The sequence below is a fragment of the Ricinus communis genome, chromosome 6 (assembly GCF_019578655.1).
Source record: "Ricinus communis isolate WT05 ecotype wild-type chromosome 6, ASM1957865v1, whole genome shotgun sequence".
In the NCBI taxonomy this organism is placed as follows: Eukaryota; Viridiplantae; Streptophyta; class Magnoliopsida; order Malpighiales; family Euphorbiaceae; genus Ricinus; species Ricinus communis.
The window spans coordinates 26,755,144-26,886,952 of record NC_063261.1 but is presented as its reverse complement, the minus strand read 5'-3'; the positions used below and the strand labels follow the sequence as shown (position 1 = coordinate 26,886,952).

The following is a 131,809-nucleotide window of genomic DNA, read 5'->3' as shown; positions in this document are numbered from 1 at the left end:
GGATAAGCAATAGCTTAAGTGTGGGGTAATTTGATGTGCATAGTTTTACACATATTTGCTTGCATATTATTCCTTATTTTCTTAGCAATTATTGTGCTTTTATTCCCAGATCACCCGTGTTTTGTGTTCTTTTGCATCTCAGGAGCATTTATAGGACCGTCATTGGTGTTTAAGCAATTATAGATCAATATGTGCAGAAACGGACGAGAATTCATAAAGATCGGACAAGAGCTCGTATTGCACACATTAAGCATGGCCTGAGTCAAGGCCGTGCTGACCATCACGGCCTAGACTCTGGCCGTGACCAACCATCAAAACTTGGTCTTCAAAATAATGGTTTGGCACGGTTTTTGAGGCCACCACGGCCCGTGGTGGCCAGCACCGGCGGGAGCACGGCCATGGTGAAAACCTACTTGGTGAGATCCACAGCCAGACGGCTTAGACTCATTTGTCTGACCGAAAGCCTGACCTTGACCACTACCGTCTTTGTCAAACAAATATATAAGGAAAATGAATTTTTTAGGGTTAGAAAAAGGAGGGAGGAGTGAGAGAGAGCCCTGACGGCTGGTTTGGTTTCTGCATAGTGCTGAGTTCGGGAGAGAGTTGCAGAGAGGAAGAACCCTGAATCGCAAGGTTTCGAGTGTAAAACAATAGTGGAGCAATTCAAGAGGCAATTTGGGAGATTAATCATAGTGCAAATCTAGATTTGGAGCTGTTCATCCAATTCGAGAGAAAATGGTGTACATGTTTCATTTTCATTATTCTTCCATTGTAATTGATTTCCTAGATTGTTTTCAACATGAACATGTTTAGCTAGATTGATTAAATCCATTGGGATTTCTTTACTATGTTGGCTTAATATTATATTGTTGGATTATTTGAGTTAATTTTGTATTCTTCTTGCTTTCAGTATTAATAAGATAATGCATTATTCATAGACGTTGTGAATTATGTGTTTAGATTGCTTTGTGTAATTGAGAAGTCCATTTGGCAATTAGAATTTTGAATAGCAAGAACTGGTTAATAATCGCTTAGAGATAAGGATAATTAACTAGCCGGATTAAGAATTAACAAAGCTTAATAGAGGCGGATTAAAGCTTAATGCTAATTTAAGAATCAATCGTTAAGAAGAGATTCCAACTTTAGGTTATTAGGTTTAGGAATTCAGTTATCTCGAGAGAGAAACCGAATTCGGTTAAGAATTCATCCACGGGTAGTATAATTAGACTCACCAATCCTTTATCTTTTATTTGATTGTCAACTAGTTTAGGTTCCCTTTGGGTTTGCTTTCTTATTTTGATTATTTTAGTTATCAATTACTCCTGCATCTCCCTTAGAACTTAGCTTGTAGCTATTAGTTAGTTTAGAAATTATTCATCACTCATTTTAGGTTAATATAATAAAGAACAAAGGAGTAACTCTGGGCTTTCATTTTTTCGAGGAATACGACCTTGATACTCGCCATTAGTGCTAGACTGCATCGATAGGTACACTACCTTAGATTGTAGCTAACACAAGTAGCACACATCAACTAAAACTAAAGTATTTAATGAAGAAAAACAAAGAGAATTATAGAGACAAAAATGATGGATAGATACAGATAAAAGATGTAGCAGATAGCATATGGTGAAACATATTCTCCTCCTTCTTTAGAACTGGGTTTATATATATATATATATATAAGCTAATATATTTTCTAGATGTTTGGTGGGAATTAACGAAGAGCTAATACCAATATTAGTTTTTATTAATGTTGAATAGAAATTCAAATGGGGCGTGGCCAAGTGGTAAGGCAACGGGTTTTGGTCCCGCTATTCGGAGGTTCGAATCCTTCCGTCCCAGCTATTCCTATATTTCAAAAAAAGGATCATTCCTTGTTTGATTAATTGGTCTGAAGTTATCGACAAAAAAGATTTGTCTAAGTCACTTCGTTTCTTTTTGCTCAAGTTACTTCTTTTTTTATCCAAGTTTCTTCTCTTTTTATCTAACTCACTTCCTTTTTTCTTTGTGAGTTTCGGGATATTCCCATTCATGGGTCCGAAATCCATATCTATGAATTGAAAGGTCTAAATGATCCACTCTGCAATCAGCTGTTAGAATTAATAGGTCTTCAAATCGTTCATTTAAAAAAATGGAAACCCTTCTTATTGGATGATCATGATACTTCCCAAAAATTAAAATTTTTGATTAATAGAGAAACAATATCACCATTTTTGTTCAATAAGATACCAAAGTGGATGATTGACTCATTCCATACTAGAAATAATCACAGGAAATCTTTTGATAACACGAATTCCTTTTTCTCAATGATATCCCAGGATTAAGACAATTGGCTGAATCTCGTGAAACCATTTTATAGAAGTTCATTGATATCTTCTTTTTATAAAGCAAATTGACTTTGATTCTTGAATAATCTACATCACTTCTGGTTTTATTGTAACAAAAGATTCCCTTTTTATGTGGAAAAGGCCCGTATGAAGAATTATGATTTTATGTATGGATAATTCCTTAATATCTTTTTCATTCGCAACAAAATATTTTCTTTGTGCGGCGGTAAAAAAAAAAACATGCTTTTTTGGAGAGAGATACTATTTCACCAATCGAATCACAGGTATCTAACATATTCATATCTAATGATTTTCCACAAAGTGGTAACGAAAGGTATAACTTGTACAAATCTTTCCATTTTCTAATTCAATCCGATCCATTTGTTCATAGAGCGATTTATTCGATCGCAGACATTTTTGGAACACCTCTAACAGAGGGAAAAATAGTCAATTTTGAAAGAACTTATTGTCAACCTCTTTCGGATATGAATCTATTTGATTCAGAAGGGAAGAACTTGCATCAGTATCTCAATTTCAATTCAAACATGGGTTTGATTCACACTCCATGTTCTGAGAAATATTTACCATCCAAAAAGAGGAAAAAGCGGAGTCTTTGTCTAAAGAAATGTGTTGAAAAAGGGTAGATGTATAGAACCTTTCAACGAGATAGTGCTTTTTCGACTCTCTCAAAATGGAATCTATTTCAAACATTTATGCCATGGTTCCTTACATCGACAAGGTACAATTTCCAAATTTGTTATTTTTAGATACCTTTTCGGACCTATTACCGATACTAAGTAGCAGTCAAAAACTTGTATCCATTTTTCATGATATTATGCATGGATCAGATATATCATGGTGAATTATTCAGAAAAAATTATGTCTTCCACAATGGAATCTGATAAGTGAGATTTCGAGTAAGTGTTTACATAATCTTCTTCTGTCCGAAGAAATGATTCATCGAAATAATGAGCCACCATTGATATCGACACATCTGAGATCGCCAAATGTTCGGGAGTTCCTCTATTCAATCCTTTTCCTTCTTCTTGTTGCTGGATATCTCGTTCGTACACATCTTTTCTTTGTTTCTCGAGCCTATAGTGAGTTACAGACAGAGTTCGAAAAGGTCAAATCTTTGATGATTCCATCATACATGATTGAGTTGCGAAAACTTCTGGATAGGTATTCTACATCTGAACTGAATTCTTTCTAGTTAAAGAATCTCTTTCTAGTTTCTCTGGAACAATTAGGAGATTTTCTATAAGAAATGCGGGGTTCTGCTTCTGGCGGCAACATGCTATAGGGTGGTGGTCCCGTTATGGGGTTAAATCAATACGTTCTAAGAAGAAATTTTTGAATATCAATCTCATCGATCTCATAAGTATCATACCAAATCCCATCAATCGAATCACTTTTTCGAGAAATATGAGACATCTAAGTCATACAAGTAAAGAGATTTATTCATTGATAAGAAAAAGAAAAAACGTGAACGGTGATTGGATTGATGATAAAATAGAATCCTTGGTGGCGAACAGTGATTTGATTGATGATAAAGAAAGAGAATTCTTGGTTCAGTTCTCCACCTTAACGACAGAAGAAAGGATTGATCAAATTCTATTGAGTCTGACTCATAGTGATCATTTATCAAAGAATGACTCTGGTTATCAAGTGATTGAAGAGCCGAGAGCAATTTATTTACGATACTTAGTTGACATTCATAAAAAGTATCTAATGAATTATGAGTTCAATACACCCTGTTTAGCAGAAGGACGGATATTCCTTGCTTATTATCAGACAACCACTTTCACAAACCTCGTGTGGGGTGAATAGTTTTCATTTCCCATCTCATGGAAAACCTTTTTTGCTCTGCTTAGCCCTATCCCCCTCTAGGGGTATTTTATTGATAGGTTATATAGGGACTGGACGATCCTATTTGGTCAAATACCTAGCAACAAACTCCTATCTTCCTTTCATTATAGTATTTATGAACAAGTTCTTGGATAATAAGCCTAAGGGTTTTCTTATTGATGATAGTGACGATATTGATGTAAGTGATGATATCGACCGTGACTTTGATACGAAGCTGGCGTTTCTAACTAGGATGAATGCGCTAACTATGGATATGATGCCAGAAATAGACCGATTTTATATCACCCTTCAATTCGAATTAGCAAAAGCAATGTCTCCTTGCATAATATGGATTCCAAACATTCATGATCTGGATGTGAATGAGTCGAATTACTTATCCCTCGGTCTATTAGTGAACTATCTCTCCAGGGATTGTGAAAGATGTTCCACTAGAAATATTCTTGTTATTGCTTCGACTCATATTCCCAAAAAAGTGGATCCCGCTCTAATAGCTCTGAATAAATTAAATACATGCATTAAGATACGAAGGCTTCTTATTCCACAACAACGAAAGCACTTTTTTACTCTTTTATATACTAGGGGATTTCACTTGAAAAAAAAATGTTCCATACTAATGGATTCAGGTCCATAACCATGGGTTCCAATGTACGAGATCTTGTAGCACTTACCAATGAGGCCCTATCAATTAGTATTACACAGAAGAAATCAATTATAGACACTAATATAATTAGATATGCTCTTCGTAGACAAACTTAGGATTTGCGATCCCAGGTAAGATCGGTTCAGGATCATGGGATCCTTTTCTATCAAATAGGACGAGCTGTTGCATAAAATGTATTTCTATGTAATTGCCCCATAGATCCTATATCTATCTATATGAAGAATAAATATTGTAACGAAGGGGATTCTTATTTGTAAAAATGGTACTTCGAACTTGGAACGAGCATGAAGAAATTAACGATACTTCTTTATCTTTTGAGTTGTTCTGTAGGATCGGTTGCTCAAGACCTTTGGTCTCTACGTGGACCCGATGAAAAAAATGGGATCACTTATTATGGACTTGTTGAGAATGATTCTGATATAGTTCATGACCTATTAGAAGTAGAAAGCGCTCTGGTGGGATCCTCACGAACAAAAAAAAATTGCAGTCAGTTTGATAATGATCGAGTGACATTGCTTCTTCGACCCGAACCAAGAAGTCCCTTAGATATGATGCAAGATGGATCTTGTTCTATCCTTGATCAGAGATTTCTCTATGAAAAATATGCATCGGAGTTTGAAGAAGGGGAAGGAGAATAAGTCCTTGACCCGCAATAGATAGAGAAGGATTTATTCAATCACATAGTTTGGGCTCCTAAAATATGGTGCCCTTGGGGCTTTCTATTTGATTGTATCGAAAGGTCCAATGAATTGGGATTTCCCTATTGGGCTAGGTCATTTCAGGGCAAGCAGATCATTTATAATGAAAAGGATGAGCTTCAAGAGAATGATTCAAAGTTCTTGCAGAGTGGAGCCATGCAGTACTAGATACAAGATAGATCCTCCAAAGAACAAGGCTTTTCTCGAATAAGCCAATTCATTTGGGACCCTGCCGATCCACTCTTTTTCCTATTCAAAGATCAGCCCTTTGTCTCTATGTTTTCACATCGAGAATTCTTTGCAGATGAAGAAATGTCAAAGGGGCTTCTTATATCCTAAACATATCCTCCTACATCTATATATAAATGTTGGTTTATCAAGAATATGCAAGAAAAGCACTTCAAATTGTTGATTCATCGCTAGAGATGGCTTAGAACCAATAGTTCATTATCTAATGGATTTTTTCATTCGAATACTCTATCAGAGAGTTATCGGTATTTATCAAATTTGTTCCTATCTAACGGAACGCTATTGGATCAAATGACAAAGGCATTGTTGAGAAAAAGATGGCTTTTCCCGGATGAAATGAAAATTGGATTCATGTAATAGGAGAAAGGTTTCCCATTCCTTAGCCTGAAAGATATGTGGCCATGAAATAGGGATTAAGTGGAACAAAATTGACTGGGTGCTAGACTCATGGAAACATCTGTTTCTTCCATATTTTGGACATGGAACAATATGTTACTGCCGAAACATGGAAGAATTGAAATCTTAGATCAAAACACTATGTATGGATGGTATGAACTGCCTAAATAAGAATTCTTGAACAACAAGCAACTAGAACTATTACTCACTACATCACAAATTTCCATTAATGAAAGATGTAAATCCATTGAAAAATCAAAAATACGTATGTCGGATGAAATGGTGGTTGTTGGTATCTGCTCCAATAATGAATCATTGGTTTAACTGAATAACTAAATGAATAACTAAATAAAATAGATAGACCCCTCTCTTCGTCTCAGGTCGATGGATCTTCTCAATTGGAGGATACCCTATATGGATAGCACTCATTCCAGTTGACGGAGCCTAATTCTATTTGTTTTGTTCCGAAGCAAAGATATCCACGGGGCGGTTCGTCCTATTCAGATATTCACGACCAAGAAGTACTGGATTCTCTTTCTTCAATAATTTCTGATCTCTAGTGAACCTCTCAGTAGGATTCGAACCCAGATGAAGTTCTAATGATCTGTCAGAGAAAAAAGAATGAATGGATCTTGTAGGATTCCCAAGAAATTTTTCGATTTCTTCTGGAAGCAGATGATTATTCATCTCCTTCTCACCTTCTGTGAATAGCCAGGACATTGAGGAATATCCAGAAAGGCATTTAGGGAATCGGTCTGATTCTATCTCTGTTCGTTCCATTTGAAGAAAGGAAGGATCCCAAAGAATCGATCTTTCTTTTAGTTGTTGAATCTTTCTTTGATTGATCAATGTGTGATATTCCGAATCCTCATTACTAATGGAATCGAAATGATCTCTAGATTGATCATAAGATCCTTTCAATTGGCTAGAATTCCTTCCTTGAATGAAACTAGATCTTGTGGAATCATATTGAATATTTGATGACATATTTTGTGCCTTACTAAAAAACCGATCCTTGTTTACCAACCACACATTGTCTAACCAAATCCAATTCTCTCTCGATATGTTCCTAAAAAAATCTTATTCGTGCGAATTATTCCCCCAACTAACGAAGAGATCTTGGCGGAATTGCCACATATGAAATTGAGCACAATTTTGCAAAGAAATAGCCCACTTCTTTTTCGAGAAGAGATGGGAAACATGCTCAATATCATTTGATTGAATAGTTGACCGAGCTCCTTGTTGTTTGAAGAAACCCTCCACTTCAATTGATATTTTTTCACGAAAAGCAAACATGAGATAACAAATCCAGTCTTTCACTAAGATTTCAAATAGCTGTCCCGAATTCAAGTTGATTATGTTTCGCCCCTTCCTTGGATAAAGACAATCAAACAATTCCCAATCATGGTCCTTGTGGATTGAATCATCCATATAATATACAAAAGAAACTCCAAATATTTGATATCTTTTTCTTTGAATGAGATCTCAATTCTAGCGACGGTTTCATTGGATATCTTACAACTAGAATCCCTCTTTTTTTCGATCCAGTTCCTCCACCACCACGAACCCTAGTTAGATTCAAACATGATACACTTTTTAGTTATTGGGAGAACCCAAGTACTCTCTTTCAGATCCAGGAAAGAGCTCTCAAAGATCTTTTTTCCTTTTGGAAGATACAGGAGTGAAACAATCAACCTATTGATATTGGAAGACCAAAAAGATTCTTCCAATGTATCATTTCTAGGGCCAATGGAATTCATAGGTATAGGAAGAAGCTCTGTCAAATAGAGATTTTTTCTTTTGACCATCTTTCGATTGTTAATACGATATATAAGGACCACTACTACAAATAGTACTACACCTTTGATCGTGAAATATCGATTGCTTATTGAACCCTGTGAATTGCGTGAAAGTAAGATACTCCAAATTTGAGAGTCCAAGAGTTTTATAAAACGTTCTTGATGGAAAAAATGTGAATGAAAGATCCCACGGAATTGAATTGGGTCCATGAATCTAAGAAATAGTGAGAATTCTTGATCTCTCTCAATTTGAAAATCCAGGATTTGAATTGATGTCCTTTCATTGATTCCTCCTAAATTGCATTGATTTATCATAAAGATTTAATTTCAATTGGAATTTGGTTATTCACCATGAACGAGGATCCCCGCTAAGCATCCATGGCTGAATGGTTAAAGCGCCCAACTCATAATTGGCGAATTCATAGGTTCAATTCCTACTGGATGTACGCTAATGGGACCCTCCAACAAGTCTACTGGAATTGGCTCTGTATCAGTGGAATCTCATCATCTATATATAACGAATTGGTGTGGTATATTCATATCTTAACATATAAACAGTAAGAACTATCATTCTTATTGAGACTATAACTCATAGGGAGGAATATAGATTCATGGATGGAATCAAATATGCAGTATTTACAGTCAAAAGTATTCGGTTATTGGGGAAAAATCAATATACTTTTAATGTCGAATCAGGATTAACTAGGACATAAATAAAGCATTGGGTCGAACTCTTCTTTGGTGTCAAGGTAATAGCTATGAATAGCCATCGACTCTCGAGAAAGGGTAGAAGAATGAGACCTATTATGGGACATACAATGCATTACAGACATATGATCATTACTCTTCAACCGGGTTATTCTATTCCACCTTAATGAGCATAGTTTTACACATATTTGCTTGCATATTATTGCGTATGTTCTTAGCAATTATTGTGCTTTTATTCCCAGATCACCCGTGTTTTATGTTCTTTTGCATTTCAGGAACATTTATAGGACCATCATCGGTGTTTAAGCAATTATAGATCAATACGTGCGGAAACGGACGAGAATTCATCAAGATCGGACAAGAGCCCGTTGCACACATTGAGCGGCTGAGTCAAGGCCGTGCTGACCATCACGGCCTAGACTCTGGCCGTGACCAACCATCAAAACTTGGTCTTCAAAACAATAGTTTGGGCACGGTTTCCGTAGCCAACACAGCCTCTAGCACGGCCCGTGGTGGCCAGCACGGGGAGCAACACGGTCATGGTGAAACCCTAGTTGGTGAGATCCACAGTTTCAGCACGGCATGGACTCCGGCCGTGCTGAGTTAAATATATAAGAAAAATTCATTTTTCTTAGAGGGAGGGAAAAAGAGTGACATTGAGCCCTAGTACGGTTCGGTTTCTGCGATGATTAAGTGCGAGAGAGAGTTGCGGGGAGTAAGAATCCCGGAATCGCAAGGTTCCGAGTGCAAAACAGTAGTGGAAGCAATTCAAGAGGTAGTTTGGGAGATTAATCAAAGTGTAGATCCAGATTTGGAGTTGTTCATCCAATTCGAGAGAAAAGGGTGTACATGTTTTATTTTCATTATTCTTTCATTGTGATTGATTTCCTAGATTGTTTTAAACATGAACATGATTAGCTAGATTGATTTAATCCATTGGGATTTCTTTACTATGTTGGCTTGATATTATATTGTTGGATTGTTCGAGTTGGTTTTGTATTCTTCTTGTTTTCAGTATGAATAAGATTATGCATTAATCATGAGACGTTGTGAATTGTGATGTTTAGATTGCTTTATGAGATTGAGAAATCTGTTTGGCAATTGGAATTTTGAATAACAAGAACTGGTTAATAATCGCTTAGAGATAAGGATAATTAATTAGTCGGATTAAGAATTAACAAAGCTTAATAGAGGTAGATTAAAGCTTAATGCTAATTTAAGAATCAATCGTTAGGAAGAGATTCCAACTTTAGGTTATTAGGTTTGGGAATTTGGTTATCTCGAGAGAGAAACCAAATTCGGTTAAGAATTCATCCACGGGTAGCATAATTAGACTCACCGATCCTTTATCTTTTGTTTAATTGCCAACTAATTTAGATTCCCTTTGGGTTTGTCTTCTTGTCTTGATTATTTCACTTATCAATTACTCCTGCATCTCCCTTAGAACTTAGCTTGTAGTTAATAGTTAGTTTAGAATTTATTCATCATCCATTTTAGGTTAATATAACAAAGAACAAAGGAGTAACTCTGGGCTTTCGCTTTCTCGAGGAATACGACCTTGATACTCGCCATTAGTGCTAGACTGCATCGATAGGTACACTTCCTTAGATTGTAGCTAACACGAGTAGCACACATCAAGTTTTGGCGCTGTCGGGAATTGTTTAAAAACTATAGTGAAATTTGCTATTTGTTAATTTAGCCATTTTTTTTTCTTTCTTATTATTTTATGATTTTTATTTTTATTTGTTTATTTATTTTATTTTATTTGTACATATTTATTTAGCTTAAGTTTATGATTCAGATAGTGAATGATAAGGAGGTTCAATGCTAAACTCAAACTCTTTGTGTGACGCATTGGAAAATGGGATTAGGAACCAAGAGAGTGCTAAAAATTGGGATACCCGTGCATCTTTAGAAGCTCGAGTGGAATCGTTTTGCAGGGCTACCGATCAACTCTCTTCTCCTATCCTTTCATCTCCAGTCTTTTGTGAATTTTATTGTGGTTTACATTTGAGTAATGATTGTCCATTGTGCAGTGATTTTACTCCTTATTCTTATAACTGTGAACAGGTGAATTATACAGGCAATTGGCCAAGTGACTCGTATGGAAGCACCTATAATCAAGAGTGGAGTACTCATTCACCCTATGGATGGAGCTTAGATGGCCCGAACCACCGAATCTCAAAGCAACTACATCGACCTACTCTTGCACCTTCAACTCAAGATGAAAAGTTAGTGTCGGAGAGCCGATGATGAGGTTCATTACAAGTCTTGAAGATAGATTCCAACAAATGAGAGGATACTTGAAGATCAACAAGCCTCGATTAATAACATAGAGCATCAAGTAGTCTTAATCTTCAAGTTACTAGGCCGAAGAGCAATCGAGAACTCTATCAAATGAATCCGGGAACATTTGGCGCCATCACTTTATGCTTCGGTGAGAATTTTCTGGTTTATCTATTATATTTGACGATGATGCTTATGCGGACGACTCTTTGAACATGGAGATAGAACCGGAAAGGAAGAGGCAAACATGATCCCTCCCGAAAGACTACCAACAAGAATACCAGTTGATGATGCTTTGAGTTGCAGTTAGAGGAATTTTTGGTGGATTTTCCACAAGTCCCTTCTGATGATGGAAGATGAGCATGAGTTATCCAATGAAGAAGTCTTGGAGGAGCTCAAGTTTCTTCTAGCAAGTGAACCAAGACAAGGACTAGAGGAAACCATTGACGCTTCCCAAGAAATTGCCCAATCAATCCTTCCAATTGGTGAAACTTCAGCTTTCAAATTGGAAGAGCCCCTAGAGCATCATGACTACGTGCAATTATACGAGGAGCGAGTCTTGCCCATCATCTTGGCGACTTGCTTGATAGTCGGAAGAGGACATTGACGATTATCCCTCTAAGCGGATACTTGGAAGCCATTTGCTTGGAAGAAGAATGGATGGTCGTCGATCACGCCTATTTGCTTTTCACCATGAGTCCGGTAAGAAGACTCATCACATAAAAAGAAGCGCTTTGGGAGGCACCCCAAACTTTATCTTTAATCTTTAATATTTTAACCTTTTGTTTTGAAACATTTTATTAGTTTTAGTTTTCATATTTTCAGTTTCGATTTTATTTCTTTATTTTATTATTTTGATTCTACCGAGGAGGCACCGAATTTCCACAACATCGGCCTCGATGGATGATCGAGGCGATCCCCTAGATCTTTTTATTTTTCCTGTATTTATTTACTTTATTTTTCCATACATGTCATGCACTTGGATTGTATTGCCTTTGTTCTCTTAGTTGAGCATTCCATGCGGGGTATCCATAACATTTTACACCGAGGGTGTGCTCTTCAAGTGTGGGGTGCTTATGGGTAAACCTTAATCTCTTATATGGATTTTTAATATATCCGAAATTGCCATGGCTAGGTGTTGTGTATTTTTAGGGATGTTAGGACACTGTGTTTTTATGCACTTGAGTATGCTATTTTTGAGCCGATTGATTACTTGATTTATAGAATTGTAGTTACTTTTCTTTCGCTCATTGTCCTTAGAAAACAATTTATGGTGTTTTACACATCAACCTACTTAGGGTTAAACCGGTGTTATTTAATTATTTTTTTCGAATTGTCGAATTTTAACTTAGAACGTTGATAATATCATATGTATGTGTTTCTTAAGTAATGATTCAATTAATGATGTTGCGAACCAACTGCATCTAATACCACACCTGAAAGTGAGATTTTGAGCCAGTTGAGCATTCATTATACTTATGCTCTTTATATTTCTTGTTTGAGTGTGCATTGTACTTAACTTTGCTTCTAGAACTTGCTTTGTAATGCGTGTTGAAGTTACATGAATATTGTGAATACCATGAGATGATTTGGGCGATTTAGGATTCCCCACATTTGACCAAAAGCCTATCACCTTATGTTTCCATTAGTTAGCCAGTTTTTGAGCCTTAACCTTTTCTTCATAATCTACACCTATACACTTCAAATATACCATTGTTTACATTTATCTTTCCTTTACCCTTATGCTGGAATTTCTTTATGTGATATGTTCAACTTTATGTGGGATTAAAATGCTAGTTGCTATGTTGGTAAATTCACAAAATCTTTTTGATATTTTAAATGCTCCCTTTGATCCAATTTGTATTTGATATTCTTTATGTTTATTCGAGTTGTATGCAGCGGTCGCTAATAAGCTGCTAGTTCATTTCTTTTGAAAAAAAAAAGGAAGAAGAAGAAGAAAAAAATATATATAATAAACAAATCTCTTTAATTATTTATCTTTTTATTGGATTTAGAGCATTTGCAGCTGCTTATTCTATGAAGTAGGATTTTAGTGAATGATTCTTTTTGTGATCTTAGGCATTTAATCCTTTGAGCATATACTATTGTTTATCGCACGAATTCCAGCATTTTCATACTTCTATCCAAATCTCTGTACCTTTGCCCTAGCCCCATTACAACCTTGGTAAAGACCCTTTGATTCTGGTATTTACTTATTCACAGTAGCGAAGATATGATTTATGAGCAAGCTTATGGTGAGCGGGTCTTGTGCATTTGCTTTAAGGGATTTGTTATTCACCTAATATACACTTTGAGCGACTTGAGTGATCCCTGTGAGGCATTGGTTCATGATGTTTATATTGAGTTATCATTTAAGTTACTCTTGCATTAATATTATTTCCATTCTTTGTTAATGATTTGTAATTTGATTTATGATTGAGTAACCTTTGAGATGTGTTGAATACTCTCTGTTGTGGACTAGGGGCATAAACTGAAAGGAATTGCTAACTGTAGTTTTATGGGTTGAGTTGTTAATTGCTTGAGGACAAGCAATAGCTTAAGTGTGGGGTAATTTGATGAGCATAGTTTTACACATATTTACTTGCATATTATTGCATATGTTCTTAGCAATTATTGTGCTTTTATTCCTAGATCACCTGTGTTTTATGTTCTTTTGCATTTCAGGAACATTTATAGGACCATCATCGGTGTTTAAGCAATTATAGATCAATACGTGCGGAAACGGACGAGAATTCATCAAGATCGGACAAGAGCCTGCGTTGCACACATTGAGCACGGCCTGAGTCAAGACCGTGCTGACCATCACGGCCTAGACTCTGGCCGTGACCAACCATCAAAACTTGGTCTTCAAAACAATAGTTTGGGCACGGTTTCCGTAGCCAACACGGCCAGCCCATGGTGGCCGGCCGACGGGAGCAACACGGTCATGGTGAAACCCTAGTTGGTGAGATCCACCAAGACGGCCTTGACCACTACCGGTCTTTGAGTTAAATATATAAGAAAAATTCATTTTTCTTAGAGGGAGGGAAAAAGAGTGACATTGAGCCCTAGTGGCTGGTTCGGTTTCTGCACAGTATTAAGTGCGAGAGAGAGTTGCGGGGAGTAAGAATCCCAGAATCACAAGGTTTCGAGTGCAAAACAGTAGTGGAAGCAATTCAAGAGGCAGTTTAGGAGATTAATCAAAGTTTAGATCCAGATTTGGAGTTGTTCATCCAATTCGAGAGAAAAGGGTGTACATGTTTTATTTTCATTATTCTTTCATTGTGATTGATTTCCTAGATTGTTTTAAACATGAACATGATTAGCTAGATTGATTTAATCCATTGGGATTTCTTTACTATGTTGGCTTGATATTATATTGTTGGATTGTTCGAGTTGGTTTTATATTCTTCTTGTTTTTAGTATAAATAAGATTATGCATTATTCATGAGACGTTGTGAATTGTGATGTTTAGATTGCTTTATGAGATTGAGAAATCCGTTTGGCAATTAGAATTTTGAATAACAAGAACTGGTTAATAATCGCTTAGAGATAAGGATAATTAATTAGCCGGATTAAGAATTAACAAAGCTTAATAGAGGCGGATTAAAGCTTAATGCTAATTTAAAAATCAATCGTTAGGAAGAGATTCCAACTTTAAGTTATTAGGTTTAGGAATTCGGTTATCGAGAGAGAGAAACCGAATTCGGTTAAGAATTCGTCCACGGGTAGCATAATTAGACTCACCGATCCTTTATCTTTTATTTAATTGCCAACTAATTTAGATTCCCTTTGGGTTTGTCTTCTTGTCTTGATTATTTCACTTATCAATTACTCCTGCATCTCCCTTAGAACTTAGCTTGTAGTTAATAGTTAGTTTAGAATTTATTCATCATCCATTTTAGGTTAATATAACAAAGAACAAAGGAGTAACTCTGGGCTTTCGCTTTCCCGAGGAATACGACCTTGATACTCGCCATTAGTGCTAGACTGCATCGATAGGTACACTGCCTTAGATTGTAGCTAACACGAGTAGCACACATCACACCTCTTAGAAAGAAATAACTTAAATCAAAATACTTAATAGCATGGCGATACATTTATACAAAACTTCTACCCCGAGCACACGCAATGGAGCCGTAGACAGTCAAGTGAAATCCAATATACGAAATACATGAAATAATTTGATCTATGGATAGCATTGTTGTGGTAAAGGCCATAACGCCAAAGGAATCATTAACACAAGGCATAGAGGGGGAGGTCATAAGCGTCTATACCGTAAAATCGATTTTCGACGGAATGAAAAAGACATATATTGGAGAATCGTAACCATAGAATACGACCCTAATTGAAATGCATACATTTGTCTCATACACTATGGGGACGGTGAGAAGAGATATATTTTACATCCTATAGGGGCTATAATTGGAGATACCATTATTTATGGTACAAAAGTTCCCATAAAAATGGGAAATGCCCTACCTTTGAGTGCGGTTGAACTATTGATTTACGTAATTGGAAGTAACCAATTAGGTTTACGACGAAACCTAGAAATCAATCACTGATCCAAATTGAGTACCTCTATAGGATAGACCTCAACGTAAACCCAAGAGTAAGTGATTGAGTTCAGTAGTTCCTCATAGAAAATTATTGACTTTAGAGATATAGTAATATGGAGAAAATAAATTGTTTCAAGCACCGACAGAACCGGAAGCACCCTTTTTTTCAAAGAGAGGAGGACGGGCTATTCACATTTCATTTGATGGTCAGAGGCGAATTGAAAGCTAAGCAGTGGTAATTCTAAAGATTCCCCGAGGAAAAAATAGAAATGTCTCCTACGTTACCCCTAATATATGGAAGTATCGACGTAATTTCATAGAGTCATTCGGTCTGAATGCTACATGAAGAGCATAAGCCAGATGAAGGAACGAGAAGACCTAGGATGTAGAAGAGCATAACATGAGCGATTTAACAGATTTTGATTCCTATATATCCACTCATTTAGTACTTTTTTTTTCATTTTACGATATATAAGATCCATCTGTATAGATATCATCTACACCTAGAAAGTCGTATACTTTGGAAGAAGCTTGCATAGTTTAGGAAGAGGTTTTGATTGATAAAAAAGAAGATCTACTTCAACCGATATGCCCTTAGGCACGACCACACATAACATAGAAATCACATTTGGAAAGGATGGACAATTAGCTAGAGCTGCAGGTGCTGTAGCGAAACTCATTGCAAAAGAAGGGAAATCGGCCACATTAAAATTACCTTCTGGGGAGGTTCATTTAATATTCAAAAACTGCTCAGCAACAGTCGAACAAGTAGGGAATATTGGGGTGAACTAGAAAAGTTTGGGTAGAGCCGGATCTAAATGTCAGCTAGGTAAGCGTCCTATAGTAAGAGGAGTAGTTATGAACCATAGACCATCCAGTGGGGAGTGGTAAGGAACGATTGGTGAAAAGAACCCATGAACCCCTTGGGGTTATCCTGCACTTGGAAGAAGAAGTAGAAAAAGGAATAAATATAGTGATAATTTGATTCTTCGTCGTCGTAGTAAATAAGAGAAAAAATAGAATTTGTTTCTTCATCTTTTCAAAATAAATAATAAAAAAATAGGAGAAATTAACTGTGACACGTTCACTAAAAAAAATCCTTTTGTAGCAAATCATTTATTAAAAAAAATAAATAAGCTTAAAACAAAAGCAGAAAAAGAAATAATAGTAACGTGGTCCCGGGCATCTACCATTATACCCACAATGATCGGCCATACTATTGCTATCCATAATGGAAAGGAGCATTTACCTATTTATATAACAGATCGTATGGTGGGCCATAAATTGGGAGAATTTGTGCCTACTCTAAATTTCTCGGACATGTAAAAAATGATAATAAATCTTGTCGTTAATTTGTTAATCTTAATTCTTAAATAATTAATATTTAAAATTAATAAAATGAATATTTCATTTTAAATTTAAATAAATATTTAAATATTAAATAAAAATGAATATTAATATTATTAAATAAAAATATTAATATTATTAAATAAAAATATTAATATTATTAAATAAAAAAAGATTGAAATTAATATTAAATAAAATTAATAAAATTAATATTAAATATAAATAAAAAAGAAAATTTCAATTTAATTGAAAATTTTCTTTCATTTTAAAAGTTTCATTTAAATTGAAAAGGAAAATATAGATATTTGAATAGTGAATAGTATTTTGTAATTTAGATTTAGAGTAATAGTAATTTAGAATTAAAGATATGTATATTTATTAGTTTCATTTTACAATTTAAATTTTTTTCTAACTTTTCTCGTTCATTAAAATTATTACTTTATTTATGACATTAAAGAAAAAGAGGTTAATAAATCTTATGATAAATAAAAGAAAGAAAAAGAGAGATCCATATACGGAAAGATATGCTTTAGGCCAATATATATTATGTCCACTCACAAAGCATGAAGAATAATTGATCAGATTCGTGGATGTTCTTATGAAGAAATACTTATGATACTTGAGCTTATGCCTTATCGAGCATGTTATTCCGTTTAAAATTAATTTATTCCGCAACAGCAAACGCTCGCCAAAATATGGGTTTCAACGAAGCCAATTTAATCATTAGTAAAGCCGAAATCAACGAAAGTGCAAAATTAAAACCTCAGGCTCGAGGGCGGGGTTATCTGATAAAAAGATTGACTTGTCATATAACTATTGTATTAAAAAATATATCTTTATATAAAGAATATGAAGAATATAACATATGCTTAAAAAACCGGGGTTGGATAAAAAAAATAAAATCCACAGATGCGACATTTCATGATATGTATAGTAAGTAGTGGGAGATTATGGGACAAAAAATAAATCCACTTGGTTTCCGACTTGGTACAACCCAAAGTCATTATTCTCTTTGGTTTGCTCAACCAAAAAATTACTCTGAGGGTCTACAAGAAAATCAAAAAATAAGAAACTGTATCAAGAATTATGTAAAAAACAATACAAAAATATCTTCTAGTGTTGAGGGAATTGCATGTATAGAGATTCAAAAAAGAATTGATGTGATTCAAGTAATAATATATATGGGATTCAATAAATTATTAATAGAAAGTAAACCTAAACGAATCGAGGAATTACAGATAAATGTACAAAAAGAACTAAATTGTGTGAATCTAAAACTCAATATTGCTATTACAAGAATTTCAAACCCTTATGGGCACCCTAATATTCTTGCAGAATTTATAGCCAGACAATTAAAGAATAGAGTTTCATTTCGCAAAGCAATGAAAAAAGCTATTGAATTAACTGAACAGGCGGATATAAAAGGAATTCAAGTACAAATTGCGGGGCGTCTTGACGGAGAAGAAATTGCACGCGTCGAGTGGATTAGAGAGGGTAGGGTTCCTCTACAAACCATTCGGGCTAAAATTGATTATTGTTCATATACAGTTAGAACCATTTATGGGGTATTAGGCATAAAAATTTGGACATTTCTAGACAAAAAATAATAAACCCTTACTTGACTTGTCTTTACATTCTATCTATTGATAAAACAAAAATGACAAACTCTTTGATTCTTTTTTTTATTATTAAAAAAAGAGAGAATCAATTCAAATTATATTTCTATAGGGTTGAATAAAATAAAAAAATTCAATTGATAATTTGATATAATTGCTATGCTTAGTGTGTGACTCGTTGGGTTTTTAGGTTCAGGATTAAAAAAAAGGATTGACTCATTCTATGAACTAATAAGTATAAATATACAACTAATAACCAAATACAACTAATAACCAACTCATCGCTTTGCATTATCTAGATCCAAGGAAACATTCAAGATATGATATATTGCTTGTATTTTTATTTATTATTGGAGCAATTAAAATCCTTTTTGCACAAACAAAACAAAAAATAAAAGAAAAACCAATATGATTTGTTTAGGAGTTGTAAATCAAAATAAAAATTATGCGGATAAATGGAAGGGTGAAAGAAAGAGAGAAAAAAATATCAATGATCTATGATTCCGATATGTAAGGTCTATGAATCATTAGATAAAGGCTAATATACTAAAGAATCAATACCAATTGATCTATAATGAAACTAATTCATTCATAAAACAAAAGATCAAGAGCCTCGAGCCAATAAAGACTAAGAAGATTGACTCAAGAACAAATCAAATTAGAGGCTTCATTGTAAAATTAAGACCTAACCATTAAAGGAGAAGCGATTCAAATATGTAAATACATAAAATTTTATTGAAAACAAATCTTAATGATTTATTAGTAGGATAGCGAAAGGAACCAAAAGACAATCCATTTATTCTAAAGGATCGTGGATTAGCTCTACAAAACAAATAAAATAAATATTGAAAGAGTAAATATTCGCCTGCGAAATTTTTTAGATTATTGGATTTCTAAATTTTAGCGATCTGATATCATAATTATAATAAATAAATAAATAAATATATATATATATATATATATATATATATATATATACCAATTTCTATTTCTATTCTAATAATCTAATAAAATAGAAAATAATCTAATAAATATATTAGAAATAGATTAGATTAATTAAATAAATTAAGTGAAATCTCAAAGAATCTCATAATTTAGTATATTATTCATCAAACACTTGTATATACATTTCATTCGCGAGGAGCTGTGTCACGACCCCATCCGTGGGCCCGTGACCGGCATTAGGGAATGGATAGGCGTAAGGCCACCAAATCCCGTAGTAAGCCTGACACTCACAACTCAAACAAATCTCATCTCAACTTTCACTATTATTAATGCCATAATTTACAGTAACATTAAATTTTACACAATTAAATCGGTCTGCCAGAAGAACTAGGCGAGACCCGAATCTCAGAAAAAAATTTACAACTGATACATCTACTATTACTACTGCGGAGAATCTAAGATTTTTACAATTTGACATACCAAACCAAACACCACCCGATGATGAAGAAGTCGGGTTATTGAGTAAGAGTAGCAGGAATACAAGCGTCACCGAATCAAAAATAAATAAATGGATCGACCGTCTAGAGTGAGCTAAAATCAAATAATCTGGGGATTATTACATTCTTCACAGAAAATATAGATTATTCGAATCACTATATCAACCATACACATAAATACCAATCATAATATAATCATACCATAATTATTAAATAAATAAGTAAATAAAAATATATTTTTACTTTTACAGGACAAGTAGCTCAGTAGAACCCTAACCCCAAATTCTAGTAGCCTTTTGGCTCTCTTAATCCAATAAGACTGGCGCCCAGAGAGCAATGCTCGACCAGAGACCTTACCTCCACTTTGGTCACTTAAGTATCCAAATAAGCCGGCGCCCAGAGAGCAATGCTCGACCAAGGACCTTTACTCCGGCATCTCATTCCAATAGGATTGGCGCCTAGAGAGCGAAGCTCGACCAGAGTGCTTAACTCCAGTCCGGTTACTTAATATTCACTATCTGCCTAAGCCTTTCAGCCCTCTTATTCCAATAAGACTGGCGCCCAGAGAGCAATGCTCAACCAGGGACCTTACCTCAAGTCTGGTCACTTAAGTATCCAAATAAGCTGGCGCCCAGAGAGCAATGCTCGACCAGGGACCTTACCTCCGGCGATTTCCTCAAATCAGCCCAGAGAGCCATGCTAAACTCATAATAATCTTATTACCTGTCCATGATCATTACCGGTGCGCACGCGGTCCTGATGTAACCCATCAGGCGGCATATTCTACAAGGCCATATTTCCCAAATCGCAATCATCACATTTAATAAATATCATTGTCTAATGAAATCATCCAACATATATCGAAGTAAAGATTAAAGATTTAGGGTAAAGCAACATGCAATTCGTGAGGAAAAAAATAATAACGTTTGTATTATCATAATATTACTAATAATAATATTTATATTATTTTCAATAATTAATAATCAAGTGAAATCATTTATATTGCGATACTAATAATCATATTAAGCATAAATTCTAAAATAGCATATTAAAATTAGACTTAGCAATAGTGCAATGATTAAATGACTTTAGCTCACAGAATTGAGCGACCTCCTAGCTTTGCTCCGGTGCCTCGGTTGGAGCGAGCCGAACAGACAGATCATCTAATTATGGAAAATAATTTATCAATTATGTTGAATAATTACAATTGACCTTAGGTCTAGATTCCTAGGACTGACTGTCTAAGAATCTCGACTCGGGAGAATTCTACCGAAAATCTAGCAGAACCTCCCCTACAACATGGACATTTACCCCACATAAAACGGGTCCAGGACCTGCCAGAAAAACACTAGAAATATCCAACAATTTTACACAACGGGAGTCGGGTCCTCAAGACTTCACTAATTTCCCGACTCCACCACAGAGCACAAAAATCACGAGGCAGGCAAATCGACAGACAATTATTTTTGACTCATAAATATCATCTAATACTCAACACAATCAATAGACACACAATTACACTAAGAATTCCAAAATTAAACATCGCTACCCCACAGTGGACACTAGGAATGGGTAAGCTTAAGGCCACCGAAACCCGTAGTAAGCCTGACACTCACTGATTTAAACAAATCTCATCTCAAATTAATATTATTAAAGCCATAATTTATCTTAACAGCTACATTCTACATAAATACTTGATGCCTTGGGAAAAACTAGGCGAGACTCAAACTCGAAAATTTACAAACTGATACATCTACTATTACTCACCGCGGAGAATCTAAGATTTACCAATTTACATACCAAATCAAATACATCACCCGATGATGAAGGAGTCGGATTCTTGAATAAGAGTCGAGAGGACTATGATTAATCCGAAAAATAAAAATGAGACCGCCGGTCGAGAGTGAGTTAAAATCAAATAATCCGGGGACTATTGCTTCTTCTCGGAAAACATAGATTTTTCAAATCGGTATATCAAACCATACTATAATCATACCCTACTATTTCCTTCACATAAAATATTAATCATTCGAATCAAAATATCAACCATGCACGTAAATACAATCCATATTATAATCATACCACAATAAATTAATAAATGAATAAATAAAAAATATTTTTACTTTTCACGGGACGAGTGGCTCGGTAGAACCCTAAACCCCAAAATCTAGTAGCCATTCGGCTCTCTTAATCCAATAAGGCCCGAGAGCAATGCTCGACCAGGGACCTTACCTCCACCGGTCACTTAAGTATCCAAATAAGCCGCCCCGAGAGCCATGCTCGACCAGGGCAAACCCATAAATATCTTATTACATGTCCATGATCATTACCGGTCGCCTTGATCCGATGTAACCCATCAGTGGCATGTTCTACAAGCCACGTTTCCCAAATCGCAATCACCACATTTAATAAATATTATTGTCTAAAGAAGTCATTCAACTATATCAAAATAACGATTAACAATTTTAAAGTAAGACATCATGCAACTCATGTGGAAAACTGAAAATATTTGATATTATTATAACATTACTAATAATAATATTTATATTATCTTCAATAATTAATAATCCAGTAAAATTAATTACGTTGAGATATTAGTAACCATGTTAAACATAAACTTCCAAAATAGCATATTAAAATCAGACTTAGCAATAGTGCAATGATTAAATGACTTTAACTCACAGGTTTGGCGACCTCCTAGCTCTGCTCCGGTGCCTCAGTTGGAGCGAGCCGAACAGACAGATCATCTAATCACGGAAAACAATTTATCAATACGCTGAGACAATCGATCATTAATCCTAGGTCTAGACTCCTAGGACTGACTGTCTAAGAATCTCGACTCGGGAGAATTCTACCGAAAATCCGGCAGAACCTCCCCTACAACACGAACATTACCCCCCGTAAAAATGGGTCCAGGACCTGCCAAAAAAACACTCCAAATATCCAACAATTTAAACAACGGGAGTCGGGTCCCAAACTTCACTATTTCCCGACTCCGCCACACAGCACAAAACACAAGGCAAGCAAACTGACAGACAATTATTTATGACTCACAAATATCATCAAATACTCAATATAATCCAATAGACACAAATTAAAATCAAAGGATTTCTAAAATTAACGGGCCAAAGAAATATTACCGAGACGCTCGATCGCTCGGTCGACTACCAATGGAGTCCGATCGACGATCCGAACACACCATCGGACTCACAACGACGCGCTGAAGACGATTCTTGCTTCCGATTTTCCGATCCGACACCCGATCGTCCGGAAAAATTTGCGGACGATCACGGCCGTCGATTCGCAAACGAAGCCCGATCGCCACGAAACCAGTGCCATCGCGAAGCTTGAGCTGAGGAGAGTCGGGATACGTCCTCCGATCGTCCATCCTCCGGTCGAGACATCATGGGAAAAATGCGGCTGCCCCTACTTTCTCTCTCCACCGGATCTTCCGGCCGCCAAAACAAAGCCGAGGGCCGAGAGGAGTCGATCGGCGCAAGATCGGCGACCAAGCCGGAAGCGCCAAGACGGAAGCTTCATCTTCCTCCTCGCTGGTCAACCGGCCAGCCCCTGGCACGAGGCGGCCCGACTCCTTCCTCCGCGCGCTCCTCTCTCTCCCCCGACATCTCTCTTCCTCCCTTCTTCTTCCCCGACTTCCATTCCTTTCAATATCGACATTAGGCCCCCGAACTTTTCCTTATTGCAATTTGGTCCCTCAACTTTCTTAATTACTTACAATTTCATCCCGCAGAATTCCAATTTGACCCCCAAACTTCTTTTTAGCCTTTCAATTAAGCCCTTAACTATTTAATTTGGGCCAAATTAGAATTACTGAAAATACACAATTACACAAATACCCCTGACCGACATATTTATTTACAAAAATACCAAACTCACAAATTTCCATTAAACCCTCATAAAAAATAAAATTATACTTTCAATCCTTATTCCAAAATAAATTTCCAATTTAGTCCTAACACACAATTAAATTAAATAATCAATTTCCAACTTAAAATTTAATACTACTAATCAATTATAATACCAATTTTTCCAAAATTCTTTTATAAACATCCTTTACAATTCTACCAAAATTTTTTAATTATATAATTTTACTTATATAAATATGCATTTGGAAAAAAAATTTGAATAACCAAAATATAATCATTTCAAATTAAACCCAATAATAATGAAGCTAAAATTAACTTAAATAAAAACTCATTATTAAATATATAAAAATTTCGGGTGTTACATTAATAGGCCAGAGAAAATTACCAAGACGCTTGATCGCTCGGTCGACTCGCCTCTAGCCGCTGGAGTCCGATCGACGATCCGAACACACCATCGGACTAGAAACGACGCATTGACAATGATCCCCGCTTTCGATTTTTGGATCTGACTCCCGATCATCCGGAGAGAATTTTCGGATGATCTCGGCCGTCGATTCGCAAACGAAGTCCGATCGCCACGAAACCGATGCCATTGTGAAGCTTGAGCTGAGGAGAGTCGAAATATGTCCTCCGATCGTCCATCCTCATGAGCTCACCGCCACCTACCGAACTCCTCCTCACCAAAGCCACCGCGAAAGGAAGCCTTTAACTTACCAGTCAATTTGAGACTGAGATCGCAGCCAACGGATGCCGGAAATGGCCAGAACGGTAGCGAGAAAACCGCTGCCACCTCACGCACACTCTCGCCGATCGCGCTAGCCCCTCGCGCGGTTGCCACGCCATGCCTTTTCTCTCTCCCGATAATTCTCTCCTCTTCCTTTCTTCTTTTTCTTCTTTCTTTTTCCTTCCATATCCACATCAGGCCCCTGAACGTTTCATTATTACAATTTGGTCCCTCAACTTTCTTAATTACTTGCAATTTTGACCTGCAAAATTTTCAATTAACCCTTAAACGTTTCTTTAGCCTTTCAATTAAGCCCCTAACTACTTAATTTGGGCCAAAAAGAATTAGTGAAAATACATAATTACCTAAACACCCTTGGCCGACATATTTTTATTTACAAAAATACCAAACATCTAAATTTCCATTAAAATCCATATTTAATAAAATTATACCTTTTAGTCCTCATCCAAAATTTTTTTTTTCAATTTAGTACAAAAGCATAATTAATTTAAATAATCAATTTGCTAAATATTTTCCAACTTAAAATTTAATACCACTAGTTAATTAAAATACCAATCTCCCCAAAATTATTTTATAAAAGCATCCTTTACAATTTCTACCATAATTTTCCAATATATGATTTTATTTATATATATTACATATACATTGGGAAAAAATTAGAATAACTAAAAATATAATTTACCCTTCAAGTAATTTACTTGATTAATATCTTAAAATTTCAAACTAATTGGGTATAGAAAAATAACTCATTCAATTGACTAATATTAAAATTTCCATTAAATCATTTCAAATTAAACCAAATAAAAATAAAGCTAAAATTAACTTAAATAAAAACTCATTATTAAATATATAAAAATTCTGGATATTACAAGCTGGATGAGAAGAAACTCTCATGTCCGGTTCTGTAGTAGAGATGGAATTGAGAAACAACCATCAACTATAACCCAAAAAGAACCCGATTCTGTAAATAATATAGAGGAAGAATGAAAGGAATAGCTTTTCAAGGTAATCGTATTTGTTTCGGCAAATATGCTCTTCAGGCACTTGAACCCGCTTGGATTACATCTAGACAAATAGAAGCGGGACGATGGGCAATGACATGAAATGCAAGCTGCGGTGGACAAATATGGGTACACATATTTCCTGACAAACCAGTTACTTTAAGACCTACTGAAACACGTATGGGTTCGGGGAAAGGATCTCTTGAATATTGGGTGGCTGTCATTAAACCAGGTAGAATACTTTATGAAATGAGTGGAGTAGCAGAAAACATAGCAAGAAGGGCTATTTTAATAGCAGCATAAAAAATGCCTATACGAACTCAATTCATTATTTCGGGATAGGAATATAGAACATTTCGGGATATGAATATAGAACTAAAGGAAAAAGACTTTTGTTTTGGGGTGCTAAAATAAATCGAAAGTTTTTTTTTGTTTTGGACAAACAATATATCTTTTTTTCCTTTGCATTAAAATAACAGATAAAAGAAATGATATGATCCAATATCAGACCCATTTGAATGTAGCAGATAATAGCGGAGCCCGAGAATTAATGTCTATTCGAATCATAGGGACTAGTAATACCAATATGCTCATATTGGTGACGTTATTGTTGCTGTGATCAAGGAAGCGGCATCAAATTCACCTCTAGAAAGATCAGAAGTAATCAAAACTGTAATTGTACGTACTTGTAAAGAACTCAAATGTGATAACGGTATGATAATACGATATGATGACAATGCTACAGTTGTCATTGATCAAGAAGGAAATCCAAAGGGAACTCAAATTTTTGGTGCAATCGCTCGAGAATGAGACAGTTAAATTTTACTAAAATAGTTTCATTAGCGCCTGAAGTATTATAAAATAAAAAATTCTAAATAAAATAGAAGATAATACCATTTAAAATTAAGATGAGACTATGATCTGAGTTCTAGTATATAGTTATAGTATTTTTATATAGTTTTTATTGTATAGTTATAGTATTTGAATAAAAATGAAATAGAATTTCATTAGTAAATTGTGTTTCACGCATATACCTTTAATAAAATAAGTAATTCAAAAAAAAGAAAAAAAAGAAAAAAAAGTATGTTGATTATATCAAAACTAGAGAGAAATAAAAAATTTAGTTTATCATGGGCAGGGATCCTATTACTGAGATAATACCCTCTATACGAAATGCTGACATGAATAGAAAAGGAACCATTCGAATAGCATTCACTAACATCACTGAAAAAATTATTAAAATACTTTTACGAGAAGGTTTTATTGAAAATGTCAGGAAACACTAGGAAGGCAACAATTTTTTTTTGGTTTTAACCCTACGACATAGAAGGAAGAGGAAGGGACCCTATAGAACTAGTCTAAATTTAAAACGGATTAGCCGACCTGGTCTACGAATCTATTCTAACTATTAAAAAATTCTTAGAATTTTGGGCGGGATGGGTATTGTAATTCTTTCTACTTCTCGGGGTATAATGACCGACCGAGAAGCTCGACTAGAAAGAATCGGTGGAGAAATCTTGTGTTATATATGGTAATCTTTCGGATATCCGAATTGTATCCCAACTTCTTATTTGTGAAAAAAAAAGAGAAAGAAGAGGTTTCTAATATCATTCCTCTTACATTAACTGATACTTGAAGGGGATTTTAGATGGAATGAAAGAACAAAAAATGGATTCAATTTGGGAAGGTTAAATTTCTAAATAACTTTTTCTATAGTATGTTCCAAGTTCCTTTAGATAATGAAGATCTGGTTTTAGGTTATGCTTCAGGAAGGATCCAACATAGGTTTTTTTATACCTATACTGCTCAGAAATAGTGTTAAGTATTTAGAATTTGACCAGAGCACTTCTAATTTATAGACTCCGTAACAAATAAAGATTTGAATGATTAGTCAGTTTTTTTTTTCAACTTAAAAAGTCCTTTCACTTTCATCACTTTTAAAGGATACAATTCGTGATTTCAAAGTTTAAAGAAACTTATTTTCTTCAAAAAAGTATGTATATTCAAAATTTAAGGGACGGCAAATATGAAAATAAGAGCTTCTGTTTATAAAATTTGTGAAAAATGTCGACTGATACGTAGACGGGAGCGAATTATAGTAATTTGCTTTAACCCGAGACATAAACAAAGACAAGGATAATCTTGCTAAGCAAAAATGCTCTAAAGGATTTGATGTACAAATAAAAAAATGTATAAATAAAAAAAGGATCTATTTTGACATGAAATGGATATATCCATAGACCTCTGACTTATATTTATGAGATAATAAAATATGGCAAAACCTTTACCAAGAAATGGTTCACGTAGGAATGGACGTATTGGTTCACGTAAGAGTGCGCATAAAATACCAAAAGGAGTTATTTATGTTCAAGCAAGTTTCAACAATACTAATATGACCATTACAGATGTACGGGGTTGAGTGATTTCTTGGTCCTCCGTCGGCACTTGTGGATTCAGGGGCACAAGAAGAGGAATGCCATTTGCAGCTCAAACTGCAGCAAGAAATGCTATTCGAACAATAGTGGATCAAGGTATGCAACGGGCAGAAGTCATGATAAAAGGTCCTGGTCTCGGGCGAGATGCAGCATTAAGAGCTATTCGTAGAAGTGGTATATTATTAAGCTTCGTCCGGGATGTAACCCCTATGGCACATAATGGTTGTAGGCCCCCTAAAAGAAGGCGTGTGTAAATATAAATATTGAAGAGATTTCAAGAGACAAGAGAAATAAATAATTCAATGATTTCAATATTATTATGATTCGAGAGAAAGTAACAATATCTACTCGAACACTGTAGTGTAAATGTGTTGAATCAAGAACTGATAATAAGCGTCTTTTTTATGGACGCTTTATTCTGTCACCACTTATGAAAGGCCAAGCCGACACAATAGGCATTGCGACACGAAGAGCTTTGCTTGGAGAAATCGAAGGAACATGTATCACACGTGCAAAATCTGAGAAAATACCACACGAATTCTCGACTATAGCAGGTATTCAAGAATCAATACATGAAATTTTAATGAATTTGAAAGAAATTTTATTGAGAAGTAATTTGTATGGAACTTGTGACGCGTCTATTTGTGTCAAGGGTCCTGGATATATAACTGCTCAAGACATCATTTTACCGCCTTTTGTAGAAATCATTGATAATACACAGCATATCGCTAGCCTAATGGAACCAATTGATTTGTGTATTGGATTACAAATCGAGAGAAATTGCGGCTATCGTATAAAACCGACAAATAACTTTCACGATGGAAGTTATCCTATAGATGCTGTATTTATACCTGTTCGAAATGCGAATCACAGTATTCATTCTTATGGAAATGCGAATAAAAAGCAAGAGATACTTTTTCTCGAAATATGGACAAATGGGAGTTTAACTCCTAAAGAAGCACTTCATGAAGCCTCCCAGAATTTGATTGATTTATTTATTCCTTTTCTACATGCAGAAGAAGAAAACTTCCATTTAGAAAAAAATCAAGACAAGGTTACTTTACCTCTTTTTACCTTTTATGATAGGTTGACTAAATTAAGAAAAAATCAAAACGAAATAACATTAAAATATGTTTTTATTGACCAATCAGAATTGACTCCTAAGATCTATAATTGCCTCAAAAGATCTAATATACATACATTATCGGACCTTTTGAATAAGAGTCAAGAGGATCTTATGAAAATTGAACATTTTCGTATAGATTATGTAAAACATATATTGGGTATTCTAGAAATAGAAAAAATTTTGTAATTTAATTTTTTTAACCAAAGAATAAAATATAAATCCGATAGATGTTATCTAGGGAGAATTCACTTTGAAGCGACTATTCCCTAGATAGACATACACGTCATGATATTTTATTTTACAATTGAATCAATTTAAAAAAGACCTAAAGTTAGGGATTTATCAATAGGCAATGTTGCTCCAATACCTAACCAAAGACTCTGCATTACCAACCAAAAGACGGTTGTCGCCAGGCTGAATGACGAAAATGGATTTTGGAATTTATTAACATTCTCCAAAAGTGTTTGTTAATAATCTTGCAGGTACTGAAACCATTAAAAGAACACCCAATAACTTATTGGGTATTGTACGAAGTATTTGAAATACAGGAAAGAAATACCATTCAAGCATTATTTCCAAAGGAGTTGCAAATGGATCCGCAGGTTCACCAATCATTAATGGATCTAGAACCGCTAATCCTACATTGCATGCAATAGTACCTAGAATTACTATCGGAAAAATATATAAAAGATCATTGGGCCATGCGGGTTCTCCGTAATAATTATGACCCATTCCTTTAGCCTTAGTCCTTAATACAGGATCATTCAAGTTAGGTTTTTTTGTTATTGGGATAGGTGAATTCTTATAAATCCATCCTCTGAAGGAACCGAACATGATAATTTTTCATCATCCAGCTCGAGCAAGAATCAAACGAATCAAATAGATCCATATAAAAAAAAATCTTGTATTTATAGATCTTATAAAATGTAAAATGTTAGCCATGTCTACTCATATATGAATGATTTTATGTAATATTATGTAATAAAAAATTGACTGGATTCCTTTTCCCATAGTTGCAATTAATTATCCATTGCAAGGAATTCATTCTTATAGGTAAATGCTCAATACCCAAGTAGGCCTAAAAGGTGATCATGATTAAGTGCTTTTTGGCTCGTCTCAGACCTTTCGATTGGCCTTTATCTCAGAAAAATATCGAGACTTTTTACATACAAAGGATTTACTTGTTATCAATATAGTTTTGCCTATGTCATTCTTTAGATCCCTTATTTCATTTCACTCCGATAGTATCATAAATCGGATCAATGCAGAGGAAATGACTGCATTTTGATACTATAAAGTATTAAGTAATCTATAAAGTATTAAGTAATAAAGTAAAGGAAATAAATAAAATAAAACATATAAATAAAATAGGTAAAATAGAATATAGATTCTACCATATCGCTTATTCTACTTGGTTTTACGGAGCCTGTTCATGCACAACATGATTGGATCTTATCATAGAAAAGATTCTCTTCAAGTGAACCAGCCTATCCTCATCGTATGGGGCACCATGATGCGAGTTGGAACAAAGACACATTTGGTTATTAATTCCAATGTGGCGGATAAGAGCATATATCCGCGCGGCCAAATCAATAGTCCAAGTCACACACTCCCATAATCCATTTTTCTCTTAGGAGAATTCGCTTCAACTATTCATGTAAAATAAAAAAAAATTGGTGTTGAAGGGAAATATCCAAATACATGTCTTATTCTTTTCAGTAATCCATATTTATAGCAATGAAATACTATTCTTCCTCCCCAAAGCGATCAATGGTTGGTTACAAATATTTATAATCTATATTCTCTATACTATAAAGGGCCTGAAATACCTTGCTTACGTATCATTGGAAAGTGCATTAACATAAATACGACAGTAAGAAAAGGTAATACAAAAGTGTGTAAACTATAAAAACAAGTCAAAGTGGATCGTCCTACACTAGCACTTCCACGTAATAACTCTACCAAAGACGATCTTATTGTAGGAATAGCTTTTGGCACGCCTGTTACAATTTTTACTGCCCAATAACCAATCTAGTCCCAAGGCAAGGAATAACCAGTTACACCAAAAGATGCGGTCAATACAGCAAGAACCACACCTGTAACCCAAGTCAATTCACGAGGTTTTTTAAAGCCACCAGTGAGATACACACGAAATACGTGCAGGACCATCATTAAAACCATCATACTTGCCGACCATCGATGAAATGATCGGATTAACCAACCAAAGTTAGCTTCAGTCATTATGTATTGAACAAAAGCAAAAGCCTCAATAACGGTCGGACGGTAGTAAAAAGTCATAGCAAACCCCGTAGCTACTTGTACTAAAAAATAAGTAAGCGTAATTCCTCCTAAACAATAAAATATGTTGACGTGGGGAGGAACATATTTACTAGTTATATCATCTGCAATCGCTCGAATCTCGAGACGTTCTTTGAACCAATCATAAACTTTATTGAGATAGGTAAACCAGAGGGCCTCCCCCTCCGAGAACCGTATATGAAAATTTCATCTCGTACGGCTCAAACGGAACCACCAAAATACTAGTTGAAATGGATATGGGTAATAGAATAGAAACTTCTTAATCCTATGATTCAACAGTTTTCTTTGAAGATGATGTTACGAAAAAAGAAAAATCCAAAAACTCTTCTTTAAAAACTCTTCTTTATGGTTATAATGCCAAAATATCAAGTTGGCTCATTCATCTCTTGGTGTTGATTATTACATGCCTCTTGAATCTTCTATTTACCCATTTTTTTCGTATTTTTTTTGTATGTAATGCAGCCTTACTGTTGTTTTCATTATTATTGATAGGAATTTTCTTGTTAAGATCCTATAAATCGATTGAAACCTCAGATTCATATTAGAACCATGATGACTTAATAAAAACTTCATACTAAGTCCAAAGATTCCCTGAGTAAGAACCATTTACCATCACTTATTCACTGAATAAATATAATGAGTAAAAATTCAAAGAAAGGTTTGTCCTTTGATCAAACATAGAAAAAGAGGAGGAAAAATCTTTCAATTTATACCTTCTAATTCTTTGAAATTTTTTGGAATCTGGTCACGGGATCTGAATATTAAGTATGAATCACAGTTCTAATACTTCATAATCTATTTCATATATTCCGTGCTCCGGATACTAAAATAAATACCTGACGAGGTAAAAAATCATCTCTATCAAGACGACAGGCCCACTCTCTGTACTATCAATAGGATCAATTATAACAAGTCGCACACTCATATTCCAAAAATACAGAAAGAAAGAAATTTCACGATCGAACTACCAAAATAGAATCAAAAATCTGAGACCAAGCCAAAATGCTTCTTTTGTATTGAAAAACTAGGACTTAGCGGTTATTGTAAATCTAATTCATTGAGATTCCGTCTAGTAAAACAAAAGAATTATAAATCTCCAAAATAATAGATAGGAATACCACAAATAGAGCCATTGCGACACCATCAAAGGAGTAGTTACCCATCCAGGGAGCTACTTTACCATATTCCGAATTCAATGGTTTTAATAAATCCCCTACAACAGTTCGTCTTGGACCAGATCTAGAACTACTCTCTACACTTTGTGTAGCCATAAATCCTATTTGTATTAATTGAGATCTGTTGACTTTGTATACCATTCCGTTATAAATAAATGATCTTATCATAGATCCATTGTGGTCTTGAAATTAAATTATATAATAATGGAAACAGCAACCCTAGTCGCCATCTTTATATCTGGTTTACTTGTAACTTTTACTGGGTATGCCTTATATACTGCTTTTGGGCAACCCTCTCAACAACTAAGATATCCATTCGAGGAACACGGGGACTAGTTGAAGTAAAGAGCCTCCCAATATTGGGAGGCTTTTTACTTTAATTAAGATAACGGAAAATTATTTTATCTTTTTAGTTGGAACTTTAGGTGGTTCGCGAAAAAAGATAGCGAAAAAAATGATTTCTAAAGTTGAGACTAAAAGGAATTTATAAACCAATACTTCCATAAATTCAATCGTGGTTTACAATTATAGCTTCCATACTTATTTATTTGAAATCGTCTCCCGGATAAAAAAAGAACAAGATTCAAAGAAAGGACGGCAATTCAAATTCAGATATCTCTAGTACCTTGTGTCAAATTACAAAAATAAAATAGAATAGAGGCAGAAAGTAAGAGATATCAAATATTGTATCAGACTACCTGTCTTCTTATAGTTGGATCTCCAATTTTTTGGAATGCTCCAAATTCCACTTGAACATCTAAATCTGGATCAATGCCAGCAAAAACATCTCTGAACAAAGTTCGAGCACCATGCCAAATGTGTCCGAAAAGAGAAGCGAAATAACTAAGCATGTCCAAAAGTAAACCAACCCTTGGACTCTACGAAAATACCATCGGATTTCAAAGTGGCGCGATCTAATTCAAAACTTTCACCCGATTGTAGTAGTCCTAGCATATTTTCAGATGGCGAGGATCTCGCGGCTTGCTAACTTGATTTTAGTTCGCCACTATAGAACTCAATGATTACACCTACTTGTTCGACACTATACTTTGACTCTACCCTTCGAAAAGGAACATCGGCTCTAACAATTCCATCTCCGTCTACCAAAACAACTGGAAATGTTTCAAAAAAAGTAGGCATACGACGTACAAAAAGCTCACGCTCTTCTTTATCTCTAAAGATAGGATGTCCTAACCACCCAACAGCTATTCCATCTTCGTTGTCCATTGAGCCTACTTTGAACAATCCACCTTTTGCCGGCCAACCCAGCACTAACTCTTCGATATATTTCTTGCTGGAAGTATCCTTGATCCCATTGATAACGAGTGGGACCAAATAATTCAATCGGAGTAGTTCTTTGAACCATACCATAGTTCCAAGAACAACGCAACAACAAAAGCTGACAACAACGGCGATACTACTGGAAAGGCAGTTTCAATATTTCTCATACGTAATCCATTGTATAAACATTGGGGTGGGCACTAAGATGGAATAGGCCCTGTCTACCCGACTGTACCTACCCTGAATATGATGAGAGGTTATTCCTCTTAGAACAAAAGGATCAAACCCTTCCACACCCTATGCTAGACTTACAGGTTGTACCTTTCCAGTTAGTCCATGAGGATCGGATACCCATATTCCAGGACCATACAACCCAGTTACATGAAAAGCACCAAACCCAAAGCAAGCCACCCCTGAGAGATATAAATGGATTCCAAAGATCTTTGGCAAATCCAAAGAAGGTTTTCCTGTACATTCATCATAAAATATTCTAGATCCCAATACACCCAATGCTAAATAGTTGCCAAGAAACACAAGCCAGAAAACACAATATGCGCCCCAGCCATGCCTTCATAACTCTAAATACCCGAATTTGTTATAATTCCTCCTGTGATACTTCAACCACCCAATGAATTGGTTATTCCTAAACGAGTCATGAATGGTATAACGAACATACCTTGTCTTTATATATTATATATATATATAAATATAAACTTATTGATTCCATGTATAAAATATTATAAAGGTTATTATTATTAAGACAATAAATTCATTGTTACGTTTTCACATCAAAGTGAAATAGAGTACTTAAAATTTTTCTGTCATTTAATGCCTATTGGTGTTCCAAAAGTCCCTTTTCGAAATCCTGGGGAAGACGATTCCATTTGGATTGACGTATAATGCGACTTGTCAGATATATTGGGTCATACGGGATTCCCTCGTTCTCTCTCTCGATTGAGATATCCTTGGTTTCGCCCAAGAAAGATTGATTAAATCATCCAAAATTTGGAGCATGAAATGCAATGAAGTCCAATTAAATCTATGCTTTTGAGGTACTCAGATTAATATTATATATATCAATTAGAATAATTTATGGTTGGCTTGTTTGGACCAAAAAAATGAAGTATCCAGGCTCCGTTTAAAAGAACCCAATTGGTAATATATCTATTACGATTACTGCTTGTATCATATTCTATTTATGAAGTTGAAATAATTATGAAGTTGAAATAATTTCAAACTGCTAATCATACTCAATCGAATAATATAATAATGAATATGTCAAATATTTGGCAGAAGACGTGAAATGAATTAAATAAATAAAAGGAAGTTGTAACAAAAAGACGCGGTATTGGGGCATTTGCTCTATATGTGCAAATAAAAATCGAGGAAATCTTTACTCAGAGTAGAGCACAAACCTAAAAGAATTGAAGAAACCCATTCAGGAACAAGATAATGCCATCGTGATTTGAATTGAATCTCGATGAAAAAATACATCAATGAGAAGTTTGTTTGATAAGTTTAATAATCCTTTTATCTTTATAGGGAAATTTTTTTTTATTTTATAGGTAAACAGGTTAAAACTCATCTTTCTTGAAAATTGGAAGAAAAGCCCTTTCATTAGCATTATAAATTAGAAAAAAAGAGTTAAGTTAAAAAGTACTCACTATCAAAAAAGGAAGGTTGGAATCTACACATTGATTCTTTATTTTATTTTCATCGATTTTTGTTGAACCGTATGCATCAAAAGGTGCACGTACGGCTCCTAGAAGATAGAATTTCATCTTAATCAACTGACTTTATCGAGAAAGATTACTTTTTTTAGGTCAAGATGTTGATAGCGAGATCTCGAATCAACTTATTGGTCTTATGGTATATCTCAGTATAGAGAGCGAGACTAAAGATTTGTATTTGTTTATAAACTCTCATGGCGAATGGGTAATACCCGGAATAGCTATTTATGATACTATGCAATTTGTGTGACCAGATGTACAAACAGTATGCATGGGATTAGCTGCTTCAATGGCATCTTTTATCCTAGTTGGAGGAAAAATTACCTAACGTTTAGCATTCCCTCATGCTTGGCGCCAATGGGTTTTTATTTGAAAGAAACAAGAAAACTATGCCTTCGCCATATGAAATATTGAAATATAAATATTAAGTAATAATAGCATGGCGAATTCTGATATAGATATAAGAATTGTTATTTTAAACATTAGATTATGTATCGAAGAGTAGTATGAGATATTAAGTAAGGGTATTTCTGATTTTATTCTATCGATCTATTTCAGCGTATTTGCGTCACAAACTTTTTGTTTTCACACCGGAAACGTAACATTATTTATGTTAAAAAATAAAAAGAGTACGAAAGAAGAGATTTATTTTCAAATAAAAAAAAACTTTGGGATTGCTAAATCACTGATGAAATAAAGCAACGAGACCACCATAGTATTTTGTTTTATTTTTTAACTCCTCCAAAGATAAGGAAAGGGTGGTTATTGGATCATTTACTGATTTAAACCTAATAAACTCTATGTTTTTATTCGATAAAAAAGGTAAGTAAAAGTGAATTCCATTGTGGGCCGGAGCGTATGCATGTAATGCGTAAACAATGCTTTAGTTGGTTCAATTCTATCTTTTTTTCTTATTATTCTTTATCTCTTCTCGTCATCTTTTTATTTATTATGCGAGATAGATTAGCCATTTTTTCTTATATCATCGGGTAATGATTCATCAACCTATTGCTGGTTTTTATGAGGCCCAAATAGGAGAATTTGTCACAGGCGGAAGAACTACTAAAACTACATGAAATCCTCACAAGGATTTATGCACAAAGAATGGGAAAACCTTTATGGGTTGTATCCGAAGACATGGAAAGAGATGTTTTTATGTCGCAGCAGGCTTCCAAGCTCATGGAATTGTTGATCTTGTAGCAGTTGCATAAGACATAGCAGACATAGCGACGCGTAAATCACGAAATTGAATATTTTTTCTTACCGGACTTTCAATTTCAATTAAGTATTCTTTAATATTCTATTAATTATTTAATAATTATTTAATAATAAAATATTAATATAGAAAAATTCATAATCATCCGGTTAGGATCGATCTAAACCAGCCCATTATGCATATGATTCAACATGCCAACTATTAAACAACTTATTAGAAACACAAGACAGCCAAATCAAAATATCACCAAATCCCGCTCGCTTCTGGAGGATGTCCTCGGCCGAGGAACATGTACTAGGGTGTATGTGTGACTTGTTTAGATCGTGAACTTGGACAAAAGAAAACTTTTTTCAATATCTATGATCAGTATGGATGAATAAGATAGAATAGAAGACTCCCCTTCATTATCTAAAAAAAAAATGATCTATCATATTCGTCTATTGTGTGTCAAATTTACGGTTTCATTGCTGCAACCTCAATTTTCAATTTAAAACGAGAAAGAGTTTCCCATTGGTAACAAATGATTATCCTTTAAGCGGGGTAAATCTTATTAATCTTATTTAAATTAAAAGGCCAAAAATTATATCCCTACTCTTGCAAGAACGGACTAACATGGTCAACTAATTAGAAAATCCTCATAATTAAATACCGTTACTGTATAGACGGATCTCCTTATGAAAGACCTATTACTAGATAATTCATGGGTAAAGCCAAAAAGTGTGAAATGTACATGTTAACAATAGCATTGATTAAATGATTAAATATTTATTATATTAAATGATTAAATAAGGAGGGGCTCCGGTGTATAGAGAAGACCTCACCGTTTAAGAAGTAACCATAGAAACGATGGAACCCACTATTATTTCTATTATTTATTTATCTATTTCTATATTTTTATTTACTAATTTTTTATTATAATTTTGTTTGATACCTAATATCAATAAAGTTTCTTATTTCGAGGTGAAATGCCTCGAAAGAAAAAATCGTGGTTGGGAAGGTTATAGTAGCAAAAGCGGTTGGAATTATTATTTTATACACTGGAAGAATCCGTTTTGTTATTATAGAAAAGGGGAAAAGAATAACTGAAAGAAAGGAAATCAACTAGTTATTTATCCAAGTTTTGTTTATTCAACGACCAGAACTAGACGAGGATATATAGCTCGGAGGCGTAGAACAAAAATTCGTTTATTCGCATCAAGCTTTCACGGGGCTCATTCAAGACTTACTCGAACTATTATTCAACAAAAAATAAGAGCTTTGGCTTTGGCCCATCGGGATAGAGATAGGCAAAAAAGAAATTTTTGTCGTTTGTGGGTCACTCAGATAAATGCAGTAATTCATGAGAATAGGGTATCCTCTAGTTATAGTAGATTAATAAATAATCTGTACAAGAGACAGTTACTTCTTAATCGTAAAATACTTGCACAAATAGCTATATTAAATAGGAATTGCCTTTATATGATTTCCAATGACATTATAAAATAAGGAAATTGGAAAGAATCTATGAAATATTTTACATGGAATTCCTTGAAGAATGAATTCCGGGAAGGTAGAATAGAAATTAGTATGATAAAATATGATGATAATATAATCAAGTATAAAGTAGTCAAACTGAACAAAAACATTCAATAAAAAAAATATTTCTTCTTACCCAACTTATTTTTTTTCTTATGACACGACACTCAAATTTTGATTTTCGGATTTTTTGAACAAAACATTAATCTAGGTTTAAATTATATTCGGATTTGAATTTTGATTCAATTGAGGAGTAAGCCTATTTTTCTGGTTCTAAGATCAGTAGTTATAGTGACCAGCTCGCTTTTTTTCAAATTGTTTTTCATTATTAAGAAAAGGTAACGAAGATAAAATATGAGCTTGTTTTATAGCAATAGTAATTAATCGTTGTTGTTTTAAACTCAATATATTCACCCATCTAGATAATATTTTTCCCTGTCCACTAATAAATCGACTAATTAAACTCATGTTTCTATAATCAATTCGATCCCCCGATTGGATCGGGGGCAAACGCCTACGAAAAGATCACTTGGACTTAAGAAAAGGCCGTTTGGATTTATCCATGGTTTGTTTATTCCTTATTTCGAAAATCCTATTTCGTTCAATTGGATCAAAAATGATTTAGAATTAAGAAATAGGATTTTGCTTGTTTATTTTATATTTAAATATATATATATATATATATATATAATTTTAATATATGTTAATGTTAATATATATTAACAATATATTAACATAACATATTATATATTAATATGTCATTTATGTCATTTTTTCATCTTTCTTGTAAAGGTAACACACAGGCGACCAGTTCCGTCTATTTCTTTATCTCTCCGTGAATTGTATGTTTGTAACAATAGGGACATAATTTTCTTAATTCCAATCGACTAGGCATATTATGTCGATTCTTTTGAGTAATATATCTGGAAATACCTGTTGATTTTTTATTAAAACTGTTTTGAACACAACTAGTACATTCTAAAATGATCCTTACTTGGACATCTTTACCCTTGGCCATGAACCTCCTTAGGGTTTTTATTCACTCAACTCTTCGATTTTTCGATCCGAAGTGAAGAAGAAAGGAACGAAAAAAATATAAGTTGCTAACTCGAAATCCAATTTTGAAAGATTTCATTGCAACTAATATAGGAATAATAAGTAATACAAAGATTCTAAACTATATTTAGATTATAAGTTTAGATTAGAATCACAGTACAATATTTCATTTAAGCATCTTGTATAATATTGTTGCAATAATCAAATTTCTACTTCCCTTCTCTTATCCTAATTTAATAATTTAATTGAAGTTAGTTTACTTTACTTGAAGCTGGAGCCCCAAGTTCCGAATTTTATTTTGCTGCGGTTGAATCCACTTTTATTCTTTTTTCTTTTCTAACTTATTCTAATTAAATAAAAAAAGAGGAAGGGGGCAGTAGTCACAAATATTTAATTGTATCTCTAATCTTCTTCACCCCCCGCACGCGCACGTTAATAACTAGAATGAAAAAAAGGGGAATGTCAACGTATCCGGGAAAAAACGATTGATCTCAATAAATAGACCTGCTAAAGACGCAAACCATATAGTACTTATTACCGGTGCCACAGATAGATATGTTTTTAGATCTCGCATTTAAAACCCTCCTTCTTTATTCTTTATTGTTATTGTAATAAATAATGTTTATTTTATTGTAATAATATATAATCATTATACATATATAATCAGACGTATATGTAGTTAAAGGACACTTGCATTTGTTTTGTAAGTAGGATCTCTAATTCAAACTAAAATGTACAACAATTTGCTAGATAAGATTTTCCTTTTCTTAAACAAAGAAAAAATGTCCTCTCGAGCATTCACGAAATTTATGTAAGTTTATTAGTACGTAAGTTTATCATTATATTTTATTATTACGTAAGTATATCATTATATAATAAGATATAATAAGCGATATTATTATATAATATATGAATATAATATAAGATATGAGATCAAAAAGAAAAAGTATATCAATGGAGAAAATGAAATAAATATGTGAAAAACAAAATGGGTATTCTTTACAATAACATTGTAAACCAATTGAAAGGAGCGCGTTTGTTTTGGGTACAAAATGTCACGGGTTCAAATCCTGTCATCCCTACCTATTACTTCGTCTCTGAGTAATAACGAGGGATCAATTGAGATCAATTAAACTTGGCCATACTTAATCTTTTATTTTTATCATATTATATATGATAGTATAGGCACTCAAGATATATTGGAGTAGTTAAAAAAAGAATCTTTTACTTGTTTTTTTGTGATTGGGATAAGAAAGCGCTCTTAGTTCAGTTCGGTAGAACGTGGGTCTCCAAAACCCTATGTCGTAGGTTCAAATCCTACAGAGCGTGATTCTATTCTTGTTTTGTTAAGTCAAATTTTATACAGAAAAAATAGAAGAGCAATCTGAATTTGACCTCCTGTGGATTAAGGAAAAGAAGAGGTAAAAAAAAAAAAAGGTGTTAATTAATTAATTAAAGGTCCAACTGATCACCACGCTTGTATTGTTAATATGCAGTTATGAATAATCCGGCCAAAGTAATAGGAATTAGACCTAAGACAATTCCAAATAGAAAAACTTCAATCATTTCAATTTATTTGAAAAAAAAAGGGGTGTGGGGGGTGTGAAAGAAAGGTAATATCTATATTCATTTAAATCTCGAATAACAAAATATCAATATAAAATTCAATACACAGAGAGAAAAAATTAACACGGTAACACGGTAAACATGATGGAATACTTCTTGAATAATTTTCCTTTTTATAAATTGTTCATTCAATTTATTTCAAATAAGTCGTATCTTGCTCAGACCAATAAATAGAACTGAGGTTATAGTTAAAGCCACTAGTAGAAAACTGAAATAACTAGTTATAGTAAGCATATAGAAACTAAAAAACCTTTTTATACATATACTTGTAAAGCAAAAGTACTTTCTTAAGTTCGATTTTTTGAAAGATAAAAGATACGAAGATGAACAAAAATACCAATTGAAAGAAAAAGTTCAATTGAGCACTTTTTATTTATTTTTATTTATCAATCATTATCATTATATATTATAGACAGCACTCAAAAAATAGAGTGATATGATATAGGTAGAGAAAGAAATCAATTTATCATCTATGACATCCGCTTATATTCTCTTGATTCCGAATCGAGAGATTCCTTAGACAATTATAGAATAAAATAGAAAACTAATATTACAATAATTAAATATTAATTTATTAAATAATTAAATAAATATTAATAAATAAATAAAAAATAAAAAATATTAATAATATTAATAAAAATTAATTAAAAAAAACTATGTTGTATAACTTCATTCAAAAACTTTCTTGGAATCACTACGGAAATTACTAGAAAATAAAAAGAAAAAAATTGGAACATTATTTCTATTTTGATAGTTTCTTTTAGTTTATTTATTTAGTATTTGTATATTTGTATCGTTTTTTACATTTTAAAATGAAAACGGCCCTCTATTTTTCTTTAGAATACCTTTTCCTTTTTACTTTTTTTTTACTTTTTTCTATTTTCATTTTAAATTTGAATTTAACTTATTAGATTTATTAGTTGATTCATTCACGTAATATCTCCAATCCAATACAATAAAATAAGAAGAAAAAAAGTATCGCGCGATCAGATCACTCAAAAAGGAAAATCTTTTTTTTTTTGTTTTTTGTATAACTAGATTCTAAGACTAGTAATTTCAATTATCCTTTTCTTTTCTAGATTTTACATTTTTCGTTCGATATTATATTAATATTAAAACAAAAAAATGTAGTTAAGTATCAAGAAAGACTTTTTAAATCTAACACACAAATACGTGCATCACGAATATTGATTATTACAATTATTTTTTTCTTGTTCTCCTTCTTTCTCTTTCATCGAATATTCTCTACTATTGGTACTTGTTAATTTAATAGATGATTAACCAATTCCTTAAAATGAAAAAAGGGGGGGGGGGGGGGGAGTTGGGTTTCCAACAAAAACTCTTCTATAACCATAAAAGTTTTTGATTTCACATCCATTCACATCTAATTGAATTGCGAAAATATGATAATCTCCTCCATGAATTATTATTGTAACCCGTTGAATTCGCATTTTACCCGACCTTATCTTATGGTACACAGTTCTACAACAACAAGAAAAAGAAAAGAAGAAAGGGATTATCTAAGATTTCATTTCGATACTGATTGAAGTTGCGTTGCTGCGTCAGAAGAAGGATAGCTATACTGATTCGGTATACTTTAAAGAAACCTTTGGTACAATATTGACGATCTCACAAAGATTTAATTTAAGTGAAATTGCATTTATTGTCTCACCTTTTACAGAATCGATTCCTTTTGATTGTACAAGAATATGTGGAGCTCAGTATGTCTGGAAGCACAGGAGAACGTTCTTTTACTTATATTATTACCAGTATTCAATATTGGGTCATTCATAGCATTACTATACCTTCCCTATTCATTGCAGGTTGGTTATTTGTCAGCACGGGTTTAGCTTATGATGTATTTGGGAGCCCTCGTCCAAATAAATATTTTATAGAGAGCTGATAGGGAATTTCATTAATAACTGGCCGTTTTGATCCTTTGGAACAACTCGATGAATTTAGTAAATCTTTTTAGGAGGCCCAATGACCATAGATCGAACCTATCCAATTTTCACAGTATGATGGTTGACTGTTCACGGACTAGCTGTACCTACTTTTTTTTTGGGTCAATATCAGCAATGCAGTTCATCCAACGCTAAATCTAATCCCAATTAATTATAAAACTAATGTTGAATTGAATCGTACCAGTCTCTACTGGGGGTTATTACTCATTTTTGTACTTGCTGTTTTATTTTCTAATTATTTCTTCAATTAATAAAAGAAAATAAAATAGTAGAATAATAAATAAGAATAGGAATTCTCTTATCCCATCGGAAGGATATCATCTAATAATTATCTATGACTGTTTATGTCTCTAGCACGACCACTTGATTAAATGTGGAAGGAAGTGGGATAAATGGCCGATACTACTGGAAGAATTCCCCTTTGGATAATAGGTACTGTAACTGGTATTCTTGTGATCGGTTTAATATGCATTTTCTTTTATGGTTCATATTCCGGATTGGGTTCATCCCCGTAAGTAGTAAGTAATCGGGTGAACTGAGTTGTAGACATGAAAGCGTAAGAACTCAATGGACCCCCGCCTTTCTCTGTCTGATTCGAGGCCGAGGGGGTCCATAATAATCATAATACTTTATTCATATTTTTTACGTAAAAAATCAATTTTATACGTATAAAATTGAAAAGGAAGTTATGATAAACCTAGAAAAAACAGAAGCTAAGAATAGTAATCTTTGAGAAATGTGATCAAGAATCGTTATTATTTTGACACAAGAAAGGGATGTGGAAAACTCCTTTTCTTGTGTCGAAGACCAGGAGGACGAATAAAAAAAATAATACTTCCTAGAATCCTTTGTTCTCCCTCATTTAGCCTTTGCTTTTCCTCTTACTTATCTTATGCTTAGTATCTAGTCAAATGGGATTCTATTAGAATAGAAAAAAGCTATCGATGCACTCTATGACAGTTAAATCGGACAATAATAAGATAACCACACTGCTCCTGTTTTATTTAGATTCAAAAAAATTAGATTAAAAAAACACAAAAAGGGGGATAAAGTCAAATAGTCTTCTTACCAATATACATATTATGACTAGAAATGCGGTACAAATAATTCAAAAAATCTGGTATAAAAAAATTTAAAATTTTTAAAAAGCAAAGAGCTTTTAAGTTTTTTTTGATCATATATAATTACCAACTGTTATTCATTTTAAGAACTTGATGTTGATAAATTTACAAATCTAGAAATTCACTTCGGACAATTGAACCTTCTCAAACTGTTTCTTTTTAAGAACTAAAAAGATTTGTGCCAAAATAATCGATGCCAAGAAGAACAAAAGGCCTTGGGCACATAATGGGTCTTGAAGTACTATTTCTGAATCCCCCTGACCAAATCCACCCACATTAGGATTACTCGTTAATGGTTGATCAAGTTTGATGGATTCGCCTTCTGAAACAAGAAGTTATGGTCCTGGAGGTATAATATCAATCACTTGACGTCCCTCTCATGCATCCGTTATGGTTATTTCGTACCCCCCTTTTCTTTTCATATGATTTTGCTTACTATACCTGCTGTTGTAGCATTATAAACCGTATTGTTACTCTTGCTCCCATCGAGATAAATCTGACCCCTTCCTCTGTTTCCGCTTACATATATGGGATATTTTAAAAAGTGAACATCTTTCTTAATGGCGGGGTTCTGAGAAAGGATAGGAAATGTAATTTCACTATATTTCTGACCAAGAACAGGATCTATCACAAGAATATTTTTTTTTGTGGGGCGATAACTCTGAAAAGACAGATTTCCCATCTTTTCTTTCATCTCTGGCGAAATACGATTAGGAGGGGCTACATTCAAAGCCCCCTTTTTACCATTAGCAAGAACTTGTTTCATTTGCATATCATAAGGAATTGAACGAATCGCTTCAAACGATGTCGAAGTACCGTTTGTGGAACTTCAATATCCACGGGTTTATTAGCTAAATGAAAATTGGCACATACAATACAACCAGTTGCTTCGCGCAGATTTTCATAACCCTGTTGTGCAAAAATGGGATATGCATTTGAAATGGATGCCCAAGTTATTATATATATCATGAGCGATATGGAAATAGAACGAGTAATCTCTTGCTTTATCCAAGAAAAGTTCTTTCTAGTTTGCATGGTCCAATCATTGATTATGAAAATTTCTACAATAAAATTAGGTAGTTCGCTAGTATAGTTCCCTATCCACGATACTGCTATTTACTAAATTTTTTTTACTAAAATAGAAAATATAGGAAGAGAATCCCTTGGATGTATAGAAAAAGAAATATATATATATATATATATATATATATATATATATATATATATATATATATATAAATAGAGTAAGATTTTGTTTGATAGTAAGATTTTGAATGTTTTGCTTTTGTATTTTGTACAAAATAACAAACATTCTAATTGGATTCATGGATCATTTTTTAGTCATTCATTGAATGATAAATCACTACAAGTGACGGAGATACGCAATTTAAATAACAGAAAATTAAATATTTAAAAATTGTATCGAGGATGATTGGAAGAGTGGAAACAAGACCAGATATAATTTGATCATTATGAGCAAAACTAAAATCTTTGTAGACCGAGCCAATCATTAGTTTCCAACCATGGGGTGAATGGAATCCTATACATAAATCGGTTAATAAAAGAATGAAAAAAGCTTTTATTGTGTCGCTTAAATTATATAGGAATTCTTGAACCCAAGAATTAAGAATAATAAGTTTTTTATTACTTAAAATAGAATAACCACTTAGAATAACGAAACATATTATATTTGTCGAGAAGTGCAAAATCGTATAGATATAATCCTCATTCTGCATCTTGATCAATTAGATTGTTTCTTTGTGAATTCCGATACGAAACTTTTGTAGATGTGTTTCCGGATATTCCTTTATCATTTCGTCCAAGCGAACGAGTTCCTTTAATTCTATAAACTTTTCTAGAATACTTTTTCTTGAATATCATTTACAAAAGTTTCGGATTTACTAGTACTACACCAATTAATAACCCAAGATTCCAAACTTTTAATAAATAAAAAAGAGATCCACCAGGGCAAAAAAAAACTATAGCTGTAAGATATAGAAAGGGAATAAATGTTTTTCTTTTCATTTTTTTGTCTGTGAATTTTTAATGAACCCATCTCCATATGATCTAATATTTTTATCAAGCATAAGTTCTATTATGAGGCTTTGAACTTATAAATCTATTCCCTATTTTTTATTTGTGAGTCAGCGGTTAGTCCTTGAATTTTGAAAGAATACAAAAAAGAATTGTTTCTAGGTATCTTAATTGCTCAAATTCAGATTTCTAGATGAAAGAACTCCGTTCTATCAACAAAACAAATATTTCGAAAAAAAAATAGCCAACTTACCCATATTCCACAGGAATAATTTAGAAAGATTTTTGAAGAATTTTGTGATGTGATAATAAAAAATGAGTGGCAAAAGCAAAATAAGACAAAAAAGTTATCATTCTAGGTGGTCCAGCCCTTTGTTCATTAGGGAGGACAAAAAGAAAGATAACAAGAAACGTCGAGAAAGGAAAGATAATTTACAAGATACGATCTATCCATATATAATGTATCAATTTCAAATATTGAAAATTCAAAATTAAAAGAGAATTTCTTTATTCTATAGTTTATTCCAAAATTCCTTATTTTGATCTATGAGATGGGTCTATTATTTCGATTTATTACTTGTTTTGTTACTAAATTTATTGAATATTAAAATTGAATTTAGATACGCATAAAAAATGTTTGATTTTATTTTAGAATTGTTCCGTATATATATATGTATATATATATATATATATATATATATATATATATATATATATATATATAATATATCTTCTTTGGTTCATCAATATTATATTGTGAAATTTCAGTTAAGTTATGCTATAACTATAAAAAAATGAAGACTCTTGGATTTTTTCGTTCCTGTTAAGAAAATGTTCATTCTTCAGCTCATTTCAAAATACTTCAATTGGTACACGTAAAAAATTGGCCAATTCTGCTACCTTTTGCTCAATCTCTCATGGAGTCAAATTCTCATCAGTACGAGTCAAAGGAATGACCCTCGGCCTCTGGTTTCCATATAAAGGACACGCCGAGCAAAAATACCCTCTTTCACTTCTATTCTAATAGACTGAATATCCTTCATAAGGAATCAAAGGAAGATGCGACGATTTTTTTCAGGGAATCCCCAGCGAAAAATACACACTATTCCTTCTTTTTTATCGAATCGATCATAACCACTACCTACATTCCACAAAATTGGGCACCATAAATAAGAACTAATAAATAGACCGGCGATCCCATAGAAAGACATCACGATCCCTTGTGGAAAAAAAATTATTTGCTGAGACGGAAATAAAGATATTAAATTTCTGCCAAGATAACTGGAAATTCCAACCAATAAAAAACCCAATTAATCTAAAAAAAGTATAAAGGCCCAGCAGAAATTACTTGTTTTGTGAGACCCCGCTATAAATTCTATCCATATACGTTCTAATCGCCAACTCATACTAGATCCAATTATTTTTTATTTGAAGCGGGAGACTAGCCCAAATGAATTTGACTTTTTTTTTCCGAAGTAACTTTCATCAACTCGGATTATTCTGGTGTGAATCTTTAGGAGGAATTCATCGAATTCGTTAGATTAAAAAAAAGAGAGCTCAGCCCATAGGATCCCCTATCTGCACATATATAAAAATATCAGCTTTGCTTTGCATTTCTTTCAGGCATCCGCCATAGTTTCGATTTATTTTCAAGTAGTCCATTTACTTATATATCATATATCATATTTACGCTTGCATAAGAACCCTTTCATTTTCATTTACGTTCGAAGGGAGCTGCTCGTATGTTATATCATATTATACTAAACTAAAGAGATATATGTATTATATTTGTATTATATTATGAGTCTAAGTCTTGAAAAAAAGAAAGAAATGAAATCTACCCCCATTAGACCTAATTGGATCTAAAAAACCTTGTTTTTTTGAACATGAAGAGATAAGGAAGCCATCGCAATTGCCGAAAATACTAAGCCTACTAAAAGGCACAAAAATGGAGGGTAAGCTGTTGAGAATTGTCATAGAATGGGCACCTCGATTTAATATTTGTACCTATTATTTAATTTTTTTATTATATATTATATTATTTTTAATATTTTATTATATTTTTAATATTTTAATATATATTTAATATGTATTTAATATATTAATTTTTTTATTTTTTATTTTAATATATTTATCTATTTTCATTATTTTTTTATTATTATAATTATTTTTTATTATTAATTATTATTTTATTCTATTAATTTAATAATTTAAATTAATAATAATTATATTTATATTAATTATTCTATTATTAGTTATTTATTAATTATTTAGTTATTAGAAAGATTTCTTATAATCATTAAAAATCGTATATAATGATACTAAGTATATCTAAGTGAGTATATATAATTTAATAAAGAGCAAAGAATATAGAACTAACTAAATGACTTATTCATATTTCTACATGAAATATGATAATCCATTTATTTGTCATTCTTCTTTTATTATCTTTTTTTTTTCTTGTCTTATAACTTTCATTTTTCTTTTTTTATTTTTTTAACTTTACTTTAATAGAAAATATTTTAATATATTTAATATAAAATAAAAAATAAAGAGTTTTTCCGATTATAAATTCCCTCAAAATTCGTTATAATTTAGAATCCGTCGATTTTTTTTAGTAAAAAAAAAAAGGATTCCCAGGAGATATATAAATATGCAAGACTCTATATTTTCTATGCATAGGTAAGAAAAGAACATGAAATTCGTTTTATTTATTATACCTTGCCCATTTTTTCACGAAAAAAAGAATTCACTCTTTTTCTTGTTGACAGAGGTTTCTTAATTAGTAATCAGAAATATCGGAAAAAAAAATTATCTACATGATTCTTTCTACAATTTACTCTTATGTTATGTCACAAAAAAAATCAAAAAAATTAATTTTTCCTTTGATTCTGCTTAAAAAAAATACTTGCTCGCCAAAAATAAAAATGAATTAACTAATTTAAATTTAATTAACTCATTTTTATTTTTAATTCAGTAATTTAATTTAATATTTAATTAATATAGCTTCAGACTCTATTTGATTTATGATTCAAATGAAAGAAATCGTGGAGCTGAAGTAACTCATTCAGAACGCCTTTTAACGGATTACGTGGTACGATTGAATTGAATAAGCCCTTATGGAATAAAAATTCGGCTGATTGTGAACTTTCAGGTACTGTCTTATTCAATGTTTGTTCAATTACTCTTTTTACCTGCAAATGCAATATAGGCATTAGGTTCAGCAATAATGATATCCCCCAACATACCAAAACTAGTAGTCACCCCGCCTGTTGTAGGAGATGTAAGGATTGATACATAAAATAACTTTTTATTCGATTGATAATCATATAAAGCAGAAGATATTTTAGCCATTTGCATCAAGCTCAAACTTCCTTCTTGCATGCGTGCTCCTCCGGAAGCACACACTAAAATAAGAGGTAAAAATTTATTGGTAGCATACTCGATCAAACGAGTGATTTTCTGGCCTACTACAGATCCTATACTACCCCCCATAAACTGAAAATCCATAACCCTAATTGCTATGGGAATGTCGTTTAGTTGACCTGTGCCTGTTTAAACGGCCTCGGTTAATCCTGTCTTTCTTTGATAAGAATTAATACAATCTTTATAAGGTTCCTCTTCTGAATGAAATTCAATGGGATCCAGAGATACCATATCTTCATCCATAGGATCCCATGTGCCTAGGTCAATCGAAAGTTCAATTCTATCTTAACTACTCATTTTCAAATGATATCCACATTGTTCACAAATATTCATTCTTGACTTAAAAAATTTCTTATAATTTAATCCATAACAATGTTGGCATTGAACCCACAAATGCTTGTATTTTTGAGTTATAGTTATATCGAGATCATTAAAACTTTCTCTTCTAGTTAAATCGCTACCATTCGTACTAGTTCTTAGACTGGAACTCTCGCTTTCATTACTATTTCCACTTTCACCACAAAAGTAACTATGAATGGAACTTTTGCCGTAATTGTAACTGCCAGTTAAAATATAACTATCAATACAGACTTGAGAACGAAGATAACTGTCAATGAAACTATTGATGTAATTCTTCCAACTATATTTAATATCATACATATAATGATCATAGTTGGAATCGCCACTCCTAGACCCATTATTCAGAGAACTAGAATTTCAATAACTATAAAAATAACTTTCTAATTCACTCAAAAAAGAATGATCAGTGTCAATCTCAAAAACTTGATTTTCAATATCAAAATATATGGAATAACTATCCCTATTATTATCCCTAACTAAAAAAGTTTCATCAGCGTCGAAATTCCAAATGTCTCTAGCGCCGACTAAACGATCAACATTACTGTAACTAGAGCTGTCACTATTACTCCAATTACGGGTGTTTTTATTTGTATCATTTAGAATCGGGTCTTCGCTTACACTGGTATTTTCAAGAGGACTGAAACTATCTATCGATTGACTTAGCCTACACCTGTATCCTAATTCCACATTGGATATGATCGAATTGAACCACCGTTTTTCCATGGAACTTTCTTTCTTGCTGCTATTTATATTTAAATAAATAGATGAATAGTCATTCGATGAAAAATCATTGAAATATTTCATTTCCTCTCTATATAAGTATATAGATTCGATTACTAGGATTATTAACTAATAGGGGGGGGTATTAAAAAAATGCTTATCTTTTGCTTTTTTGGTAAGAACTTGGAGTATCGCTTCACTCTATATGATATGTTTATGTCGGAATCCCGTTTTCCATTATTTTTCAATCAAAATAAGTCTGTCTAAATAGAAATAGAAAAGGAATTTGTTATATTGTGTCAAATTCGTATCGAGAAAAGTAATATTTCTCTTCTTCTAAAAAAAACCATTTTTTATAAAATCATGTCTATTAATCTATTATTAAGTTTCTATTCCAACACGGAATGAAAAGGACAATATACAGGATGGGTAGAAGAAGTTGTGATACTGGGCTCGACCTATGATCCAAAACTAGGGAATATAAAAGAATACACCAATCCTATAGATCCTTAGGATTAATTGTGGATCCAAAATAACAATAGAAAGGTTTGAGTTGCTTAGTCTTATTTTTTTTTAAATCTTGTATATTTAGTTAAATATGTATCTATAAAAAATATATACATATACGAAATATATACATATACAATAGGATCCTTGTATGTATTAGGATCTTTGTATTCGGCTCAATCCTTTTAGTAAAAGATTGGGCCGAGTTTAATTGCAATTCAATTAAGAGAACGAACATCAATTAGTAGATCACAAAGTATCCATTGTTGGGAAATCAAATGTAATCTCCTTCCATATTTCACAAGCAGCAGCTAATTCAGGACTCCATTTGCCAACTTCGCAGATAATTTCATTACCCTCGCGAGCAAGATCATGTCCCTCATTACGAGCTTGTACACATGCTTCTAGAGCTACTCGATTAGCTACGACACCGGGTGCATTTCCCCAAGGGTGCCCTAAAGTTCCTCCACCGAGTTATAGTACAAAATCATCTCCAAAGATCTCGGTCAGAGCAGGCATATGCTAAACGTGAATACCCCCTGAAGCTACAGGCAGAACACCAGGTAGAGAGACCCAATCTTGGGTGAAATAAATACCGCGAATTCGATCTTTTTCAATAAAATCATCACGCAATAAATCAACAAAGCCCAGAGTGATGTCTTTTTCCCCTTCAAGTTTACCTACTACGGTACCAGCGTGAATATGATCTCCACTAGACATATGTAACACCTTGGCTAGTACATGAAAATGCATACCATGATTTTTCTGTCTATCAATAACTGCATGCATTGCGCGGTGAATGTGAAGAAGTAAACCATTATCTCGGCAATAATGAGCCAAGGTAGTATTTGCAGTGAATCCCCCTGTTAAGTAGTCATGCATTACGATAGGAACTCCTAATTCTCTGGCAAATACAGCCCTTTTGAGCATTTTTTCGCATGTACCTGCAGTAGCATTCAAATAATGTCCTTTGATTTCACCTGTTTCAGCCTGTGCTTTATAAATTGCTTAGGCACAAAATAAGAAACGGTCTCTTCAACGCATAAATGGTTGGGAGTTCACGTTCTCATCATCTTTGGTAAAATCAAGTCCACCGCGTAGACATTCATAAACTGCTCTACCGTAATTCTTAGCGGATAGCCCCAATTTAGGTTTAATAGTACAATCCAATAGAGGGCAACCATACTTGTTCAATTTATCTCTCTCAACTTGGATGCCATGAGGCGGCCCTTGGAAAGTTTTAGTATAAGCAGGAGGGATTCACAAATCCTCCAGACGTAGGGCGCGTAGGGCTTTGAACCCAAATACATTACCCACAATGGAAGTAAACATGTTAGTAACAGAACCTTCTTCAAAAAGGTCTAAGGGGTAAGCTACATAAGCAATAAATTGATTTTCTTCTCCGGCAACAGGCTCAATGTGGTAGCATCGTCCTTTATAACGATCAAGACTGGTAAGCCCATCGGTCCACATAGTTGTCCATGTACCAGTAGAAGATTCAACAGCTACTGTAGCTCTTGCTTCCTCAAGCGGAACTCCAGGTTGAGGAGTTACTCGGAATGCTACCAAGATATTAGTATCTTTGGTTTCATATTCAGGAGTATAATAAGTCAATTTATAATCTTTAACACCAGCCTTGAACCCAACACTTGCTTTAGTCTCTGTTTGTGGTGACATAAGTCCCTCCCTACAACTCATGAATTAAGAATTCTCACAACAATAAGGTCTACTCGACATGAATTAGGAGTTAATAGAACCTTTCACAAGAATCTTTCACAAAGTTATCAACCAAATATTATCAACTAATCAGAATTTTTTATTAGACCATGGTATTTGATTCACCAAATACATCATTATTGTATACTCTTTCATATCTATGGCGCAACCCAATCCTTTTTTTTTCAAGTTTCTAATCCTTAACTTTTTTGAATCGAAATATCTAAATAATAAGAAATTTCCTCTTGACAGTGATATATGTTGTATATGTAAATCCGAGATGTGAAAATTGGCAGAATTCATCTATGAAAAAAAGAAAAGAATAATAATAGCTAGGTGTAAGTCGATATGCTGAAATAAAAGAAGAAGGGCCCATGAAATAATTAATGAATCATAAGTTCAGGTTCGAATTCCATAGAAAATACGAATAGTATTATATATAATGATAGACAAATGAAAGGCTTCCTAAAGCCTTTTTTTTATGTTTCTTATGCATCCACTTACTTAATATTCTTAATATTTACTTAATATTTATTTATATTTTAAAAATGAGTTAGTTAAACTTGAAAACTCACCCATTGAAAGTAAGTAAACAATTGAATTGGACTTGTTAGCTAGTATCAACGAAATCCAGTACTAACATCCATTTTTTCTTTTTTACTGAATTAATCGATCAACTTGCCATCAAACATTTATTTTGGACTAGAAAATTTTGAAAAAAAAAAATTTCGACATCTTTTTTTATTATTTTTATTATTTTATTATGAGAATCAATCCTACTATTTTTGGTCCACACTTGAAAAAAAGAACCTAGGGTGCATCACTCAAATCATTGGGCCAATGCTAGATGTAGCTTTTCCCCCGGGAAAGATGCCTAATATTTACAACGCTCTGGTAGTTAAAGGTCGGGATACTGTTGGTCAAGAAATTAATGTGACTTGTGAAGTACAACAATTATTAGGAAATAATCGAGTTCGGGCTGTAGCTATGAGTGCTACAGACGGTCTAATGAGAGAAATGGAAGTGATTGACTCAGGAGATCCTCTCAATATTCCAGTCGGCGGAGTGACTCTACGAATGAATTTTCAATATGCTTGGAGAACCTGTTGATGATTTAGATCCTATAGATACTCGCGTAACATCCTCTATTCATAGATCTGCACCTGCCTTTGAGACAGGAATTAAAGTAGTAGATCTGTTAGCCCCTTATCGTCGTGGAGGAAAAATCAGACTATTCGGGGGAGCTGGAGTGGGTAAAACAGTACTTATTATGGAATTAATCAACAACATTGTGAAAGCTCATGGGGGCGTATCCGTATTTGGCGGAGTTGGCGAACGTACTCATGAAGGAAATGATCTTTACATGGAAATGAAAGAATCTGGAGTAATTAATGAAGAAAATATTATAGAATCAAAAGTAGCTCTAGTCTATAGTTAGATGAACGAACCCCCGAGAGCTCTTATGAGAGTTGGCTTAATTGCCCTAACTATGGCAGAATATTTCTGAGATGTTAATGAACATGACATATTTCTATTTATCGACAATATCTTCCGTTTCGTCCAAGCAGGATCCGAAGTATCCGCCTTATTAGGTAGAATGCCTTTTGCTGTGGGTTATCAACCTACCCTTAGTATCGAAATGGGTTCTTTACAAGAACGAATTACTTCTATAAAAGAAGGGTCCATAACTTCTATTCAAGCAGTTTATGTACCTGCGGACGATTTGACTGACCCTGCTCCTGCCACGACATTTGCACATTTAGATGCTACTATTGTACTATCAAGAGGATTAGCTGCTAAAGGTATCTATCCAGCAGTAGATCCTTTAGATTCAACGTCAACTATGCTCCAACCTCAGATCGTTGGTGAGGAACATTATGAAACTACGCAAAGAGTTAAGCAAACTTTACAACGTTACAAAGAACTTCAAGACATTATAGCTATCCTTGGGTTAGACGAGTTATCAAAAGAGGATCGCTTAACTGTAGCAAGAGCACGAAAAATTGAGCGTTTCTTATCATAAACCTTTTTTGTAGCAGAAGTATTTACGGGTTCCCCGAGAAAATATATCGGTTTAGCAGAAACTATTAGAGGATTTAAATTGATCCTTTCTGGAGAATTAGATAGTCTACCTGAGCAGGCCTTTTATTTGGTAGGTAATATTGATGAAGCTACTACGAAGGCTACGAATTTAGAAATGGAGAACAACTTGAAGAAATGACCTTAAATCTTTGTTTACTGACCCCAAATCGAATTGTTTAGGATTCAGAAGTGAAAGAAATCATTTTATCTACTAATAGTGGACAAATTGGCATATTATCAAATCATGCGCCTATTGCCACAGCAGTCGATATCGGTATTTTGAGAATACACCTTAATGACCAATGGTTAACGATGGCTCTGATGGGTGGTTTTGCTAGAATAGGCAATAATGAGATTATTATTTTAGTAAACGATGCAGAGAAGGGTAGTAACATTGATCCACAAGAAGCTCAAAAAAATCTTGAAATAGCAGAAGCTAACTTGAGAAAGGCGAAAGGCAAGAGACAAATAATTGAGGCAAATCTAGCTCTCAGACGAGCTAGGGTACGTGTAGAGGCTATCAATGTGATTTTGTAACTATAAATAATTAGTAGAGTAGGTGCGTCCGAATAATAAGCAGAAGTTCTGTTTATACACCTTTTTTTTTATTTTGCCAATTGAATAGAATCATAAGTATAATCAGATTCTAATACAATAAATGTGTTTTCAATTCAAAAATGAAATAGAATGGAACGAAAAAGATAAAAAATCACTAAACTAAGGTGGGTAAAAACATTTATTAGATAGCATTGATTCTGATATCTAATAATTTGTACCTACTATTGGATTTGAACCAATGACTCCCGCTGTATGAAAGCAATACTCTAATCGCTGAGTTAAGTAGGTCATTTATCATCCCAAAGATAAAGAAGTATAATTCGTTGCATCGACGATTAATTTTAATTATAAATGGAATATTATTTATAAGCAATACGCATTAAAATAAGCAATACCGGTCAAAGAGATCAAAGAAATAGAATAGGATACTGGATCACATAATATTCATCTTGACAAGAAATTATTGACATGATAAAATATGTATCATAAACACAAGGGCTATAACTAAGTTAGGTAGAGCACCTCGTTTACACGCGCGCCAATGCTTTTTTTCCAAGGGAGTCCATCATGTAATCAAAAGACTTATTGAGAAGTCAATGTCTTACTCTATTACTTTTAGGGAAAAGGAGAACAATAGCCTGACACAAAAGGTTCGGTCCAATTTAAGTGCCTTTGCAGACACCCAATAGAACCCTTAAGACCTTGATAAGGTGAATACCCAGTCTATTCAATGCTAGACATAATGAGTATAAGGACCTCAAAAAATTCTCTTTTCGTCCTATCCTATGAACTTTAAGGTGTATGAAGTTTCATATTTGATTCTTTAAGTAGAAGTGGGGCGATGGAGATTCCATTTAACTTAGGTTAATCTAAGCAGAAAGCAGACCTACGTCAGGATAACCCTTCTTTGAAACACTTTGGTAGTGCTCTCGGATCGGAATCCATAAATCAGAGCATGTGGAGCCATCCTCTTATCTTTCTGCCAAGAGAATTATGGTAGACTAACCGATTATTTATATCAGTTAATGAACGAGCCCAATGCAAAAAAATGCATGTTGGGTCTTTGAAAAAGTTCGAATCATTTTGATAATAATCAGTTTGATTTCTTTTACCGAGAAGATCTACGGTTCGAGTCCGTATAGCCCTAAACAAAAATAAAGAAAATTCAAATAAAAATAAAAATAAATAAAAATGAAAAAAATTTAAATAAAAATATAAATAAAAAATAAAAATTCCTAATAGAATTTAGAAATTCTAAACAAAAAAATAAAAAATTGAGAATTCCCTTTTGAATTTCCCTTTTTTAGAGCGAATCAAAAGTGAAGTGAAAAGAAAAGGCGAGAGGAAAGAAGTAAACATAATGTAAAAATTATAGTCAATGAATCTTGAAACGAAACATGTACCAAAGAAAACAAAGAAAAATGGGTGATTGAATCAAAATAAATTATTGTTTTGATTAACCGATTATGGATAAGTTTGGAAGTCATTCCAATTCGACTTGACTAATCTAATATATTTTTCGCAGTCATAGGAGTGCGCCTATGTTTCTGATTTACGAATATGATATATTCTGGGCATTTCTAATAATATCAAGTGTTATTCCTATTTTAGCATTTCTAAATTCCGGAGTTTTATCCCCAATTAGCAAAGGGCCAGAGAAACTTTCTAGTTATGAATCGGGGATAGAACCAATAGGCGATGCTTGGTTACGATTTCGAATCCGTTATTATATGTTTGCTCTAGTTTTTGTTGTTTTTGATGTTGAAACGGTTTTTCTTTATCCATGGGCAATGAGTTTCGATGTATTGGGGTTATCCGTATTTATAGAAGCTTTAATTTTCATGCTTATCCTAATAATTGGTTCAGTTTATGCATGGAGAAAAGGAGCATTAGGTGGTCTTAGCTCTTGAATATTCTGCAAAAAAAATGAAAAAAAAATAACATTGAGATAGTTATGAATTCCATTGGGTTTCCCTCACTTGATCGAACAACTCAAATTTCAGTTATTTCAACTACATCAAATGATCTTTCAAATTGGTCAAGACTCTCTACTTTATGACCACTTCTCTATGGTAACAGTTGTTGCTTCATTGAATTTGCTTCATTAATAGGCTCACGATTCGACTTTGATCATTATGGATTAGTACCAAGATCTAGTCCTAGACAAGCGGACCTATTTTTAACAGCCGGCACAGTAACCATGAAAATGGCTCCTTCTTTAGTGAGATTATATGAACAAATACCTGAACCAAAATATGTTATTGCTATGGGGGCGTGTACAATTACAGGGGGGATGTTCAGTACCGACTCTTACAGTACTATTCGGGGAGTCGATAAGCTAATTCCTGTAGATGCCTATTTGTCGGGCTGTCCACCTAAACCGGAGGCGGTTATAGATGCTATAACAAAACTTCGTAAAAAACTATCTCGAGAAATTTATGAAGATCGAATTAGGTCTCAACCCGAGAATCGATGTTTTACTACCAATCATAAGTTTACTATTGAACACGCTACTCATACTGGAAATTATGATCAATGATTACTATATCAACCACCGTCTACTTCAAAGATCCCTCCTGAAACATTTTTCAAATATAAAAAAAGGTCAGTATCGTCCCACGAATTAGTAAATTAGAGGAAGAGCTCATTTGCACAGAATAACAAAAAAAGGCAAACCAATCTTCATAAATTTCATCATGAATGTGAAATACTTATATTATACAAAAAATGATTATTAAAATTATTATACAAATAAAAATGCGGGAGGGAGAAAAAAGATGTAGGGTTGTTTGTCTACTTGGCTAGTCAAATACGGACTGGTTCATAGATCTTTGGGTTTTGATTACCAAGGAATAGAGACTTTACAAATAAAGCCCACAGATTGGCATTCCATTGCTTCATTTTATATGTATATGGTTACAATTATTTGCGGTTGCAATGTGCCTATGATGTAGCATCAGTGTTTAGCTAGTATATCATCTTACGAGAATAGAGTATGGTATAGATCAACCAGAAGAAGTATGTATAAAGGTATTTGCCCCAAGGAAGAATCCTAGAATTCCGTCTGTTTTCTGGGTTTGGAAAAGTGCGGATTTTCAAGAAAGGGAATCTTATGATATGTTGGGAATCCTTTATGATAATCATCCGCGTATGAAACGTATCTTAATGCCGGAAAGTTGGATAGGGTGGCCCTTACGTAAAGATTATATTGCTCCTAATTTTTATGAAATACAAGATGCTCATTGAATAATAAGAAACTAATCTTCAGTCTTCCAACTACAAATATTCAAGGACTATTTGTACGCTCTCTTATAGATCAACGGAGTCATTGAAGTTTCATTCATATTATTATGGATATGGATAGACTAAATAAAAAAAAATACAATTAGAGATTCGTTGAATTCTCAAATTTTGAAGATATTGATTTTTGACAAGTCGAGTTAATAGGATGAACTAAACGAATTTTGTATCATGAACTTTGTACCGCGCGCATCCCTTAGATGAGCTCTAAAAAGTCACACAACATAGGAGGGAATTAAGAAATAGAAAAAGAATATGAAATAAAATACAAGGAAATGAAAGAGGATCGGATTCTATTTATATTGTATCTGAGACGAATCTTGGGTATTTCCACCCCTCAACTCCTATCGACTAGACTTTTAGGTCTTTTAACTAACTAAAGTGACTTTAACTTTTCAAGTCTATATGAAGTATTAACATTCTTTTTGATCGAGGGGAGACACATTATGAACAAATCAAATAAAAAAGAAGAGGAGACATAATCTAATTTTTTTACATACTTTTTTATAACATAAACGCTTTACTCATCTAAAAAGGCTATATCTCCAGACATCTAGATGGATAAGTTAAGTATATATCATGATCTATACTATTAATGAATATGTATGTCGATCTATATCAGATCTATGTCAATTAATTTGATATAGTTGTAGAATAGATACTCATACACAAATTAATCATGTGCCAGGAACCAGATTTGAACTGGTGACACAAGGATTTTCAGTCCTTCGCTCTACCAGCTGAGCTATCCTTACCATTTTCAACGCGTCGTCTTCCTCATTTTACTAAACGGCTTTTGTCTATGTCAATTAAAAAAAAGATGAATAAGTATTCTAAAGTCTTATCCAGACCCTGAATGTTTTGTATCTTTAAAAAAATGAATAAAAAGACGACTTCGTAAAGTAAATTTCAGCTCGAATAATGATTTGGATTGTTAATCATTCCATTTTCCCTTGGAATGGGGGTTTCTTGTTTTGCTCAAAGATATTCATTTTTATGTATATCATATCTATCCCAAGACTTGTGAAAAGAAATCCAGCCCGGATATGTTTGTGAAAGAATTGAATGAATGAGAAAGATAACGAAATTTGAACCGTTAACGAAAAGAGAGAATAGGATAAAAATAATAAGGGAGTCGAGCGGGCCTATTTTGTGGATAGAGGGACTTGAACCCTCACGATTTCTAAAGTCGACCCTGTTACTATAAATTTCCTTGTTGTCGATATTGACATGTAGAATGGGACTCTATCTTTATTCTCGTCCGATTAATCAATTATCTATCAGACTATGGAGTGAATGATGTGATCAATTAATATTCAATCCTTTCTTCAACTTGGAATCAATTCAAATCAAAAAAATTCTTTCTTGTTTCATATAAAGATAAAAAATACGGATTCGGCCCCCTATTAATCATCTAAGATATTATTTCAGTACGTATCCATATATATATATATATGGTTATCCTTTACTTTATCCTTTCTGGAATCTGGAATTTTGATGGAAGGATTTCTTTACTTTACTAATGCAACGCAGTCAACTCCATTTGTTAGAACAGCTTCCATTGAGTCTCTGTACCTATCCTTTTTTTTTTATTTTGTCTTTATGAACCTTTGTTTGTTTTCAAAAAATAGGATTTGGCTTAGGATTGCCCATTTTTAATTCCAGGGTTTCTCTGAATTTGAAAGTTATCACTTAGTAGGTTTCCATACCAAGGCTCAATCCAATTAAGTCCGTAGCGTCCACCAATTTCGCCATATCCCCTTTTTTGTTTTGAGATTCAAATCTTATTATTACCCGCCTTTCATTTATATTCTATTAGAACTGTTGAAGTTATTAGATACCGATTCCTATAAAAATTGCTATAACTATAAAAAGTGTTTCCTCTTCTTTTTTTTTCTTGTCTATCTTCTTTCATCTCTATGAGAAATCCTTCTTTAGTCTACTCATAAAGGATTATATCATTTCTCTATCCGCAATTCAATATAGATGTATATATACCACATTTATTATATATACTTCTCTTACTCTCATTCTTTCTCGTGCAATTTTGAATACTCGGACGGTTGATTCTTTTTCTTTTTTCTATATTTTTTCTTTTTTCTATATTCATATTAAGTATGAATAACTAATAATGAAAAGAATAAAAAGTTAATAGTCAAGATTCTACTAGTTTACTAAATTCCTATGCATGTACAATTTCTGTTATGTGAGCCCGCTTAGCTTAGAGGTTAGAGCATCGCATTTGTAATGCGATGGTCATCAGTTCGACTCTGATAGCTGGCTTTTCTTTATTTGTTTGATTTTTTACATAATTGATAATGCCTTTCTGAAATCAAAGAATATTGAAAAAGCTTCGTTCCCCTTGGCCAAGAGGGACCCATTATTATGTGGTAGGAACTTCAAATTATGAATAAAAGTTCAAAGTTAGAGTAGTTAAATAAATAGATACCGATAGAAAATAAATAGATACTCAAAAGAGTACATGTTCGAGCATCATTGACCAACTCCTTATCAATTTCGATTTATTTCAATATGAACAAGAATTCAACATCAACAGATTGGATTGACTAGAATAAGAATATCCAAAGTACATAACAAAGAAATATATGGATAATAGATCAAATAAAAGAATTTATACATAAATAATCTTTAAATGGAATTGAAAGAAAATAAATGTGACAACATAGAACAAATAGATTGGGGTTACTAATTCTAAAGATTTATTGCTGACGAGCCGCAGCAATCGCACCTATCAAAGCAACTAAAAGAATTATTGAAATGAATTCGAACGGAGAAAAAAAAATCTGTTGATAAATGAATTCCAATTTGTTGACCATTACTTATTAAATCTTATTCTATAATCTGATTTGTTTTTGTAGTCCAAATAATCCTGTACTGTGACGTATCTGGAATAATAGTAATTAGTGAAACAAAAATACTTGTACAAATTAAGGAAGTAACTCTGTTTCCAACAGTCCAAAGATTAAAATCTTTGTAATATTCTGAACCATTCATGAACATCACGGCAAATATAATTAAAACGTTTATGGCTCCCACATAAATAAGGAGCTATACAAAATGAGAGTTTGATAAAATATAGAATAAATATATACAAACAAGAACCAATCCTAATGAAAAGGCAGAATAAATTGGGTTGGTAAGTAATACCACTCCTAGACCTCCTAATATAAGACCTAATCCCATAAAAAATAAAAGAAAATCATGTATTAGTCCAGGAAAATCCATTGCACGTAAAATAAGAGATAAAAAAATTAATTGTTTTTTCATGACCTTATTGATCTGACCAGGAAAAACTTATTTATAATAGGTTCTAAACCCTAAGGGGTGTAAATTACTATAGGTACAGCTATTGTATGAATCTCATTCTTTCTCAAAAAAGGCATTCTAAATTTAATTTTAGAAATAATTATGGCTAGAATTACGCATATATTAATAGATTTTCACAAAAAAGATATTTCTGAAAAAGTGATTCGATTGATGGGATTTGGTATGATACTTATGAGATCGATGAGATTGATATTCAAAAATTTCTTCTTAGAACGTATTGATTTAGCCGCGATGCAATTCTGACCAATCAAGTCAATAGTTGGAATTTGTAATTTTTGTATTTATTGACCAAGAAAAAAAAAAGCCCTATTGCAGCCCTTTAGATCAAAACAGAATTTTAGTTTAATAATTGTACTTTTTAATCAATCAAAGAGGTTTATCTTTTTTGTTTCTAGTTGAATTCAAAATTGTTCGAATTGTATAATGGTCGACTACTGACATTGGTAAATGACCTAAAGCAATTTGATTATAATTCAATTCGTGACGATCATAAGTGGAAAGTTCATATTCTTCAGTCATTGATAAACAATTTGTTAGACAATACTCAACATAGTTGCCATAAAATATACAGATTCTGAAATCAATACTGTAATTAAGCAACCGTTTCTTTCGAATGTCAGTTTTCCAATTTCCAATCAACAATAGGTGGACCTATAGGACACACCCGAACACATACTTCATAAGCAATGCATTTATCAAATTCAGAATGGATTCGACCGCAGAAACGCTCCGATGTGATTAATTTTTCATAAGGATATTGAATAGTTACAGGTAAACGATTTGCATAGGATAAGGTAATCATGAAACTTTGACCAATATACCGTGCAACTCATATGGTTGTTGCCCATAATTCATAAACCTAGTTACCATGGGAAACATATCGTGAATATTTATGAATGATTTTCTATTTGTTTTTTTTCTCTTATTTGAATTTGAAAACAAGCCATGAATGTAGAAAAGTATTCCTTTTTTATTATTTTATAGCGAAAGGAGTTGGAAAGAGGTTGTTAATAAGAGATTGCCGAGAGAAATAGGTAAAAGAAATTTCCATCTAAGATTTAAAAGTTGGTCCATTTTTAGTCTAGGTAAAGTCCACCTTGTTGTGATAGGGATGAACAAGAAAAAATAAGTTTTAACTAATGTAATACAGATACCGATTGTTGTTCCAAAAACTCCACCTATTTTATTTGTTTCAAAAGGCTCAGGAACGAATATATATGGAATAGAGATATTCCAACCGCCCAAGTAAAGAACTGTTACAAATAATGAAGAAACTAATAAGTTTAGATAGGAAGCAATATAAAATAAACCAAATTTGATACCTAAATATTCGGTTTGATAACTGCTACTAATTCTTCCGCCCTTCCCGGTAAATCAAAAGGTAATCTCTCACATTCTACTAGAGAAGAAATAAAAAAAATGATAAATCCTATAGGTTGACGCCACAAATTCCACCCTAAAAAATCCAATTTTGATTGTGCCTCAACTATATCAACTGTACTTGAACTGTTAGATAATCATAGTCGGCGAGAACATCATTGTTCCCATCGCTATTACAGAACCGTACATGAGATTCTCACCTCATACAGCTTCTCGAAGGCCATAAATAAATTTAAGGAGATCATATTATTTATTTTGCTATATTTGTAGGATATATAGGATCAAAATAAAATAAATCTATCGACGTTCTAAAATTTGCGCAATGAAATTCTATCTGTTATAATACTCACAAAAAAGTACTTCTAAATTGATCTCATCCTTTAATAGTTTCAATTTTTCTTTCTTGAGTAATAACTTCAAAATTTTTCAATAAAATACTCTTTATTACTCTTTCTAATTTATTTTAAAAAATATTCTTTGTAAAACTACAAAGAGATATTTCAACCTATTATTTTTTATTATGAAAAAGAATTAGATATCCCGAATTATGATACGAATTCCATCTATATGAATATAGATATAGGAAAAAAGCAAAAAAAAAAAGATTGATTTTTTATTGTAATTAGATTTAGATTCTTTTTTTTTCGTTCCTATTCTTCTTTCTGAAAAAAGAAAAGAAAAGGGGATTCAAAAAGGGAAAGGATTATTTCGTTCTTGATAGTCATTTCTTTAATCGGTGACAGGAGCATACTCTGGATCGGAATCATGGGGAGTACTGCCTGATCATTTCTACCAACTTAAAGCCCCAATTAATATATTTTTATATTTTACAGAAATATCCTTTTAGATAGATAATTAAAATAGATAATTAAAAAAAATCTCTATTACTAATCCTTTGTGTATCTTGGTGTTCCTAACCGTCCACTCATTTTTGTTCAATCGCCTGTTAGCATTATAGTAATACATATAAATTAAATGATAGTAAAAACTCAATAAGGTTGATCTTTTGAGCCCTCTTCAAGCCAGGATGACTAATCAAGCAACCTTGGGACAAACAGTCTTCTTTTCTTATGTTTATTTCTATTTTACTCTTGTACATAGGAAATGAGTCTTAATTTTTTTACTGCAAATTTACAAGCTGTTTTCTTTCACTCATATAACTATTCAATTTAGTTCTTTAAACCAAATGATGAATAAAAAATGAAGATATCTATTCAACCGATTTTGCCTTCTTCCTAAAAAGAAAGGAATAGGGAAAAGTTTATGTTTCAACAAATCACACGTAGAGATATGGATAACACACAAAAAGTTAATGGTATTTCATAACTAATCGATTGAGCAGCAGCTCGTAGACCACCCAAAAAAGAGTATTTATTATTTGATCCATATCCTGACATAAGAAGTCCAATGGAAGCAATACTTGAAATGGCAATCCATAAAAAAATACCAATATTTAGATCAGTTAAAACAAGGTGATAGCTAAAAGGAATTATTAAATAGCTTAATAGAGTTGATATGACTGCTATGGATGGTCCGATATTGAATAAACGAGTATCCCCCCTAGAGGGAAAAAGATTCTCTTTAAAAAGTAGTTTTGTGCCATCCGCTAGAGCTTGAAGAATTCTTAAAGGACCAGCATATTCAGGTCCAATACGTTGTTGTATCCCTGCAGATATTTCTCTTTCTAACCATACAATTACCAGTGTGCTTGCCGTGATTCCCAATACAAGAATCAAAATAGGGACAAACACCCATATAATTCCATAGACCTCATTTAAGGATTCTAAACTAGAAAAAGAATTGATAGCGTATACTTTTGTTGTATGAATTATCATTTCAACGATCAACTTCTCCCATAATGATATCTATACTACCTAGTATTATCATAATATCGGCCAATTTCATTCTTTTAACTAATTCGGGAAGAATTTACAAATTGATAAAATCCGGCGGGCGAATTTTCCATCTCCAAGGAAAACCACTTTGATCCCCTATCAGAAAAATCCCCAATTCTCCTTTTGGGGCTTCGACTCTCACATAAAGTTCTTATTTTGGTAATTCAAAAGTAGGAGAAGTTTTTTTACTAATGAATCGATATTCGAAATCGTTCCATTCTGGATCCCTTTCAAAATGTCGGGTTTCTAAATTCTCATAGGGCTCCCCGGGATCCCTTCTAGAGCCTACTGAATAATTTTTATAAATTCCATCATTTCACTGATTCAGACTAAATAACGAGCTAATGAATCTCCTTCTTTTTTCCACTGGACTTCCCAATCAAATTCGTCGTAACACTCATAATGATCAACTTGACAAAGTTCCCATTGTACTCCGTAAGCTCGTAGCATTGGTCCGGATAAACCCCAATTTATTGCTTACTCTGCACCAACAATACCTACTCCTTCAACTCATTCAAAAATAATTGCAAACATCCAAACATTTATCTATCCATCCATGAGGTAGATCAGCTGCTACTCCCCCAATACGAAAATAATTATGCATCATTCTCATACCGGTGGCAGCTTCGAATAAATCATATACTAACTCTCTTTCTCTAAAAATATAAAAGAAAGGAGTCTGTGCACCAATATCCGCCATAAACGGACCAAGCCATAACAAATGAGAAGCTATACGACTCAATTCCAACATAATTACTCTGATATAGCTAGCTCTTTTAGGCACTTGAATATTTCCTAATAGTTCTAGACCATTTACTATTATTGCTTCGGTGAATATATTAGCCAAATAATCCCAGCGTGTTATATAGGGCAAATATTGTATAATTGTTCGATTTTCCGCAATTTTTTCTATCCTTTTGTGCAAATAACCTAAAATTGGTTCACAGTCAATAACATCTTCACCGTCTAGAGTAACGATGAGTTGAAGAACACCATGCATTGATGGGTGGTGGGGACCCATATTGACTATCATAAGGTCTTTTCGTGTAGCTGATACATCCATAGGGGTTTCCTCGATCCATTTTTTCATGAATTACTAAAAATAAAAAGAAGTTCATATTAAGATTTAAGAAATCAAATAATTTAAAAAAACTCTTCACATTAATAAGTTTTTGACTCCCGGATATCCAACCGGCTAATTAATTCTTTATAACGCACTCTATTTTTCTTTGCTAAATAAGACAGTAGTCGTTGCTGTTTTCCTAGAATTTTCCGCAAACCTCTCTTAGATAAATAGTCTTTTCTATACAATTCCAAATGTGAAGTAAGTATTCGTATCTTATTAGTGAAACTTACTATTTGAAATTCAACAGATCCTTTGTTTTCGTCTTTTTCTTCTTGTGAAATAACTGAAATGAATGAATTTTTTACCATAAAATAACCCACCTTTTTTTAATTAAGATTAAGATGTTTTTATTTTTATTGATCAGTAATAATAAAAAAATCAATATTGTATTAATAAATAATAATAAATAATAATGTCAGTTCATTTGAATTTGATATACACAAAAGTCTTTACTTTGTTAGTAATTCAAGTTACTACTTCAAAATTTTGTCAAATAAAATTGCAAATTTCTCATTAATCAAACCAATTTTTTATTTGATCTAATAGCGTTCCGTTAGATAGGAACATATTTGATAAATACTAATAACTCTCGGATAGAGTATTCGAACGGAAAAATCCATTAGATAATGAACTATTGGTTCTAAGCCATCTCTGGCGATGAATCAACAATTCGAAGTGCTTTTCTTGCGTATTCTTGATAAACCAGCATTTATATATAGATGTAGGAGGATCCGTTTGGGAAGTAAGAAGCCCCTTTGACATCTCTTCATCTCCAAAGAACTCTCGATGTGAAAACACAGAGACAAGGGGCTGATCTTTGAATAGGAAAAAAAGTGGATCTGCAGGGTCCCAATGAATTGGCTTATTCAAGAAAAGCCTTGTTCTTTGGAGGATCTATCTCGTATCTGGTACTGCATGGCTCCACTTTGCAAGAACTCTGAATCATTCTCTTGAAGCTCGTCCTCTTTATTACAAATGATCCGCTTGCCCGGAAATGACCTGGCCCAATAGGGAAATTCCAATTCATTGGGCCTTTCGATACAATCAAATAGAAAGCCCCAAGGGCGCCATATTCTAGGAGCCCAAACTATGTGATTGAATAAATCTTCCTCTATCTGTTGTGGGTCGAGGACTTCTTCTTCTTCCCCTTCTTCAAACTTCGATTCATATTTTTCATAGAGAAATCTCTGATCAAGGATAGAATAAGATCCATTTTGCATCATATCTAAGGGACTTCTTGGTTCAGACAGAAAAAGCAATGTCGGTCGATCATTATCAAACTGACTGCAATCTTTTTGTGTCCGTGAGGATTCCACCAGAGCGCTTTCTACTTCTAATAGGCCATGAACTAGATCAGAATCATTCTCAACAAGTCCATAATAAGTGATCCAATTTTTTTCATCGGGTCTGGGTAGAGACCAAAGGTCTTGAGCAACCGATCCGGCAGAACAACTCAAAAGATAAAGAAGTATCGTTAATTTCTTCATGCTTGTTCTAAGTTCGAAGTACCATTTGTATAAATAAGAATCCCCTTGTTACAAGATTTCTTCTTTATATAGATAGATATAGGATCTATAGGGCAATTACTTAGAAATACATTTTGTGCAACAACCCGTCCTATCTGATAGAAAAGGATCCCATGATCCTGAATCGATTTTACCTGGGATCGCAAATCCCAAGTTTGTCTATGAAGAGCAAATCTAATTATATTAGTGTTTATAATTAATTTCTTCTGTTTAATACTAATTGATAGGGCCTTATTGGTAAGTGCTACAAGATCTCGTACATTGGAACCCATGGTTATGGACCCGAATCCATTAGTATAGAACATTTTCTTTTTCAAGTGAAATCCCCTAGTATATGAAAGAGTAAAAAAATTCTTTCGTTGTTGTGGAATAAGAAGCCTTCATATCTTAATGCATGTATTTAATTTATTCAGAGCTATTAGAGCGGGATCCACTTTTTTGGGAATATAAGTCGAAGCAATAACAAGAATATTTCTAGTGGAACATCTTTCACAATCCCTAAAGAGATAGTTCACTAATAGACCGAGGGATAAGTAATTTGACTCATTCACATCCAGATCATGAATGTTTGGAATCCATATTATGCAAGGAGACATTGCTTTTTCTAATTCGAATTGAAGGGTGATATAAAATCGGTCTATTTTCGGCGTCATATCCATAGTTAGCGCATTCATCCTAGTTAGAAACTCCAGCTCCATATCAAAGTCATGGTCGATATCGTCACTCACATCAATATCGTCACTATCATCAATATCGTCACTATCATCAATAAGAAAACCCTTAGGCTTGTTATCCAGGAACTTGTTCAGAAATACTGTAATGAAAGGAAGATAGGAGTTTGTTGCTAGGTATTTGACCAAATAGGATCGTCCAGTCCCTATAGAACCTATCACTAAAATACCCCTAGAGGGGGATAAGCGGAGTGAAAAGGGTTTTCCATGAGATGGGAAATGAAACTATTCACCCCACACGAGGTTTGTGAATAAGTGGTTGTTTGATAATAAGCAAGGAATATCCATCTTTCTGCTAAATAAGGTGTATTGAGCTCATAATTCATTAGATATTTTTTATGAATGTCAACTAAGTATCATAAATAAATTGCTCCCGGCTCTTCAATCATTTGATAACTAGAGTCATTCTTTGATAAATGATAACTATGAGTCAGACTCAATAGAATTTGATCAATCCTTTTTTCTGTCGTTAAGGTGGAGAACTGAACCAAGAATTCTCTTTCTTTATCATCAATCGAATCACTGTCCGCCACCAAAGATTCTATTTTATCATCAATCCAATCACCGTTCATGTTTTTTCTTTTTCTTATCAATGAATAAATCTCTTTACTTGTGTGACTTAAATGTCTCGTATTTCTCAAAAAAGTGATTCGATTGATGGGATTTGATATGAGACTTATGAGATCGATGAGATTGATATTCAAAAATTTCTTCTTAGAACGTATTGATTTAACCCCATAAGCGGGACCACCACCCTATAGCATGTTGCCGCCAGAAGCAGAACCCCGCATTTCTTCTAGAAAATCTCCTAATTGTTCTAGTGAAACTAGAAAGAGATTCTTTAACCAGAAAGAATTCACTTCAGATGTAGGGTACCTATCCAGAAGTTTTCGCAACTCAATCATGTATGATGGAATCATCAAAGATTTGACCTTTTCGAACTCTGTCTGTAACTCACTATCGACTCGGGAAACAAAGAGAAGATATGTACGAATGAGATATCCAGCAACAAGAAGAAGGAAAAGGATTGAATAGAGGAACTCCCAAACATTTGGCGATCTCAGATGTGTCGATATTAATGGTGGCTCATTATTTCGATGAATCATTTCTTCGGACAAAAGAAGGTTATGTAAACACTTACTCGAAATCTCATTTATCATATTCCATTATGGAAGACATAATTTTTTCTAAAGAATTCGCCATGATACATCTGATCCATGCATAATATCATGAAAAATGGATACAAATTTTTAACTGCTACTTAGTATCGGTAATAGGTCCGAAAAGGTATCCAAAAATAGAAAATTTAGAAATTTGTGCCCTGTCGACGTAAGGAACCATGGCATTTATGTTTGGAATAGATTCCATTTTGAGAGAGTTGAAAAAGCACTATCTCGTCGAAAGGTTCTATACATTTGCCCTTTTTCAACACATTTCTTTAGACAAAGACTCCGCTTTTTTTCCTCTTTTCGGATGGTAAATATTTCTCAGAACATGGAGTGTGAATCAAACCCATGTTTGAATTTGAAATTGAGATACTGATGCAAGTTCTTCCCTTCTGAATCAGATAGATTCATATATCCTAAAGAGGTTGACAATAAGTTCTTTAAAAATTGACTATTCGTCCCTCTGTTAGAGGTGTTCCAGAAATGTCTGCGATCGAATAAATCGCTCTATGAATGAATGGATCAGATCGAATTGGAAAATGGAAAGATTTGTACAAGTTATACCTTTTGTTACCACTTTATGGAAAATCATTAGGTATGAACATGTCAGATACCTGTGACTCAATTGGTGAAATAGTATCTCTCTCCAAAAAAGCATGTTTTTTTTACCGCCGCACAAAGAAAATATTTTGTTGCGAATGAACAAGTTATTGAGGAATTGTCCATACGTAAAATTATAATTCTTGATACGGGCCTTTTCCACATAAAAAGGGAATCTTTTGTTACAATAGAACCAGAAGTGATGTAGATTATTCAAGAATCGAAGTCGATTTACTTTATAAAAAGAAGATATCAATGAACTTCTATAAAATGGTTTCACGGGATTCAGCCAATTGTCTTGATCCTGGGATATCATTGAGAAAAAGGAATATGTGTTATCAAAAGATTTCCTGCGATTATTTCTAGTATGGAATGAGTCAACCATCCACTTTGGTATCTTATTGAACAAAAATGGTGATATTGTTCCTCCATTATCAAAAATTTTAATTTTTAGGAAATACCATGATCATCCAATAAGAAGGGTTTCCGTTTTTTCAAATGAACGATTTGAAGACCTATTGATTCTAACAGCTGATTGCAGAGTGGATCATTCAGACCTTTCAATTCATAGATATGGATTTCGGACCTATGAATAGGAATATTCCCAAAACTCACAAAGAAAAAAGGAAGTGAGTTAGACAAAAAGAGAAGAAACTTGGACAAGAAAAGAAGTAACTTGGGCAAAAAGAAACAAAGTGACTTAGACAAATCTTTTTTGTCGATAACCTCATACCAATCAATTGAATATTGATTAATACGTAATTGATCGAACACTACTTGAAAAAGAAAACGGTTCTTCTGCTCAGAAATGAAATGTTCCAAATGTTCCTAGAAATTCTTGCTCCTATAAGACCATTTGTATCTATAGCATTAAGATCCTAATTCATAGATCTCTCGGTTCGAGAAAGAAAAATAAGAGGTTCGAACCATTTCTTCTGACTTTGTTTCAAATTCGATAAATGTTGGTTGATCGTATATTTCATTATAGTTCTATGATTCAGAGTATCATTTCCTATTGGATCCCTTTGAATTCCATATTCGAAGTTGCGATCGGATCTATTCATTAAAAAGAATTGAGTCAATACATTTCTTATGTACCCATAGGTACTATATTGGATTTGAATGAGATTTAGGATCAATCCATATTGATTGACTAGCTCCATTATGTTGTTGCTAGCAAATACCACTATTTTTTATTCTAGATCTTCAAAATCATTCCCGCAAGAGATCCGAACCCATTTTTTTCTGATCCTTCGATAAAAATATTCATTCTCTTCATAAAAAATAGGAGGTAGAACCAATAAAGATTTCTTTTTCAACTCATCCCTGGAGTTGAATACCTCATTCAAGAATTGTTTTTGATCCAATCCATAGGAATCAATAAAAAACGTAAATCCCTTATGATACACCAGATCCGGCTCGGTTATTGATAGAGTCCGCCATTTCTTGAAATCTCTCTTCTGATTCAAAATCGCGGTGTAACGTGTATCCCCCCTTGTTTCGATCATGGAATATATGAAATAAATCAAAAAATGGATTTTTGTTCAAAAAAGAAATCTTATTGGAAATGTCTATATCCAGTTCATCCTTCAGAACCATATCACATCCCGGATCTGGTGAAATAGGATGAATTGAGACAGTATTTTGTAAATACGTGATTATCTTGAATATATTAACTATTTCTTTATTTTTCGATCGCCTAGAAGGGACAAAAGAAACATCTTGTTCTTTCTTCAATAATTTCTGATCTCTAATGAACCTCTCAGTAGGATTCGAACCCAGATGAAGTTCTGATGATCTGTCAGAGAAAAAAGAACGAATGGATCTTGTAGGATTCCCAAGAAATTCTTTGATTTCTTCCGGAAGCAGATGATTATTCATCTCCTTCTCACCTTAGTGAATAGTGGTATCCGGAAAGGCATTTAGGGAATCGGTCTAATTCTATCTCCCCGCTCGTCTGGTTTGAAGAAAGGAAGTATCCCAAAGAATCGATCTTTCTTTTAGTTGTTGAATCTTTCTTTGATTGATCAATGTGTGATATTCTGAATCCTCATTACTAATGGAATCGAAATGATCTTTGGATTGATCAGAAGATCCCTTTAATTGGCTAGAATTCCTTCCTTGAACGAAACTAGATCTTGTGGAATCATATTGAAATATTTGATGACATATTCCGTGCTTTACTAAAAATTCGATCCTTGTTTACCAACCACACATTGTCTAACCAAATCCAATTCTCTCTCGATATGTTCCTAAAAGAATCCGATTCGTGCAAATTATTCCCCCAACTAACGAAGAGATCTTGGCAGAATTGCCACATATGAAATTGAGCACAATTTTGCAAAGAAATAGCCCACTTCTTTCTCGAGAAGAGATGGGAAACATGCTCAATATCATTTGATTGAATAGTTGACTAAGCTCCTTATTGTTTGAAGAAACCCTCCACTTCAATTGATATTTTTTCATGAAAAAAGCAAACATGAGATAACAAATCCAGTCTTTCACTAAGATTTCGAATAGCTGTCCCAAATTCAAGTTGATTATGTTTCGCCCCTTCCTCGGAGAAAGACGATTACACAATTCCTAATCATGGTCCTTGCGGATCGGATCATCCATATAACATACAAAAAGAAACTCCAAATATTTGATATCTTTTTCTTTGAATGAGATCTCAATTCCAACGACGGTTTCATTAGATATCTTACAACTAGAGTCCCTCTTTTTTTCGATCCAGTTCCTCCACCACAGCGAACCCCAGTTAGATTCAGACATGATACACTTTTTGGTTATTGGGAGAGCCCAAGTACTCTCTTTCGGATCCAGGAAAGAGCTCTCAGAGATCTTTTTTCCTTTTAGAAGATACAAGAGTGAAACAATCAACCTATTGATATTGGAAGACCAAAAGGATTCTTCCAATGTATCATTTCTAGGTCTAATAGAATTCATAGGTATAGGAAGAAGCCCTATCAAATAGAAATTTTTTCTTTCGACCATCTTTCGATTGTTAATACGATATATAAGGACCACTACTATAAATAGTACTACACCCTTGATCGTGAAATATTGATTGCTTGTTGAACCTTGTGAATTGCGTGAAAGTAAGATACTCCAAATTTGGGAGTCCAAGAGTTTTATAAAACGTTCTTGATGGAAAAAAATGTGAATGAAAGATCCCACAGAATTGAATTGGGTCCATGAATCTAAGAAATAGTGAGAATTCTTGATCTCTCCCAATATCTCTCTCAATTCACAAATCTAGGATTTGAATTGATGTCCTTTCATTGATTCCTCCTAAATTGCATTGATTTATCCTAAAGATTTCATTTCAATTGGAATTTGGTTATTCACCATGTACGAGGATCCCCGCTAAGCATCCATGGCTGAATGGTTAAAGCGCCCAACTCATAATAGGCGAATTCATAGGTTCAATTCCTACTAGATGCACGCCAATGGGACCCTCCAATAAGTCTACTGGAATTGGCTCTGTATCAATGGAATCTCGTCATCCATACATAACAAATTGGTGTGGTATATTCATATCATAACATATGAACAATAAGAACTAGCATTCTTATTGAGACTAGAACTCATAGGGAAGAAAATAGATTTATAGATGGAATCAAATATGCAGTATTTACAGACAAAAGTATTCGGTTATTGGGGAAAAATCAATATACTTTTAATGTCGAATCAGGATCAACTAGGACAGAAATAAAGCATTGGGTTGAACTCTTCTTTGGTGTCAAGGTAATAGCTATAAATAGCCATTGACTCCTGGGAAAGGGTAGAAGAATGAGACCTATTATTGGACATAAAATGCATTACAGACGTATGATCATTACTCTTCAACCGGGTTATTCTATTCTACCTCTTAGAAAGAAAAGAACTTAAATCAAAATACTTAATAGCATGGCGATACATTTATACAAAACTTCTACCCCGAGCACATGCAATGGAGCCGTAGATAGTCAAGTGAAATCCAATACACAAAATACACAAAATAATTTGATCTATGGATAACATCGTTGTGGTAAAGGCCGTAACGCTAGAGGAATCATTACCGCAATGCATAGAGGGGGAGGTCATAAGCGTCTATACGTAAAATTGATTTTCGACGAAATGAAAAAGACATATACGGGAGAATCGTAACCATAGAATATGACCCTAATCTAAATGCATACATTTGTCTCATACACTATGGGGATGGTGAGAAGAGATATATTTTACATCCCAGAGGGGCTATAATTGGAGATACCATTATTTCTGGTACAGAAGTTCCTATAAAAATGGGAAATGCCCTACCTTTGAGTGCGGTTTGAACTATTGATTTACGTAATTGGAAGTAACCAATTAGGTTTACGATGAAACCTAGAAATAGATCACTGATTCAAATTGAGTACCTCTATAGGATAGACCTCAACAGAAAACTGAAGAGTAACGGCAGCAAGTGATTGAGTTCAGTAGTTCCTCATAGAAAATTATTGACTCTAGAAAAATAGTAATATGGAGAAGATAAAATTGTTTCAAGCACTGACAGAACCGGAAGCACCCCTTGTTTCAAAGAGAGGAGGACGGGTTATTCATATTTCATTTGATGGTCAGAGACGAATTGAAAGCTAGGTAGTGGTAATTCTAAAGATTCACCGGGAAAAAAATAGAAATGTCTCCTACGTTACCCCTAATATGTGTAAGTATCGACGTAATTTCATAGAGTCATTCGGTCTGAATGCTACATGAAGAACATAAGTCAGATGAAGAAACGGGAAGACCTAGGATGTAGAAGAGCATAACATGAGCAATTTAGCAGATTTTGATTCCTATATATCCACTCATGTAGTACTTTTTTTTATTTTACGATATATAAGATCCATCTGTATAGATATCATCATCTACACCCAGAAAGCCGTATGCTTTGGAAGAAGCTTGTACAGTTTGGGAAGAGGTTTTGATTGATCCAAAAGAAGAATCTACTTCAATCGATATGCCCTTAGGCACGGCCATACATAACATAGAAATCACATTTGGAAAGGGTGAACAATTAGCTAGAAATGCAGTGTAAACCGATCAAAAGAGGAAAATCGGCCACATTAAAATTACCTTCTCGGGAGGTTCGTTTAATATCCAAAAACTGCTCAGCAACAATTGGACAAGTAAAGAATACTGGGGTGAACCAGAAAAGTTTGGGTTGTAATACCCAGAATTTTTATATATTTAATAATGAGTTTTCTTATTTAAAATTAATTTAATTTAATTTTTACTTGGTCTAGTTGGAATAATTTAAATGCAAATTTTGAATTTTAATATTAGACTAATAAAGGAGTCATTCTTTCTATATCCTATTAGTTTGAGTTTTTAAGAAATTAATTAAGTAAATTATTTGAGAAATAATTATATTTTGGTTATTCAAATTTTTTCCAAATGCATATTTATATAAATAAAATTATATATTGGAAAATTGTGGAGAAATTGTAAAAGGTGTTTTTATAAAAAGAATTTAGGAAAAATAGGTATTTTAATTAACTAGTGGTATTAAAATTTAAGTTAGAAAATATTTAGCAAATTGATTATTTAATTTAATTATGTGTAGGACTTAATTGGAAAATTATTTTTGGATGAGGATTAAAAGTGTAATTTCATTAATATGGAGTTTTAATGGAAATTTGTAAGTTTGGTATTCTTTTGTAAATAAATGTGTCGGCAGGGGTATTTATGTAATTGTGTATTTTCAATAATTCTAATTTGGCCCAAATTAATTAGCTAGGGGCTTAATTGAAAGGCTAAAGAAAAGTTTGGGGGTTAATTAGAAATTATGCACGATGAAATTGTAAGTAATTAAGAAAGTTCAGGGACCAAATTGTAATAAGGAAAAGTTCAGGGGTCAAATGTCGGTATTGAAAGGAAAGGAATCGGGGAAGAAGGAAAAGGAGAGAGAGAGGTGTCGGTGAGAGAGAATCGCGCGGGGATGAGGAGATCGGCTGGCGTCAGGGATCGACCGGGGCGCAAGAGGGCCCCGGTGGCGGCAAGCTCCAGCGGTGTCGGCAAGCGGTGGAAGCGCGCAAGAAGGGGCAACGACTTTCGAAGGCCGTTCCGGACGTTTCCGGTGGCGATCGGATCCCCTCGAAAAGAGCTTCCTTTTGGGGATAGTAGCATCGGGTTTGGTGGCCGGAGGAGGGAGTTCTGGCGAAGTAGGTGGCAGCCACGTTTTTCGATTTTTCCAGCGAGCTCCAGCGAAGGATGGACGATCGGAGGACGTATCCTGACTCTCCTCAGCTCAAGCTTCACAATGGCACCAGTTTCGTGGCGATCGAACTCCGTTTGCGAATCGACGGCCGAGATTGTTCGCAAATCTCTCGGGATGATTGAGGGTCAGATCGGAAAATCGGAAGTGGGGATCATTGTCAATGCGTCGTTTCGAGTCCGATGGTGTGTTCGGATCGTCGATCGGACTCGTGTGGGCCGAGGCGATCAGCGATCTCGGTAATTTTCTCTGGCCCATTAATTTTGGAATTCTTGGTGTAATTGTGTGTCTATTGATTGTGTTGAGTATTAGATGATATTTGTGAGTTAAAAATAATTGTCTGTCAGTTTGCTTGCCTCGTGTTTTGTGCTGTGTAGCGGAGTCGGGAAAAATAGTGAAGTTTGGGGACCCGACTCCCGTTGTTTGGATTGTTGGATATTTGAAGTGTTTTTTTGGCAGGTCTTGGACCCATTTTACGGGGGGTAAATGTCCGTGTTGTAGGGGAGGTTCTGCCGAATTTTCGGTAGAATTTACCGAGTCGAGATTCTTAGACAGTCAGTCCTAGGAATCTAGACCTAGGGTCAATTGTAATTGTTCAACATAATTGATAAATTATTTTCCGTGATTAGATGATCATGCTTCGGCCACTCCAATAGAGGCACCGGAGCAGAGCTAGGAGGTCGCCCAATTCTGTGAGTTAAAGTCATTTAATCATTACACTATTGCTAAGTCTGATTTTAATATGCTATTTTAGAATTTATACTTAATATGATTGTTAGTATCGCAATATAAATGATTTCACTTGATTATTAATTATTGAAAATAATATAAATATTATTATTAGTAATGTTATAATAATACAAACGTTATTATTTTTTTCCTCACGAATTGCACGTTGCTTTACCCTAAATCTTTAATCTTTACTTCGATATGTGTTGGATGATTTCATTAGATAATGATATTTATTAAATGTGATGATTGCGATTTGGGAATGTGGCTTTCGTAGAACATGCCACCTGATGGGTTACATCAGGACCGCGTGCGCACCGGTAATGATCATGGACAGGTAATAAAATTATTATGAGTTTTTCCCTGGTCGAGCATGGTTCTCTGGGCTGATTTGAGTAAATTGCTGGAGGTAAGGTCCCTAGTCGAGCATTGCTCTCTGGGCGCCGGCTTATTTGGATACTTAAGTGACCAGACTGGAGGTAAGGTCCCTGGTCGAGCATTGCTCTCCTGGTGCCAGTCTTATTAGAATAAGAGGGCTGAAAGGCTTGAGCAGATAGAGAATATTAAGTGACTAGACTGGAGTTAAGGACCCTGGTCGAGCTTCACTCTCTGGGCGCCAGTCCTATTGGAATGAGATGCCGGAGTAAAGGTCCCTGGTCTAGCATTGCTCTCTGGGCACCGGCTTATTTGGATACTTAAGTGACCAAAGATCCAGAAACAGGTTCACGAATACCATCAATATCTACCGGAGGGGCAGTAATGAAAGCGATAATAAATACAGAAGTTGCGGTCAATAAAGTTGGGATCATCAAAACACCAAACCATCTAATGTAAAGATGGATTTCAGTGCTGGTTATCCAGTTACAAAAATGACCCTATAGGCTATCGCTTTCGCGTCTCTCTAAAATTCCAGTCATGGTAAAATCTTGGTTTATTTAATCATCAGGGACTCCCAAGCACAAGAATTCTCTATAAAAGAAAATAAATCGAAATAGATAATTGAAGGCTTGTTATTCAACAGTATAACATGACTTATATACCCGTGTCAACCAATATCAACATTGATGGATATATTTTTATGATCTTATCTATCTAGATTCATCATTCATCCGAACTTTTTTCACTAAATTTGAAGTGAATTAAAAAATAGAATTCAGATTTCTATTTATATATTATATAGATATATTATCTATCTATATAGAATATAGAAATAGAATTTAGAATTTTTATTTCTATATACTTATATAGAATATATAATATTTCTATAGAATATAGAATTTAAAATAGAATTTAAATTTCTATAGATATGATAAAGCATTTCATCTGATTTCAATATGATAATATATGATAATCATTCAATACGATAATCATAATGGGTTGCCCGGGACTCGAACTCGGAACTAGTCGGATAGAGTAGAAATTTTCATTGTTTGTTAAAAAATAGGTAAAAAAAATCCCTCTCCAAGCCGTGCTTGCATTTTTCATTGCACACGACTTTCCCTATGTATACATCAAAACCTCAATTCCCTTCCTAGACGAAACCTCTAAAGAAGTTGAATACTCAGTCGCTCAATCCTTACTCGTATACTGTATGAGCATTTCATAAGAGATTACATAAGAGAAATAAATCAATTTTTTGTTATCCCTTCATCAATTAGGGAAAATTTCGATTTACATATTTTCATAACCAATTATTCATGATTGGACAAATCACTGATAGAAATAATATCCAAATACCAAATCCGTTGTCTATATAACCTGCGCAAAATAGAAGAAACTCTTGGGAAGATAAAAAAAGAATATGTTCTTCCTCCGTAAAAAATTCTTCTAAAAATACCGAACCTAATCTTTTCAAAAAAGCGCGTACACTACTTTTGTGTTTACGAGCCAAAGTTTTAACACAAGAAAGTCGAAGTATATATTTTATTCGATACAAATTCATTTTTTTTTAGGATCCGCTATAATATTGAGAAAGATTTCTGTATATACGCACAAATCGGTCGATAATCTCGAATCATGAATCCGCTTGGTCGGTTTACTAATGGGATGTCCTGCTGCGTTACAATATTTCATTTTTGCCAATGATCTAATTAAAGGAATAATTGGAACTATTGTATTGAGTTTCTTCATAGTATTATCTTTATCTATTATAAATGAATTTTCTATCATTTGACTCCATACCAACGAAGGATTAAATTGTACATTTGAAAGATAGCCCAAAAAGTTGAGAGAATGCTTAGATAATGAATTTATATAGATCTTTTCTGGTTGAAACCACACATAAAAATAACATTGACATAAATGGACAAGGTAATATTTCCATTTTTTTATCAGAAGAGGCCCATCTTTTGAAGCGAAAACAGATTTTCCTTGATATCTAACATAATGCATGAAAGGGTCCTTGAACAACCATGGGATGGCCTAAAAATCATTAGCAAAGACTTCTGCAAAATGTTCTATTTTTCCATAGAGAAAAATTCGTTCAAGAAGTACTCGAGAAAATGTTGATCGTAAATGAAAGGATTGGTTACGGAGAAAAAAGAAGAGGGATTCATATTCATATACATGAGAATTATATAAGAACACGAAAAATCTTGGATTACTTTTTGTAAAAATAGAAATTGATTTCTTTGGAATAATAAAATTGTTCCACTTCCAATACTCATGAAGAAAGAGTCGTAATAAATGCAAAGAAGAGGGATCTTTCACCCAATAGCGAAGGATTTGAACCAATTTTTCTAGATGGATGGGGTAAGGTATTAATACATCTGACACATAATTTAAATGTGGAAATTTGTCCTCTAAAAAAAGAAACATTAAATGAATTGATCATAATATATGAGATTTTACTATCTCTGACCTTTCTAAAGAAGATACTAATCGTAGGAAAAATGGAATTTCCACAATAACTACAAAGCCCTCTGATATCATTTGATAATATAAATTCTTGCTGTACTTAAAAAATGGATTTTGACTAGAATCATTAGCAGAAATAATCAAATGGTTCTGTTGATACATTCGAGTAATTAACGTTTTACAATTAATAGACTAGATTTATTATCATAACCTAAATTTTCCAACAAAGTAAATCTATTTAAACTGTGATCATGAGCAAATGTATAAATATACTCCCGAAAGATAAATGGGTATAGGAAGTTATTTTTTCGAGATCTATCTAGTTCTAAATATCTTTGATATTCCTCCATTTTTTTCTTTGAAATTAAATTGGATTGAAGCAAGGATAGAGGATTTTTTTTATTGGGTTATTAAATGCTACACAGTGCGATACAGTAAAAACAAAGTAGTATGATAGAAAAGAATAGATACCTCAGAAATAGGTAAACTCATCAGTGGACTCCCATCCTCTCTTTTTTCTATCTAATTGGTTTATGTTTATTATAAGATAAATAGATAAAAAAAATGATTAGAAATCCTTTATTTTTTCAAGCCAATCGCTCTTTTGATTTTGGAAAAAAATATCTTTATCAATATACTCTTTCTTCTACACATTAATCTCCCGCTCATACTCATAGTTGGGAATAGCTAATAGTTAGGACTCATTAAAAGAAAATAAAAAATTGGCTAAAGGCCTTTCCCGCATTAGGCACTAATTTGTTTTTAATGTCTAATTAGATTGGATAATCATTCAAATTAAGAACGTAAGCTCGTTGCTTTTTTGTTTCCCTATAATTGGAACTGTAGGACTATCCATTTATTCACTCGACACAACCTTGAATTCATTTATTATGTTCCGCACCAAGACCTCAAATAACCAAGAATTCAAATAAGGTTTGGCCCGATCCGATAAAAATGAAATATTCTTAGAATTCTCCATTGATACGACATGCTGTTTTTTCCATTCATTCATTTTAGGATCAGTCGCGGTCTTTCAAACTATACCGATGGTATGGATGAATCCCTTCCTTCATACAAATGCGTAAAAGATATTAGCCACACTTAAAAGCCGAGTACTCTACCATTGAGTTAACAACACCCCTCCTCCCCCCCCTACCCCCCCCCCCCCAAAAAAAAAAAAATTGAAATTCTATGATACAAATTTGAATCAAAATAAATAAAGAAATTGAACACATGACACAATCAAAACATTAAACTAGCATTAAACTAGCAAGAAATTAAATAAAAAATAATCAATTCTGAATTAAAAATATTAAAAAATATTCTTTTATTTTATAATTTATAACATTTTTTTCAATCAAACAAAACGTTTGGATTACAACAAATCTAAAAAGATCATCACTTGAATAAAGAAAAAACCAAATCTATGGAACATGAATAAATAGATCCACAGAAAAGATCCAATTATCTCAGATCGAATTATACTTATTTGATACACTGTTGTCAATATAAATTCAATAAATTGAGAAAAAAATACACAATGATGAAAATAAAAGAATAAATTGCATTCAATTTAAAATTTAACAATTAAAAAATAAAAAAATAGGTATGAATATAGTATGAATAGAACAAGAGAAGGGGGGTGTAATAGAGAAAAGGTTATAATATAAAAAGCTATATATATACGAATTACCCACACCCTACATTTCGTTAAGTAAATTACGTTTGATTAAGACGAAGTTTCGTAAAAACCCCCGCCTTGCTTAAAATATCATGAACAGTTCCCATAGGTTGAGCGCCTTTTTCAAGGAAATATAGAATAGTAGGAACATTTAAATAGGTTTGATTTTTTAAAGTATCATAAAAACCCACTTTCCGAAGATCTCTTCCTTCTCTATGGGATTGAACATCAATTGCAACGATTCGATAAACGACTCATTAGGGTAGAGGTAGAAAAAAAAGACCCTTCATGGAAACGTATAAGAAGTTTTCTCCTTGTGCGGCTCGAGAAAAATTATTCGAAGTTCTGTATATATCTAGAATTATAGTGTCAAATAGATCCATAAAATCATCAAATCAATTAACTTATGATTTAAGTCCTTTTTCTGCTTCTTTTTTCTTTTTTGTTTACCAAAAAAGAAAAAAAGCATCTGTACCTTTCTAACTCAAGTTGGATAACTTTCAAATAGCTCAAAGGGAACCCCTTAGGCGTTTCATTTTTCACTTATTGAGTGATCTCTAATGCCCTTTCTTTTTCTTTTTGTTTTTTTCTTTTATTTTAAAATATATAATGTATTTTGATTCTTCATTCTGATCTAAATGTTGAGACAATTGAAAACGGTATTTCCTTGTTCTAGGATCCTTTAACTTTGCCTTGAATCATTGGGTTTAGACATTACTTCGGTGATCTTTAATCGTTTCAAAATGGTAGCAACATACCACTTTTTTTTATTTCTTTCTATTAAAGAATGAGACTAACAATTGATTCCTGTGTGATACACTTTTTTAATCAAAAGAATTTGGTCAATTCCAATAAACCTTATTCTTGGACTTGAAATTTGCTAGAATTGGATCCTTTCTATTTCGATATTAAAAATATACTTACGAAGTTGTTCCAACTTATTGATTAGGGCTAACCCTAGATTCTTACTCCTAAGAAATAAATCAATACTTTACTTTCTACTCGAGTTCCATCATGTACTATTTACATTACAACCCAATAAAAAACGAAGGTTCTAGTGTATAATAGAATAAACGATGTCGAGCTAAGAGCACCCTCATTCCTATATGTTATTGCTATATGCTATATAATATTATAGATAGAGCTATATAATATTAATCTATATACTAATCTATATACTATATAATATATATAATATAATTATATATATAATAGGGGGGATGTAAGAATCCACAACCGATCGTGTCCTTCAAGTCGCACGTTGCTTTCTACCACATCGTTTCAAACGAGGTTTTACCATAATATTCTTTGAGTTTTGAAACAGTATGTAATTGATTCAATTATGGAATCGTGAATAGTCATTGGTTCGACCGGCACATAGGAATAAAGAATTTGAACTTCTATTGGGTAGTTTCTGAAAAAGTGTCAGAAAGAATTCAAATTAATCCCATATTTTATTGTATGAATATTTTTTTATTTTCAATTCTGATTTATAATAAGATAAAGAAATAAGTTCTTTGTGAATCTTCAAGTGACTCCATAGTACGGATTTGCCTATCTCACATTTCTTTGAGTCCCAAGGACTTATAAAAATCATTAAAAAGATTTCAATTTTAAATTGCCTATCCCAATATCATTATTTTTTTATTTTAAGGTGAGAAATAAATCTTCTCATTATAAGAGAAGAGAAAAACCTCCTTTTTTAGATACAGATTAGAATTAAACTATCAAGGATTTAAAATAAAATAAATAGGTAAAAAAACATATTCAATTTTTCAGATAGACTATCAGATAGACTAAAGAATTGTCTAAACTAAAGAATTGTCACTGAAATTAATTATGGATATTCTATGTTAAATATTAAAATTAAGCGAGGGATGACAATTTTTTTTTACATTACAAAATCGGAAACAAAGGTGTTAATAAAATAAAATGCTAAAAATACAAACATATAAGCATATTTTCATTTTATGAATAGTTTATTTGACTTGACTTGACTTGATTCTTTCTTAAAAAAATTTCCTAAAGTAAAGCGAAAAGTGAATAGGATATATGAACCAATCCCTTCTCAATTGTTAGATAGATTCTCAATTAGTTAGATAGATTTAGAATTATTCATTAAAGACAAAGATAAAATATCTGAAAAATGAGGTTAGTTAAAAAAAACTACATATGAAACATATGTAGTTTCTTTGTTTGTTTTAATTTTCACAGGCATCGGCGAAGACATTGAAATAGATATCTTCCATTACTAATACTAATTAACTCCTATCTACTTTTCAAATTAAATTATATGGGAGATGTTAAATGATAAATCAAACAAGGAAGGATCCTTTTTTTGATATATAGGAATAGCTGGGACGGAAAGATTCGAACCTCCGAATAGCAGAACCAAAACCCATTGCCTTACCATTTGGCCACGCCCCATTTGAATTTCTATTCAACACTAATAAAAACTAATATTGGTATTAGCTCTTCGTCAATTCCCACCAAATATCTAGAAAATATATTAGCTTGTTGTTCGGATTTTTCTATGTGTAGATATAGAATTAAATTAAATTTATTGATCATAATATATAATTCAATTAAGGTACTGTATAAAAATATGATTTCCTCTATTCTTTTTTTATTTGAGAATTGAAGGATTTTTTATTAGGTGAGTTTAATAAATTTAATAAAGTTTAATAAAGAAGGGTTTTTAATCTACCTTTCTTTATCTTTATTTTTTATCAATTTTTATATCTTTTCTTTTATATTAATAACATATTAATAACTCAGTCAAAATAAAATTATCTTCAAGAACAAAATGTTGTTATGCTTAATATTTTTTGTTTAATTTGTATCTGTCTTAATTTTGCCCTTTATTCAAGCAATTTTATCTTCACAAACTTGCCCAAAGCCTACGCCTTTTTGAATCCAATCGTAGATGTTATGCCAGTAATCCATGTACTCTTTTGTCTATTAGCCTTTGTTTGGCAGGCTGCTGTAAGTTTTCGATGAGATCTTTAATGCTGTCCTAAAATAATTCATGATTTATTCGAGAAAAAAAATTATAGCAATTGATAAGATCAGATAAGTCTTATAGTATAAAGTATAAACTCTTAATTCAAATATTGAAGTTATTGTATAAATAAAAACTATAAACGCGAGAATTCTGGATCACCCCATTTTTTTTCATTCTAAACTTTTTTTCCATTGAAGATCCTATTAGAATCCTTTTTGTAGTAATGAAAAAATATCTAATTTTTGGTATAACAAAATTTTTGGCAATTAAAGACTCGACTTTTATTACAAATGAATTTTGAATTTAGAAAAATTATTTTCTATTTCTAGAAATCGCTCCATGTCTTGGTGTTAAAATAGAATATGTGGTATAAAAATAGAAAATCTATTTTTTTTCCAAACCAAAAAAGGATCTTGGAGATTTTATAATGTTTACTCTCAAACTCTTTGTTTACAGAGTAGTGATATTCTATGTTTCTCTATTCATCTTTGGATTTTTATCTAATGATCCAGGACATAATCCCGGACGTGAAGAATAAAAAAATAAAATATATAAAATTAAAATAAAAAAATAAAGATTTTTCTTGAGTTTTCAATGTTCTTAGTATTTTACTATTCTACATTTCTACATTTTTAAATATTAAATAAAACAAAAAATTTCGCTAAATTTAAAAGAAAAGAAAAAAATTCCAAGTCATCACCGGAACCGGAAAGAGAGGGATTCGAACTCGATACGGATAACTCGTACAATGGATTAGCAATCTGACGCTTTAGTCCACTCAGCCATCCTCCCGATTGAAAAAGGATACTTACTATGTTACATTACACAACAGGTAAGGCTTGAAAAGAAAAAGCCTTTTTCCCTCTTTTCTTTATTTTATTACTTTTATTACTTTCAAAATTACTTTTTATATTTTTTTATTCTTTTATTTTTATATGGAACTATTTTATTTAATTTTATTTTATTTAATATTAATATGTTTAATTTAATATATTAAATTAAATATATATTCTATAATTATATAATAATTAAATAATTATATATTTAATAATTATATAATTTAATTTTAATAATTATATATTAAATTTAAGTGAAAATTTAAAATAAAATTCAAAATGTCTTACTCGACAAAAGGTTCATTTATATACAATAATCGCATCGTAGCGGGTATAGTTTAGTGGTAAAAGTGTGATTCGTTCTATTAATTCTATTCTAATAGTTAAGGGATCCTTGGCTCCACATTCCGGTGAAAGACTTTATTTCTTAAAAAGATTTAATCATTTACCTCTCAATGAAAAATTCGAGGAAGAATATATATTCTCGTGATTTGTATCCAAGTTTTTGAATTTCTAATTGAAAGAAATTGGATTATGAAATTACGAAATATATTTTTTATTAATTGGATCAATCCATTCAATTGAATGAGTATGAGTAAAGGATCTATGGAAAAAGACAGAAAAGTATATTTCTAATCGTAACTAAATCTTTAATTTTTTATTTGTTTTGTATAGTCGAGATTGAAGCAAAATAAGTATTAAACGATGACTTTAGTTTACTATAGACATCAACATCTTGTTTTAGCTTGGTGGAAACAAACTGCCTTTCCTAAGAATTCTTTCAGATAGAAATAGAGAACGAAGTAACTAGAAAGATTAAAAAAACCCCACTCGTCTAGAAGGATCATCTTGAAAGTGCCTTGCTTTGAATGCATTAAGACAGAAAAGCTGACATAGATGTTATGTGTCGAGTTTTTTTTTCGCTCACTTCTTATAGCTGGAAATTTTTCCATATTCCATAAAGGAGCCGAATGAAACCAAAGTTTCATGTTCGGTTTTGAATTAGAGACGGTAAAGATGATAAATCAACGTCGACTATAACCCCTAGCCTTCCAAGCTAACGATGCGGGTTCGATTCCCGCTACCCGCTCTATATCTCTATACTCTCTAAAAAATACTAAAAAATAGAGTCTAAAAATAAAAAAATAGAGATAATATCTTTATTCTAATATATTTATATAGAATATATAATATTTCTAAAAAAATATTAATTCAAAAAATTTAAATTATTTATTTAAAATTTTTGAATAGTTTTTAATAGTCTAATTAAATTGGACTCTATATACGTATTTTCTAATTTTCTATTATTATAATTATTAATATTATTATTATATTATAATATTATATAAATTCTTTAATTTTATATTTTATATTATATAAATAGCTAACTATATATTAACAATATATAATAACCCTCTATTCTATATAGTTAGTTATTATAGAAGTTATTAAGTTTTTATATATTTCTATTATAACTATATAATATAAAGTTATAGTATATATTTATAATTTGTTCTATATAAATAGACTCTAGATAGTGTATATACTATCTTTATATTAATGTACTATCTTTATATTATTAGAATATAAATTAATAAGAAACTAGAATAATGTTAGAAAAAGTAATTGTAAATTGTAATAAAAAAACTGAAAATTCTAATAATCTAATAATAAATTCTAAAAATTAGAATATTTCATTCTAAAGTTAAATAATTCTAAAATGAATATAAAAGAATTAATCCATCATTTACATTTACATTTTTTACATTTCATTTTTAATTCAAAAAATAGGTAATTTCTAAAATTATCTTGCATATTCCTTTTTTATGAACAAAAAATATGAAAGAAAAAAAGAAAAAAATCGGAATGGAATAGAAAAACATTCATTGTCTAATGGATAGGACAGAGGTCTTCTATACCTTTGGTATAGGTTAAAATCCTATCGGACGCAACTTTTTTTCATATAATATATATATTATAATATAATAATCTATATATAGATTATATAGATTTTATATAGATTCTAAAATATAAATATATAGATTATAAATTTATAAATTATAAAATAAAATTTTTATAATTAAAAGTTAAAGATTAAAAGTGATTAATTTCTTTATACTTATACATGTAGTGATTATTTCTTTAGACTTGTTCCTGAAGTAGAAAACGTTCCTTCTGTTCTTGAATAGCTTCTTTCAAAAGGGTTTCCGCCTCTTTAGTGAATGTTTTGGTAGAAGATATGATTTCTTGGAACTGAGGTTTATTCGTTTTTAAGTAGGTACGTAACTCAACGAGAAATTTCCTTACTTGTCCAATTTCTAATGAATCAAGATAACCATTCGTTCCGGTATAAATAGTCATTATCTGTTCCTCCACCGTGAGAGGAGCTGATTGGGATTGTTTGAGCAACTCGCGTAATCGTTGTCCTCTTACCAATTGATTTTGAGTAGCTTTATCAAGATCCGAAGCGAATTGTGCAAAGGCTTCTAATTCTGCGAATTGTGCCAATTCCAATTTTAAGTTATCAGCTACTTGTTTCATAGCTTTAATTTGAGCAGCGGATCTTACTCTGGAAACGGAAATACCCATATTAATAGCAGGCCTGATTCCAGCATTGAATAAATCGGCGGATAAGAATATTTGTCCATCTGTAATGGAAATTACATTAGTAGGAATATAGTCGAAATGTCTCCTGATTGGGTCTCGACTATTGGTAAAGCAGTCATACTTCCTTCACCTAAACGGGAACTTGATTTAGCAGCTCTTTGCAAAAGACGTGAATGCAAATAAAAGACATCTCTGGGATAAGCTTCACGACGAGGTGGTCTTCGTAATAGAAGCGACATTTGGCGATAAGCCTGCGCTTGTTTGGAGAAATCATCATAAATGATTAAGGTGTGTCATTCACGGTACATAAAATATTCACGTGAAATGCCTCCCTGTATAAGGAGCGAGGTATTGTAATGTAGCCGGAGAATCTGCCGTTTCGGCTACCACAATAGTGTACTCTATTGCCCTTCTTTCCTGTAAAGTAGTCACTACCTGAGCCACAGAAGACGCTTTTTGCCCAATAGTTACATAAACACATATTACATTTTGTCCTTGTTGATTGAGAATTGTATCTATGGCTACTGCTATTTTACCGGTTTGTCTGTCCCCAATAATTAATTCCCGCTGACCGCGTCCTATGGGGATCATCAAATCAATAGCAATAAGTCATGTTTGAAGAGGCTCGTATATGGAACGTCTCGAAATAATACCAGGAGCGGGAGATTCAATTAACCGCGATTCAGAAGTTGAAATTTCACCTCGACCGTCAATAGGTTTAGCCAGGGCATTAATAACACGACCCAAATAAGCCTCACTCACCGGTATATGAACAATCCTTCTTGTTGCTTTTACGGAATGTAATACCCAAAATTTTTATATATTTAATAATGAGTTTTTATTTAAGTTAATTTTAGCTTTATTTTTATTCGGTTTAATTGGAATGATTTAAATATAAATTTTGAATTTTAATGTTAGACAAATAAATGAATTAATTTTCTATACCCAATTAGTTGAAATTTTAAGAATTAATTAAGTAAATTATTTGAAGAGTAGAATATATTTTTGGTTATTCAAATTATCCCCAAATGCATATTTATATAAGTAAAATTATATATTGAAAAAATTATGGTAGAAATTGTAAATTATGTTTATAAAAGAATGTTTGGGAAAATTGGTATTATAATTGATTAGTAGTATTAAATTTTAAGTTGGAAATTTATTATTTAAATTAATTTTGTGTTAGGACAAAATTAAAAATTCATTTTTGGATGAGGATTAAAAGTATAATTTCATTAATATGGGGTTTTAATGAAAATTTCTGAGTTTGGTATTTTTATAAATAAATATGTCAGTCAAGGGTATTTTTGTAATTGTGTATTTTCCATAATTTTAATTTGGCCCAAATTAATTATTTAGGGGCTTAATTGAAAGACTAAAGAAAAGTTTAGGGGTTAAATTGGAGTTCTGCTGGATGAAATTGTAAATAATTAAGAAAATTGAGGGACCAAACTGTAATAAGAAAAAGTTCATGGGTAAAATGTCGATATTGAAAGGAAAAGAATCGAGGAAGAAGAGAGGAAGAGAGAGAGAGAATGCTAGTGTCCTTAAACGATCGGCGGTGGGGTGCGCGGCGTCATGGCAGCGGCTCTTGGCTGGCGGCTGCGTGCGTCGGCGCGGAATCATCACGACGTGTGGCGGCGGCCCGGGTTCGTTCGCTTCCTGGCCTTTCACGATCTTGGTGGCGATCGGCTCCCCTCGAAGAGAGCTTTCTTTTGGCAGCAGCGGCAACGCCTGTGGTGGCCGGAGACGGAAGATCCGATGGAGAGAGAAAGTAGGGGGCAACCGCATTTTTGGGCTTTTCCGGCGAGCTCCGGCGGAGGATGGGCGATCGAAGGATGTATCCCGACTCTCCTCAGCTCAAGCTTCGCAATGGTACCAGTTTCGGGGCGATCGGGCTCCGTTTGCGAACCGGCGGCCGTGATCGTCCGAAAATCTCTCTGGATGATCGGGTGTCGGATCGGAAAATCAGAAGCGGGGATTGTCATCAGTGCGTCGTTGTGAGTCCGATGATGTGTTCGGATCGTCGATCGGACTCCGACGGCTGGAGGCGAGTCGACCGAGCGATTGAGCATCTCGATTGTCCATTTGTTCGGCTCGCTCCAACAGAGGCACCGGAGCAGAGCTAGGAGGTCGCCCAAATTCTGTGAGTTAAAGTCACTTAATTGTTGCACTATTGCTAAGTCTGAATTTAATATGCTATTTTGAAAGTTTATGCTTAATATGGTTATTAGTATCGCAACGTAAATAATTTCACTGAATTATTAATTATTGAAGATAATATAAGTATTATTATAGTAATGTTATGATAATACCAAATATTATTAGTTTTCCACATGAGTTGCATGATGTCTTACTCTAAATTGTTAATCGTTATTTTGATATGGTTGAATGACTTCTTTAGACAATAATATCTATTAAGTGTGGTGATTGCGATTTGGGAAATGTGGCTTGTAGAACATGCCGCCTGATGGGTTACATCAGGACCGTGTGCGCACCGGTAATGATCATGGACGGGTAATAAGATTATTATGAGTTTTGCCCTAGTCGAGCATGGCTCTCTGGGCTGATTTGAGTGAGATGCCGAAGTAAAGGACCCTGGTCGAGCTTCGCTCTCTGGGCGCCGGCTTATTTGAATATTAAGTGACTGGACTGGAGTTAAGGACCCTGGTCGAGCTTCGCTCTCTGGGCGCTAGTCCTATTGGAATGAGATGTCGGAGTAAAGGTCCCTGGTCGAGCATTGCTCTCTGGGCGCCAGTCTTATTGGATTAAGAGAGCCAAAATGGCTACTAGAATTTGGGGTTAGGGTTCTACTGAGCCACTCGTCCCGTAAAAGTAGAAATATATTTTTATTTATTTATTTATTTTGGTATTTGATTATAATGTGATTTGTATTTATGTGCATGGTTTGATATACTGATTTGTATAATCTATATTTTCTTAGAAGAATGCAATAGTTCCCAGATTATTTGATTTTAACTCATTCTAAAATTTACTTTTCTTCGGATGCGTTAGTCTTCCATGACTCTTATTCGACTCCTTCATCATCGGGTGATGTATTTGATTTGGTATGTAAATTGGTAAATCTTAGATTCTCCGCAGTAGTAATAGTAGATGTATCAGTTGTAAATTTTCTGAGTTTCGGGTCTTGCCAAATTCTTCTGGCAGACCGAATTAGTTCTGTAAAATTTAATTGTTGAGATATTTGTGGCATTGTTACTAGTAAAATTTGAGATGAGATTTGTTTAAGTTAGTGAATGTTAGGCTTACTACGGGTTTCAGTGGCCTTACGCCTACCCATTCCCTAGTGCCGGTCACAGGCCCTCGGTTGGGGTCGTGACAAAGTTGGTATCAAAGCTTAGGTTTAGATTTCCTTCGACCTAAGTTAAGATTTTTCTTGGTACTGCGGAGTTAGGATCAAGTCTGTCTTGTTGTTTTCATTGACTCCAGTGTCTCAGCCTTCACTGTTAGAGAGTCAGTCTTTCCTTTCTCGTAAGCTTGTCTTTGGTGCTGTGCTGAGAATGAGCTTTGTAGCGATGGGAAGATCCGAAGCGCGATAGACTCGTGCTGTTTCTTCAAGTGATTAGTGCAGTCCGCCTTTAAAAGCTTTGATTGTTGTTTCGATGGTGGGCACCGCAGTCAGTTTTAGTGTAGAGCATGGTTGCAGTCGTGTCATGGATTGCCTCATCATCGCATCAGGCATCGCCTTATTGAGTAGCGCTGAAGTTAGTGCTTAGGAAGTCGAGCGGATGTCAGCTTTTATGGTTGAGTTTTGTGGTTGTAAGAAGCTTAAGAAAGGTGGTAGGAGTATTTTCGGATGCTCGGAATCCAGAGAAACTTAAGCGAACATTATTTATTTTTCTAAATAGGACAAGTGTTTTTGAAATACAATATTGCGCCCAATCCCGTAAGAGTGCATTATGGCATTTCACTATTAGGCATGCACAAATTCATTTTAGGGCATGCATCATACATCATGCATTGCAACCCTTGGTGATAGGGGCATCATCACCGTGGTGCGCGATATTGTAGAATTTTATATAAAGAAAAAAAATGGCTAGAGATTTTACGATTTTGTAAAAGTATTTTTCAAGATAATAATAATTTCTGTCGGTGTTGGCTATAAAGTAATTAAATATGTAATCTTTCAAGTAAATGGTGTTAGCTTAGGATTCTCTGGATGACGAAAGTTTCCGTAGGCCCCACGTTGGATTATAAAGGAGGCTTCTGGATTTCAGTTAAAGAGGAATCTTGTGTCAGGATGGCATGGTTTGTATCGATTATGGAAACTAGATGGATGGTATGTCGTGGATGATGTGATGTGGATGTTAAGAATTTTTTGCGCGTGTAAGGACATGTCATTAGGAAGGAAATTTTTTGAGTGGATATATGGTAGGATCAGAGTTGGCCTTTCTTGTTATGGAGACCCTTAGTTTTGTCGGCAGGTTGGTGAGGTGGCATGTAAGTTGGACTTGCCGCCAAGTATTAGTAATGTTCTCTGAAGTCAAATCCAGTTGTTCGTAGGTCTAAGTTGAGGAAGTATATTTTCGATCCTTTGCTCGTGTTGGATCCTCAATGTGTGGATGTAAGTAAAGATTTAGTTTCCGACGAGCCGTAAATCAGGATCGCCAGTTTTGCTAAAGGGTTTTGTTGATGAGTCTTGTGGTTGAGTTTATTTCTGCCGAGGAAAAGTTCCCGAGAAGCCGAGTTGGAGATGAGAGATCCCTATTTTCTTTAGTTTCAGTCTTAGAGTGTAGCCCCTTTCTTTTAAATTCGAGGACGAATTTTTGTTAAGGGGGGAAGAATGTAATACCCGAAATTTTTATATATTTAATAATGAGTTTTTATTTAAGTTAATTTTATCTTTATTTTTATTCGGTTTAATTGGAATGATTTAAATACAAATTTTGAATTTTAATGTTAGACAAATAAATGAATTATTTTTCTATACCCAATTAGTTGAAATTTTAAGAATTAATTAAGTAAATTATTTGAAGAGTAGAATATATTTTTGGTTATTCAAATTATCCCCAAATGCATATTTATATAAGTAAAATTATATATTGAAAAAATTATGGTAGAAATTGTAAATGATGTTTATAAAAGAATGTTGGGGAAAATTGGTATTATAATTGATTAGTAGTATTAAATTTTAAGTTGGAAATTTATTATTTAAATTAATTTTGTGTTAGGACAAATTTAAAAATTTATTTTTGGATGAGGATTAAAAGTATAATTTCATTAATATGGGGTTTTAATGGAAATTTCTGAGTTTGGTATTTTTGTAAATAAATGTCGGTCAAGGGTATTTTTGTGATTGTGTATTTTCCATAATTTTAATTTGGCCCAAATTAATTATTTAGGGGCTTAATTGAAAGGCTAAAGGAAAGTTTAGGGGTTAAATTGGAGTTCTGCTGGATGAAATTGTAAATAATTAAGAAAGTTGAGGGACCAAACTGTAATAAGGAAAAGTTCAGGGGCAAAATGTCGATATTGAAAGGAAAAGAATCGGGGAAGAATAGAGGAAGAGAGAGAGAGCGTCACCTTACACGACGTTGGTACTGGGAAGGCGCGGTGTGTCAGACGCAGTGTGTGGCAAGGGCCAAGGCCAACCTGCCAGCCAGACCAGCGTCGGCGGCGGAATTGCGCGATGTGTGGCGGCTTCCGAAGCCGCCCGCCATTTCCTACCGATCTTGGTGGTAATCGGCTCCCCTCAAGAGAGCTTTCTTTTAGCGGCCGGCAACGCCTGTGGTGGCCGGGAGACGGAAGATCCGGTGGAGAGAGAAAGTAGGGGGCAGCCGCATTTTTGGGCTTTTCCGGCGAGCTCCGGCGGAGGATGGGCGATCGGAGGACGTATCCCGACTCTCCTCAGCTCAAGCTTCGCAATGGCACCGGTTTCGTAGCGATCGGGCCCCGTTTGCGAACCGGCGGCCGTGATCGTCCGAAAATCTCTCTGGATGATCGGGTGTCGGATCGGAAAATTAGAAGCAGGGATTGTCATCAGCGCGTCGTTGTGAGTCCGATTATGTGTTCGGATCGTCGATCGGACTCCGGCGGCTGGAGGCGAGTCGACCGAGCAATCGAGCGTCTCGATTGTCCGTTTGTTCGGCTCGCTCCAACCGAGGCACCGGAGCAGAGCTAGGAGGTTGCCCAAATTCTGTGAGTTAAAGTCACTTAATTGTTGCACTATTGCTAAGTCTGAATTTAATATGCTATTTTGAAAGTTTATGCTTGATATGGTTATTAGTATCGCAACGTAAATAATTTCACTGAATTATTAATTATTGAAGGTAATATAAGTATTATTATAGTAATGTTATGATAATACCAAATATTATTAGTTTTCCACATGAGTTGCATGATGTCTTACTCTAAATTGTTAATCGTTATTTTGATATGGTTGAATGACTTCTTTAGACAATAATATTTATTAAATGTGGTGATTGCGATTTGAGAAATGTGGCTTGTAGAACATGCCGCCTGATGGGTTACATCAGGACCGTGTGCGCACCGGTAATGATCATGGACGGGTAATAAGATTATTATGAGTTTTGCCTTGGTCGAGCATGGCTCTCTGGGCTGATTTGAGTGAGATGTTTGGGAGTAAGGACCTGGTCGAGCTTAGCTCTCTGGCTTATTTGAATATTAAGTGACCGGACTGGAGTTAAGGACCCTGGTCGAGCTTCGCTCTCTGGGCGCTAGTCCTATTGGAATGAGATGCTGGAGTAAAGGTCCCTGGTTGAGCATTGCTCTCTGGGCGCCGGCTTATTTGGATACTTAAGTGATCAGACTGAAGGTAAGGTCACTAGTCGAGCATTGCTCTCTGGGCGCCAGTCTTATTGGATTAAGAGAGCCAAAATGGCTACTAGAATTTGCGGTTAGGGTTCTACTGAGCCACTCGTCCCGTTAAAGTAGAAATATATTTTTATTTATTTATTTATTTTGGTATTTGATTATAATGTAATTTATATTTACGTGCATGGTTTGATATACTGATTTGTATAATCTATATTTTCTTAGAAGAATGCAATAGTTCCCAGATTATTTGATTTTAACTCACTCTCGGATCTCAATTTACTTTTCTTGGATGCGTATTTAGTCTTCCATGACTCTTATTGATAACCCGACTCCTTCATCATCGGGTGATGTATTTGATTTGGTATGTAAATTGGTAAATCTTAGATTCTCCGCAGTAGTAATAGTAGATGTATCAGTTGTAAATTTTCTGAGTTTCGGGTCTTGCCAAATTCTTCTGGCAGACCGAATTAGTTATGTAAAATTTAGTTGTTGAGATATTTGTGGCATTGTTACTAGTAAAATTTGAGATGAGATTTGTTTAAGTCAGTGAGTGTTAGGCTTACTAGGGGTTTCGGTGGCCTTACGCCTACCCATTCCCTAGTGCCGGTCACGGGCCCTCGGGTGGGGTCGTGACACGGAACTTCCCTCTTGTATCATTAAACCGTCACCCATTAAAACGACACCGACATTATTTGATTCCAAATTCAGAGCAATGCCTATTGTACCCTCTTCAAATTCTACTAATTCACCTGCCATTACTTCATCAAGACCATAAATACGAGCAATGTCGTCGCCTACTTGAAGTACGGTACCCGTATTTACAATCTTTACTTCCCTATTATATTGCTCAATATGTTCGCGGATAATATTACTAATCTCGTCGACTCGAATGGTTACCATGAATATTTTTTAATTTTTTTTGAAAAAAAAAATAATGCTTACAATAGAATAGAAGGACTAATCAGTTATTTCTTTTATCGCCCCAAACGTTCCAAGGTTAGCATTGATGGTACGTAAATGTAACTCGTTGGTCAAACAACTATTCAGAGTTCCTACCTGTAAGGCTCGTTGGAAAACCCGTTATCGGACTTGATTAATCATTCTTTGTTGTCAAAATGATCGGTTTCATTTTTGTAATTTTCTAATTGTTTCAAAGTTTTATAAGTTGAATTAATCCAATTCAACTTTTCTCGTTCTATCTCAGAGTATCCATTCATTCGAAACTGATCTGCTTTTATTTCCACTTTCCGTAAGCGGGCCCGGGCTTTTTCCAGCTGTTCAATAGACCCCTCACATAATTCCTATGAATTTCGAATAGTATCCAAAATCCTTTGTTTTTTATTAACTAATAAATCCGTTAATAAAAGTAGATTATCTTTCCATTCATTGCAAAACTTCCATGATCCCTTCCCGAACCAAACATGAATCTTTCGATTCATTTGGCTTTCACGCTCAATTACTTATGATATGGGGAGATTCCCATAGCTTTTTTGACTAAAATGAGCCTATCCTCTATTCTCTATTCATATCATAATACATATTCTAAAATCAAAATATCGAAAAATATCAAAACTAATCACTAACCCAAGACCGGAATATTTATATTCGGAGGACTCTTCTGACCAAACAAGTAATTATCAGTAAAGTTTTTTTTTTCTTCAAATCCAAAGAATTTACTTTAATGCATAGGTTATCGGCTCAGCATTGGATAAGAATGAGTGAAATACCCATTTTTCAAAACAAAAAAGGTTCAAATCTTTTTTTTCGACATGAGTGTTCTATACCGAAAATAATTTCCAACTATTCATTTTGAACTTATTTTTGTATTAACATATGTATTAACATAGTAGTAGAAAGAGTACCTTGCTGCATCTAGACTTTGAACAGTTTAGCTTTAACCATATTAATGGTCCCATGTTATTGGTTGATAGAGAATCAAAGCATATTTACTTTACCCATGAATCACGAACTGCTATGGTTCTTAAAGATGATTTCTTAATTTATTCAGAAGTAATTTACGGGATCATGCACCTTGTCTTTCCTAGTTAAAACAAAAAAAGTGCAGCTGGTTCAATCCAACCTATTCTTGAAATAAACAACTCGCACACACCCCCTTTCCAAAAAAAATCAATACACCAAGGACTACACTTAGATTTATTGGATTTGTTGCTAAAATATCAGTATTAAACCTGAAACTCCCGGCGGATGGCCAGTGACCCAAGGAAACTAAAGAATCGGTTACATTTTTCATAGAATTTCCTCTTTTCTTGTCGACTATAAACAGACTAATTATCTAATTATATATCTATTTTTATTCTATTCCATATTTTATTTCTATATTCTATATATTTATATATTCATTTCTTATTTTATTTCTATTATTTTCGATTTTTATATTTATAGTATATTTATAGATTATAGAATTTCTATTATTTATATTTATTTTATTTGAAATCTCTAATAAGTATTGTTCTTAGTAAAATTCAAAGTGTAGAATTTGGTACCAGTCTCGTGTCAATTGCAAAATAAAATAAAATAATATATTATATCCTGCTATGACATTTCCTTAAAAAAAGGTTTCGATTGTACTAAGAAGGGGGGGGGGGAAGAAAGCGAGTTAGTATACTAATTTCTCGTCCTCAAATCAGTCCTTCCTGTGGGTTATTGTCCCAATAAAAATAAATAAGTAATTGTAAGAATGACATCTCGATATAATTCGAAAACAACCAAAAAGCCCAAGACAATAAAAAAATACGTATTTTTTTATAAGATTAAACAAAAGGATTCGCAAATAAAAAGTGTTAATGCTACAACTAATCCATAAATTGTTAAGCTTCCATAAAAGCCAAACTAAACAATAAAGTACCTCGTATTTTCCCTCCGCCTCAGGTTGTCTTGCGATACCTCTACAGACTTGGCGTGCCTTGACCAACCCGGGTCGATAGAAGCAAACCCAACGGCCAAACCCGCAGCAATAACGAAAGCGGCAGAAATCAATGGATTCATGATAAGTTCCTCGCACACAAAAAAAATTAAAGAAATGGTTAATGATGCAATCAATCAATAAATTATGACTTAATTATTCATTTCATCAATAAGATTTTCATCCAGTCGAAGTAACTAAGAACTCCGAATTGAAGTAATAATATTATTGAATCATCAGAACTACTTCGATATCTATTTTTTAGTTCCTATCCACAAAGTTTTTGTGAATTCATACAACCTTTTTGTTTTTCCATTTCTTTCTTTATTCTGAATCATTCTTTGAATTTGGACTTTTCATTCTTTTTCTTGATTTAATCTCTTTATTCAATATTCAATTCACAGTTACAAACGAAAAAAAAAAGGAAGGACTTTTCTTGGAATCTTTATCTAAATCTCCCGTAGTAGGGCAGATTAGATATATCTTTTAACTCATAGATAACTAGTTAATACTTAATATTCCATATGCACGTCCTTCTTACATAACGTAAACCAATTATTCATATCTTAGATTCAATCGGATTCTAAAATCATTTTTTGAAACATTCACAAAAAGAAAATGGACTTATAGCCAATATATATATTACATACACCTAGTTTGATTCCACTCTCCCAAACAACCCATTTCGTTTTTTCTTAATTTCATTTTTCGTAAATTCTTCTCTTCCTTATCATTATCCCACACGGATACAATCAATCTAAATGGAAGAATTCATGAGTCTGAATCATTGCATAGAAGTTTTTGGTTGATCTAAGTTCATGTAATTTCTTATTTACTAATAGTTTCCTTTGGTCAAAAGATCCTTTAGATCTCTTTCCTTTTTTTATACAATTAATTTAATATCGTAATCTTTTTTTTTCCTTTAGTTTTTTACTATTCCTTTAGATTATATAAACCTTTTGATTTTTGTCGATTTATGTGTGTATATTTATGTTCACTAAGTGTAAGTAGATTATCTTGAACAAGGCATAGATTGCCTTACACTAAAAGCTAAAAAAAAAGACTATTTTGAAAATTAGTCAATGATGCCCTTTCATGGATTCGCCTATATAAGCCGCAGCTAAAGATGCAAAAATAAGAGCTTGAATACCACTTGTAAATAATCCAAGGAACATGACAGGTATAGGAGCCACTAAAGGTACTAAAGAAACAAGAACAACAACTACTAATTCATCCGCTAATATATTTCCAAAAAGTCGAAAGCTAAGCGATAAAGGTTTTGTGAAATCTTCTAAAATGTTAATAGATAAAAGGATTGGAGTTGGTTGAATGTATTTACCAAAATAACCTAATCCTTTTTTGCTAAGGCCCGCATAAAAATATGTTATTAACGTAAGTAAAGCTAAAACAACAGTAGTATTTATATCATTCGTAGGTGCGGCTAACTCCCCATGAGGTAATTCTATAATCTTCCAAGGTAAAAGCACCCCCGCCCAATTAGAAAAAAAAAATAGAAACATAGTTCCAATAAAGGGGACCCATGGACCGTATTCCTCTCCAATCTGAGTTTTGCTCACATCTCGAATGAATTCAAGAACATATTCAAAGAAATTCTGACCGCCAGTCGGAATGGTTTGTGGGCTCCGAACAGCTACAATGGCGGAACCTAATAAGATAGCAATTACAACCCAAGAAGTAATAAGTACTTGGGCATGGACTTGGAAACCTCCTATTTTCCAATAGAAATGCTGGCCTACTTTCACACCGGATATATCATATAACCCTTTTAGTGTGTTGATGGAACATGATAGAACATGAACATTCATATTGCCCTCTGAAAAAAAAAAACTTTAAAAGGAATTATTTTCATTCAACCATCTTTTTTTTTCGACTTGCCCGCTAAAATTGTATATTTTCAATTTAAATTGTATATTTTAGATACCGACAAATCACATAATATACCCAGTTATTTTTATCTCTTTTGTACGATTCAGAAATAGTAACCGATTCCATAAATATATGCTATGGAATTCACAAAATAACTAATTTATCTTATTATTACTCTATCTTATTATTAATCAGGGATTTTGTATATAGCTAGAACGACCCTCATAAACTGCATATACTAATTTATTAAGAATTAGTCGGATTGAAGCTATAGCGTCATCATTCGCTAGAATCAAAATATTTGCGAGATCTGGGTCACAGTTTGTATCAATTAAACAAATCGTCGGAATTCCCAAAGTGATACATTCCCGAAGAGCCGTATAGTCTTCTTGCTAATCAACGATTATTACAATATCAGGTAACCCCGTCATATATTTAATCCCACCCAGATATGTTTGCAAATGAGCTAACTGTCTCTTCAACCGAGCTGCATCTCCTTTCGGAAGACGGTTGAGTCTACATGTCTTTTGTTCCATTCTCAAGTCCTTAAAATTTTGAAGTCTATTTTCTGTAGTGGACCAATTCGTTAAAATACTGCCGAGCCATTTTTTATTAACATAATGACACCGAGCCCTTATTGCAGCTCGTGCTACTAAATCCGCCGCTTTATTTTTGGTACCAACAATTAAGAATTGTTTTCTCCTACTTGCTGCATCAAAAACTAAATCACAAGCTTCTAATAAAAAACGAGCAGTTCTAGTAAGATTTGTAATATGAATACCCTTACGCTTTGCAGAGATATAAGGTGTCATTCTCGGATTCCATTTTCTAGTACCATGACCAAAATGAACTCCTGCTTTCATCATCTCTTCCAAATTAATGTTCCAATATCTTCTTATCATTTCTCCCCACACTTCCTCTCTCTTTTTTCTTCTTTTTCAAAGAAAAAAGAGAGACGGGGTACCTTGAAATAAATAATTGTTCTGATGGAACCTTCTCTTTTCCTAGAGATTGGACGTTGATATACGATCCAAGCGATTAATTTATTTCTATTCCTTAATTTCTTTATTTCTTTATTACTTTACTGTTAATGAATCACATGTAACAAATCACAAGACCTCGTTAATTAAAAAAAAGGATGAATCCGCTCTTAGGAATCATTAAATCCTATAAATGATTGTTCTGATATACCGTAGAAAGTTTTTGAAATGCAAGAATAAAATAACTCGCTGTAGTGGAATAAAATATCTCTATCTCTAAATTCCCCCCCGAATAAATTATTCTTTTTGGTTTTCAAAGGAATGTTCTTATATTGCCTTGAACCTTGTACTAATCCTTTGAATCAGGTACCAACGGGTATCATACCGCCTAGAACAAATTTTTCTTTCAGGCTTTTCAACTAATCGATACGACTGCAGAGAGCGGCTTTTGCTAAAACACGAGTAGTTTCTTGAAAACTAGCCTCGGATATGAAACTTTGAGTACTCAGGAATGCTCTCGTTATTCCCAAAAATATGGCTCGCTAACAGATGGCTTCTTCCAAAGCACGTCCCGTTCGTTCCGCTCGCAACAATCCAATTAGTTCTCCGGGTGAAAAAACATTAGACATTCTGTGTTCTAAAACTAATACTTTTGATGTTATTTGACGTACAATAATTTCTATATGCCTATTATAGATCTACATCCCTTGGGATCGATGAACCCTTTGGATCTTATTAACCAAAGAGATGCGACTTTGCATTATAGTTAGCTCAGTACCAATCAAGAATCCCCAAGGAATTCCAAGAATTCTTGGTATACATTCGTTCCAACCCCCAACTCTCTTTTCTAGGTTTATCGATATTGAATCAATTGAACGCACTTCTAACACTTGTTCTACTTTTGGAAGACCCTGCGTTATATCACTAGATCTCGACTTTTCATATATAAATGTAACTAATGTATCTCCTTCGTAAAGGATTTCTCTATAATGGCCATGAACGGTTGCTCTCGGAATGGCCAAATAAGGCTTAGCGGATCTTATTACTACAGAGCCAATGTGAATAATTATAACTTGACCCGATTTTAGATGTGGTCCATTTTTTGTCATACAGACATTTTCGCAAATAAACTGTCCCAGACTAATTATTGTGAAGCTTTCTCCACAATAATTGTGACAATAATTATGATGATAATTATGATGGAGAAAATACCAATTCAAATTGAATGGATTCAAAACACTGTTACTGCATGGATCGGGATTAACAACTCTCCCGCTTTCGTCCATTAAATAATATTTAAGTACTCGAAAAGTCTGTTTTAAATTTTCAAGTTTCAAATATTTAGTTACTGAGATCCGATTATGAGTTATTAAATTTAAATGGTAAAATAATACAAATTCGCAATTTGAAGGGCTATTCCTAAAGGGCCTAACGAATTTCTAATTGGAATTATAGGATCTCTTTTAATTGATTCTTTTATTACATTGTGATGTTTTACATCGTTGAAGGGATCCATTCGAAAACAATTAGATGATGACAAAATTATCAAAGATTGACATTCCTTATTTCTATTCAACAACATACTAATAGTTCCTTGATTTTGTTTAAGTGATTGTTGAATCCTTGTCTTGAAATAGATGGGATAAAATGGATTAATATTGGTGTGATTTGCTCCATTATTAGAGATCTGCCTGAACCCGATGGATCATTCCTTTTTCTACTGATATATGAAATATGGGATTTCACTAGGTTGATTCTTAAGAAATCACGAATCAGACCATTTGTGTTTACTTCAACAAAGGAAGCGCGGGCCTCTTTGATAGAAGAACTTTTTTTTCTTGGTCCTAATTCAACACTAAACAAGTACGAACTAATTGAATACTTGTGTCAGAAATTCCTCGAATCGGTTTGCCATTTCTAGAAAGAATATAATTGACAACTCGAAGTTTCAGATTATCCTTTTCTTGCAATAAATCTCGGGGAAAAAGTTTTCTAAATTTATACCATTTGCTATCTCATATATGATTACTAGTCGAACCAAAACAAAATACTTTTTCCTAGTAGGTGAGATTCATTGGATATAGATCCAGTTTTTCAGTTTTTTTTATTCCTTAGAATTTGTTTTTACCATTCCTGGTGGTATCAAGATACCACTGTGTCAGGATATTTTATCTGTCTCTCCCGGAAAATGGATATCTCCAGAAAAGATTTTAAGCTCAATTTTTTTTCCTCTCCACTCGGACCAATCCGCTCACCCGACTTCTTGTATTTAAAGTGATTGGTGTATCTACTCCAATGATACTATTTTTCCGTACCATTAGGGAAGAAGATTCGGGTAAAATATACACTTCTTCGGGAATGAAAAAGAAGCGATCTACCTTCATTTGGTATTTTGGCTTAAATTCTTTGACTCCCCGATACTTAATCAAATCTTCTTTTCTAACGATTGAATGCACCCCTATAGCCTCATATTTAGTAATTCTCGAACTCTTTCTTCGGTATTGGGGATCGTCAAAATAAGTAAAAATACTATTTTTACAGAAAATACCATTTAGCGGTATTTTAATCGAGATAGCCGAGGAGCGGGTCATTAGTTTTTTTTCTTGTTCTTGAATTGATTGGAATGGGATGATGAATTTATTTCTTCGCCTCTTTGCCAATAAATCAGAATTCTCGTAGAGAATTGCAGGATATATGAGATTACAATGACCAGTACATACGATTCGATTAAGTTTTGAATAATAAGGAATCCTACTTGGTTTTTTACCCAAAAAATCTGAACTAAGGAATTTATGCTTAACTTGATCATTATTTATGGAATTTACGGAAGGACTAGAAATATTTCTTCTTTTGATAGAAAGAGAATGAAAGTTCATTTGATCTTGATCCTTATGGAGCGAAAAAGGAACTATATTGGATCTGCACGAATTTCCTGATAATATCCATAAATGACTTGTTTTTAGTAAGAGATGGACATTACTATATGTAAATTCAGGTGCATGGTATACATTAGTACTCCACTGCATTTCCTCTTCTGAATCAGAATAAATATGTTTTCGAACCTTCTCTTTAAAATTCAAAGTGTATGTTCCCGCCCGAATTTCAGCAATCACTTGTTCTGATTCTACATATTGATTATTTTGAACTAAAAGGAAATTCTTTTGTGGAATAATAGCATTATGTATAATATCGTGACTTTCAATAGTTACATATAAGTCTATATAATATAGAAAAGTAGGATGCCCATGACGTGTACGTATGGGATGAACCAAATCCTCATTAAATTTTATTTTTCCATTAGAGGGGGCTCGTACATGTTCTACAGTACCCCCTGTGAATACTCCGCCGGTATAAAATGTTCTTAATGTTAGTTGAGTACCCGGCTCTCCAATGGATTGACCTGCAATAATACCTACAGCTTCCCCAATTCCACTAGATCGCCATGAGTAGGACTCCGGCCATAACATAATCGACAGATCCAAGACGTACTTCTACAAGTAAAAGGAGTTCGAATATATATTGTTTATGTTTGAAAGGTTATGAATCGATTGGCAAGTCTAATCATAATATCTTGATTTCGAATGGCAATGCATCATGGACCCATATATATATTGTCTGCTAATACACGACCAATTAATGTTTGAATAAAAATTCTTTCCGACATCATCTCATTTCGAGGACTCACAGAGATCCCTCGGGTGGTGCCACAATCTGTTCTACGTACAACAATGTGTTGAACTGCTTCAACAAGTCTACGCGTAAGATATCCGACATCATTGTTTATGCAGTATCGACAACCCCTTTGCGGGCTCCGTAGCAAGAAATGATATATTCTATTAAAGATAGTCCTTCGTGTAAATTGCTTTGAATAGGTAAATCGATCATTTGTTCTTATGGATCCGACATTAATCCTCTCATACCTACTATTGGTGTAGTTGAGATACATTTCCCTTAGCTCCCGAATAAGACATTATATGGACTGGATTAAAGGGTTCTGTCATCCTAAAATTAAGATTCATTTCTTATTACAAATATTCACTTGTAGCATACCATATCTCAATAGATTGGCGTAATTTTTCTACCGCGTGTACATTTCCATAATGATAGTGTTTTTCCAAAATCAAACTTTGTTGTTCAGCATCTTGAACTAGCCATCCCTTAGAAGGTATTGTTAAAAGATCATCAATTCCTAATGAAATGGATGTAGCAGTGGCTTGCTGGAAACCCAAAGTCTTTACTTGATCCAGGCTGTGTGATGTATATGCCATTCCAAAATGATCTATTAATCTACTAATAAGTCGTTTAATGGCAGTTCCATCTATCACTTTATTGTGAAAGACCAAATTGGCCTGTTTGGCCATAAGTACCTCCATATTCCGCTGAGTAGAGTTCGATAATGGATTTGAGTCAATGATTGGAAACTTACTTTTCTCGATCTTGATTTGCATAGAAATGAAATTCAGGAACTAGGGTCCTAGCTAAATCGAAGAGATCGGAATTCATGCCAGTGTCATAGAATTACTTAGCTTAGATCCCTATGATTAGATACCATCTGAGCTGGCTTGGCAAAACCCTTGTATAGCTTCTTCGATTTCTCGATAAAGAGAAATATGACCAACAGTAGTTCGAATCTATATACAAAGAATTTCTTTTTTTATATTTCTTACTATTAGATAGTGTTCATAAATCTCATGATATGTACCCAAAGATTGTGATGAACTTGACGGGAGCTTCTCTTGGAAGCAATAGCGTTGATCTAGTTGCCACCGAAGCCACAATGGACTATCTAAATTGATTCTTTCTCACTGAGTAAGCACCAATTGCATCATAGGAATTAGAAAAAAGGATTCTTTCATATATTGATTGTTATTATCATGAATTCTTTCATTTTGATAATTTCGTGATTACATAGATTATACCTATTTGCACAAATACCTCGTGATTCCCGCTTGTTAATACATAGAGCCCAATAAGCATATCTTGAGTTGGTACGGAAATAGGATCTCTAATAGTTGGAGATAAGAGATTCATATGAGAAAACATAAGTAAACGAGCCTTCGCTTGAGCCTCCAACGATAAAGGTACATGAACAACCATTTGATCTCCATCAAAGTCTGCATTGAATCCCTTACAAACTAATGGATGTAAACAAATAGCACGGCCTTCCACTAAAATGGGTTGGAATGCCTGTATGCCTAATCTATGCAAAGTCGGGCGCTTTATTCGATGTCGGATACCCCTGCATAACTTCCTGAAGTATTTCCTATACAATTGGCTCTTTTTCCCGAATTTTACTCTTAGCAACTCCTATGTTCGAAGCAAGATGTTGTCTAATTAGACCACGAATTACAAATATCTGGAAAAGTTCTATTGCTATTTCGTGAGGCAATCCACATCGATGTAATGAAAGTGAGGGGCCAACGACAATGACAGAACGCCCCGAATAATCAACCCGTTTTCCAAGCATAGTCTCACGATATCTTCCTTTTTTGCCTTTAATTACATCGAAAATGACTTGTAAACCTTATTATGACCGTCTCTCATTGGTTGTCCGCGGATTCCATTATCAAGAAGTGTATCCACGACTTTTTGTACTAATTTTTCCTGACACATTACTAATTCTCCTGGCGTAGATCTACTTATTGTTAATAGATCAATAAGAGTATTGTTCCGATAGATAACTCTTCTATAGAGTTCATTAAATCTGAACTCATTAGTTTACCACCATCTATTTGAATGATCGGTCTCAACTCGGGAGGAAGAACTGGTAATAGACATAAAACCATCCATTCTGATTCTATATTTGTTCGAATAAAATGCTTAGCTAATTCCACGCGTCAAACCAAAAAATCCTTTCTTCTTCCAACTTTTCGATCTTCCCATTCATTCCCCGTAGGCCCTTCTTCCCTTAATTCTTTCCATTCTACCGATGAATAATCTATAATAATTCGCAAATCTAGATTGGCTAATTGTTCTCGGATAGCACCAGTTCCTGTAGAAATTTCTCAATTTCGAAATGTATCGAAGCCTTGGTCAGTAAAAAAAGTGGAATACTGTATTTCCATGATTGAATTTCGTATTCGAATGAATCTCATAATCGTGAAAAAGTAGGTTTTTTAGCTATGGGCCTTGCAAAAGAAAAATCATAAAAAAAAGTGGTCTCCCCCCTTCAAAATCGGACGTGAAAGTTTCTTCTCATCCGGCTCAAGTAGTTATACCAAATAAAAAGAAAAGGGTTCCTGCTTTCAAATTTCAAAATCGATAAAAACCAAAAAAAGGGCTACTCCTTACTCAAGTTCCAATGAATAATGAACATCAAGCAAGCTCTCATTAATTCTTTCTTTCTTTCTTTTTTGAATTTCTGAATTCTTTATTCAATTATCATAACTTATTCAATTTTTACAATTACGATCTAAATGAAATGTGAAATTCTTGAGTAGTCTACTTCCCTTCGAATGATAAAATCCTAGTACCTTAGAATTCATAAGGGATTTATTTGTCTATATCTCTTTCTATTCAATCTCTTAGGTCCCGAACTCACCTCGACGGTTATGCCACGATGCTGTTAAAGCCTATATGCGATGTATAGACTCATGTAACCATGACATATTTGATTACTTGAGTATAAACATAGTTTCTTTCTATTTTTCAAATAAAAAGAAAGAAAGAAGTCGGTTTTCACGAGGTACAACTAGGGATTCCTATTTTTTTGTTACTGCATCGACCATAGACCAATTCCTCTTTTATTGGGAAGTATTGAATACACCCATAATTTTGAGCTTCATGTTACTCCTTTCAAGAGACATGTCAGATCCAGGGCATCCCAAAATAAATGGGATGACAGTTTTTCATTTTAAAACTGTAAAATCAGAATTTTGATCAAATCACATATCGCAATATACTAGGCCTTCTAGATTTGCGATATAACTAGGAAAACGTTTCAAATATCACACATGAGTTACTAGGCATGCCAGTTTGATGTAGCCCATTTGATATCTTCGTATCCGAGAATCAACAAATTCGACTCCGCATTATTCACAAATTTTTTGGTCTTCTTTTTCGTTTCTGATTACTCGATAATTTCCACAAGCACAAATTCCGCTTTTTATAGGCCTAAAAATTCTTTCACAAAACAATCCACCTTTTTCAGGTTTATTGGTTTTGTAATGAAAAGTATAGGGTTTTGTCACTCCTCCAACAATCTCCCCATTAGGTAGGACTTTTTTAGCCCAAACACTTATTTGTTGAGGCGAAACTGATCCAATTCAGAGTTGTTGATGTTTATACCGATCAATCATAGAAGAAAAATTCTGACTCATCCTGATTAAGCTTCCTTCCTATTCATCTGGAAGTTCTTCTCAGATACAAGGAAATGATTCAATTCCAGAGCCAAAGATCATAGTTCTCGAACGAGCAATCGAAAAGATTTTGGAGCCTCTTCAGGTTTAGGTATTGTTCCTCCGATGATTGTAGTACCAAGAACTTCTTGGCGAGCTCTAATATGATCAGATTTATAAGTAAGCATTTCTTATAAAATATGAGAAACACCAAATCCTTCTAGAGCCCAAACCTCCATTTCTCCGACTCGTTGTCCCCCTTGCTTGGCCCTTCCTCTAAAGGGTTGTTGGGTAACAAGTGCATAATGTCCACTGGAACGTCCATGTATTTTATCATCAACTTGATGAATTAATTTCAAGATATAAGGCTTTCCTATTATAACAGGCTGCTCAAAGGGATCCCCCCGTTCTTCCATCAAATATTCTACTTTTTCCCGGATATTCGGGTTCAAATACCCACACGGATTTGTTGTTTGCTTACTAGCTTCATATAATTTAGAAAATACAAGTTTTCTCAAGGCCTCTTGTTCATATCTCTCATCAAAGGGTGCTATTCGATAATGTCTATCTAGCAGACCTCCCGCTAACCCGAGTGAGCATTCAAATATCTGTCCTACATTCATTCGTGAAGGTACTCCTAATGGGTTGAAGACCATATCAACAGGCCTTCCATCTTGCAAATAAGGCATATCTTGTCTAGGCAAAATTTTAGAAATGATGCCTTTATTTCCATGTCTTCCAGCGACTTTATCACCCACTTTAATTTCACATTTTTGTAAAATATCTATACGAATCGTTTCCGGATTATAACTGGAACCCCCCTTTTTCTGGACCCATCTCACATCAATAACTCACCCGCTACCACCTATAGGTAGTTTTAGACAAGTTTCCTTTGAAGTAGATACCTGAATACCAAGTTTGGCTCTTAATAATCTATCTTCGGGAGCATACGATGATTCTTTCGCCATTTGAGGCGTTAATTTACCTACTAAAATATCGCCCGTCTCTACCTAAGATCCTAGCATCACAATTCCCTTTTTTTCTAAATTTCGGAGTAAATGGGCTTCTAGATGCAGTATTTCATTAGTGATCCTTTCAGGTCCTTGGCTTGTCACATGAGTTTGAATTTCATATTTCCGTATGTGAAAAGAAGTAAAAATATCTTCATATACCAGACGTTCGCTAATGAGTACCGCATTCTCAAAATTGTAACCTTCCTACGGCATATAAGCCACTAATACGTTTTTGCCCAAGGCGAGTTCGCCACCAATTGTAGCGGCACCATCCACTAAAACTTGTCCCTTTTTAATGCATTTACCCCGCGGAACCTGGGGTTTTTTATGCATACAATTATTTTTGTTGGAACGTTGATACATAACTAATGGAATGCGTAGAGTATCCCCATTGCCTGATAAAATAATCTTATCAATATCAATATAAAATTATCTTTCCTTCGCGTTCGGCTATAGTGGGAACCCTTGAATCTAAAGCCACTTGGCGTTCCAATCCAGTCCCAACAATGCATTTTTTGGACCGAGAAAGTGGAACTACTTGACTTTGCATAGTAGAACTCATTAAAGCCTGATTCGCATCATTATGCTCGATAAAAGGAATGAGGGAAGCTCCGATAGAAAAATATTAGAAGGGAAAAATACTTCGAAGATGCACTTGTTCCCATGCAATAGTCAGGAATTCTTTACGATATCGAGCTGGGGCAACCTGTTCTTCCTGAACACCTCGATTTAGCGCCAAAGAATTTCCTGCCGCTACCATATGGTATTCCTCTCTATTTGGTGATAAATAAAACATTCGTACTTTTTTTGATTCCTTAGAGATTACATAAAATGGGCTTTCTAAAGACCCATAATGACCAATCTTTAGCATGAATTGCTAAAGATCCAATAAGTCCAACATTAATTCCTTCAGATGTGTCAATTGGGCAAATCTGCCCATAGTGACTAGGGTGGATATCTCGTATCTGAAAACTAGCAGTTCACCCTGTCAATCCTCCAGGACCCAAATAACTCAATTTTCTCCCATGAACTATTTGTGTCAATGGATTAGTTCGATCCAAAACTTGAGATAATGGGTGTAAAGATTCATAAGTGGTTGTTGATGGAGTTGAAGTTACCAAAGTTTGAGGAGTCGGTATCAATTTATGCCTAACTGCTCCACATATAGTCCCTCTAACCACATTTTCTAAACGAATCAGAGCCAATCCGAATTGATCTTGTAAAAGATCCGCTATAGAACGAATATGTTTATTTTTTAAATGATTCATATCGTCAAGTGTACCCATTCCAAATTTCATTCCAATCAAATGATCTGCAGCTGCCAATATATCTCGCGGTAACAAAAATGTATTGTTATGAGGTATATCCAAATTCAGTCTCCGGTTCATATTTAATCGACCAATCCTTCCTAATTCACATTTTTGTTGAAAGAATTTCTTTTGTAATTCCTTATATAAGGATTCAGAAAATACCAAATCTCCGCCTACACAAGTAAATTGTTGATAAAACTCCAAAATGGCATTTTCCTTTGACCCAATTTCTTTTTTTTCCTTATCATTCAGGAAAGATAAGAAAATTTCAAGGTAGCGCACATTCTCTAAAATTTCTCTTAGATTCAAACCCATAGCGGATAATGGAACTAGAATAGATATTTTTTGTTTCCTACTTACACGAGCCCATATCCTTGCTTTTCTATCAATCTCTAATTCTACTCGCCCCCCCCCCCCCCCCCCCCCTAATATGATATTATAGTGCCGGTATAAACTGAAATTCCGTTATGATCCAATTCTGACCGGTAATATATATCGGGACTTTGCAATATTTGATTCATCACAATTTTGTATATTCCATTTATTATAAAAGTTCCCAGGGAATTCATTAGAGGAATGTTTCCAATAAAAATAGTTTGTTCTTGCATATCCCTACTAGTTTTCCAAATTAATCCCGCGGATATATATAATTCAGAAGAATATATAAGTGATTCGTATACAGCATCTCCTTCTTTTATCAATGGTTCTACTAATTGATATGTTTCCACAAATAATTGAAATTCAATTTCTTGATCTGTATCTTCAATTTTTGGAAACTTATAAAGTTCTTCTGTTAAGCCCTGATCAATGAACCTACTAAATCCTTCAAATTGTATCTGATTCAATTCAGGTATTGTAGACATTCCCTCATTTCCATCCCCGAGCATTTTGAATTTCCCGTTTATTAAAAAAATTCCATTATTGTATTGGATCGTTCTTCATTTAAATTATATGGATCGATCTAGCAATGATGAAATTTATATTCTGTTTACAGAATCACATAAAATTTTTTCTATCTCCATAGATATGGAATGTATGAAATACGTATGAACGGATGAATAAAAAGAAGTTTATACTCAAATTTGAATTTGCAACAGAGACAGCTGGAAAAGAATTGAGAAATTCCACTTACCCTAGACTTATGAAATTTTGTATAGAATAGCAAAACAAAAAGTGATTCAATTTCTACCATTATTATGATATTACATATTCCAATACACTTGGATATCACTAAAATAAATGAATTTGGGATTAAATCTTCCAATGAGAGAAAAAACTAATAATCTGAAACAATATAAAGTTGATTTTTTTATTTTTTTTTTTTAGCACTTAGCTTTTTCACGGATTTCATTGTTTAGTTTAAAAAAATTTGCATAGAAGAGAGATTTTTTTATATCTTTTTTTTATCGAGTTCATATAATATGATTGAAGTGCATAACATAAAACAAACATAAGAAGGTTTCTTAAACATATGCGGGCATACCTATAGCTATCTCATAATTATAGCTATATATACTATATATACATCTCTTCTTTTACTGCAATTCTATTTTGGACAGCGCATGTCATGCTCTATCAAAATTTATATTCCATTTTCATTGAATAGAAATTTTCCTATAGGAATCATAGACGGATAAGATAGATATCCGCATAAAATTTTATGTTCTAGGGTTTACATATACTCATAATTGTTGTTATAATTGAAACTGGGAAGAATTTTTTTATTGAAAAGAATCAATACGGATTGGTTACGTATCAATTTTGATTTTCTTATATAATTAGGATTAGAGAAATACAATTTTCGATTTAAATTCAAGAATCGTTTATGAATTCACAGTTAATAGTTAATGGTTCCAATTTGTCCTTAATTTTTGAGTTTGTGACTGAAAATTGACTTTTCATTTCAATAGATAATAGAAAAATTAGATAGTGTGTGTTTTGAGATACTATACAAAATAAATGGAAAAGATATATCCAATCCAAAAAAGAAAAAAAGAAACTCCTCCCTCTAAAAATAAAAATAAAAAAAAAAGCAAAAAAAAAGGGTGGAAATATTTTCGTCTATTTTGTGTTGCCTTTGGCGGCATGGCCGAGTGGTAAGGCGGGGGACTGCAAATCCTTTTCCCCAGTTCAAATCCGGGTATATATATATATATATATATATATATATATATATATATATATATATATATATATATAGTAGAGTCCTCTAAATAAGTCTCCATAAATATTAGGGCTGAGCATGGATCTCGGTGATTCCCGCCCGAATAACCGCATCAGAAAGTACCGGGCAGAAAAAAACCGCAAAGTTTTATAACCGAATTGAACCGATCCGAATTTTTTTACTATTATGGTATGGTACCGGTTCTTTAGTAAAAACCGCATCGTATCCGTCTTATCGATCTCGACCAAACCGTAGAACCGAATTTTTTACATATATTTATAAATAATTATTTATATTATATAAATAATACATATATTAAAAGAAATAATATATATACTCTATAAAAAATTATTTTATATTTATCATTTATATAATTCAAGCAATTGTTATCAAAATATAAAAAATAATACATATTAAAAATAACTATAATATTATAATATACTTTATACTCTATAAAAAATATAAGTTATATATATTAATATGTCACATAGTATATTGATACTAGTAATCTAGTATACATACTATAATACTAGATTTAAAATTTATTTACTATCTAGAAATTTCGACAAGTTAATTAAAAAATTACTTAATTTAATAAAAAGTTATATAAATTAGTAAAAATTATAAAAGATATTATTATATAAATATAATATTATTTACTCTATATTTATTAATAAATTAATTTTTAATTATATAATATTTTTATTTTAAGAATAATAATATTAATTATACTAAAAGTATTAATTTATATAATTATTAAAATTAAGAAATAAATATTTTAAAAATAATTTTTATATTATTATACTAATAAAACTTAAAATATTAAATATTTAGAAATAATTAATTTACTAACTTTTAAAATATTATAAATTAATATTAAAATATAAAAAATATTAAATTATATTTATAAATTTAATTTTTTTTAAAAGGATCAAACAAAACTTGAGAAAAAATTGTCAAAACATCTTTTAACAATATAGAAGTTCTTTAGTTCCTACAACATCGGAGGTCCTCATTTGATGTCAAGATTGGCTTAGAAGTTCAAATAAACCTATCCAACTAGAAAAATCAATAGAGGATATTGAAAGCATAGAGTCAGGAAACATTTCTTTACTTCTTACATATGTTTGTTTATTGTTGATGCTGTTAAGTCTTATTAACGTTATTTTTTACTTTTATTGTAGAAATTATTCAAGATCCTGAGATTGGTGAGTCCCTTATGCCAAGATTAAATGTGGAGTGCTAATTTTGAGGGGAGGTAATAACATTCCTTTGCTAATTTTGGACATGTATTTTAGTGCTATATAAAATTTATAAATTTATTTATTTTAATGATTGCCATCTGTAAAATATTTTTATGCTAGCAGTAATATATATTTTAATGGTTTATATTTAAATATTGAATGAATGATTGTATTTGCAAGTGATTGAATTACGAAACAAGTTGTTCAAGAATGTGATTGAAATTTTAATTCAGATTTTCGTGCTACTTTTTTTAGGTTGGTAATCATATTTTCTCTAAATGTATTTGATTAAAGATGAGATTAAAGTTGTATTTTAAAAAAATTTTAGAACCGAAAATAGCACCGAACCGAACTGTATTGAATCGTAAAATTGGTACAATACGATATTGAATCCTTTATGTTTGGTACAGTACTGGTACCTTCAATTTTAAAATAACCGAGGTTTGGTATGGTACTGGTGATTTATAAATAACCGAATTGGATCGATCCGTACTCAGCCCTAATAAATATAAGTATACCCATAATAAGTCTATCTAATAGATAAAATTATAGATACCCTTATTTTCACAAAATATTATTCCATAAATAACTTAATTTAAATTCTAATAATAAAAATGACTAAATGTCATTTAGACAAATAGTGATTTTTGACTAGCCTAGCATATAGCAGTCCATGTGTCTTAATTTTAGGTCTTTGATAACACAGTCCTATTTAAGCTCATTTTTGAGTAATTTTCTCCATATTTTCCTCTCTTGGCTAATATTACCTGAAATTAGATAATTAAGCTTATGTGAGATATAAACACTTATTTTTACCATATTATATATAAAAAAACATATCATCAAAGCTCTAAAATTCCATAAATAACTATATATAATTTGGACCTATCAATAAAAATAAATTTCTTGAATTTAAAAACTTAATGTTTTTATTACATTATATACAACTTAAATTTCTAATAAGATATATATATATGGACATTTTGATGTATCATTAATTTAGTATATAATAAAATATTATCCACATGAAGTAAATTTATTTACAATAGCTATACTAATAAAATATTATAATAATAATCAACATAAGAATATATATATTAATAAAATAAAACTAAAAGCTCTTACTATTTTCTTCTCTCATCTCTTATCTTTGATTTTTTTTTTTTAAATTTGTATCTAGCTATTTGAATTCTGTTATAGATATATATAGTGTGATATAATGATTTATCAAATTTATATAGGATAGAAAAGTATATGAAATTATGAGAAAAAAATCAGCATTGAATTAGATTCATCACTAATTAATTATATTAGAATTAAAAATATTAAATAAATTAAATATATAATTACTGATTATTTCTAAAAAGTATTTTAATTAATATATATATATATAAGTAAATTCTATTTGATAATATTTTAAATAACTAATTGACAAATAAAATTAGAAGAATAATAATTTTATTAATATATTTTCTCTTCGATTATGATAGAACAATTTCTTTAAACCAGTTATGATTGAACAGTTATATTTTTATGCAATTACATATTTTTGTTTCAAGCTCCAATTACCATATATGGATTTAACATGGATATTAAGAAAGAAAGTATAAATAAATATAAAATATATATATATATATATATATTAACTTCCGAAATCTAAAAATCTTTTAATATGTGTCTAATTTTTATACATAAAATTTTTATTTTAATATATGTTATTTTAACACAAAAAATTTAAATTTATGGATAATTTTGTAGTTTTTTATTAATTTATTGATTAATAAATTACATTCCTAATTAAACACTGATTTTAATTCTAAGAAATAATATATTAATAATAAATTAATTTTCTAATTAGATAATAATCATTCTAAAAAGCTGCATATTAATTATATTTTACTAGTATATTAATTAAAAATTATTTTTTAATTAGATAATGATTCTAATTATAGAAAATAATATTTTTTTAATATTATATTCACTAATAATTTAATTTTTAATTATATAATAATTTCTAATTCTAGAAAATAATAATATCAATTATATTGGTAGTACTAATTTATATAATATTAGAATTAATTAATATAATTTTTATATTATTGTACAAATAAAATTTTTAAAAAATTAAAAAATTTAAAAATAATTAATTTATTATTATTTTTTAAAATATTATAAATTAATATTAAATATTAAAAATTTATTAATTTATTTATAAACTTAATTTCTTATAATTAAAATAATAATAACGGCAGAATAACAAATTTATTTCAATAAAATTTTGGAGTTCTAAAAACCTCATTTCGTACGATTTGTGAGATAAATTTATGTTTATTGTTATAGTGGGAAGTCCAACAATTGGTCAATGTGAAATTATTCTAATATTTGTTGACAAAATGGAGCAGCAATATCTTTAATCAATAATGCCTAATCTGGCGAGTGTATGGACAATTATATACTAAAGTCGAATTTCTGTATTTAGATTTAATCCGAATATAAAGAAAAATTGAGATAAATAAGTATTTAAATGGGTAGAGCATACAAGTATATATTTATGTTTATATAGACAATTTCTTTTTTACTATTCAAATATATTCTTTTTCTTTACAAGAAGTAGATCCATTTCATTACTAAAAAAATTAATCATCAAGTTACAATATACATTATTTTAAAGAAAGGGTTTATCTAGCTAATAAAATAGCTATCCAAAAAATACTATGAACTAACTAATCATAAAGGCTAGAGAAGAGCGGGACAATTTTTTTCTTTTGAAAAAAGAAATTTTATGGTGCATGGTTTTGAAAAAAGAAGATTTATTTTTATAATTTCCTTTTAAATTCTAAATTTTTTTAATATTTATATATTTTTTATTTTTTAATATTTTGTTAAAGAGAATATATTAAAAGTATACTTGCATTATCGTTGAACCAGCCAAGTGAGATAGATTTTCGTTTTTTTTTTCTTGTATCTTTGTGTTTGATATTCATGAATTGAATGATATTATATGTTTTACAGTAACTAGTGTGTTTTGATGTTAATAAGAAAAGTACTTTCAAAAATATATTAAAATACAGTTAAAAATATATAAAAGTAAAATTAAAATAAAATTAAAAAAGTCTTTTAAGGGTGTCAAAGAAGATAATAGCTTTATGTCTATAGCAACTCTATTTAAGATTTTAAAACAATGAAAAGGTTGATAAGAATTAAGAATAAAGATGTACTATTATAACTTTATTAAAAAAAATGATATCAAAAGAATACTAAAAAAATTATCATAGGATATTATAAAGCAAGTAAAAATAACATATAAATAATTTTTTTTTGAAATCAAAAGGATACTAAAAGAAATACTCATGGGATATTTTTGAGATTTTAGAAAACATTTGGACCCACAAAAATAAACTTATTTCCTGAATATATATATATATATATATATAAATCCTGAAAAGAACCACCATTAACAACAAAGTACAAGCAACTAAAGAAAATGGGGTTTTTCTCAATTTAAGACTTCCTTTTCAAAAAATAATTTTCATTTTTTAAGGTGATATTTTGTTGAATTTCCACTTCAGAGTGTTTTAAAATAAATTTCTAATTTAGGGTGAACTTTGTTAATGTGGCAGGGGTCAGTTAGCGAAAAACAATTACTTTTCTTTTGATATTATTTTTGTTATTATTTTGAAATTATTATTATTATTTTATAAACTTAAATTATATTTTATATTATTATATTAATTCTTAGTAAAAACATATATTTTAACTAGTTTAGAAATATGAATACTTTTCTATAATACATATAATTAAAAATATAAAAAGTATAATTAATGAATCTAAAAAGTATATTAAAAATCGAGTCAAATTGAAATTGTTTGTTTCAATTTGGTTCAATTACTAGTTTGTTGGTTTGGTTTGATATTTTAAAGATATTTGATTCAGTTTATTCTATTCCCTAATTTTAGGTTTGGTATAGTTTTGTATTTCCTGATTTTGATTTTTTTTTTTTACTCTTAGAAAATCTAGTTTTTGGTTCAATTAATGTTTTATTACTTTTGCTACTATTTTTACTACTACTACCACTGTTACTATTATTATTTTATTATTATTATTATTGTAATTATTATATTAGAAAAACATAATAATATTATTATTGGTATATAAACTAGGGCGATTATTCTAAAAATATGCCAAAGATATATTTTTTTAATATATAATAATAATATTTTAATGAGTATGTAAATAGGGAATTATTCTATAAAAATAAAGGGGATATTTCTATTAAATATCTTATGTAATCTAGTTTTTGGTCGTTTACAAATGGTATTATAGTTGGCTCCTCTAGTAGATGTGTGGTTCGAGGACGAACTAGAAGAAAGATAGTGGGCATGTAGCAGCTTAGGTCAGAGAAGCAGTTTGCGAAGGCTGAAAGTGGATGTCGGGTAATGATAAGATACCTGAACAAGAAGCAGCTTCTTATGGGGTTTTAGGACGATAGCCTCTTGGCTACGAAATTGCATGAATGAATTTAATTGCATATCAAAATGGAACAAGGTAATGGCTGATAGAGTATATATGTAAAGAGTTAGAACTAATTACATGATGCGCTTTTGAGTTTGACTGTAGAGTTGTAAGAATTCTGAAGGTTTACTGCCTTGGACTATTGAGAAAATAACTCAACAAATTATTAACCTTATTTATTTGAAACAAATTAAAAAAATAATATTTTTTATTTACTTAGAGAAAGCCCTTAGGTGGGATGGTTTCAACACGAGATTCATTTAAAAATATTAAAAAAAATTTCAATATCATGTTTTTTTAATCTTTCTTTCAACTTCTTAACGAAGAAAATATGTTGCATAGCTTCAACCATATAGTTATTTTGCTGGTTTTAAAAATTGAGCATCCTTAGTCTCTGTTACAGCGGGACCATATTAGTCTATATACTATGTATTACAAAATCATTGCAAATGTTTTAGCTTCAAGATTACAGTAGTCCCTTATGCAACTCATTTTATGCAAAAAGTGCTTTTACTAAAGGGTGATCAATAGCGAATAATATTCTTATTGGGTATGAACTAATAGATTCGCTCAAATAACTAAATGTGGCAGGCGATATGGTTTAGCTCTAAAAGTGGATACGGCCAAAGTTGAAGATCATATAAAATGGACTTGAATTAAGCATAAGTTACAAGAATTAGGTTTCTCTAAACTATGGATTGGCTGGATCATGGAATGTATTACTACAATGTCTTATTCAGTTAATATTAATGTTTCTCCCACTAGCTACTTTTGTCTGAGTAAAGGATTATGACAAGGTGATTTATTGTCTCTTAAGCATTTTCATTCTATATGTAGAAGGTTTTGCAAATTTATATCTTCAATCCAACCCGATGCACTATTTAAGGTCTCAGAATTGCTAGGCAGAGTCCTTATATAAACCATCCTTTATTTGTGAATGATTATTTACTTTTTCCCAAGCTAATATTTCATTGATCTTTAAACTTAAGGAGTTATTTTAACTTTGTGCCTCTCCTAGCGGATAGAAAATTAATATCGCAAATCAACAGTCTTCTCCAGTCTTAATATTCCATATCAACATCAACTACATATCTTAAAAAATCTTAGTCTTTCTTCTATTGGCCAACAAGAGAGATACCCGAGTTGCCCTCTTAAATTGGTAGGTTAAAAGAATGGACCTTCTCTTTGACTTGATAGCTAAAATTCATAAAAAGATTAATGGTTGGAAGGAGAGACTTATTTTGCAAGCTAGCACAAGAGTCCTTATTAAGTAGTTGCTTGTTTTATCCCTTATTTTCTATGGGTTGCTTTCTCATTCCTGTTAGTTTTTATGGTGAGATTAATTGGATTTTTAATTCCTAGTGGCGTCAAACAGATGAGGAACTAAAGAGTCGTTGGTCATCCTATTCTTCTTTATGTTGTACCAAATCCTACAGAGGGTTTGGGTTTAAGCATATATGACATATTTATTCCAAGCTATATTCTTTTCTAGCTCAAGCTCTTCGAGAAAAACACTTTTCTTCATATTTTATTCTTTAAAGCTTATTGGGTATAACCTTTCATTAGGATGGCATAGCTTGATGAAAGGTAAAAATTTCTTATCCCATTCAAAATTGTTCCCGGGTTACGTTCTTGGACCTAAGTTGCCATATTGACCACCCAGTTGTTGCTTAACCCAGTAACTAAGGTGTGGAAATTTACTATAAATCCTTATACTTTTTAGCCCACTCATGCTTGAGAGATTTTAATTATTCTTTTTAGCCAATTAGATTGTATAGATAAGCAAATTTGGAGTTTTCATAAGTTTGAGATTTGTTTTTGCCTACTTTGCTTGGTATTATTATCCTTACTATAATGCACTAAACCATTTTACTTCTGCGAAAATCATGGTCTTGATTCAAGGACTTCAAAACATCTTCGAAAACTTTGAAATCCATATAAAAGTAAAGTACTTTTTTAGAGTGTGCTCTTAAATTCCTTGCTTATTGCGTCATTTGTGCCTTCATCTTCTAAATGAATGCCTGAGATGTAAAGAGCATGAGATAGCTAACCATCTCTTCATTTCTTGCTCTTTCTCAAAAAGATTTTGGTGTATGTCCTACTTAGGACTATACCCCAGACTTTCTCAGCTTCAGATATGCCATCTATATGGTCTTTAATGACAAATGAGCTATGAATTCTAGATCCAACCCAAGATTCTATTTGTTATTTGGCTTTTATTTTGTGGCACTTATTGAAGGCCAAAAATGACCACATCTTTAGATAAGTAGTTCGAATAGGAAGGTCATTTGGCACCTCTCTCAACATTTTCAAGAACTCTAAAGCCTATCGATCCTTAGTAGTGGAGAATGATTTTTCAGGTCCTTTCAATATGGTGCATATGTTTGGGTAAATTATATTGGTGATTACTAAATCTTGCACTTTGTAATAAAAACCATTGATTTGTAACTAAATGGTCACTAAACTTTAATTTTCATAACACCGATGAATTTTTCTTGTAAGTGTAAGGATAAATTACGTAGATGGTCACCAAATTACACACTTTGTAACAAAAAGGTACTAAATTTTTTTAAAAAAAATATATGGGCAGTACCATTTTATGATAAATCAAAGGTTTGGTACCTTTCTATTACAAATTATAAAGTTTGACGACCATCTATTTAACTTAAGTTTGACGACCATCTATTTAACTTACCCTCTAAGTATGCTGGAAAAACTCACTGGAATTATTAAAATCAAGATTTTAGCAACCATTTACTTAAAAATCAAAGGTTTGGTATCTTTTTATTATAAATTGTCATATGACCCGATCTGTGGGCCCATGACCGACGCTAGAGAATGGGTAAGCATAAGGCCTTCGAAACCCATAGCAAGCCTGAATAAACAATAACTTAATATTTCATCCATACAATTACAATAGAATTTATATCGATTCATCATCAATAATAAAATTAATACATCATCAAGTTATTCACCATTTCGAATAGAAATAATAAGTCTCCATGCAAATACTGTAGAGTATCTAGAATTTTATATAATTAGAAATACAAAAAAAATAGTTATGTTAAGCCTGAGAAAGAAAAGAGTTGAGCTGCCAAAATGGGAGAAATTGTAAATAACCTAATTATCACCTGGAAAATTTAATTTTAGACTATCAATCTTGAGAGTGAATTAAGATCATATGTCCTAAAATAAATACAACCATCACTATAAAATAATTATTGAAATAAATATAGACTCATAAAATAATTAAAATGCGTGTCATTGTCATATTTTAGAAAATTTCAATTTAATAAATACAGGAGGAGAACATCAGCAGAATCCTATACTCCAATTCTATCGGCCAATTGACTTTCTTATTTCCAATAAGACTGGTGCCTAGAGAGCAAAACTCGACTAGGATCCTTAAATCCAGTCTGATCACTTAATTACCAATATAGTTGGTGCTCAAAGAGCGATGTTCGACCAGGATCCTTTTCTCCAGCGAATCATAACTTTCGTAAGCCTAAAAAATGATGCTTGTCCAAGGTACATCACATAAATACTCCCCCGTTACGTGTCTCTGATTTATATCATTGTGCATGCAGTCTTAATGCAACTCATCAGGTGGCATGTTCTACTGCCGTCTTATCTCGAGTTATAATACAATCTTAGCATCAATAATATTAAAATAACATAAATCACAGACAGTCATAGAATTACTCAATTTAATATTAAATGCTAAAATTGAATAGCATTGGTTTAAATGAAATTATGGTTATATGCAATATTTATAGTAAATATAATAATAGTGATAAAAACAGTGGCAATTATAATAATAATAATAATAATAATAATAATAAAGGTGATAAAAGAATAGTAATAACAATAATAATTAGATAACATTGCATTAGATAGTGACATTCACACATGCACCATTAATTATACAATTTTAACTCATAGTCTTGTTGAATTTTCTTTAGCTGCTCCTACGCTTTTGGTGGAGCTGCTGAACCGTTGGATTATATATTTATAAAAATAATTCAATAAAAAAATTTATAAATAACCCTAGGCCTAGACTTATAGATTTTACTATCTAAGAATCCTAACTTGAAAATTCTATTGAAAATTCGATGGAACCTTCCATAAAATATAAACATTTATCTCATATTACGGCTCCAGAATCTGCTAAAAGCACTTATAATATTCATTAAGTATTTAACAAGAGTCGGTCACCCATATCTGCATTATTATTCGGACTCCGCGATACATCACAGTTCACAACTAATAAATAACAGTATGGTATTAATGTTTATTTCACAATCCAAATTACAAATAATTTTTTGAAATTTTAATTTAATTATTCGTGGCTACAATTATTACATAGCCAAATAATTTTTTTTTAATTTCACTGATTAATCTATAATATTTATAATTAATCTAATAATTAATTTAACTAAATTAATTATTTATTTATAATTAATAATTAATGATGATAATATTTTCTAGAATCTTTAGTTAATTTATCTAAGTCCAAATAAATTTTACCGGTATAATCAACAATATATCCAAAAGCCGGTATAATCAACAATATCAGAATTCGAATCCGAAGGTGTCTATGTGAAAGTTGAGATGCGTGGAGTCCAAATACAAAAAAAATTGCAGCCTAGTTCTCACTGGAAAATGCCAGATCGAGGTGGAGAAAGAATTTACTCCGGTGTGGCTTGGATAAGCTGGAAGCGACTGTTTGACGGCGAGGAGGGATTGTCCTAAGATTTTGGAGGATGGAAAAGCCGATTCCAAGGTCAGTTTGGCTGGAAAATGCTGGCAGGTGGCTGGTCTAGCACCGGCAGCAAGGAGGAATGTTTTCTCCTCCACTTTACTTAGATTTTCCAGTGAAAAAGAAAGAGGAAGGTTGGTGTTAGCAAGGAAAGAGGAAGAAGGAGTGGAGATGCTGGGTGGTAGTGCAGGTGGCTGGAAACGGTGAAAATGGAGAAGAAAGTGGGTGGCGGCGTCGGGAAGGAAGAAAGAAAAAAGAAAAATATGGATCATTGTTGCAGGGACCAAAAGCAACTTTTTTTTTTTTTTTATAAATAAGATGTTCTTAAACCCCTTATTACTATTTTGCTATAATAACATCTTTTAGATTAATTATTTTATTTATTTAGTTAAAATATATTAACATTAATTTTAAACACAATAAATTATAATTCACCATTCCAATAGATAATAAATAATATAATCCAGGTCTATTTTATATTTTAAATATACATATTAAAGTTAACTTAATAAAATAAAATATTGGCTTATATCTTTTTGTTATTTTTAAAATTTACAAAATATTTAAAATTCACCAAGTCAATGTAATATAATTATTTGAAAAAAATTAAATTAGATAGTGCTTATATTAATCGGTTATTAAAATATTTTATTAAATGCTCAATATGACTCCGAAATTTTTATTTACCAAAATGTCCTCTAAAAAAATAAATAAAATTAAAATTCAGAGATAACGGGTATTACAGGAATTATAAGGTTTTGTAACCATCCATTTAACTTATCCTCTAAGTGTCGAAAAAATTTACTGGTATTATTAAAATTAAAATTTAGCAACCATTTAGTTAGAAATTAAAAATTTAATATTTTTTTATTATAAAATAAAAAATTTAATGACGGCTAATATAATTTACCTGTAAATATTTATTGCTCAAGGATGGATTAAGATAAACTTTGATGCTGCTACAAACTTTTCCCTGCATTGTGTTAGTATTGGCTTCATTGCTCAAGATAGTTCAAATTGCATCCTTAGAATTATGACCCAATTTTATTGTGGTATTCATGATCCTTTTATCATGAAAAGCTTGGCTTTTCGAGATTCTACGAAAGAGATACCTAATACATTAGGGTGATTTTTGAAGAAAATGCTCCTAACGCAATTTAATGTGCAAATCATCACACCAGTATGTCTGCCGGAGTAGACATTTTTTTCCACGAGATATGAATATAATTGGTTTTAATTTTGTTTTGTACCTTCTATCTTTGGAAAAAGAAAAAGCAATGAGTTTTCTCTTTCAAAATAGAAAACCATTTCTTTCTAAAATTAGTTTAGTATTCTCTTTGATTGGTAGAATAGTTATATATTATACTCTTGAGAAGATTACTTTGATGAGCCATGTAAGAGTACCACAATCAAGAGACTTGACACCACATCCAACCCAAAATTTTAAGGCATTGGCTCTATGTATCCTTTCCATTAATATGTTCCTTTACTCGGTATTTTTCCATCGCACATGAATCCCAACACATTTGTAAATAAATATTAAGTTAAATCACATTCTTTTATATGAATAAATATAAATTGTACTACTATGGCAATCCATCTATTGCAAAAAGCCCTAGAATGAGTTCACTTAAAAAATATTTTCCGATTTAATTTTGGCACAATAATTTTTAGACACTTAAATTTTAATTATTTACTCATTTTAATATTTTTAGTTTTTAATTTAATCTAACAAACATTTATATTTTATTCTTTTAATCTCTTAAATTACTTTTATTCTTCGTTTTATCTAATGGATACTTGAACTCTATTAAATGAGAATATTAAAACAATTTTATCGCAAAATATTTAAATATAACCGATAATACAAATTGAAGTGTCTACTAAATTAGATCAAAAATTAAAATATTAAAGTAACCAAATAATCAAAATTAATTTAGCATTTAATATTTATCTCAACTTGAATGTCATAAGGCATTTATCAAGTGTTTTATATGGTTAAAAATTATCAACCATGTCATCTAGTCTTTAGATATTGAAATACATATATATGTTGAAATAAATCTAATCTTTGTGGATACCCAATAATCAACTAATTAAAGTCTTGGGGGACGAATTAATTAATTCCAAACCCTTTTTTTCCCTTACTTAAATTATATAATTTAGCACCCAAACTTCACTAGAATTGACTTCAGCAGTACAAAATTCCAGTAGTACCTTTTTCGGATTCACACAACACTAATCCATTCTTGGGTTTTGAAAGCTACACTTTGTTAGTTTATTTTGGCATTATATTAAATCAAAACACTCGAATGGTAGTATGAAATCACTGTTAATGGTTTCAAAATGGTATGCTGCCATTAGAAGTTGGGGCTTGACCGTTGTAAGTTGGGTTAGGAGAAGTGGCAGCCAACCTTACCACCCCTTTTGATCGAATTGACATGCTTTTATAGTGCCATACACTTAAACATTTTTTTGGCAAAGACTTGGAATGATAAAAACATGTGTTTCAATTTCTTCTTATTCAGAGACAATTATCAATAGATTTCTTGTAAAGAAACTATATTTTAAGGTGTCATGGAATGATCAGTTGGCAAGACTGAGTTTGCTTTCTCAAACAAATGGAATCAAAACTGTTTCAGAAAATTGGACTGGACCACATTTCTTGCAATTGATCATTCCATGGTTGAATAATGCATTTTTCCTTTTTGAAAATAAAGAAGAAATTGCTTAATTTGAAAGCTTCAAACACTTCTGTTTCTCGAAAATATTCTAAGTATGGGATAATGAATTTCATTCTCAAATCTTAAAATTAAACCTCACTGAAAAATATTTTTAATAATATGGTATTGGAATCTCTTTTTAAGAAAAAAATTATTTTGCTTGTATTAAATTCGCTTCTATTTCGATCAAAAGTAAATTATTTACATTCTCCATGATCGAAATAAAAGAAATTTATTTAATAATAAAACTAATCTTAACGTGCGTTAGAATATCTTTAATCAAATAATATAAATTCAGAAATAAACATCTGAATAAATCCCATCTGAATAAATCCATTTTCTTAACTAAAGTTTTCAATATAAAGTATAATATAAAATAGAATTGCATTATCTATATCAAATTTATAGATATTTTTTTATATTTTTTTATTGTTAGTTTGGTGGGTATTTTTACATTTTCCATCTTGTTTTTCTAAAAAGTTATTTGATATAAAAACAAGAAGAGAAAAAAAAAAAAACAGTGTAATCTGATATAAACCTCAAAATTAATCCAACTAAGTAATGTCGCGTGGACCTTAATTTTGGGTTAACAACATTAAAATATTAATGGAAGCCAGTTTGCCAATAATATTGGCATCTCTTAATTAATTAAATCTAATTAAAGAAGGTAAATCTCAAATGCATGTATTATAAAAAATAGGTAAATAATAAACATATAAATATTATATTTTGATATTGAATAATTGATATATATTTAATTTATTTAATATTAATAAACTTTTATTTATTTATCAATTTAGTATATGAATAAAATCATACTTTTAATATTGAAAATATATTTTTAAATAAAAATATTTTTAATTTTTCAATAAAAATAATTATAACATATGATTATATTAAAATAATTTATCTAGTTTAAGTATATATTTTTTTATTTATATACTAAAATTTATAAATAATTTATAATAATTTATTAATAATAAATAATTAAATGCTCAAAACAAAAAAGATCAGACTATATATTTATTTTTCACCTATTATCTATTTGTTATTGATTATGCATACAATGGAAATCTTACCCCTATTACAATCTTTGGTTCTAAAAGGTCGCCATCTTTTGGATAACGGCTCATTTTTTTAAACCGGTTTTCTTCTTCAAACGACAGCAAAAGCGAGATGTCGTATAAAGGAACAATTACTATACAGCATGCTCTGGATGTAGCAAACGACGACGTTGTGAGTAATCTTCAAATTCTTTTTACCATTTCCTTTCTGTGTTTGACGTCCCCAAATGCTAGCACCCTAATTTCAAAACCATGGAATCAAAAACCACTGAAACTCCGAATCAACAGAAAAATGTTGCAGAACAATCGCAACTTCTTAAAACCCTAACGAGAATCCTAACTTCAGAGGATGGGAACACACTTGAAAAGCTAAAACCCTACACAGCCCACCTCCCTGCGAACCCCAATCTTCTCATCTCAGTTCTCTCATCAAACTCACTCTCCAACAAACCTAACACCCTCTTATCATTCTTTAAATGGTCACAGACCCATCTCTCAGTCACCTCTCTCTCACGTCTCCCTCTCATTTCCCTTCTCTCTCCTCTTCTCTCTCACCAGAAATTCTCCGATGCCAAGTTACTCCTCACTGCCTTTATCTCCGCCGACAGGACACATCTCCTCCACCACCACCTCCTCCACTCTCCGTTCGAAAATGTTTAATCTTTAAGGGTGATTCTTGATACCTCAATTAGTGCGTACGTGTCATGTAAGAGACCCCATAATGCTGCTCAAATTTTTAATAGAATGAAAAGGTTACATCTTAAGCCTAATTTGCTTACTCTTAATACTCTTATCAAGGCTTTAGTTAGATACCCTTCTAAACCTTCTGTTTATTTGTCTAAAGCCATCTTTAGTGATGTTATTAAGTTAGGTGTTGAGGTTAATACTAATACTTTTAATATTTTGATTTGCGGTTGTTGTATTGAGAATAAGTTATCCGAGGCCATTGGGTTAATTGGGAAAATGAAGCATTTTAGTTGTTTCCCTGATAATGTTAGTTATAATACGATTTTGGATGTTCTATGTAAGAAAGGCAAGCTAAATGAGGCTAGGGATTTGTTGTTAGATATGAAAAACAATGGGTTGTTTCCGAATAGGAATACTTTTAATATTTTGGTTTCGGGGTATTGTAAGTTAGGTTGGTTAAAGGAGGCTGCAGAGGTGATTGATATAATGGCACGGAATAATGTCTTGCCGGATGTTCGGACTTACACTACGTTGATTGGTGGGCTGTGTAAAGATGGGAAGATTGATGAGGCTTTTAGGTTGAGAGATGAGATGGAGAATTTGAAGTTATTGCCTCATGTTGTTACGTATAATATGTTGATCAATGGGTGTTTTGAGTGTAGTAGTAGTTTAAAGGGTTTTGAATTGATTGACGAGATGGAAGGGAAGGGAGTGAAGCCTAATGCAGTTACTTATAATGTAGTGGTTAAGTGGTATGTAAAGGAAGGGAAGATGGATAATGCTGGAAATGAACTTAGGAAGATGGAAGAAAGTGGTTTTTCACCTGATTGTGTTACATTTAATACTTTGAGCAATGGATATTGTAAAGCTGGGAGGCTGAGTGAGGCATTCAGGATGATGGATGAAATGAGTAGGAAAGGCTTGAAGATGAACAGTGTGACTCTTAATACGATTCTTCATACTCTTTGCGGAGAGAGGAAACTTGATGATGCATACAAGTTGCTCTCTAGTGCTAGTAAACGAGGATATTTTGTGGATGAAGTTAGCTATGGCACTTTGATCATGGGATATTTTAAAGTTGGAAAGTCAGTTGACGCGATGAAGCTTTGGGATGAGATGAAGGAGAAAGAGATCATTCCAAGCATCATTACATATGGCACTATGATTGGAGGGTTATGCCGTTCTGGAAAAACTGATCAATCCATTGACAAGTGTAATGAACTTCTAGAGAGTGGCTTGGTCCCTGATCAAACCACATATAATACAATTATTCTTGGATATTGCCGAGAGGGGCAAGTTGATAAAGCATTTCACTTTCGTAACAAAATGGTTAAGAAGTCATTTAAACCAGATCTGTTTACTTGTAATATTCTTGTTCGGGGGCTTTGTACAGAAGGTATGCTTGATAAGGCTCTTAAGCTCTTCAAGACATGGATTTCAAAGGGAAAAGCTATTGATGCTGTTACCTTCAACACGATAATATCAGGCCTTTGCGAAGAAGGCAGATTTGAAGAAGCCTTTGATCTTCTTGCAGAAATGGAAGAGAAGAAGTTAGGGCCTGATTGTTATACACATAATGCAATTCTTAGTGCACTTGCTGATGCAGGTAGAATGAAGGAGGCTGAGGAGTTCATGTCAGGAATTGTCGAACAGGGAAAATTGCAGGATCAGACCATATCATTAAATAAAAGGAAAACAGAGAGTAGTAGTGAAACTTCTCAAGAATCTGATCCAAATTCTGTTGCATTTTCTGAACAGATTAATGAGCTGTGTACACAAGGGAAATACAAGGATGCAATGCATATGATTCAAGAATCAACACAGAAGGGCATCATTTTACATAAATCTACCTATATTAGTTTAATGGAGGGACTTATTAAGAGGTGAAAAAGCATATCAAGATCCTGGTTATCGCGGTGAACTTTTCTTGGGCTGTTCTCGACAGTGTGAAAGTGGAGGAAAGTTATATATACTATGATATAATGGTTTATCAAATTTATATAGGATAGGAAAGTATATGAAATTATGAGAAAATTAGCATTAAATTAGATTGATTACTAATTAATTATATTAGAATTAATAATATATTATATTAAATTAAATATATATAATATTAAAATAAGATTATATTAATTAGTGATTATTTCTAAAGGTATTTTAATCAATTTATATATATATATATATATATATATAAGTAAATTCTATCTGGTAATATTTTAAAAAACTAATTGACATAAATAAAATTAGAAGAATAATAATTTTATTAATATATTTTCTCTTCGGTTATGGCTGAACAATTTTTTTAAACTAGTTATGATTGAACAGTTATATTTTTTAGCAATTACATATTTCTGTTTCAAGCTCCAATTACCATATATGGTTTTGACATGGATATTAAGTAAGAAAATATAAATAAATTTGTAAATATAAAATCTATATGCATATATATGTTAACTTTTGAAATCTAAAAATCTTTTAATATGTGTGTCTAATTTTTCATATATAAAATTTTTATTTTTACATATTTTATTTTAACACATAAAATTAAAATTTATGGACAATTTTATAATTTTTTATTAATTTATTGATTAATACATTACATTCTTAATTAAATACTTATTTTAATCCTAAGAAATAATATATTAATAATAAATTAATTTTCTAATTAGATAATAATTATTCTAAAAAGTAATATATTAATTATATTTTAATATTATATTAATTAAAAATTATTTTTCTAATTAGATAATGATTCTAATTATAAAAATAATATTTTTAAATATTATATTCACTAATAATTTAATTTCTTAATTATATAATAATTTCTAATTCTAGAAAATAGTAATATCAATTCTATTGATAGTACTAATTTATATAATGTTAGAATTAATTAATATATTTTTTAAATAATTTTTATATTATTGCACAAATAAAATTTTTAAAAATTAAAAATATTATAAATTAATATTAAAAATTAAAAATTTATTAAATTATATTTATAAACTTAATTTTTTATAATTAAAATAATAATAACGGCAGGATAACAAATTTACTTCAATAAAATTTCTGAGTTCTAAAAATCTCATTCCGTACGATTTGTGAGATAAATTTATGATTATTGTTATAGTGAGAAGTCCAGCAATTGGTCAATGTGAAATTATTCTAATATTTGTTTACAAAATGGAGCAGCAATATCTTGAATCAATAATGCCTAATTGTGTGGCCTGAACTTAGCCTACTATTATGGAAAATATTGTACCTCATTTAGAAACTTAAGGAATAATAATAAAAAAAAAACTATTAGAAGCTTATCTATGGCAAACATTCTTATATTAATGGAATTTTAATAGCACTCCAAAAGTCATACAAAATCTTATATTCTAACAATAGTGGATGGATTGATATATATAAATAAAACTTATCAAAGATCAGACGCACCACATTTAGTCAAATTTAAAAATTTTACACTAAGCTTAGTTCAAATAATATAATATATATGTAGGGCAGACCAAATCGAACGAGTGCATAGATATTTATATACTAAAATCTAATTTTTGTGTTGAGATTTAATCCGGATATAAAGAAAAATTGAGATATATGAGGTAAATAAGTATTTAAATAGGTAGAGCATACAAATATACATTTATGTTTATATAGACAATTTCTTTTTTAATATTCATATATATATATATATATATATATATTTTGTTTACAAGTAGTAAATCCATTTCATTACTAAAAAAATTAATCATCAAGTTACAATTTACATTATTATAAAGAAAGGGTTTATTTAGCTAATAAAATAGCTATCCAAAAAATACTATGAAC

At 32.5% G+C, this 131,809-nt stretch overlaps 1 protein-coding gene, 3 non-coding genes and 13 pseudogenes across 4 annotated transcripts; 7 read left to right on the top strand and 10 right to left on the bottom strand.

Annotated features, from left to right (window-relative positions):
• Positions 1-1,962: 1,962 nt before the first annotated feature.
• Positions 1,963-6,216, top strand: LOC125370371 (annotated as a pseudogene).
• Positions 6,217-28,249: 22,033 nt separating this feature from the next.
• Positions 28,250-29,337, top strand: LOC125370331 (annotated as a pseudogene).
• LOC125368573 lies at positions 29,332-30,149 on the bottom strand (annotated as a pseudogene).
• Positions 30,150-33,154: 3,005 nt separating this feature from the next.
• On the bottom strand, positions 33,155-34,699 carry LOC107261628 (annotated as a pseudogene).
• Positions 34,700-40,698: 5,999 nt separating this feature from the next.
• On the top strand, positions 40,699-40,772 carry TRNAW-CCA. Its single transcript has one exon. It is a non-coding gene; the product is annotated as a tRNA-Trp (tRNA).
• Positions 40,773-44,169: 3,397 nt separating this feature from the next.
• On the bottom strand, positions 44,170-45,189 carry LOC125370350 (annotated as a pseudogene).
• Positions 45,190-51,270: 6,081 nt separating this feature from the next.
• LOC125370467 lies at positions 51,271-52,985 on the bottom strand (annotated as a pseudogene).
• A 181-nt stretch (positions 52,986-53,166) lies between these two features.
• LOC125370468 lies at positions 53,167-55,457 on the top strand (annotated as a pseudogene).
• Positions 55,458-57,511: 2,054 nt separating this feature from the next.
• LOC125370380 lies at positions 57,512-58,242 on the top strand (annotated as a pseudogene).
• A 1,297-nt stretch (positions 58,243-59,539) lies between these two features.
• On the bottom strand, positions 59,540-59,612 carry TRNAF-GAA. Its single transcript has one exon. It is a non-coding gene; the product is annotated as a tRNA-Phe (tRNA).
• A 1,455-nt stretch (positions 59,613-61,067) lies between these two features.
• On the top strand, positions 61,068-61,140 carry TRNAT-UGU. The gene has a single exon. It is a non-coding gene; the product is annotated as a tRNA-Thr (tRNA).
• Positions 61,141-62,318: 1,178 nt separating this feature from the next.
• LOC125370330 lies at positions 62,319-74,039 on the bottom strand (annotated as a pseudogene).
• A 14,071-nt stretch (positions 74,040-88,110) lies between these two features.
• Positions 88,111-96,304, bottom strand: LOC125370360 (annotated as a pseudogene).
• A 2,883-nt stretch (positions 96,305-99,187) lies between these two features.
• LOC125370358 (ATP synthase subunit a, chloroplastic-like) lies at positions 99,188-100,383 on the bottom strand. The gene has a single exon (XM_048375437.1). It carries the CDS (start codon positions 100,125-100,127, stop codon positions 99,381-99,383), a length of 747 nt encoding a protein of 248 aa, XP_048231394.1. The 5' UTR covers positions 100,128-100,383; the 3' UTR covers positions 99,188-99,380.
• Positions 100,384-101,866: 1,483 nt separating this feature from the next.
• On the bottom strand, positions 101,867-105,541 carry LOC125370329 (annotated as a pseudogene).
• Positions 105,542-108,669: 3,128 nt separating this feature from the next.
• Positions 108,670-112,040, bottom strand: LOC125370363 (annotated as a pseudogene).
• A 15,459-nt stretch (positions 112,041-127,499) lies between these two features.
• LOC8270710 overlaps positions 127,500-131,809 on the top strand; it is a 9,938-nt pseudogene continuing 5,628 nt past the window's right edge.

Coding starts and splice junctions, on each gene's coding strand:
- LOC125370358 (XM_048375437.1), bottom strand. CDS start 100,127: ATGAATGTTCATGTTCTATCATGTTCCATCAACACACTAAAAGGGTTA.